The 144179-nt window shown below is 36.2% G+C and overlaps 11 protein-coding genes, 2 non-coding genes and 1 pseudogene across 15 annotated transcripts; 6 read left to right on the forward strand and 8 right to left on the reverse strand.

The window, feature by feature from the left end:
• Positions 1-10233: 10233 nt before the first annotated feature.
• Positions 10234-13180, reverse strand: LOC137721428 (transcription factor bHLH57-like). Of its 2 annotated transcripts, none has more exons than XM_068460521.1 (4): positions 12578-13180; positions 11550-12230; positions 10821-11303; positions 10234-10518 (listed from the first exon to the last, which is right to left on the reverse strand). In XM_068460521.1, exons 1-4 carry the CDS (start codon positions 12611-12613, stop codon positions 10432-10434), a joined length of 1287 nt encoding a protein of 428 aa, XP_068316622.1. In that variant the 5' UTR covers positions 12614-13180; the 3' UTR covers positions 10234-10431. The 2 variants fall into 2 exon arrangements, with proteins under 2 accessions (XP_068316622.1, XP_068316621.1); XM_068460520.1 differs by having other exon boundaries at positions 11550-12233.
• A 10989-nt stretch (positions 13181-24169) lies between these two features.
• LOC137720216 (metal tolerance protein 1-like) lies at positions 24170-27279 on the reverse strand. The gene is made up of 2 exons (XM_068459255.1): positions 27140-27279; positions 24170-25651 (listed from the first exon to the last, which is right to left on the reverse strand). The coding sequence occupies exon 2, from the start codon at positions 25649-25651 to the stop codon at positions 24419-24421; it is 1233 nt and encodes a 410-aa protein (XP_068315356.1). The 5' UTR covers positions 27140-27279; the 3' UTR covers positions 24170-24418.
• Positions 27280-30061: 2782 nt separating this feature from the next.
• Positions 30062-32080, reverse strand: LOC137719522 (metal tolerance protein 1-like). The gene is made up of 2 exons (XM_068458566.1): positions 31748-32080; positions 30062-31122 (listed from the first exon to the last, which is right to left on the reverse strand). Exons 1-2 carry the CDS (start codon positions 31904-31906, stop codon positions 30277-30279), a joined length of 1005 nt encoding a protein of 334 aa, XP_068314667.1. The 5' UTR covers positions 31907-32080; the 3' UTR covers positions 30062-30276.
• A 2943-nt stretch (positions 32081-35023) lies between these two features.
• On the reverse strand, positions 35024-39489 carry LOC137720007 (two-component response regulator-like APRR5). 2 transcript variants are annotated; one of them, XM_068458996.1, is made up of 8 exons: positions 38965-39489; positions 38610-38771; positions 38382-38512; positions 38099-38251; positions 37476-37593; positions 36972-37374; positions 35875-36595; positions 35024-35593 (listed from the first exon to the last, which is right to left on the reverse strand). In XM_068458996.1, the coding sequence occupies exons 1-8, from the start codon at positions 39191-39193 to the stop codon at positions 35483-35485; spliced, it is 2028 nt and encodes a 675-aa protein (XP_068315097.1). In that variant the 5' UTR covers positions 39194-39489; the 3' UTR covers positions 35024-35482. The 2 variants fall into 2 exon arrangements, with proteins under 2 accessions (XP_068315097.1, XP_068315096.1); XM_068458995.1 differs by having other exon boundaries at positions 37476-37650.
• Positions 39490-41100: 1611 nt separating this feature from the next.
• LOC137721219 (conserved oligomeric Golgi complex subunit 4-like) lies at positions 41101-48223 on the forward strand. Its single transcript, XM_068460319.1, has 3 exons — positions 41101-42517; positions 45072-46649; positions 47520-48223. Exons 1-3 carry the CDS (start codon positions 41168-41170, stop codon positions 48147-48149), a joined length of 3558 nt encoding a protein of 1185 aa, XP_068316420.1. The 5' UTR covers positions 41101-41167; the 3' UTR covers positions 48150-48223.
• LOC137721590 (U6 spliceosomal RNA) lies at positions 43521-43623 on the forward strand. Its single transcript, XR_011066664.1, has one exon. It is a non-coding gene; the product is annotated as a U6 spliceosomal RNA (small nuclear RNA).
• A 379-nt stretch (positions 48224-48602) lies between the features above and the next one.
• LOC137720093 (pyruvate dehydrogenase E1 component subunit alpha-3, chloroplastic-like) lies at positions 48603-50946 on the reverse strand. Its single transcript, XM_068459104.1, has 3 exons — positions 50480-50946; positions 49255-50035; positions 48603-49130 (listed from the first exon to the last, which is right to left on the reverse strand). The coding sequence occupies exons 1-3, from the start codon at positions 50717-50719 to the stop codon at positions 48853-48855; spliced, it is 1299 nt and encodes a 432-aa protein (XP_068315205.1). The 5' UTR covers positions 50720-50946; the 3' UTR covers positions 48603-48852.
• A 1480-nt stretch (positions 50947-52426) lies between these two features.
• On the forward strand, positions 52427-52498 carry TRNAC-GCA (transfer RNA cysteine (anticodon GCA)). The gene has a single exon. It is a non-coding gene; the product is annotated as a tRNA-Cys (tRNA).
• Positions 52499-52634: 136 nt separating this feature from the next.
• Positions 52635-54983, forward strand: LOC137720919 (mediator of RNA polymerase II transcription subunit 4). Its single transcript, XM_068460040.1, has 3 exons — positions 52635-52682; positions 53248-53356; positions 53461-54983. The coding sequence occupies exon 3, from the start codon at positions 53490-53492 to the stop codon at positions 54678-54680; it is 1191 nt and encodes a 396-aa protein (XP_068316141.1). The 5' UTR covers positions 52635-52682; positions 53248-53356; positions 53461-53489; the 3' UTR covers positions 54681-54983.
• Positions 54984-56314: 1331 nt separating this feature from the next.
• On the reverse strand, positions 56315-63434 carry LOC137719765 (uncharacterized; annotated as a pseudogene).
• A 1144-nt stretch (positions 63435-64578) lies between these two features.
• Positions 64579-67788, forward strand: LOC137719662 (granule-bound starch synthase 1, chloroplastic/amyloplastic-like). The gene is made up of 12 exons (XM_068458700.1): positions 64579-64921; positions 65099-65202; positions 65286-65384; positions 65489-65578; positions 65746-65809; positions 65901-66111; positions 66194-66437; positions 66535-66711; positions 66820-67011; positions 67093-67179; positions 67265-67393; positions 67475-67788. Exons 1-12 carry the CDS (start codon positions 64579-64581, stop codon positions 67589-67591), a joined length of 1857 nt encoding a protein of 618 aa, XP_068314801.1. The 3' UTR covers positions 67592-67788.
• Positions 67789-67936: 148 nt separating this feature from the next.
• LOC137719663 (large ribosomal subunit protein P1-like) lies at positions 67937-69220 on the reverse strand. Its single transcript, XM_068458701.1, has 4 exons — positions 69092-69220; positions 68896-68973; positions 68353-68565; positions 67937-68241 (listed from the first exon to the last, which is right to left on the reverse strand). Exons 2-4 carry the CDS (start codon positions 68962-68964, stop codon positions 68188-68190), a joined length of 336 nt encoding a protein of 111 aa, XP_068314802.1. The 5' UTR covers positions 68965-68973; positions 69092-69220; the 3' UTR covers positions 67937-68187.
• A 9220-nt stretch (positions 69221-78440) lies between these two features.
• Positions 78441-81433, reverse strand: LOC137721409 (uncharacterized). The gene is made up of 6 exons (XM_068460502.1): positions 80433-81433; positions 80219-80351; positions 79874-79994; positions 79652-79688; positions 79268-79550; positions 78441-79146 (listed from the first exon to the last, which is right to left on the reverse strand). Exons 1-6 carry the CDS (start codon positions 80649-80651, stop codon positions 79055-79057), a joined length of 885 nt encoding a protein of 294 aa, XP_068316603.1. The 5' UTR covers positions 80652-81433; the 3' UTR covers positions 78441-79054.
• Positions 81434-114148: 32715 nt separating this feature from the next.
• On the forward strand, positions 114149-115019 carry LOC137719563 (uncharacterized). Its single transcript, XM_068458600.1, has one exon. The coding sequence runs from the start codon at positions 114327-114329 to the stop codon at positions 114873-114875; it is 549 nt and encodes a 182-aa protein (XP_068314701.1). The 5' UTR covers positions 114149-114326; the 3' UTR covers positions 114876-115019.
• Positions 115020-144179: the final 29160 nt, after the last annotated feature.

The raw sequence follows: 144179 nt of genomic DNA on the forward strand, positions 1-144179 counted from the left end.
GTGTGCGAAGACTACTCTCTGGCTGTATTACGAGTAGAGTGTGAATCTGAATCAATTCACAACCCAATTTCTGTCTTTGGAACTTGAACTTTGTAGTAGAAGTAGGAACTAGGAAGTAGGAATAGGAAGGTTTGTCTTTGAATAAGAACAAATTAAGATCAATTCAGCGAAGCCTCCTTGGAATTTCTTAGTATTCTTGATAATAATGATAAAAGTTTATATAAATTATAAATGTTTGAGAGTCTAAATCCCACGTCAAAAAAATAAAAGCATTTGTTATTGCTAATTAATTTTGGGTAACACTCACATTCTAATGGTAATTGAATGAATTAGTAATTTTATTTGAATCATTTACAATTTGCTACATGCACAAAGAGTTCGGCTTGAGGTTTCTTAGGTCGTTACATAACGGGTTGATGCGATAAAAAAACGACTGTAAAGCACTTCCACCCATCATAATTCTCCATGGCAAGGTGTACATCAAAACCTCTCCAAAACACCCTCCATCCATTATTGAGAGCCTTGCCAATTTGCAGTCACGAAGGGAGCCATGGGAATTCGAGCCCTAAGACCATCTCTAACCCTTGTAGTAAAACCTAAAATTTTTAGCCTAGAAAATTTAGATTTTAACGCAGAAATAGTTTTTCTACTCCAACCCTTATGGTCTAAAATTTTAGCCCCAGATTATTAAAGAATGAATTTAGGCTTTTTTTTTTTTTAAATTAACTTTAAAAAAAATTATGTAGACTATCCTAAATTAATTTTATGAAGATTTTTACCTAAAAATATAGTTATGATAAATATTGAAAAACCACTTAATTTGCATGAATTTTGAGTTAAATAATTTTTTTAAAAAATTACTTTAACAGTTGGATTTAAATTTGGGCCATTAGATTTTTTTTTTTTTTTTACCATTAGATTTGATTATATTCGATCTCAGCCGTTGGATTCAATAAATATATAAATATAAAAGATAAAAATAGAAAAGAAATTTGAATGTGGACCATTGGATCAACCAACGACCCATTTAAATGTGGTCGTTGGATCACAAAAACTAGCTGTTAGGTTATTATGGTTGTCGACATGCGGGGCATATGCCCACATGGGTGAGGTCCGCTGGTTCTGCGACGGGCACGTTTGGCATCTCCGAGAGTGGTTTTTTGGCATTTGGGCTTCACATTAGCTTTTCCACTGTCACATGTGGGCTCCACACTAATTTTGGGCTAAATCTTGGCTGGTATTTGGGTTTTTCTTTTTTTAAGGTTTTAACACTTAACCCAATTTTAGAACAAGGGTTGGAATGAAATGGGGGAGCGGGGGAACAGAAGGGGAAATTTAGGACTTACTCCAAGGGTTGGAGTTGGTCTAAGCCCAGCTATGGTAGGATGACGTCACCCATGTGAACATGCTGCATGAGACCCAGTCAAAAGCCAAAAGTGCAATGATCTTTGCTATGTGACACTTTTTTGGCCTTTCGATTTGAATGGCAACTTTAATCCAATGATCTTGACTTTTTAAAAAATAAAAAATCTATTATATTTGAAAAAAAAAATCTTTTAAATAGAAAAATATTCATTTTTAACCGAAAATAGAATACGGACACATGGCGTTATTATAGTAACATATTCTAAATTATTTTCATCCGTAGAATAAGTAAATCATACATATGTTAATACTAGCCACTTTTAGGCCCTCCAAATGGTGCAGCCCAGGAAAGAGGCCGTGAAAAGCACAAAGTGAAGTCAAAGACCAAAGAAGATTAAGAAGCCCGAGGCCCAAGAGGATGGAAGATCTTCTCAAGTGTTAAGGCCAACTGCCAATTAGCTCAGCTCGACTAGGTTACGTAAAGTACTTTCCGATTGCGAAAGGTATGTGGGCAGGCTAACAACTTTATGGCGCAATGTTTTAGGAGTTGGTCTACTCATATGTCAATCATGGCATGTGGTGACCCACAATCAAAATTAGAGGCCTATGATGAGATGTAAAGGTGGTCAAGATACCACTCGAAGGGACGAGGTTGGTTAACCAAGGCCATGCAATATCGCTCGGCACATATCACTTAAAAAGGGCGTGCAATATCAGATAGGCAAGTACACTTCACCGCCAAATGTCCAGTTGATGGGTAAAAACTTGTCAGTACGCTAGTCGAGCTAACTGGGGCATTAAATGCCAGAAAAATAAGAAAAGGTGAACCCAAGGCTTCGGGGTTCATTAAGTGCCTAATAAAGAGATGGGAACCTCTTGTAACGGGGTCGGACAATTAATGTAATAGAGAATTCTTGTGTTAAGCCGAACGCTATTTGTAGTCTTGAAATCAAAATCAATACAATCTGAGAAACAAAGTGGATGTAGTCTAGTTTTGAGGGGTATACTGAGTCTATTTCATTTTAGTTTCTATCCCAAGCCCACCAAAGGTTTATTGCTTTAATTTGTTAACTTGCAAATTTTGAGCGTGAACAACATAAAATAAAAAATAAACATTGTGAATAGTAACTGCTACGTTTATTACTTTTCATAATGGGTGGAGAATGATTAATTTATGTTAAGACATTGAATGGCCACTTAGTACTACAGTCTGATGGTATTTCTCTTCGCTTAGAAGTGAGAAGTCTTAGATTCGAATCTCGTGGATGGCGAATTTGATACCAAATTAGGTTGCCCATTGTGTGGCTTAGTCGAACTCTCCCTTCTCTTAGTGTAAAAATATCGATGTTCTAAAAAAATGACATTAAATATAAACTTTAAATAAAAACTGCCCAAAACCCGAAATCCACCAAAATGAATAAAATTGCTCTTAATTACTCAAGTTAGTGTTTAGTCTCAAAGTACAATTTCACGTGATAGTAACATGATATCTTTATGCAAGATGTATAATTTTCATTTCTTATGTGTTTATCAATTTTGGTATCTTATTTATGTAATTCAGTAGATTTAAATCTTGATTTTATAACAAGAACTTTTATTTGTTTTAATATTATTTGCACTCTCCTATATTGTGTGTAACAACTCGTTCCAAATTTTACGTTTTTATTTTATTTTAAAAGCGTGAATTTACGAAATTGCCCTTCAGGTAAGGACTTTGACTTCTATTAACCATCGACTTGAGAGATGTGGGACTTATTCTTTTAGCATATCCTCGTAGTACTCATTGGTACGAACGTATAGACGAAAGCCGTTTGCGAGTCCGGATTATAACGGTATAGTTATGGACGTTTGAAATTGGTTATTTAAATATTTGAATTCCCACCTTGTGGGATTAGTGAACCAATTAAATTAAAGGAACCAATTAGAAGAAGAAGGGAAGCTTGCAGCCAATCAGAAAAAAAAAAAAGAAAAGAAAAAAAAAAAAAAAAAAAAAAAAAAAGGGGGTGGGGGGGAAGCTTCCCATGCACCCATACCCGCACCACCGCGGGTCCATTTTCCAAGGCCGATTCCGGCCAACTCCAGTGGAGTTTTTCGATGCCACCACCACCATCTTGAAACTCTCATTCCCCTCTACAAAATCCACCCAAGAACCACCTTGATTAACCATGGTATGGGGCGGTTTAAGGTCACGAAAGTTGACGAAAATCAATGGTGCTCCGGCCACCCTTTTTTATTTTCCGGCAAATCGGCAAAGCAATGGCCGATGCCACCACTTGGGCTTTGTAGCCCATCATCCCAGGAGCAAAACCCAACCAACCTTGACCCCGTTGGACCACTGTAGACGACGAATCGACGTCGGGAAGTTTTAGGCACCCGCCGGCTTTGTGGGCAAAATTGACCATCTTCCGTCCACTTTTGGACTTTGTGGCAGGGACCAATCATTCAGGATGCCTCGATGCGTGCTCTAGAGAATCATAGCGTGGACTCCAGGTGAGTGGATCTTTTCCTTTTTATCGTACATATTGTTGAGAGTTTTATCGACACTTTTAAATTGATTAGGCATATTACCTTCGTATAATTATTGTGAATGCTTGAAGTACCTATATGAACTACGAATGGTTTGATCCCTGTCTAGGGTACGTAGGCAGTCTAACGAGACGTTAGATGCAGCCATAAAATATTTGAGACAAAAACCTTATTTGGGGAATTGAGTAATGCGAAGGAAATTGATAAAGACAAGTTTTAGTTTTGTGAATTAGTTAGTTAATTAGTGTTAATTGGGTTATCATGGATAATTATCCCCGAAAATAAGTAGTTTGGGAGTAGAGCGTTATTGATTATACATTTCATACTGTATAGTTTATAATTGAAAATGCTACAACATGGTTGAGTGTTAGATTGCATCATGGTATATCCATATGTATACTACTTGCATATAATTATTGGGAATGCTTTCAAGTGCAAAGGTGGACGCATGACACCCAGTTAAGCTTCAGGTGAGTACATATTGATGTTAGTGATGGTAGTGAGTACGATTGTGTTGAGATATAATATAGCTCATAAACCTGCACCCCGGTGTTAGTGCTCCCGCCCGTGGCCAGGGCACAGTCCTTCACGTGATGTTCACCTCCCGCACCTTACGCTCACCTTGGATTCAAGGTAGGTGCACAGTCCTGTCATACAGACCACTTTAGGTGGTTTCGACTCGTAGGTGACCCGCGATTATTCACCCAGTCTTCACGTGATCGTATCACTTGAGCGTATTTATTTACACCCAGTCTTGTCGTACAGACCACTTTAGGTGGTTCCGACTCGTGTGCAGGTATACTTATTGAGCTATTGGCTAGCCAGGATTGATGAGATATGGATAAGTCGTACAGGTCACTATAGGTGACTCCGACTTATATGCTAGCCAGGATTGATGAGATATGGATAAGTCGTACAGGTCACTATAGGTGACTCCGACTTATATGCTAGCCAGGATTGATGAGATATAGATAAGTCGTACGGTTCACTATAGGTGACTCCGACTTATATGCTAGCCATGATTGATGAGATATGGATAAGTTGTACATGTCATTTTAGATGACTCTGACTGATATATCACTTTGTATTGATTTAGTTCATTTGGCCTACTTATTAATGTATGGTGGAGTTGATGGCAAACCATGGTTTTGGTCATTTCTGAGTATGGTTTGGATGTATGTATATATGTTGTACTGTTTTATTGAAAACGATATGGGTTTTACAATTAGGGGCATTACTTTTAGAGAGGTAATAACTTTGGGAAGTTTGGTTTTATTGCTTACTCACACCTTCTGTTTGGTGCCCTCCAGGTTTTAGCTGCTGAGTTTGTATCGACAAGAATTTGTGGCGAATCTTAGTATTGATGGATAATTCTGAGGGTATGATTCTTATCCGTACTACTGTACCTTACCTATGCTCTGACATCGCGTGTGATATGGGTTCGCTCCCACTCGTAGCGCACTCTGGTACTTAGACACTTTTAGATTCAAATTTATTCACTTTTTATACACTATCACATTTTATGGCTTCGTCACCTTCTAAGTGTCGGCCAGCACAGATTGATTCAGGATCCAAGTGGACTTTCTGGGTCGGGGTGTGTCATTGTGACATTATAAGTTGTATATTACGACATAATAATTTGGATTTTTGAAGAATAAGTTTTCAGACGGGGGAGACTAAAAAGGAAATTGAAGTGCATTGTCCCATCAAACAAATGTTAAACGTTAGTCGCGTAAAAGTGTGAACTGCCAGATAAAGTTGTGCTAGTGTTGGAAAGGAACCGATGAAAGAAAAACAAAAGAAAAAAAAGAGTTTTAACGAAAAACCTACCATACTATTCATTTTAATGAAAAATCATATTTTTACATTAAAAAATCAAACTCGGTACTATTCATTTTACTCTTTATTTTTTCCTTATCGTTAAAACTGAAAGTTTGCAAATTTTTTTCATTAGTTTTTCTAAAAAAAAAACCTAAACAATTTGCATGGAACTGTAGCAAAACCCTACCTAAACAGCTGACGGCGTCTACTTTGGTACTAGTACCAAGCACATTGAGACTTGAAATTTTCTCTGCAAATTTAAAAATTGGCAAAGGAGAGAAAGTGATTAAAATAAAGCTAATATGATTAGACTAATGCTAAGTATTAGTCTGGAAATGTGAGATTTGTATTGTATTGTCGGGACTTTCTTGGGTGCTAAAAAGTATTTGATATTTTAGATGTTTTAATTGTTAAATTTTAACACAACGATAAAAACATACAGAATAATCGATATTTTAGAACACCCAATGGTTTTTGTTGTATTGTCTTACAATGCTGCTCGGTGTCCTTATAAGGTTATATATAGAATACAGGCTCGGGTTTCCAAATAAAACAAACACTTACTTCCATAATCTCAGACAAATGTTCCTTTTGGGTGCATTATTATTGAATATAGAGTTGCCCGAGGCTGTTTAACCCACTTCAATTAATACATTCCGTTCATGCTTAGTTACTTTAAAATTTTCTTTAATAGTTTAAACTATTCAGTAGTATAAAAAATGAACAGTCATAATTTAATTGATGAAATAATAATTTTTCTTACTTGATAATTTAATATTTATAAAGATAGATCATCTAGTAGTTCGGACCATTAAAGATTTACTCAAGTGACTTTTCCTAATTATGTAGTACCCATCTGTCATTTTTTTGTTTGTAGAGAAATGTTAAGGGATTCTTCCAAAAGTGAGAGTCTTCTTAGACTCTCTGTCACCTCACAATTTAACATTAATTTTCGTGACAATATTATAAAATATTATACAAAAAACATGAGATAGTTAATAGAGGGCCACTTTTGACGGTCTCCTTAGCATTTCTCTTTTTTGTATCGAATCTATTTTTTTTTTTTTTAACAATGATAATATCAACAATATGATGCTGGGGGAGTAGGCTAAGTTTTACAATGGACTAGCAATAATGTGGTTCAAATTCGCCTTCGGTGAGAATCAAACCTAAGACCTCTCACTTACAAATGAAGAGAAATACCACTAAACTATAATATTAAGTGGCGTATCGACTCTATTGCAACATCGATTACCCCATTATCAAAATTATTGCAAATTATTAGAAGTACTTTACAAAAGTTCCTTTGTTCCTTCGGATTAATTTTCTTAAAAGAACGTAATATATTTTAATTGGGTTGCGAAAAAACTTGTATCTAGCTAGAACTAGAAGAACTCATATGAAGTTTAAGAGTGGGAATGAGATGAGAAAATTGCCCGAGACGAACACTGTTTAAGGCGTGTTTATTTGCATTTTTAGAATGGGAGTAACATAGGGTACTTGACAAATGATACATACCTAGCTAAGTTGTTTAGGTATAAGGATAAACATAGTTTCATTGGTAATGACACATTGTAAACACTGAGAATGGCCTACATATTTTCAACATAAAACTACATATTTATTCTTTATTTGTGTGTTAGTAAATAAGTCATTTGTCAGGAATGAGATGTAATATATATTTTGTTCTTAGTCAGGAATGAGATGTAACATACATTTTGTATTCTCATTCTTTATAAGCAAACATATCATGATTGACATTGTTGAAATGTATAATACAGGTGATCAAAGTGATTAATAATATATGGTCTACATTAATAACAATTTAATTTGATTAATGTTCTATCTCATTAAGGATATTACAATTTTCATTTATCTGCGGGAATGTTAAGGATACTCTCTCAAAAGTGGGACTCTTCATGGACTCTCGGCAACTCATATTTTGGCACAATTTCCATCCCACTTTGAGAGAGTTTCCTTAGCATTTCTCTTTGTCTATATATGGAATGCAAATATGGATTAAAAAAAGGGGATTTGTCTGTCTTCATGCTCATACTGTTGTCCCCAAAGAGAGACCATGAAAGTAAGAAATACCACAATCTCACTTCATACTTCTTCTACTTGCATGTATTGAATTAAAATTTTCCAGTTCAATTCATATTTTTGCATTCACTTGTATTATCTGGAAAACCAATTTCAACTTGATGTTTTACATAGTTTCTCCATTTATTACTTAGTATGATATTTTGGATGCCTTTCTTTCTCTCTTTTTTTCCTTTTGATTGCACGTCTTGGTTAGTTCCATTACTTGGAAATTTCAGTTGGCTAATCATGTTAGTTAACCTAAATGTCAACTAAGATTAAGGAAATGATGAATAAATAAGATATTGACTTCAAAGTTCAAAGAAAAAGGGGGGAAAAGAAGCAGGAGGATGTTCTTCCCTCCTAATCTCTTTCTCCTTCTTTTCCCTTCCCTCTTACTTGGAAGATTACAGTTAAGTCACTTCAACATTTTATATTAATTTTTTATAAAGACAATAAGACAAAAAACAAAGTGTAAGAAGATGAGAGAAAATGAAATGAGAATAGAAGAGGAGAGAATCCTACTCCATAAAAGAAAGGCAAAAATTTTAACTTGGATGGAAGACTAGATTGGGACTGGCCTTGGAGAAAGGCTGTGGAGAAGGAATAAGAAATGCAGAGACCAAAATTGACGACTAGGACTAGGGCTTGCAAATAGGGATATGTGCTGTAGCTTTTGCACGCCTGCCTTTACCCCTCTCCAGTCTTCATCCATATGATAATTTTCAGGCTACTTTAAATGGGATTTTTAATTTTCTTTATCTTGTTACCATTTGACTTTAAATTTTCCATTTACTCCATCCTTTCAAGCCCATTCCTCTCTCAACAAAATCTTCTACCGCGTCACATCCTCTGCCCGTCTCCCTTGTTGACATCATTTCATCATGTCATGAATTGCAATATTTAAATGCACCATTAGTTTTAATAAATCTTGAACCATATGCAGCACATCTTTACATACTGTAACAAGTACAACAAAAAGAGTTATAGCTAGGTAACTCGTTGATTCAGACCAATCATATTTGTAGAACTCATACGATAAAAATTATCAAAATTATTTATATGTCGACTTGTTATTCACATGAAACAAACTTAAGATCATTCACATATGATATAAGTAAAAAAATTACTAGACTGTGTAATCGTAAGTGGCCAAAACAAAGTTTAATAATGGAATTTTATGTTGTACTGTTCGACCACAAGCGCCAGGTGCAATACATGTGGGGGTGGTACCATTTTCTCTGGCCACAATACATTTATCTTTAGCTATAATAGGTCGCATGAACCTATTAGGCAACAATAACTGTAACAAGTTCTTTTCACAAGCTTCCAGAGGGCACATGGGAGTGAGCCAAATTCAGCTGCACATACTGCCAACTTAAGTTCACATTTCAAGTTTCTGTAGCCGAACCTCTCTCATCTTATGTCGTATATCTCAAGGGCTATTTTACTAACACAAATCCCTCAGGTTAGTTCCAACGGTAGTAAATAAAGTTTTACTGGGTTTTGGACTATAGAATTGGCCAATTAGAAAGGTTTCTATCTTGTTTCAACTTTCAAATTTGATTCGCATTAGATTAGATTATCAATTCTTTCTACCATACGACAATATACTCATATTGCAAATCGAGCGGTCTCTTTCTACCATATAATACCAACAGGATCCTCTCGGATCCTAGGAATCCGTGAATTGTGTCCGTTTATTGTATATCGTACATTCAGTTTTTGTCAAGTATTGTTTGTGTTTAATTTTAAATAAAAATATTTAAAATAATTTATGATCGTACGATGTACGATGAACGGACATGATTTACGGATCTCCAGGATCCTCACAAGAAGTTCCAGTGAGGATCCGGATTCCATATGATAATCTACAGACATTGCAGATCCAGCGGTAAGTGTTATTTCGTACTCTAGAAGGGATGTAGAAAGATGAACTCATCCCTTTATTGTTGTTAGATTTTTCCTACAGTATTATCTCTGGAGGCCGAAGAAAATTATAGAGACTTCAGAAACCCAAGAGGCAGGAAAAAGGTGTAGGGTTAAGGACATGCAGAAAGCATATACAATGATGAAGCACCCCAGATACTCATAGGCCTCCCAAAGTCAAATATAGAAAGAGAAGCCTCCTTTGCAAAGTTTGTAACGATAGGATCCAGATATTCAGTATGAAACCCTAAAACTCCACCGTGAAATGTGGACCCCAAAATCCTCCAAAAATAAAATAACAATTAAAAATAATGTTAAGAAGATCAAATTTTTAAACTAAATTCGCAAATTAAATTTGATTTAAAATTTTGATTTCCTTAGCATAACTTAAAAATAACTAAAGCATCACAAAAATAGGTCATATTCTTCTAATTAATTAAATAAACATGAACTTTTTATTTTTTTGACAAAACAAAAAAGAAAATTTAAGAAACAATCAGTAAACATAATCTGCCTTGTCACACACAAGTCACAAATTTACATTCTAGGAGGTGGAAGCAATGTAAAAGCATGGGTGCCATTTTTTCTGCTCCCCCATCTTCCAAATATCTCAAAAGAGTGAAAGACCTTACATTTCTCCCTACTCTGTCTAAGAACTGAAATGAAAGTTAGCTGCTTTCTGGAGCATCCTCTGACTCACTGAACAAATCAAGTGCTGCCATTGATGAAGCTGAATATTTGATGTACTGCTTTTGCAATTTCATCTGCTGATCCTAAATTACAACCTTCTTCTATCTGCATTTATACAAATTCAAATTCCTCAAACCAGTCATAGTACCGTGAAAATTTAGAATAATTGTACCCTTGACTAAGGAATCTAACCGAAAAAAAAAAAAAAATCTTTATCTTGTTATATTATATTACACACCTTCCCAAGAAAGAGGGAAAGAGCAGTGAAAAAAAAGTAGCATATATGCTTAGCCTGCTAGATAGCTAAGGTAGCTTGAGATCCAAGTCAGAATGTTTGACTATGAAAAAAACCAAACAGATAAGACAGAATGGAAAAATATATAGATAAATAAAGAATTAATATATACCTCGAGATTGAAAGAGTAAAGAACAGTGTCTTGTGATGATGTAATGTTGAGGTGCAAAACAGTTAGCCGACGATCTTCCAGTGCAACAATGGCTTTCATCAGCTGTCCAGCTCTCCTTTGGCACTTCACTTTTAAGTTGACATGGGATTGGATCACAGTGACATCTATGTCTGCAGCCTCAGACTTGTTCTGAGCAGTGCCTTCATCGTCGAAGGTGGCGGTGGTGCTTTCTTGATCATGAGACCCAATTCTGCATTGGGAGAGAGTCATGAACATTCCATTGGATGGCATTGCCATGCTGCAGGGAGAAGAGGAGGATGCTGATGAGGAGCTGAAAGAGCTGTTGTTGTCACCATTATTGCTCATCCCTTGAATTTGATCAGCTGCTTTTCTCATTCTCTTTTGGGCTTCAAGGGAATGAAGTAGCTGCTCCAATTCCTTCACGAAATCTATTGCACCCCCAACAATTGATGCTTGGTCACCCTTTCAACAAAAACAAAAAACTTATTTTAACGGACAAAAAAATTCATTACTTCAGGCTAATTAACTTGCGAACAGGCAGTAGCCATTTTGGCACTCTCCTTTTAACCAGCATAATCCAAATTGTATGGTTACAATTTTATTTGCAACCTCCGAAAGAGTGCAGAAGGCTAAAAGAGGAGTGTTAAAATCGCTAGCGTGTATTCATAAAATTATAAGAAGATATAGATCGAGTGAATATGATTTTACCCTTTGAATGTAGGAGGTGGGCATGAGGGACCTGAGGACATTGAGATGGTCATTCATCTGGCGGCGGCGGTTGCGCTCCACCGCAATGTGGGTCATCCGCTGGCTCTCCACTTCTTCCTTGTTCTTGGTTGGCCTTGTTCTCTTCCGTTTTCTCCTCTCCTTGGTGGCCGGGGTAAATTTGGGTTGCTGGGTTTTCTCAGCACCATTTTGTACCTGAATCCAGGTCGGTGGTGGTGGAGACCCAGCAACCGAGCTGGGTTTTTCTTCCCCTTGGTTGTACTCAGAAATAGAATGGTGGAGATGAGAGTCTTTCCCTTCTGATTTAACAGGTGAATGTTGCAGCTCAACCATTTCATGGGTCACACAGCTCTCAAGCTCTAGAGCTTTCTGAATTGGGGTTTCCATTTCAGGCATGTAATTTTTGTCCAACTCCCATGGTTTTTTGAAGTGTTGGAGTTTCAAAAGTGCTTGAAAGCTTGGCTCCTTCAATGGAAAATAAGGTGTGGTGGTGGTGGTGGAGGAATCAACACTTTGTAGCATCTGGAGAAATGGCATTCTGTCATCCAAGCTTGGCAATGAGAGGTGGTGGTTGTGGGATTCTTCTTCCTCCTCAAATCTCAAGCTTTCTGTGGTGAAATTCAAACTTTGCTCGAACGGAAAATCCAAATGCTCACCAAAGAACTGCTGCAACACCATAACCCAAGAAATAATTATAAAAATTATGTTAATAAAGAAAGAGAAAAAGGAGGAAAAAGGGAAGAGCTTTACTGGGTTTCACACCTACCCTTTTCTAACAAAACAAAAGAATTCAACCTTCAAGTGGGAAATTTGGAATATAAAAGTAGAAGGAGAAAAGATTGTAAAAGAGGAAATTTATAGCTTTTTCCCAGAAAATAACACACATTGCATTGAATGCAAAAGCATTTTTGAGAGGAGTACATGCAGTCCATTTCTTGATGCAAAAAAAGGGACTAATGAAAAATAAAGTGTATGTACAAATTGAGCAAAATAACAACACAAGAACATACACAGGGATTAATGGGTCCTTGAAGAAGCCTCTCCATTACAGGCTGCAGGGAGAGAGCAGCAGCAGTTTGTTGGGTGTGCCTTAAATTTTCTTTCTCTCTCTCTCTAGAAATATATTACCGACATTCCATTGATGCTAACAGAACAATTGCAATAAATGTGAGAAGCCCCAATGAGAAGTGGAAGAAATATGAGACCCCATGAATCCAACAACACCATAAATTATATTCCTTTGTTTTCTGATGGGAGTGAAAATATGCTCTTAAAATAGAACAATATTAAATGCTGAGCTGCTTTAGCCTTGAAGAACTAACTCGGTGAGGACACCAGAAAGAACAGGTAGAGAGAGTACTTTGGCACAAATGTTTGAATAAATGGGCCTCCTCCTTCCAGTCCTCCTTGTCCTAGAGAGAGAGAGAGGTTAAAGAGGTGAGGTGAAGAAAATGGAGGGCGAAAAGTAACAAAGGGAGTGAGGTAAGAAATGAGGGGTGGAAATACTCTCAAACTGATTGAGAAGATATGTTGGTGATGCTTAGATATACATGAAACTGAGAGAGTTGGTGAGACTGAGCAGAACACAGAGAGAGAGAGAGAGAGAGAGAGAGAGAGAGAGAGAGGGCTAGGGTTGTCTGGTTTACAAGGTCCCAAACATTATTGGCGGTGGCAGTTTTGTCCTGCTGCGAGGACAAGGTTGTGGCGACTAGTCTCTCTCACTCTCTTTCTCGGTGCAAACTGCACAGCAATGGGATGGACGGGGGAGAGAGAGAGAGAGAAGTTTTGGAAAGTCCTATGGATTGAGTCACTTGTCTGATGATGGGTCCTTTTTCATTCCACACATGTCCAGCCAACCCTTCAGCCCAACCCAACCAACCCAGAGTGAATTTATCCGCGATGTATCCCTTATTTACTTCTCTACCTTTATGGCTGTATACGGTATACATACCTAGACAAGATGAACAACATACATAATAAGGACTCATCGTCGTGTGGCGTCCTTTGCTAATGAAATAAAGACATATGGATAAAAGTTAACACATGTCTTTACTTCATTAGCACGTGATGCCCCCATAATAGTGAACCTGCATCATATAAGTCATTCTTCCTAGACATAACAACGTGATGTCCCTTTTCACATATTTGTTTTGTGCTGATCACAAACAACAGTTTTAACTGGTCATCCAGACTCAAACCGTTAAGCCTGAAAACTACATGTTAATAATGGTTTGTTTAATGGGTGACTTGTGAACAAAAAAACTTGATTTTGGAATTCTGAAGGTTTAAAATATTGACAACAAAACAAAATACTAATGAAAATGATATTATTTAGGGATCTAGATCCCCTCTTGAGCTAATGGAGAGGATCCTCCTCATCAATCATTGTGGGCCATTGGATTTTTATCCAACGGCTACAAACAGGGGGTCCCTTTAAAGTTATAATGATTATAGCCGTTGGATAAAAATCCAACGGTACACGATGATTGATGAGGAGGATCCTCTCCATTAGCTCAGGAGAAGTTCCAAATCCATTATTTAGTATATAGTGTAATTATTGACACTTCAAAAAGTATCACTATATTTTTGTAAATTTGTCACTAGTTGTCCTCTTTTTAGAAAGAAGAGTACGTGATGATATTATTAGATTGCAAATAACAAAATCTAATAAAATGTACAATATATTATATTACTAAGTCACACTTGTAACCTTTGTTTAAAAAATACAGTTTACAATTCAATACATTTATATAAAAAAAATTAACCAATCCAACTGTTACCAAACCGACCCGATAAGCCCAACACAAAAGAATAAATTTTCGTGTGATTTAGTGTTGTATTAACGAGTCATGTAAAATTTCACCAAATCTATAAAGCCCCAATGAATTGCTGGTTATGGTTACAAAATTTATTGAACTTCCGGTCCAACTGTTATCAAACCGACCCGATAACCCAACTCAAAATCACAAATCTCTGTGTGAATTGGTGTTGTGCGAACAGATCTTGTACAACTGTTAACAAACCAAATCAATAAGCCAGAGGGATTTTTTAGTGTGATCAGAATGCAGAGTGGTACATCATGTGTCACTATACAAATGATGAGATATGCATATTAAAAAATTAATAACTTAAACTATAAATTTTCCCACCATTTATATAATAACATGAATGATCCGGTCATAATAAAAAATTTCTTCTATAAGCCCAACCCGAAAGTGCAAATTTCCATGAGAATTGTGGTGTTTACGAGTTATGTACAATTTTCCCAGATCTATAAAATCCTTGTTGAATTGCAACTTTTGGTTGCAATTGAACTTCAAGTTGATCTAGTATTTTGCAAAGGAAAATGATTTTACTTTCTCCTTCTGTCCTCGTGCACTTAAACTTCTTTTTAGTGTTTATATCAAACAAATCAAACAAAAATTAAGAGATAAAAACAATAAGATAAGAGTAGAATGAGAAAATGAGAGTGAAAATTGCTACACTAGTAAAAACACTAGCAATTTTGATTGAATATCTCAAATAAATGATTTGTTGATATATGCTTACTAAAAGAATAGATGATTTTCTAAAATTTAATATTAAATACTAACCCCTTTTGGCATGACATGAGCAAATGGAGGTGGATCTGCATCAAGATTTCGTATTTCCATCTCAATCACCGCCCGTGAGAGAAGGGTGCTAAGTCCAAAGGGGAGAATGGTTGGTGAATGGGTGTGTTTAGAGGTTTAAATAAGATTGAAAAGAAAAAAGTTGCTAGTTTTATTATGTTTCGTTTGGCATTGTTTTTTCCGCCAAAAAATGCTTTCTTTTAAAATTAATCAATAAAATAAAACATTTTGATCCATAGAAATAAATAAATAGAACGTTTTGATTAGTTTGAAAGCAATGTCCTCCTAACAACAGTTTTCACTATGCAACCTCTAGAATACTTATCAAGCTGCTTTAGTAAGAAGTAGAAATGAGTTCGTAATGAACTTTCTCACTTTTTGCAATACCTTATTAGTTGAAAATAACATAGTGTACCCTTCTCTTGTGTTTCTCTCTCATATTATCTCCCAAATATGCATACTCTTTCTGTTGAGAAACAAAACTCACCACCAGTGGCATATCAGATTTTAATATCGGTGGTGCCAATATAAAAGCTCCGCAAAAATAACATTGAAAAATTAAAAGATAAACTACCAACTTTTGATTCATAATATTTGTACAAACAACATTACACGACGATATTTCATACTCTAAATATGTGTTATGACAGTTTCATTGTTAATACAAGAAAAAACAAATCAATGATGATTTGGAACTATCCAAAATTGGAGTTGAGCCATCCATAATAGGATTAGAACTATCCAAAATTGAAGTTAAACTATTTGGAATAGGATTGTTTGATCGATCAATGATGGCTTTTGCATGTCCATACTTCTATTTGTACACATATCAATTAATAAAAAATAAAAAAAATAAAAAATAAAAAATAAAAACCATATCAATTGATGAAGCTAAAAACAGTATATGAACTAACCAACACATGACCCAAACAATATAAAAAATCACAACCTTACAAAATAAATCACAACCTTATAAAAAATCACAACCATATCAATTGGTCCATCCGCCGTTGATCACCACCTTCCCTCAAATGTGTCATCTTACAAAATAAATCACAACTTATATTAACTACTTACACTTCTAATTTGTTTGAGGCCTTTTGTGATAAAACCTCATACCAATTAAATTCTACAAGTAATTAAGTTGAGGACGATATCAGTATGACAGTAACTATAGTTTCCAAATTAAGACGCACTCAGTGCCCATGGTAATCTCTTTCTGTCACACAAACATCTTGCAAATTGCAACTTGGTTAACAAAAATACAAAAGTATGGTTAAACCCCCGTCTTCCCTCCATTTAGTGTCACAATTCACAAATGGAACAAAACAAAAACCCCATAATTGCTAATTTTCACATCTTATATAATTTTGTTGTGTTTTTTTTGGCTGGGGCCTTTGCCCACTAGCTTTGGGTATGTTTCACAATTAATATGTCGGGACCAAAATTTTGTCTCTTCGGGAGGTACAGATGGGGACTGAATCCTAGATTTAAAGCATATATTTCCCCTTTAATCCTTCCATTTAATCAAATTTGTAATGTTGTAGCTTTGAGCATTTCCACTAAGAAGCATTGTCACAACACCACATTCTTGGGTGATTTAAATAAGATGGCAGATTTTCAGGTATGGATCTACCTACTAATTGAACCCTCTATATGTTTATATAAAAATAAAGAATTTAATTTTGAAATTTAAAGGAATGTATTCTCTTTATTTTTTTCAACTATTGTTTTGCTTTGCATATGATTTTATTTTTTTAGGTATTGTGTTTTGGTTTTGTTAATTTTACATATGTAGTTTACTTTTGTTATCAATTTTGCCAAATTTAACTCAATTTCTATAACTATTGTTGTTCAATATGAAGCTCCATCTCAGACATATCATTGCTTGTAGCTTGTGGTACATAGTGACTGCGCAACCTGTCATGGCTCTCAGGCCTAAGGTTTTCTAAATACGTTCCAAACTTTGTCTTCGTATAAACAAACATGGTCAAATTAATCACTGGCTTGCTAGCCATTAGGCCCCATACATCTTCAAGAATCAAATCATTCAGTCACATGCATGCATACTTCTTGTCCAGTTTCTGCAGCATTACCTGACTCCCAAGACACACAACAGCCCAAATGCCTCTCCCTTCCATTTGCTAAAAAAATCCCAACAAATGAAAATCGATAAGCATATGAAATATGAGGGACTCACACCTGTTCTCTAAGCATGTACTCTGTCCTATAAGGCGATTTTCTTTTATAATATCATTTTTTTCTTATCCTAGCTAGATTTTCTTTCTATTGGGTAAAGATCACGGATGTGATAGCCAACTTATTTGTACATTAATTCATACAAAGTAACTAATTAATCTAATCAGCTCACTCAGATATTTTTCACTTCGTTTTGGATGGGAGTGTCTATTAAGATCTCTTTTAAGGCTTATGATATACATTAAAATCGTGAGAGATGGTATTAGAGCTAATTCTCTGTACGGTGCTAACGTCAAGTTTGGGAAGCAATATAGCACAGGAAATTTGAATATTGATCTATATATATATATATATATATATATATATACACACACACACGCACACACGCGCGCACACACATAGACACTAGTATCTTTAGAGAATATTATGCCTGTCCTCATGTGTTATTACATCTTCAAAGACAGGATATTGATGTGTACATATGCATAGAATGACAAATTCATTCCAGCAAATCCCCGATTTAAAAAAAATAAAAATCCCAATTCGATTCATAAGATAAAGTCTATCTTATCCAACCCACACTGCCTCTATTCTCCTCACATGCTTCAGCCACACAGCCAGAAGTATGCATGGTCGAACTCCTGAAAAATAGCATAATTCAATTTTTTTTTTTTTTTTTGTCTGTTTCAAGCTTGGCATTCCTGAACAAACAAATATACATATAAAAACACATTAAGAACTAGCAGCAAATATAAAATTATTAACTGAAGGAACAAAAAATTAGCATTATCTCATCAGGATTTCAGAAACTGGTCGAAGAGTCTCCTGAACCCTAATACTTGGAAGTTGGAAATTAACCTTATCCCATCACTTACAACTTACAAGGTCAATCGTCTGATCGGCAGGTTTTGGCCCCTTTCTTTCTTGCAATTAACCATGCATCCCTCCAAAATTCCAAATCAATGCAATGTGGCAGCTGCATGCTTTTCACACACACACACACACACACACACACACACATATATATATATATATAAACTGCCATTCTACTACTTGCACATAAAAGATATTTCACTGATTTGGATCTACAGTTCAGATGCTTAGTATAGCTAGTAACATAAACATACGTCTGGCAAGAAAACATTTTTCTTTGATATTATGTATTAATAAAAGATATTACCTTAAAAATCACAACTAATTACTCTTAAACAGTATGAAGGCTTAGCTCAAGGACGAGTAAGCTCACAGGAAAAATTATTCTAGTTCAGGATGACAAAACAAAAACCTGTCACACAAAATGCAGGTACGTACTTGTTGATTAGGTTTAAGACCACCAGGCTAAATGTACACCCAGCGGCCGGCATAGTGTGTCCATCTTCAACGTGCCTGTGACTGTGAGTCTCTTCACATGCGCATATTCAGTATGCGTTAACCTGTTCAGTGTTCACCAGCTTGTTCTCTACTAGCAGAGATACAAACAATTTATTTGGCATCAAGAAGGGGATCAGATTCTAACCTGACCTTCAAGCTCAAGAGAGGGTACACACAGTTGTATGTATAGGGTGGTAAAATGTTTTTACCTTCTTCATGCCACAACCTTTTGGTGCAAAGGAAATTGCTTTCTTAAATGTAGAAAACTACAAATATAATTTTCTTATTTTCAATAATATTTCTACTTAAACAGTAATTATTTCATGTGTAAGACATTTTTTTTAGAGAATGTTTAAGAATCCCTTGATACATATTTTAATGTTAAAAACAAAAAAGCAATGTAAGCAAGGGAAGCAATCAAGAAAAAAATTGAACCCTTGTTTTCTTCAGATGAGCCCAACTTTCTTCTTACACAAAAATCTGTTCAAGCCTTTAGTTTTGACGTGGGTCTACATGTGACTATTGGGCCCATTTAGAAACTCCCAATTGCTCATCGAGGCCCATCTGTGTTTATTCTCCATTTAGCCGTTTTTCTTTTCATAAATTTGAGATGAAGGGTTCGACCTTAGATATCTTTCCAATGTCAGAGAGAGATGCTACTAAACTACGAGCTAATTGATATATTAGCCAGTATCAGAGAAAAATATTACTAAACTAAGAGCTACTTGATCTTCCATTTAGGGTTGGACACACAATATGATCATGGAATCCATATTGTAGTCTGTATATTCCAATGCTATGCGAATTGTCACTGACCAACCCAACTGTTGAACACATTCAATATTATCATGCATTATTTACTTACTCAATATATTTGCCAATTGAACGAGAATCCATTACTCCAATGTAATGCTTGTGACAGTGAAGACTCAAGGAAATGGTCATGAAACGAAACATGCATACCACTGGCGGAGCTACTAACAAGGTTGTCGTGGGCTGTAGCATAGGGAGAGTTTTAGTTATTTGAGGTTAAAAATACTAATTATTTTGGCTATTTTATTATTTTTAATTGTTATAGGCCACCAAATAAATAAAAAATAAAATAAAAAAACAAAGATTACTTTTAGAAAAAATAAGAGTCAATAAATGTTAAATAAAAGTTTACTTTGAATGAGGATCCTTTTGTGAAGATCTAGGTGATCCTTCAATCACATTAGTTCATCTCATATCGTGCGATCAGGAATCATTGTAAATTATTTTTATTTAAAATTAAATATAAACAATACTTGACGAAAACTGACCGCACAATGTACAATGAACAGATGTGATTGGAGGATATCCGGAATCCTCACAAAGAGGATCTGGAGAGAATCCTCATTCGTTACTTTAACCAATGGGAACTTTAACGAAAAGCTCTCGGTACTGTTCACTTTAACAAAAAATCACATTTTTATACTAAAAAGTTAATCCTAATACTATTCACTTGACCTTTTGTATTGTCATTATCTTTAAAATTTAAAGTTTTCAAACTTTTTTTTATTAGTTTTCCTTTAACCAATACCTAAATTTATTACTTTTAAATTACAAGTTTTATACTTACGCGTCTAATAAAGAATAATATATATTATTAACATGATTATTTTATTCAATTCTGAATTCAAATTGACCTAGGTCCTAGGTTTTCTAGGGAGAAGTTATAGTTTTAAGAAAAATTTTATTTGAACTTATTCAACTTCTTTCTACACTTATATTATTTTTAATTAAATAATTAAAATCTTTTTAAACCTAAATTTATTATCTAAGCTTTCCTCCCAAATTTAATTCAAAATGTAAAATTATCTTTACATCCATTTAAAAAATAAATTTTCAAATTAAATAGTTTTGTTTTCAAAGATACTCGAAAGTCAAAAAGCATTATGGTCCTTTGTCCCTCCTCCCACTTTGATCTCTTCAACTAACTGGTACCCATTCCAATTCATATCCAAATTCTTCAATTGTTTTCGTGGCAAGTGTCAATATATCTAACAAAGCCTTGAGTTTTAAACATCTGTATATATACTAGTAACTAGTAAGGTTGCTATTATTAACATTGGAAAAAAAAAATAGTTGTTTAAAACTAACATTCATCTTCACATGGTTACAATTTTTATAATTTATGCTCGTATTTTTCTAATCAAAACAAAACCTTGAGTTTTGAATATACTTGAATCTTCTGAGGGTTAAAAGTATTTGTGAGCATATTCAAGTACTATAGCTGTTATTTTGGGCCATAAACCAAATTGTTTTGTCTGCAATCTAATTGATGTGGAGATATCCTTTAAACAAAAATTAAAAAACTTAGGGTAAATTACATTTTCATACCTCAGATTTGGGGTCTACTTCAATTCCTTAGAACATCTTTAAAACATTTCACTTTCATACCTTAAGTACTATTTTATTTCAAAATAATACCTCCGTTACATTTTTCATCCATTGATCTATTAAATGCTGATGTGGTTGCCACATATATGGCACGTGGCTAACAAATGTTTGCCACGTGGCAAATAAAATATATTTTTAAATTTTTTTTTAAAACCGGAATTTTCTCAAACAAAGAAAAAAAAGGGTAAATTACATTTTACCCCCTCAAGTTTGGGCTCGATTTCAATTCCTTACAACATCTTTAAAGCATTTCAATTTCATACATTTACTATCATTTTATTTCAATTTCTTTCATCCATTAAGTGATGACGTGGCAAATATGAGATCCACATTTGTGTTGACGTGAATGCCAAATTTGTGCCACGTGGTAAAATAAAAAATTTATGCATTTAAAAATATTTAATTAAAGAAAAGTTTTTCTTTTTAAAAAATAAAAATAAAAAATAAACGAAAACCCCCAGAAACCCATCCCTTCCCCTTCCCTGCAACCCCTATTTCCTCCCCCAACCGATCCATTCCCTTCCTCGCAACCCAAACCCCCCTCATGCTACCCCACCCCCACCTCTCCACAACCCCCCTACCCCCCCCCCCACCCCTTATCATGCGCACCCCTCACCTGGTGCTCCAGAATCGGCGATTTCGCCTCCGTCGTGAACACCTGCACCCCATGGATAGATTCGCCCGACTCAGATCCAACAATCACCATTGCCATGGCATTCTTGTTCTCATCCAGAGCCTGCACCACGTTGGGGTGCCTCAGCCTCGCCGCATCAGCTCAAATGATCTCCAAAAACCCATCTTCCACTGCCTTGGTCACTCCAGTTCACATGCGCGCCTCCAACAGAGCGACGCATACAGTGGGGTCGGGCGTGAGTTCTTCTGTGGGATCTGGGTGTGAGTTCTTCTGGGCGTCAGGCGTGGAGAGAGAAGGGAGATCTCAAAAACCCCGAAAAGGTTCTCAGATAGCCGCTGCAGAATCGGCAGATCGAACGCTGCTGTCTTGCCACTGCCGGTCTAGCCGATGCCCAGCACATCCCGGCCTGCTAGGATTTCAGGGTGAATGTGGCAGCAGAGTCGGGGTTAAGATTTATGGATATTTCGATTTAGAGGTCAGGGGCGGAGGGTATGGCGGAAATAGGGTTTTTTGAGGGTTTTGAGGATTTGGGGGCGCAGAGCTTGAAGAAAGGGAAGTCAACGGCATGGATTGGTTGGGGGAGGTGAACAGAATGGAGGAGAGGGGTGGGGGGTTGCGGGAAAAAGGATGGGTTTCTGCGTTTTTGTTTTTGTTTTTATAAACTTTTCTTTAATTAATTATTGTTTAATGTATATAAAAAATAAAAAAATTTGCCACGTGGCACAAATGTGGCTACCACGTCAGCTCTTAATTAACCAATGGATGGAAAATTTAACGGATGTATTATATTGAAATAAAATAGTACTTGAGGTATGAAAGTGAGATGTTTTAAAGATGTTGTAAGGAATTGAAATTGACCCCAAACCTGAGGTAGTAAAGTGTAATTTACCTTCTTTTTTTTTTTTGAGAAAATTCAGGTTTTAAAAAAAAAAAAAAAATTGCCACGTGGCACACATTTGGCAGCCGCATGGCATATACGTGGCAGCCACGTCAGCACTTAACGGATCCATGGATGGAAAATGTAACGAATGTATTATTTTGAAATAAAATAGTACTTAGGGTATGAAAGTGAAATGTTTTGAAGATGTTGTAAGGAATTGAAATAGGCCTCAAACCTGATGTATGTAAATGTAATTTACCCAAAAACTTATATTCATAGAAAGGGTTTCATATACATCCCAGAAATTTGGTGTGTGCAACAATTTTTTAATACTTTCACTTCGGCGGTGCAGAAAGTTTAAACTATGAGCAGTTTGAGATTGAGAAAAAAAAATTTGAAAATCAAATACTCGTCTTCTAACTCTAAAAAAAAATTGAAACCAAACGAACAAAACATTACCATAAGTCGAGTCATAACTTAGTTGGAGGATTAATCAAATTTAGGGTCATAACTTAGTCGAGTCATAACTTACTTGTTTTTTTTCTCTATAAAAGCTTATAGGGTTTTAGCTGGAATAAACATATGATAAATAAAGAGTGATGATAGAGTTGAATAATAGTGTGTGGGCTTATTGATGAATTTAAGTTTTATTATTAATTTCATATTGTACTTAATGATAATTATGCAATAGGATAAAAAAAAATTAGTATTTAAAATTTAAATTGAGTGTAGAAAGAAGTTACATGAATTTAAATAAAATTTTCCTAATTTTAATATTTTATTATTTTACCAATTCAAGAACTCACAGGGTTTTAGGTTTTCTAGGAAGTAATTATTAGGTTTTATTATTTTATTCATTTGAGTAAGTACTTATACGTGTTTTAGGAGTTAGCTTTCAAGTTTTGGACCTAGCTTCTCTGCCTTTTCGATTCTTATACACTTCTATCTTTTCTTATTTGTGTAATCTTGATTAAATCACGTTAATATTTTATATTATTATTATTTTTTATCTTATTATTTTTATAAAAAAATTAATATAAAATATTGATGCATTTTAACTGTCATCGTACAAAATAGAAGAGAATGAAAATGTATGGAAACTGAAAGGTTAGATAAGCCGGATCCTTCATGTTTGGCTTTTAACTATTCAGTTTTCTGAAGGCACAGCTAGAACAGTACGGCTCAATTTTCCAAAAAGCTACGAATTCACGGTCCACAAAGACATTCTGCAAGTGTGAAAGTCCCACTGACTTATCTCGTCAATTAGTAAGCTTTTTACCACTTTATTTATTCTTAATTAGTTTATTTGTTTATTGTTTGAATTTAAGAGTCTGTGCTTGAAATTTTAATTTTGAATTGAATATATTTTTCTGATAGATCTGGTAGGAATATAATTTATCATATAAAATTGTGTTAATATTGTCTAATTTGAAAGTTTCAAGTGTATTATTATATAACTTTATGTAGATAACAAAAAAAAAAAATTTAAGCATTTGATTTCGTAGTATAATTTTAACTTAACCAACCCACAAAATAATTCCAGGCTTCGTTATTGGAATCTACATCTTCAATTCAAACTATCAAGAGCTTTGCACCAAACACACATCTTTATAGATAATAGGGAGGAAATGAAAGCAATTTCCTGCCTAAATACCACAATCTTGATGCCAAAAAATCTAAAACCCTTCTAAGAAGAGTATACGCAGCCATATCATCTTGCCCTTTCGAAAGACAGCTAACGCTCGATTTGGATCGTGACATGGCTGATGTTATACTCCCTTCTGATATAAGCTATTACGTCCTCCAGCACCGTGTCTGCATTTGCTTCTGGTCTAACTTTCACATGGCAAGCCAGCAGGACTTTCCCCACCGTGATAGCCCATATATGCAGCTCGTGGACTGCTACCACTTCGTCCATCTCCAACAGTCCCGTTTCAAGTCTCGTTGCATCAATCTCTCTCGGCGTGCTCTCCATCAGGACATCAAGTATGTTCCGCATCATCTTAATAGTTGTCCCCAAAACAATGACCGAAAAAATTAGGGTGCAGATCAAATCAACTATCTTCCACTCCGGCTTGGCCCATATGATTGCCCCGCCAATCATTACCCCAATACTTTGTACCGAGTCTCCAAGCACATGGAGATAAGCACCCTGTAGATTTATGTTCCGTTGCTTCTTCTCTACTTGCCCATCTTTTGGCTTATCCAACAGTGGCTCAGCAAGATCCTTGTCGGCATGGTGGTGTTCATGATCATCTTCATGAGTGTGAGGGTGCTCATGATCATGTGAGTGCTCCTCATGATCATGACCTTGCGAGTGTTTCTCGTGAGCATGATCGTGGTGATGGTGATGAGCAGAAACAGTCATTCCGTGACTGTGATCACCGTGATCATGTCCATGTCCATGTCCGTGTCCATGATCATGGCCTAACAGTATGGCCATGGCTATATTAACCACTAGACCAAATGCGGCAACGAGAAACATTAGAAATCCATTCACCTCACCTGTGTCATGTATCATTCTAACTATGGCTTCATATACCAATATCCCGGCAAGCAACCATATGAGCTGGATGGAAACCAGGGCACCAAGAATTTCAATCCTAAAAAACCCGTAAGACTGACGGGGAGTGGCTTCCCAGCCAGCCGCCCACAAAGAGAACAAGGAGATGGCAAATGCTGCAACATCCGAAAGCAAATGTGCTGCATCTGTCAATATTGCTAAACTATTGGCTTCAATGCCACCAACTACCTCAACAGCCATGAACAGAACACAAAGTACCACTGCTATTAAAAGCTTGCGCATGGAGGCTGATCGGTCTTTGGCATCTTTAGAGTTGGATCCAACATCCGCAAGTCCACATGGTGCTTCCCCACAAATCTTACTCCCACTATTACTCGTTTCACCATCGTGCACATCTCGATGGATTTCAATAACCTGGGCATGTTGAATATTTTGTCGTTCCATCTGACAATCCACAAAAAGATCACAAGTAATATGAGTGAATGCTTAGTGCAGCCAGTATGCAAAATATGTTCTGAAATTGCACAAAGAAAAAACCACAATATGATTCCATTACTTCACTTTCATGAGCCAACAAAGAAGTTAATTGATTAGCACAGACCAAATGAAGTGTATCCAAATCTGTAAATAATAACACTTGCCTGTGACCTCAAATCTCTTTCGAACACAGTAGTACGATGAAGTTTTTTACCAAGAAGAACACAATCTATTGAAAAACCAGTGAAAGACGTGAAAGGAAAGATTCGTAAGGAATTCTTCAAAGACTTCATCTATCGTTTTTCTGGCTTTGACTTACAACGTTTGCAGCCACTACAATTATAGGCTTCAACATTCAACCATTGGAATTCCTACCTAATGAGTAATGAGACATCCTAGAGAATACAAAACGCTCTTTGACGGACACATAGTATCCTTCATGTAGGCAGATTTCTAGAACCTTATAACCCCAGAATTACAAACTATATCTTTATCAATATCCCTACTTTTCGAAACATAACAAAAGCATGTTAAACTTCCTAGGTCAAAATGTTTACGAACTTCCTGAAAGCAAAAACACGGTTTCTGATCCATAGTTTTCATTTCTTCAGCAGTGGTCTGGTCACACTATCTAGTATCTACTGTCCTTAGCAAACTCAGGAGGCAGAAAAACCTGCCAAAATACTTTTCTGAGGATCAAGGTCATAAAATTTCTAACTGATAGTAGCTTCCGAAGCCATCTCTTCGTCTTAATTTCTACATTAAAAAAAATTGAAATAGCCATAGAATGTAAAAAAGATGCAATCTCTCCCCAAATCCCAATTTCTCACAGCCCTAACATAGTTCAATAGACCAGTGAAGCTCATTTGTACTCAAATTCACCAGCTATAGTTGCATTTTCATCATCTAGTATGGACCGGAAAACTCACAATCCATGAAATGTCAGGAATGCAATTTAGCCAAACCAAAAACTATAGGAACAAGTTTCAAAAATCATCTCAGATTGTCTAGGCCGGTTTCTAGGAGGACTTCGTAGCATCAACTCGGAACCAAAAGCAAACTATATGACCTGATTGATTCATCAAATTGACAAAGTTGTTGCTGCAGATGTGCTGCAAACATGAATGCTACTAGTCCATAGATTATCAAGGGCCTTAGATAAATCACTATTGTCTGAAGACTCTAAGCAGACACCAATCAGACATATGAACAACATCAAAGTAAAATCTGGAAATCACAACCCAAAAGACAGATTAACGAGTGCTATCATTTCAAATTTTCATCACAACACAAGAAATGAGGAAATAAAAGAACCCCATTAGCTATCTTTGGTGAAATACCCTATCACACCATCAAACCATTTCAAGAAAGTGAAAAATATTCACAAAAAAAGAAAATTACACACACACACACACACACACATATAAATATAATTAAGGAATTGAAAGAATGTACCTTTTTAGTTTTAGGCACTTATGGCATTCCACTAGCAAAAGGCTCTATCTGTGTTTCAAGTGCAGATGCTACGGCCTACTGGCAGCGCTGAGAGCCTTCTTATCTTTGGAAAATTTTGGGAGCTGGGGAGCCTTTGTCTCTCAACTGGTCATCAAATACAACTGCATCAATGCAAATCAATGCAATTACAATTGTAGCCCTCACCAGATGTTCCAAGCGACCAGAAGACTTGTTGGCTTTGTTTGACTACAAGTATGGACTGGGAGTAGTAGAAGAGGTGACGTGGGCGTCAGTTTCTCGGGGGCCTGGCAAGATTCGTCCACTCTGTTCATGACACATATAAACAGACGGATAGTTCTTTTAGAATATTTACTTATTAATTCATAGAAATTTTAAATTTATTAGATTAGTGTTCGAGGATGGTGGATAACTCTGAATATTAATTGTTATATAAGAAATATATTAGATTGGTGTTCTTGGATTGTAGCAGGTAGAAACCTTAATTAATGGCGTTGGTTATGATTTGATCAGCAATCTTTTTTTTCACATCCCCTCCTAATTAATTAAAATCAAGATTATTTAATCAATTAAATGAAAGATGTTTTTATAGAATTCGTCCATCTGCTTTTGTTACATTTTAATAACTAAATGATCTTATTTTAATTGATTTTTTTTATAAAGATAATTTTTATAAAATGATTTATAATATGAACGATTTCGATCACCAAACACAAAGTTATGTGTATAGGCCACAAAGCAAAAGTATCTTGAGGAGGTGTTCCTCTTAATCCTTAACTTTCTCCAAAAAAAAACGAAGGGGCTACGTCCTACGATTATGATTTGATGGGGGAGATTTTAAATTCAACTTTTATGTCAATATTTCAACTGTTCCATTGTATAACTTAATCCAAATTTTGACCATGCTTCATTTAACTTAATCCCATATATTCGTTATAATTCACGTACACATACTTTTGTTAGTAACTTGCATCGAGCAAAGTCTTCCTAGCTACATTATATGCAAAAGGGCGGTCAAATTAAACATTAGGGCAACATATCAAGCAATGTGGTAGAGGTGAGTTGTATACCAAGTTCACCATCCATTTGTTGCATTTACTCACGTACAAGGTATGCATGGGCATCCATATTTACAATAATGTAATATGTATGAGTTTGGGAGACTTACTATTTATAGTTGTCAACAGCTCAACACAAGTTATAATTCACGTTATTATTTTCTTTTGAGTTTTGCATGCAAATACATAGTAATCACTTGTGAGATCGCCTTGCATCAATAGATAATGAATAAATTATTGATGACATTGGTTGGCATTGTCTTAAGTGAGATCACTTGTATTTTGTATACAATATGTTGACATTGTCAACGTGTAACAAATGCTACATGTAAGATAAGAAGTTTAAAATTTGCTCATATTCTAATTTATTTATTTTTTTGAAGAGTGCTCATATTCTAATTAATTACATAAAGAAACACATAAATAAGAGATTTAGAAGCTTACAATAGCACCAAATAGAAAAACATTTTATATTATATTATACATGCGACAATAATGTATTCTTACCATATGCCATATATATACAATTATATTGTGTAGGTTATGTGCATAATTAAATAATTAATCAAACCTTATTAACATTCACATGACAAAATCATTGTTAGAACTAAAAACAAAATATTGGGGTTTTTTGTTCTTTTTATTCTTGTGAATTTTGGGTCTTCTATTGCATTCTTAGTTCGGTGGATAAGGGTAGCATCTCTTCACACCTCACATATTTTCTTAGGCATTAAGATTCTAATTTGACAAGAAGTTGACAAACAAGCATGGCCCCAAAAATGTCGGCACTCAATACAAGTACGAAGGTCTATTCTAATCGAGGATATAATAATCTTGTGTGATTTATCTCACTCGTCACATGATATGTCACAATATGAATATATTTTCAGTGACACCTAAGATGGCAGGAGTGCTACAACCCCAACAACCTGTCAGACGAGAATACAACCCAAAAACACTTGAAATAAATCAGGATTCCTACAGTTCCTCAAACGAAGATCATGTTAAACCAACGGTTTAAACCAAACCAATTTTAGTAAAACCTAGAACCCAGTTTAGATCTTTCTTTTTTTTCTTTTTTTTTTCCCTCCCCGCAAAGATATAAAAACTCACAAGAAGTTCTGAATACAAAGAAGACCAGATAATAAGGAGAAGGCAGGTTCGACATTGGAGCTTGGAAAAATAATCTCTTTGTGTGTTGAGAGTAGTATTATGGGTAAGCTTCAACCAATAAAACTTGGAGATCCAAGTAGTAGTAAGATTCAAATTGGTTTCATTACCATTACGTACACAAAATTTCTTACCTTTTTGAAGAAAAAGAACAATGCAAACATTGCAAAGAAAGTATTTTAGCGATTTTTCGAGTATGCCTCGGAGCATGCATAGTATACGTCAGAGTTCTTGGCCGTTGGAACTTTCGAATATCGCTATCTGCATGTATCGTAGAGAGCACGTCGTCCTTAGATGGAAAGTGGGGGGAGATCCATTGAAAAGAAATGAGCATAAAAAGGCCTGTACTTCTTGCTTAATCTTCATTGTAAACCCTGGCATCATTTTTCCAGACATCATTTACATATATAGAAAGTGAATCTTTATATTAATAATGTCAATTATTGTACCAATAACACAACGATATATTTAGTTATTGACATGTTATCTATTAATGTTACGACGATTGTTCGACACAATATCCACAATCCATCTTTTAATAAATAATGAACAGTCTGTCCACCAAAGAACTGTCCAATGTACAAGTAAAGAGAGACCAACAAACGAAAAACGGAAAGGGAAACACAGAAATCAAAGTTGGGGACGAAGAGTGAAATCTCGAAAAACATCTTGGCAATGCACACCGAGGGAGGCGAGGCTTCTATAATCAATCATCTTTGTCCTTTAAACCTACTAACAATCAATTTGCAGATTGACACTGCTGAAGCTATATCCAGCTCTCTGATATAATCCATCACATTGCAAACCAGAAGGGCTATCCCATTGTGACAGCCCAAATATGCATTTCATTAATTTCCATCCATCGGATCCTCCATCTCCAACAGTTTCTTTTCAAGTCCTCTTCACATGAATCGCTCTAGGTGTCCTTCCCATCATGACATCAAGTACATTACGCAGCATCTTGACAGTCTTCCACAGAAGAGTCACAGAAAAAATTAGGGTGCAAATCGGATCAAAAACCTTCCACTCAGGCTCGTACAAAATGAACGCTGCGCAAATCAGTACTGCAATAGCATGAGCGGAGTCCTTAAGTGCACGGAGTACTTTTATGCACCTCTGCCTTATCTTTTCATATGTGTCTTTTGCAAGCTTATCCAACAGTGGTCGACTCCGATCAGCAGCATCACGATCATGTGATCGTTTACGATCATTACGAGTACAAGAAATTGTCATTTCGTCGCTGTGACGAAAATCACCATCTTGTCCTTCAACAGTTATGTGGTCCAGAAGTAAGGCCATGATCACACTTCCCCCAAGACAAACTAGGCCACCAGGAAACATTATGACGGCATTCACCTCAGCTGTGTTGTCGATGGTTTTCACTATGCTTTCATACACCAATATCCCAGAGAACAGCCATATGAGTTGGATGGAAAGTAGGGCTCCGAGAATTTCAATCCTTAAAAACCGCCGGTAATAAGGCGATTCACTGGGTGGGGCTTCCCAGCTAGAAACTGCCCACACCGAGATGGCCAATGTGGCAACATCAGCGTACAAATGTGTTGCAACAGTTAGTATTGTTGAACTTTTGGCAAAAATGCCGATGCATACATCCATAAATATTATGACAACACCAAATACCGCTGCCAGTAACAGTAAAGTCCCGGAAAATTTTAGTTCTATGGAGCGAAACGTGGCATGTTCGTCAGGAGGAACATCGTCAGAATTGTTAGCGATCTGAGCACGTTGAGTATTTTGTGGTGCCATATGAAATATCACAAAAACAACCCAATAAGTACTATATTAAGGAGGCCTTAGTGCTGTAGCTGTAAGTATATATGCAAAATGAATAACATGAACACAATTATGTGAGAATACATATCATATCTTCCTTTCCGTCATTCTCCAATAAATCTAAGAAAAGTGCTTCTACTGCATTTTTAGCAGAAAATGTTAAAAGCGGTTATGGGCCACTTCCAAAGAAACACGTCAAATGTTTTTCCATGAAGCACTTCCAAGTATTTTTTTCAAGCAACACTTGAATTTTTGATAAATTTTTTAATGAATTCATAATAAAACAAAAACGCTTAACAAAACTACTGCTTATAAAAGCAATCTCAAATGAGCCATAAACAACAAAATTAAACATGAGCTAGCATTCACTATAAAGGTCATGAAGGCAAAACATCTACCAAATCTGCATCCTTAATCCAAAATACCAAATATGCATCTTTCCAAATAATGAAAGGGAAGGGGGGGGGAATATTTCAGGAATATGAAGAGAAAATATGAAGTGCTTGGCATCCAACAGTTACTTCAATAACCATTACAACAACACAACTACAGGCATTAAGAGTATGACCTTGGGAATTTCTTGTTCTGCAGTGCAATCTACGGTGAGAACCGTGGCACGTTCCATGGAATCCAGAGAGCTTGATCCAATCCCATCATCAGGAACATGGCCAGGGATATCAACAATCTGAACATGTTTAGTATTTTGTGGTTCCATCTGAAAATTCATGAAAACAAGCAATTATGTATGATAAACTTGTATATGATTATGTCATAGGATTCATATCTGCTTCAAGATTATTCCGAGAACCAAACTCAACTTAAATTTAAGTCAACGATCCATTGGAATTTGGACAAGATAGGTGGTGCGTGTACCCATGTGGCAGGATCCGACGTAGGGAAAACTTTGTCAACTCTGATTATGTCCCTTAATTATATATATACATATATATAACAGATGAAAACCGATCGATTCGGATGCATACAGTATTGTTATGTTTTTTTATATTTTTATTATTATTATATATATTTTTTTTTTCTAATAATGAAATGCACATGATAATGTATTAGTTAAAAGGGGCATTAATATATAGGTCCAAAAAATTGACCTACTATTGATTTTAGTCCAATTTTTTGAAATTTCTGATTTAGGTCCACTTAACTAATTTTTAAACCTATTTTACCCCTTGTTTTCAAACTTTGAATATTTAAACATCTGCAATGTACTAAACATTTAAAAAGCTGTTTCAATTCTTTACCCTTTAATAAAATAAAATATTTTTATCATAGATTAAGTTGCAAAAATATAGAACCTAATTAAAAGGTACTAATACATAAATGATAAATTGGTCATGAAATCAATTAATTTGAGTAAAAATAAAACTCAAATGAAGATCCAATTTTGACCATGAAATTAATTAATTTGAACACAACAAGCAATTTGATGAAAGAAGCCAACTGACCTCCATTCTTTGATCAAACATAATCAAATTTCATATATAGTGGAAGCCTGAGAAGAGAAGAGGAAAACAGAACAATGATAAAGAAGAAGAAGATTCGCAAGGCAAATGATAAATCCTAACTAAGAAGAAGGTTTTAGATAACAAACTAAAAAGAAATAATAGATAAATGAAGAAGAAATGAAGAGGCGTATCCTCACTTGGAGATATATAGGAAGTAATTTTATTCCAACAATTATCCTATCATTAAGGGAATTTTATTCTTTAAACCTCAAATAGGTAAAACTTTTCACAAATACTAATCCTAAAATCAAGGGATAATATTGATTACTTATAAGTAATTTTAGGAGTAAATTGGTAAGAGAATGAAAAAAAACTGACATGGAATATAATTGGACTTATCTAAAAAATGACTCACAAAATTGGATTCATATCAAGTTTTACCTAGTTAAAATAGGCGATGCTGGATTGAATGAAGCACCAGTGGACGTGGGATATTTCAACACACTCATTTACATGGGACCCAATTAGGAGGTCACACGTGAGAGATCTACACATCGGTAATCATATGAACTCAAGGGACCCACCCATTACGTGGCAATATGGGCCCGTTCCCTAATAATTGATAAGGTATAAGAGTCAGAGAGCAAGTCCGTACTATCACATGAGGGTTGCATCCCCTTGGCCTTAAGTGTTGGGTGAGTCATCGTGGTTCCACATGGTTGCCGATATGTGGATCTCACATGTGATCTAGTAATTGGGTCCCGCGTGAGAGTACATGGTAATATCTTCCACATCAGCCTTGTCTCTGAAAAAAAAAAAAAAGAGTTTAAATATCATAATTTCACCCCGACAAACACCGAGGCATTTTGTGGTAGAACCTCACAACTATCGAACTGTGCAGATAATAATTAACAAGTTGAGAACAATATTAATATTGTTAGAAGTGGGCATTTGTGCATGATGCCTAGTTTCATGAGTATGTGTGGTAGCTATATCTTTCCTTTTAAGTTATCTGATTTTGATATTTTGGTTTTTCAAGTTGATGTTTAGACCTTGTAATTTTATGTTCGCATTTTACCTGTTTTCTTCTGAAAGAAGGAAATTTGTTAATAACATACTACAAAGCAGTTCCCAAAGTACAAGAAACAGAGCTAGAGGCCTAACCAGCTAGGCCAATAATAGCAGCAACGTGAGAGTCTTCATGGCTGATATTATGACTGCAAACCTCTTGAAAAACTACATTTCCCAGGTATTTATTTGATCATATCTAGTGATACATGTCCTCAACTCTAATTGCTTTAATAGTTGATGTTGAGTTAACATTATTCTTATGAATTTTGTGGATTTGACTTTGGGTGCAGCAAATGATCAGATTCAAGTTATTGGTATGATTAAGCTCTTTGGAATAGGAGTTTTCTAACACTTTTCAAAGTTTGAGTCCCAACATTTGTTCAAAATTGTATAAAAGATCAATTATGCAAATTTGTAGTATATTCTCATATCAAAGATATTACAATTTATTTCCTCACCCAAAAAAATAAAAAATAAAAAAGGAAATATTATATTCAAATCTGGGTGTCCCCAGGGGTATCCTTTTTTTTTTATATATATAATATTATTTTGCAACTTTGCCATCAATGTGAATTAGGGTGGTATTGTTTGCAGATGACACCAATGCAATATTGGTAGCCCTTGTTACAATAGAGTCCTCTACATAGGACATGTTCTCTAGTTTAGTGGTTGTTTGGTGGCCATTGAGGTTTGTCACCAATAAGAGTGTCCACACTTGACAGTAGACACCAATGAAAAAGGTGGCTTTTAGCCAAAATTCTAGTAGTGTAATGTTGTATAATGGCTTAGGAAGTTATAGGAAAAAAAAAGAATTTAAAAAATATATGAAACAAATTTTGTAAAATAGAAGGAAAAAAAAGTGTAAAAATAAAATAAATTGTAAAAAAATAAAATAAAATAAAAAATAACAGCTGACTGACGTTAGTTAGTGGTTGCATTTGAAATTTGGCCTAGAATTCCTGTCGGATATAACCGACAAGAATTTATATTAAATATATTCATGTGGATTATATCCGACAGGAATGCTAGAATTTCTGGCCCGGGCCCGAGGCTGGTTGGATTGTGCCAACCAATTGGCCCTTTAGCCCTTTCAAATTCCATGAGACCCAAGAGCTATTTGGCCTAACCCTGGGTTAGAGACGATTTTCAGAGTATTTTCGACACTCTTACCTTTTAAGCCCTTCAGTTGGAGATGACCATTAATAATGCAAGACACGTCTTATTTGCAGCCAAACTAGTGGGCCCAAAAGGACATTTGATTCATGTATGCAGCCAAGTAATGTCGTTTTAACTCTTTAATAAAAAAAACAGCCTTAAAAACAACAATCTTTACACGTTAGACACCTCAAATTGAAGAAAATATTAACCTTTTAGATACAAAATAACATGTGACAACAATTTAACCTCCACGTAATCAAGCAAAAGAACACACTCGCCCTTCATAAATTACATACCCAACACATTAATGCAAATTATCATACCATTAAACCTCTAACCACAAATCACTCTCCGAGGTTCATACAAAAACCATATATTATGCAGAGCAGATGGTGACACTTTTAAGGTAGCATCCCTACATACTTACACCACTACCTCCTAGAATATCCAAAACCAAAACCAAAACCAAAACAAGAACCCATGTCTTCTGCAACCACTTTATCTTTCTGTGCTTCTTCACAACAGCTTCAACAGTATCGAAAGATTCCTGCATCACACAACCACACACGCTTTCTACTAACTTGCAGTCGCAGGTACGTTGCCAAAACTCGGTGTCACAAACCAACAGCATTGGCAGTTGGAGCATTAGTTCGTGCTCGGTGCACAAACTGACCTTTCACCCGGGGATGCTGCTCTGCTAGTATTTTCCGGCTTTGGTATCTGACCTGCGTATAGACATTAGCTGTTAAGGATTGGGAACACCTTTATGACATGGGTTATTTAGGTGATTTGGTATTAGCAGCTCAAAAGTGAGGGCTGTCCGGTACATTCGATCTAAGGTGGAAGTTTCCGAGTTGGTTAGGAAGTAATAAAGCTTGTTGGAGAATAATAATTGCAAATGTAGTTAAACCGAGCTTTCCTTGTACATGGCAACAACAATGTGTTATTCAAAAGCCCTCAAATGTGACATTAGGATGATTACTAAAATTAAAGACGAGGATAATACCTTCTTTTCAAAGCATCGATCTTTCCGCTTCAGTCGGAACTTGGTCAGAGCTGCTTCCCTTTGGCTGGAACGAAGAGGATCAGCTCCTCCAAAGCCCTCATGAACAGAACGACCACTGTCATTCAAACTCTCAGAAGCCTCCATCTCACCAGACACAGCCAGAGTGGCATTTCCATTAGTGCTACTACAATTGCTTCCATGTCCACTGCGACCAACAGCATTACCAACAGCATTGCCTAAACTACTACAGCCACTTTGCCCAGTAGCAGGCGAACCAGGTCTCAGTTCCTCCATTTGCTCCTGGTTGTTCTGCCCCTGCACAGTCTGGCCAATAGATTTATAGGTTGTCTTGTCAGACAGGTGACAACCTTCTTCTGAGAGGTAAACTTCAGGATTGGAATGATATGGGGAATTCACAGGATAGGAGGATTGTTCTCCATTGCAAGCCGATTTGCTACTCCATGTTGGGGTTACATCTGATTGTCTATGAAACAAGGATGGGAAAGAATGACCGTATGCAGTGCAAATATTATCAGACTTTGCCCCAGCGATAGGAACCATCCCAAGTTGAGAGCGTGGAAAGCATAAATCAGCTTCCTCAGTTTGACCGGAAACCAAGGTAGACATGTTTTCCTGGCTATCATGGGATTTATTTGCAACCTCCGATTCAGTGATGGGAAATGTTGGGAAAAAGGATTGCAACGTCTTGCTATTATTATACCTGCATGAAAGAACAATTGGTTGATCAGAAAATTCAGCAATCTAATCACTAGTTTGCATTCAATGTTTAAACAAGTTACAAGTCATTCCATTTTTGTTTCCGTTCTTACAAAGCGTAATAAGATTCTCCCTAAGCACCAAGTTATTCCATTTTTTTTTTAATAATTATTGTATTGTTGCCATCAGCTTTGCTGCTGCCAACAGAATTACCACTGTATAGCTGCCACTATTAATATACAATTCCTTATTAGTTATTATTCAGATCAAAATCACTATAAATTGTCATTCACAAATTGATAAAGAAGACCCCAGACGCATGCTTTAATTTTGTTCTCATCATCACTCAAGTTTACGAAAACAGGGACCTGAACACTCACCATGAAAAGGCAGAAGCATCAGAATGGTTCAGCACAGGCCTTTCATCGTTCACTTGCTTGTTTGAACCATCCAGAGAACTTCTCAAAGAAAGTTCCAGTTGTGGAGTGGATCCCATGTGCTTTGTACCGTCGTCTCTATTGTCAGGGGGTCCGGCAGTGCACTTTGGCCAATTACCAAAGGCTCCAATAAAGTCAATAGCTCCACTGGAGGGTTCATCCAGTCCATAACGGCTGATGTGAGTTTCAGAAGTGATATTAGCATCTCCTTTGTAACTTTCCGGTTGCATACCTTCACCTCGAACCATTTTTGTAGCAGAAACATTGTCCTCTCTGAGTCTTAATCCAGTTGAGGTATAACCTTCCTTCAAAGGTACAGCATATGATCCAAATGTACCTGACTTCTCTGCAAAACAAATGGCTTGTTGGATACCCCATTCTAAAATTACTGAAAGACGAAAAAAACTCCGAACAAATACAGAGAGAAAGCAGGAAAATATGGCATACCTTTTGCTTCACTCTCAAGCACAACAGATTCGTTGTCCGGTCTAGCACACTCCTTGAGCCTTTCCATATCTGTATTGCTTAAATTAGAAGCACTCTCATACCTTAGCTGTGGAATATCCTGCATATTTTGCATGTACCCACTCTCAGCTTCCATGTAAGGCGTCGTACAAGAACTCTGCACAAGAGATGCAGTTTGTATATGAAATTCCATGGAGCCAACCTATTCTATAAGTATAAAGTTTTCTCGAGCTATAGTGACCTCACACCCCAGCCCGGGCTCGACTCCACTGTACGCTTTAACTCTGACTACGCTTTCACGGTTTTGTTTATGAGAACTCATTGGACCACCCATACTGAGATTTCTCTCGGGCACACTCGCTTAACTTCGGAGTTCCGATGAAACCCGAAACCAGTGAGCTCTCAAAAGAGCTCATACTAGGTAGACATGGAAATATACATATAAGACCTAAAGGATCCCTTCCCTAGACGATGGAGGATGTTCCAGACATCTTTTATGTAGAAGAAAAAAGCATTGAAGTTCTCTTCGAGAATTGTGAGACTGTAGAGAACTCTAAATTTATCCTAAACCCTTTATTTTCAACTTAATTTTCAAATATACTTACTTGGGCTTCACTTCCTTTCTCACTGCATTCCTTATTTTCCTGCATGGAAGCTGCGTAACCATTTGAATGTTTACTTGCTAAATTGTTCTCGCAAGTGGCTTCGACTTTTTTCTGTGTAACATTAACGTTTTGTGGAACCGGTGCACCGCTACGCTGGTAGAAAGTAAAACACCAAGAGAAAAGACATGTATCATTAAACTGTAACACTGCCGCGCAATTAAACAAAAACAAGGAATCAACAACAAAGATGTACTGAAGGGGGAAGGTGAAAAATGGAACATACAGTTTGCCTTCTCCAAACATGCTGCCAAAGGTTCCGCAGCTCATTCCGCCTTACAGGCTTAATGAGATAGTCAGCTGCACCTTTCAGCATGCATTTCAAAACCCTGCTAGTTGAATCCTCAGAGGACATCACTGCACGGCAATACGAAAACTTTAGTTTCGAGTTCCATTTTCACACCGACAAACAATTAAAAAGAAAAGAGCACATTGTTAGGTCAAAGCAACATACTTATTACAGGTATGTTCTTGCACATGTCGTGTTCCATGACTAACGTAAGGAGCGCGAATCCGGAAATCGACGGCAGCTCTGTCTCTGTTAATATAAGATCCATCTTATGATGTTTCCTCTTTATGACCTCCCACGCCTTTAATCCATCTCCGACTGCAACAACTGCTTAATCCAAACAGACAGTCTCTTTTTAGAAAATGAAGATCCACACTTTCTACAAACTTGTCCAAATTTCTAAATTACCAGAATCACCTTAACAAAAACATTAAATTAGAAAAAGATCCAGACTTTTTACCAAAGTTAAGTCAAATAATCAAAATTTTCAAAACCCAGAAAAGGAAACAGTGCAACAGACCTTTGTAACCGCATTTTCGGAGAAGCGCAGCGATGATCTGCCGCGTCGAATCATCGGCTTCAACCAGCAGAACCCGGAGCACCAATTTTGGCAGGTTGCTCTCCCAGCTCACCACCTCCCCAGAACCACTACCACCACTGCCTCCTCCGCCGCCATCCTCATCCTCCACGTTCTTCTCCAGCTTCACAGCCTCCCTACCCTCACCACCACTCACAGCAACTTCACCCATTTTTCAAAACTCCACCAAAAATCCAAAACCCAATTTCTCAGAGCTAGTAAGAATCCAAAAGTCAACAGAAAACTAGGGTTTAACGATTCCGAGTTGCAGAGATCAAAGATTCAAACTACACCAATTTTTTGAGCTCGAAGAAGAAGAAGGGCAGTAAAAAAAATCTGAAAAACCTTCCAGTGAAATTCGGGAAATAAGGGGGTGGATTTTAGGCGTTCGCTCACAGCCGCGAAAATATCTTTCGATGCCTGGATCAAAAGGAGGGTCGTCATTGGCTTCTGGGTGCGAAGCCCACGTGGGGCATCCTCCGCCACCGGTTTTATATGTTCCTCCCTTCGCTTGTATTGATCTCATCAGCGGCCGGCGGGACCCACTTCGGACACGTGTTTGCGAGCCTGGGGTTTCCCGAACTAGATATTTTTTAGGAGGATTGCCACGTCTTCTTTTGCAATCACTTTGGATCTCGTGGTGGTGAATACGCACACGTGGAGGATTTATGAGCAATCATTTTTTTTTTTTTAACAAACAATATTATATCTATTCAGTTTAACAAACGATATTATCTACACTAAATAAGAAGGGTTTGGTTTAATTTTACAATAAACTAGCAATAATATAATTCAAATTTGTTTTTGCAATTACTTTGATCTCGTGGTGGTGAATATTGGGATTGCCACGTCTTCTTTTGCAATCACTTTGGATCTCGTGGTGGTGAATACGCACACATGGAGGATTTATGAGCAATCATTTTTTTTTTAACAAACAATATTATATCTATTCAGTTTAACAAATGATATTATCTATACTAAGTAAGAAAGATTTGGTTTAGTTTTACAATAGACTAGAAATAATGTGGTTCAAATTCGTCTTGGGTGAGAATCAAAACTAAAACCTGTTAGGTATAAATGAAAAGAAATATTACTAAGTCTTAATATTAAGTGGCTATACGTAATCTTTTTTAAGCTTGTTTTTATTTTGTTTTTCTCTTTTTATTTTCCGAACTCTAATATCATACTGCTACAATTTAGTAGGGAGTGATATGGATTAATCATATTAATTTGTTGTTGAACTCGTAGTTTATAAAATCCATACTTAAGTAAAAGAAAATACTAGTGGACTAGCTATTTTATTTTTACCTTAAAATGAAAAAAAAAAATCTACATTTTACACCTTTCATATTTTAGGAGATTTTCAAAACTAGCCGCGAAATTTTAATTTTCTCATATTACTTTCTTAGGTTTTGAAGTTGCAGTAATTTACACTTTTGTTTGATGAATTATATGACTTTTAGTTAAATTAATGATCTGGTGAACAAGAAATCAGTAACGGAGTAGAAGTGGAAGACATATTTACCCCACACTAACAAAAAAAATCATCATTCTTATAAATAATTATACATTTACAAATTAAAAAAACATGTAAATTGAGTGATTTTAAAATCGTTAGAGCATATGAGAAAATTAAAACATCGTAACTCATTCAAAAACCTCAAACCAAAAAAATGTCTCTCCCTCTCTTTTATTTTGTAAGCTTTTGCATCATATTGTTTATTTTCTTTTTATTGTATGCATGGTATTGCTTGGGATTCTTGTTTTTAATGACTCATAAGATCTTGGATTTTGTCCAAATTTTCTGTTTTGCTCTCTGTAAAGAATATAAAATTTTCTTATCGGAAGATTGACAAAATTAAATATAATTTATACTTAGTGATTCTATTATAGTTAAACTATTTTGGACATACGTGTGAAATTGAAATGATGGGATGTTAAAGTGACGGTGTCAATAACAAATTTATATTACAAATTTGATATTCTTGGCATTATATATAAATAAATAAATAAATAATACTTCGTATATAAAACAAAACAAAATACATCACAAATATTTGTGCGTGGGGCCTGTGGGCGTATACCAGTGACAATTACAAACACACGAAACAACTTTTGACCAAACGAATGAAACAAGAGGCAAAAAATGCATCTACTGTTTCGGCGCTCAGCAAAAACCACCACAACCGCCACTCGCTACCTCGCCCTCCCGCCAAAAACCCCATCCTCTTCCTCCTCCTTCTTCCACTCCTCCCAACCCCGTCACCAAACGCCAGATATCGGCTCTCCTTCCAGAGTCCAAAAGCTCATCGCCTCCCAATCCGACCCTCTCCTCGCCAAAGAAATCTTCGACTACGCCGCCCGCCACCCAAATTTCCGCCACTCCTACGCCTCCTATTTCACTCTCATTCTCAAGCTCGGTCGGTCCAAATACTTCTCCCTCGTCGACGACCTCCTCCTCCGCCTCAAGTCCCAAAACTACACCGTCTCCCCCGCCCTCTTTTCCCACCTGATCAAAATCTACGGCGAAGCCAATCTGCCCCAGAAAGCCCTCCGAGGGTTCTATACTATGATGGAGTTCGACTGCAGGCCTTCCGTCAAACACCTGAACCGCATTCTTCAGATTCTCGTTTCTCACCGGAACTTTCTCCGGCCGGCGTTCGACGTCTTCAAGGACGCTCACCGTCACGGGGTGATGCCCAATACGGAATCCTACAATATACTGATGCGTGCATTTTGTTTGAACGGGGATCTCAGCATTGCCTACCAACTGTTCAACAAAATGTTTGAGAGAGACCTTGTGCCGGATGTGCATTCGTATCGGATTCTGATGCAGGGGTTGTGTAGGAAGGGGCAGGTGAATACCGCGGTCGATTTCTTGGAGGATATGCTGAACAAAGGGTTCGTGCCCGATACGCTGAGCTACACCACTTTGTTGAATAGTTTGTGTAGGAAGAAGCAGCTTCGTGAGGCGTATAAGCTACTTTGTAGGATGAAGGTGAAGGGGTGCAATCCTGATATTGTGCATTACAACACTGTTATATTGGGATTTTGTCGAGAAGGGCGCCCGGCGGATGCTTGTAAGGTTCTCGAGGATATGGCATCTAATGGGTGCTTGCCAAATTTGTTATCTTATCGGACTTTGGTTAGCGGGTTATGCGATCATGGGATGCTTGATGAGGCTAAGAGTTATATGGAGACGATGGTGTCAAAGGGGTTCTCACCGCATTTCTCGGTCATTTATTCTTTGGTTAAAGGGTTCTGCAATGTGGGTAGGGTTGAGGAAGCTTGTGGAGTTTTGGAGGAGGTGTTAAAGCACGGAGAGGTTCCTCATACGGATACTTGGATAACGGTGGTTGCTGGGATATGCGAAGAGATTGAGCTGGTGAGAATGGAGGAAATGCTGAGAGAGGTAATGAAGGTGGAAGTTAGGCCAACCACTAGAATCGTGGAGGCAGTGTTTGGTTTGGAGGATTACTTGATCAAGAAGATACAGGCTAACCCTAGGAGAGGTTATTAAATTCTTTACGGCACATGTTCCTGGTTTTTATAACTCCCTGTAGGCTCTGGCATGAGAGATCTGTTAGATTTTGGTCAAGCTACTAGCTCCACTTTCAGTATTGAGCTAAATCCCCAGTCACAAGCGGGACGGATGCTCTTCAAAAGGCTTCATCCCGCAAGTAACTGAACTTATTCTTCAGGGATCATGGAAGAACTGGATGCGCTTATGGTTCACGGCAAGGATGATCGCAATGCTACTGAAACAGGTCTCTTTCTGGGATTGTGGAGGAGCTGTATGCTTTCGTGTTTGTTTGTAGACAAAGATGAGCCTACTCGCACTGTTTGAGCATTGACGTTGTTGCTGTCGTTTGGCTGAAATTCAGACATCCTACCTTGAAGTCAGCCGACGTTTTACAAGAAGCTTTCTTAGTTTTGATTCAGAGCAAACCATGGGAGTCAAACAAACATTCAGGAAAACGCAGAGGTCAGCTTGTGGTGTACAACATTGTTTTTCTGAAATAATTTCATAAGAATATCTTTTCTTGCTTTGTCGACTTAATTTTCGCGATATTTACTAGTTAATTGTCCTGCAGCAAATAAATTGATATTCTGATAGAAATAATGTATATTTTCTCTGCATGAATATGCAAAACTTAACAAGTATTCTTATTGTATCATCTATTAGTCTCTTAACTTTCTCTTGCTTTCTAAATAGACTGTACACAAATCTACGAAACAACTCACCGCTGTCCGCCAATGTTTGTATTGCAAAAAACCTATGCAGATTAGGCAAATTGTTGTGATGCAATTTCCAGATGTAAAAGTTTTATGATCCGGCAGTCATTCGGATGGATGACCACTCACCGCTGCGTATCTAATTTAGTCAAGAATGCTGCTTAAGCTATTACCACATCGGTATGGCAAAGCAAAGCTATCCCACATCGGTCACAGGCGTTACATTTAAAGGCTTTATATACTGCTTGCTTGCAGGAACACTCGTCCCTTCGGGGACATCCGATAAAATTGGAACGATACAGAGAAGATTAGCATGGCCCCTGCGCAAGGATGACACGCATAAATCGAGAAATGGTCCAAATTTTTTTGCATTTTTGGCTCCTGGTTTTTATTTTTGCAATCTAAGACTGAGACTTAAAAAGGACAAGGCGGAGTTGCAAATATCATCTTATAGTGCAAATATCATCTTATAGGGACGCCTTAAGGTACAGACATTGCTTAGTTCTTTACATGTAAAGAATAATTACTCTTTAAATGACGATATGTTATTATTTTATCGTACAAGTGTCATAAGTAGAATCGTCCAATTTTTTAATATTACCTAAAGATAGTCTTTATAATAATCCATCATTTGAATACCCTTTAATCATCTATATAAATTAAAAAAAATTACAGTTTATAGGATGTTAGTTGTCACCACGTAATTATAATTCAAAAAAATTTACACTATTAAAATCCAGAGAATCATGCATATGTTGATGATTTTTTTTCACTTGATATTGAAGTCCAATGATATTTCTTCACTATTGAAAGGTTGAAGGTTCTTGAAGTAGATAAAACAAAATCACTATCAATTTATTTCTCAAATAATGCTAGCTATATTAAATTTGTCCAATATTCTAGCAGATCAGTTGTTATCCGTGCGATTCAGGTTATCCTTAATAATAATAATAATATTATTATTATTAAAATAAGGGGTGTGATATCCACACACTCTATTTTATTTCTCACACATCTTTTTAATTTTCGACCATCGGATCGAATGAATTGAAGAAGATCAACGAATATAAATTATCAAGGGGTGTGTGAGAAGTAAAATCCACACACTCCTAAAATAAAGGAGTGCTATTAGACCCACCCCAGTGTCTTATTTTCCCACCACATGATAATCTCACCCACCATAGAAAATTAAAAAAGTAAAATGTTATTTCCCCACCCACCATTATTCCCAAAATAACCATAATATATATATTTTTTAAAATAACTCTAATATATCTTTGAATAATATTATAAATAAATAAATAAAAATAGAAAGAAAATGAAAGAAAATGCAAGACCTATACATTCATCATCTCCTTCACACCTAATGCAACCATGCAAAAACCCCGGACCCCCAAACCACTATTCTTCCTCCTTTTTTGTCAAAACTGCAGATCTCACACCCAATTCTTTTTTTTCTCCATTGAAGTTTCTTGCCTTCATCTAGCATACGCCCATTCTTTCCTCCAACATTTCCATGGATTCTAATCTAAAGATATCACTTCCCAACCTCTTTCGACCAAAGATATCACTTCCCAACCTCTTTCCACCCAAGATATCACACCCCACCCACCATTATTTATTTATTATTTTAAATTATTTTTTGTTTTTTCAAAATTTTATTACTGAATTAAATAGGGGCATGTATGTAATTCGGCATTTTGTTTGTCTCTCCGTATTTTTAATGCTTCCTCTTCCGTTCTTCTCCAACTGTCCAACTGACCACTCTGAGACCCGCGCACATAGATCACACCGAAAACGTCGTCGTCGCCGAGAGACACCGGATCAAGGCAATGGAGTCGGACCAACCGTCCATAAAATTCGGGACCCAAGAGGCCCTCTCGCACGTGCGGGCCCTGACGGACGTTGGCGCCATGACGCGCCTCCTCCACGAGTGCATCGCGTACCAGCGATCCCTAGATCTGGACCTCGACAGCCTCCTCTCCCAGCGCTCCGACCTCGACAAGCAGCTCCTCGGCCTCAGCAAGTCCTCCCAGGTTCTCGACATCGTCAAGTCCGACTCCGACCATGTCCTCTCCAACGTCACCTCCACCTGCGACCTCGCCGACCACGTCAGCGCCAAGGTCCGCGAGCTCGACCTCGCCCAGTCCCGCGTCAAGTCCACGCTCCTCCGCCTCGACGCCATCGTCGAGCGCGGTAACTGCATTGATGGCGTCAAGCAGGCCCTCGACGCCCAGGACTACGAGTCCGCCGCCAATTACGTCCAGCGCTTCCTCCAGATCGACTCCGAGTACCGAGACTCCGGCGCCGACCAGCGGGAGCAGCTCATTGAGTCGAAGAGGCAGCTCGAATCCATCGTCAGGAAGAAACTCTCGGCCGCCGTGGACCAGAGGGAGCATTCCAATGTGTTGAGATTCATCAGGCTTTACACTCCATTGGGGTTGGAAACGGAGGGGTTGCAGGTTTACGTTGGGTACTTGCGGAAGGTGATTGGGATGCGATCCCGGCTCGAATTCGAGCACTTGGTGGAGCTAATGGAGCAGAACAATCCGACCCAGGCCGTCAATTTTGTCGGGTGTTTGACCAATTTGTTCAAGGACATTGTTTTGGCGGTGGAAGAGAACGATGAGATTTTGAGAGGGCTTTGTGGGGAAGACGGAGTTGTTTACGCCATTTGTGAGCTTCAAGAGGAATGTGATACGAGGGGTAGTTTGATCTTGAAGAAGTACATGGAGTATAGGAGATTGCCGAAGTTGAGCTCCGAGATCAATGCCCAGAACATCAATGTGGGTGGCGTTGGTGTTGGGTCCGAGGGACCCGACCCGAGAGAGGTTGAGTTGTTCTTGGAGGAGATACTGTCTTTGATGCAATTGGGTGAGGATTACACTGAGTTCATGGTATCTAAGATCAAGGGCTTGACTAATGTCGACCCGGATTTAGGTCCACGAGCCACTAGGGCTTTTAGGAGTGGAAGTTTTAGCAAGGTGGTTCAGGACATTACTGGGTTTTATGTCATATTGGAAGGTTTCTTTATGGTGGAGAATGTGAGGAAGGCTATAAGGATTGATGAGCATGTGCCGGATAGTCTCACGACTTCAATGGTGGATGATGTTTTCTATGTTTTGCAGAGTTGCTTGCGGAGGGCGATATCCACTTTGAATATCAGCTCTGTGATTGCTGTGTTGAGTGGTGCGAGTAGCTTGTTAAGCAATGAGTATCACGAGGCCTTGCAACAGAGGATGAGAGAGCCAAATCTTGGCGCAAAGCTGTTCCTAGGTGGTGTTGGCGTGCAAAAGACCGGGACGGAGATTGCCACGGTTTTGAATAATATGGATGTCAGTAGCGAATACGTCCTCAAACTGAAGCACGAGATTGAGGAGCAATGCTTAGAGGTAATTGAAATGATTTGCTTTACTCCGTGCTTTAGTTTATCAGGATTTCTGACATGAATAATAACTACATTGTTTGGGCAAGTCTTTGGCTTGTATTTCGCTTTGTATTAGGTTAGAAGTCCCAAATCACTGTAATTATGCATATGTAGGTTTAATCAGACCGGCATTTGATGTGTCCAATTTCCTGTAGTTGGAGTTTCTAATGGCCTTGTTAATGTTTGGGAACATAATAAAACGCCACATACTCTAGCACTTCACAGAATTTCCTGTTAATACAAGAAATGGAGTTTGATGGTACTGTGTTAATCGTGAAAGAATGATGTGTGGCTGCCCACTGACTGCATTATTGATCACTGCTGCTATCGTAGGCTTTGGTTACATGAAATATTCATAGTTAAAAGATTTCTTATTTGTTGTCTGGTAAGTTGATAAGGACAAAAGAATACAGGCTTGTTGGTGTTGGTTTATTTATATGTGGCGTATGATTTGTTCATGTTGATGTTGCCTTTATCTCCTTAAGCCTTTAGATGTTTCAGTTTTATGGTTAATTTTTCCATTTTTTTTACTGAAATTTGTGTGCATTGAGATGAAGAGTCAAGAGAGCACCGTAACTCACTAAGACAATTGTGCATTTCTCAAATCCCCCATTTGCTACTTGCTTGTGCCCACCTTCTTGGCTGTAGTGGAACTCTTAAGTATTGAAATGTAGATCATTTTGATATCCGTCATGTACACTCACAAAATCGCAGTAGTAATCTTTTGGCGTCTTTTATGTTCTTCTTGCTGTCGTAAATTCATGTCTGATGTTATCATCTGTTGAGATCTTTCGTTTGGTAGAGAAAAAGTGAAGTGTGATATCATGTTTATCAGGTATTTCCTGCACCGGTTGATAGAGAAAAAGTCAAGTCTTGTCTGTCTGAGCTAGGGGATATGAGCAACACATTCAAGCAAGCTTTGAATGCTGGCTTGGAACAACTTGTGGCAACCGTGACACCCCGTATCCGTCCAGTGCTAGATAATGTGGCAACCATCAGCTACGAGCTGTCAGAGGCTGAATATGCAGATAATGAGGTCAATGACCCTTGGGTCCAAAGGCTTCTTCATGCTGTTGAGACGAATGCAGCATGGCTCCAGCCGCTAATGACCGCCAACAACTACGACTCATTCGTTCATTTTGTAATCGACTTCATTGTGAAGAGGCTTGAAGTGATTATGATGCAGAAGCGATTTAGTCAACTCGGAGGCCTTCAGCTCGACAGAGATGCTAGGGCATTGGTAAGCCACTTCTCTAGTATGACTCAAAGGACCGTCAGAGACAAATTTGCGCGTCTCACACAAATGGCGACGATCCTCAACTTGGAAAAGGTCTCGGAGATTCTTGATTTCTGGGGCGAGAACTCGGGACCTATGACGTGGAGACTGACCCCAGCCGAGGTCAGGCGAGTCCTCGACCTGAGAGTTGATTTTAAACCCGAAGCAATTTCCGCTCTTAAGTTGTAATCCCCGTCCGAATCGACACTTACCCTTCGCATTCTTTTGTTTCTTCATAAATATCATATCTTCATTCTTCTTATTGCCACTTCTTACAGTTTTTGTACCAGAATTTTATGCGTTTTCGCTTCTCTGGCCTAAATTATATTGTCGCCGGCAACCAGCCACCCTGAACCCTGGCCGCCCTTACCGTTCATTCATTTGTTTGGTTTTCAGCGGTACATCAGTCTTAAAAGAGTTTCTAATTCAAATCTCATGAACGATAATTGCTGATTTAAGAAAACAACTCCGTTTACTGAAAAAATAAACCATCCAGTACCATATGGTTTTGATTTCTACATGCAAAGCTCCGTATTTTGGTGTAAACAATGCACGAGCTCCGGCTAACTCGTTAAGATGCGGAATACGTCGAGAGTTGAGCCACGAAACGAGTCGGATCCAACCAATGCAAAATTTTGAAAATATGTGTAGATGTAATAAAATTGGAAACAGAGAACCAACATCATCACTACAGGGTTTTGCTTGCCAATACAGAAACAGAAACAATCGAATTTTTCTAAAAGAACATGAACAAAATTGAAAAGATAAACATACATATGTCCTGCTTTTACAGTAGATAAAAGCTGATAACAAGTGACAAGTAGCTGCTAGCAGTAACTAAAAATTTAACGCCACGCAGGCATACCTAGGAACAGCTCCAACCAGCCGAGATTTAGACGTGAGCTGTGCCCTGAGTGAACTTAGGATCCTCGCATCTGTAGCTGCCATCAGGCCCGATTCCAAAGCCCTTGGGATCGGCAAACACATTCTCGAGCAGCTGGCTGCGAGGTGGAAGAGGACTCTCATCTGCAAACTCAACGGCATCCTCAACCACCTCGTCGATCTTCTTATGGATGGCCTTCAAGTCTTGTTCAATCGCCAAATTGTTCTCAAGTATGTATTTCTTGAGGGCTGTGATGGGGTCTCTGGCAGCGTAGTGTGCCTTCTCAGCTGCCAAAATGGAACAGAACATAATGGTTAATGACAATAAATTCGTGGAACCAAACAATGATAGTTTGGGATGGATTTTAGCTCCTAAAATGTGCAAGAAGAAAGACATAATTCAAATACTCACCAGGGTCACGAAGCTCATCGGGATCAGCCAATGAGTGTCCTCTGAATCTGTATGTTTCACATTCCACCAAAGTTGGCCCTTCTCCTCTCCTGGCCCTTCCAATAGCCTCCTTTGCCACCTCCCTCACCTTCAACACATCCATCCCATCCACATGAACACCCGGCATACCGAATGCAGGCCCCTTCTTCCAAATTTCGGGATCAGAAGTAGCCCTCAAATGTGACATACCAATAGCCCACAAATTGTTCTCCACAACAAAAATAATTGGCAATTTCCACAATGCTGCCATGTTCAAACACTCAAAGAACTGGCCATTATTAGCAGTTCCATCTCCGAAAAATGCCAATGTTACATGATCACAGTCTGCCTGTTTCATCACTTCCCTCCGGTACTTAGAGGAGAATGCTGCACCTGTTGCCACTGGGATCCCTTCACCAATAAATGCAAACCCACCGAGTACATTATACTCTTTCGAAAACATGTGCATAGAACCACCCTGGCCTCGGCAGCAACCAGTAGCCTTTCCAAAGAGCTCACTCATCACCTCACGAGCAGGGACACCCTTACTCAAAGAGTGTACGTGATCACGGTATGTGCTCACCACAGAATCCTCCTTCTTGGTAAGCTTGATAAACCCAGTTGAGACAGCTTCTTGGCCATTGTAAAGGTGAACGAACCCAAACATTTTGCCTCTGTAATACATCTGAGCACACATGTCCTCGAAAGATCTACCCAATACCATGTCTTCATACAGCTCCAAACTTTCCTCCTTCGTAATCAGCTAAATGCACCAAGATAGAAAAACCATAAAGTCTTAGACGGTATCCATTTCATTAGAAAACTCGAAAAACAAAGCTCAGATGCGTACTTCTACATCTTTTTTAAACTTAAATTGCACTGATACGATGACGTTGCATGAACTTAAACATACGAGACAAATCAAATTGAATCAATTGATTCAAATCCACCCATAAACAAAATTGAAAGTTGGAAGCCTTGGATTTATCTGTTCTGGGTTTTCAATTTTTGGATCAAACAACTTAAATTACAATTGATTTAAGTAAATTTGATCGTAAAACTCAGCCACCCAGTACTGACAAACCCAAGATTAACACAATTGAAAACCCAAATCTCTAATCCTTCCACTGGATTACCATGCATGAGAAAAACAAAACAAACCCAAAAAACCCAATCAAGCAACGAAATTTCAGGACAAAAGCATTACCAGATTGGAAGAAGCCTGGACCTTCTTCTCCTTGACAGCTTCGGAGACGGCAACGACGGCGGATCGGCGGTGGGCATTGGAGTGGGAGAGGGAAGCGGGTCGGAGCTTGCGGGTAGATCCGAGAAAAGAGGATGCCTTGGTGGGGAGCAGCAGGGAGGGCTTGTCATTGGATCTGGGGGTGCTGGCGGTGGTATTGAGCTGGAGAGGCTGGGCCAAGTTGGTGGCGGACGAGAAGGACATCGCTGCCCCCTGCTTTCACTGCTTCCGTCTGTCTGGCAAGTGAGAAATTTTGAGGAGAGAGAAAGTAAGGAGGGGGGAGGATGGAATGATGGGGGATTGAGGGAGAGAGTATAAGAGGAGAACAAGGGGCGGAGAAAACAAAGGGAGGAGGCTTGGAAATAACCGAAATGGGAAAGCTAAGCCAACAACTCAACCAACCACTTGGGAGTTCTTCAATTTGCTTGTTTTAATACAAGCTTTCATAATGTTCGGGAGTTTTGAGGCCCTTTTACCTCGTAATCTCCGATAGGAATTCTTGTCCTCCATGTCTATTTTCTCGTGACACTTGGCTTCTCTTTCTACATACTCCGTTGATAATTTATGTCATTTAATTTTTTTTCGACTCATCAATCTAACGGATAAATATCAAGGGATGTGAAAATAGTGAATATTGAGAGATGTGTGTGAAAAGTGAAAATGAGTGATAACACCATCTTTCATTAACCATTATGCCTGTATCATTTTGATCCAACGCACATAGCTAGTTAGTTTGCGCTTGATTAGGTTGGGGGAGGTTTTATGTTCAACTTACATGGGTGGACGACATATATTTATAATAAGTTGAATACTATAGTAAGCTTTTTGAGGCTCTCTCGAGCAATGCTTGACTTCTCTAGAGGTCCCTCGAGTGATGCTCCACTTCTTTAGAAGCTCATCAAGCAATGCTCGAGCTTCTTTTAGGCTAATGACAATATGCTCAAACTCTCATCGAACGGTTAAATTATATCAGACAACAAAATAGGGTTAGAAATCTTCCCGCTTCCACAACTTTATCGCTTTCAAAATTTCTATGAATATATTTGTATAAATTTTGGGCATGTTTATTTATAATGAATAAAGTTGTTATTAATGTGTATCATTTTTATTCATGGGTTTACAAATAACAATTGCAAGATATATAGGTCTCTGATTTCGAGCATAACGTAAATGACAAATTCTTTGATATAGAGAGTAAACGCAAAACAAGCAATGTAATAAACCCCGTTGTAATCATGTTCGTACTCCTCTTTGTAATTTTTGTAATTACGTTTTTCTGTTAATGAATTGTTGCTATTGCTTTGATTCTTACCAAAAAAAAAAGAACCAAATGTGTCTTCACCGCAATATGTGGAATGACCACCATTCGCATTGATTTTTGTCAATCCGTGTGATAGTGAGATAATAAATTTGAGTTTGACTTAATTAATCTCAATAAGTACCGGCTCGTTTAGAAGTAATTTCAGTTATTTTAAAAGCACTTTCAAACAAAATCTAAGATAGAATTACTAACTTTCATCACTATTGACTTTAACAAACAATAAATCATATTTTGTTAGCAATTTTGTTTGTTGAAGAATGCTATAGGGAGACTCTCTTCATTCATAAGTTATATTGAAACCAAAAATACAAAATACAAAAGAATATAGTAGAAGACAGCTTTTGTCCGTGTATGTTGCATTATTTTGTCGTGATCCAAATCTAGTGACCATGTGGACAAAGATGAGTTCCAACGTGTTATTGGATGAGAACTGCAAAACCAAAATCCTTTTTCTAATTTCGAAATTTTGGTTAGTTATAAATTATTTACAACCGAATGGAATGACGTTTTAGAATTTTAATTATTCTTAGTAAGCAGAATAAGACTTTGTTGTTGTGGTATATTCAAAACGTGAGGACATAAGCAGAAACGGGTCCATAGCTCAGTGGTAGAGCATTTGACTGCAGATCAAGAGGTCACCGGTTCGAACCCGGTTGGGCCCTTTTTTGCACCTGTTTTTTTTTTTCTTCATTTTTTACGTCAATATAAAGCTGGGCCCTTCAAATCCGCTCCAAGCCCATATCCGATTCGGCCCACCCGCAATTCCATATGGGTCCCCTTCTTCTAGTCGTTGCAGCATTCGCTCCGCTTCCGATTTCATTCGCTCTGTCACTAAACCGGGCGAAGGTCAGCTTCTCCCTCTCTCTCTCTCTCTCTCTCTCTCATTCAGTGGTTCTTCATCGTTAGCTGATTGAGCTGTTGATCTTTCTCCGAATTATTATTGTGTTTGACTTATGATGAAAGTCGTAGGTTAGCTTTGATTTTGTCTGAATGGGGATTTCTATAATTTTGGGTTTTAGGGTTTATCAAGAAAATTTTACCAAATTTATAATTTTATATGATTGTGGCATCCTTTAATTGTTCCAGTTTTCTCTGGGGTTAATTTTAGATTAGCAGGTTAAGCAATGCATTCAATTCAACGTTGTTACGGAGGAAATTTTGGTTTTAGGTTCAGATTTTTGTTGTAATTTTCTGCTTCTTCCATGCCTCGTTGTTAATTTTTTTTTTCTTTTTTTGTCTTTTTTTTTTTTGTCCAGAATTGATATTATGTGTACAGAATGACAATGAGAACAATATTACCAACCCCAAATTTATTGGAGCAATAATTCTTAAACTGAGCGCTTGAATTGGGAAATATCCCGAAAGATTATTCGGTCGATTTTTGAAGAATTTGAACTCTTGGATTTTGCAGCTTATGAAGAGCTGAAAACAAGGGGAAGGGGAAGCTCTGTAGCAATCCAACATTGGGGCTCCTTAACGCCTTAGCCGCTAGCTCGCTATTCTTGTTTCTGAATCTGTTGGTAAGAGTCATTTTTTCTTTTAATTAGTTTCAGTTTCTGCTACGAGTTTTATTTTTTTATTTTTTATCATCAAGTATTTAATTTCTTCAATTTCTTGTTGGTAGGATGTTTGAAGAATCGAGTGAATCACAAAATGCTGCAATCCCAAATTGTTCAATCCCCCGCTAGGTTAGGCCTAACAAATCCCACATCGCCCTCTCTTCAGAACCCTACGCCTCCAAAAGTCCCTTCACAGCAGCAACCCAATCTCTCCCCAACCCTTATCTCTCTCCTTCCACCGCTCCCTAGGGCTCAATCCATTCTTGTCCAAATGGCCTCCCTTGCCTCTAAACTCTTTGAAGTCTCTCCCAATCGGTCACTTTGGCTCAATGCATTTCGGGGGACCTTCCCGACTTTTCTTTCTTCCCAAACTCAGTCACTTCCCTCAACTGCACTTGAATCTTCTCCTTCCTCCACCAAAGAGATCCTCTCCCAGTTCACTGCCCTTCAAACCCAACTCTTTGAGGCTGTTGCTGAACTCCAAGAAATTCTTGATCTTCAGGACGCCAAGCTGAAAATTGCACGCGAAGTGAAGGCCAAGGATGCTGCGCTTCTTTCCTTTTCCAAGAAACTCAGGGATGTTGAGCAGGTTCTTGATAATCTTGTTGATGATTACTCTGATTTTACCCGCCCCAAACGGACAAAACAGGAGGACGGTGCAGATGATGATTCTTCGTGTGCCACCACTACAGTTTCATCTCAGTTGAATTTGTCAGATATACTGTCGTATGCCCACCGGATAAGCTACACAACCTTTGCACCACCAGAGTTTGGGGCGGGACAAGCTCCTCTTCGTGGGGCACTCCCACCTGCTCCACAGGACGAGCAAATGCGTGCTTCTCAGCTGTATGCTTTTGCAAACCTTGATGTGGGCCTACCTAAAACAGTCGAGGGGAAGGAGGAAACGATGCAGGCAATATTGGAGCCCCCGCCTCCTGAACAAACAGAATCTAATCAACTTCCCAACCTGGGTGCACTCCAAGGTTTGCTTCCTCCCAACATCACAGTCCCGTCAGGTTGGAAACCAGGGATGCCTGTGGAATTGCCAACCGAATTTCCTGTGCCCCCACCTGGATGGAAGCCAGGGGACCCAGTGCCTCTTCCCCCATTTGAATCTCTTCCAGTTCCTAGGGCCGAGGAGCAACAAATACGACCTAATGCTCATCCAGGAGTACATAAACCACCAGCGACAATACAGGTTCAGCATGTTGAGCTGGATATTCTGGATCCAGACGATGATAGCGATTATAGTACTGAAGATGGAAGCTCAGACGATGATGAGTGACAGCGGGCTACTACTGCGACCCTAGAGTTTTACGTGAATCCTTTTCTGTCTTGTTGAATTTGCATTTACACCGCCTCTCATTTCGTGAGTCAGCAAGTTGTGAACTTTGTTTGGATTAATTTTCAACAAGTTGATTTGTAACCTTTCTTTTGCGTTTGTAAGTTACTAATTTTTTGTGTTCTAAGCTTTAAAACTCAAGTAGCAAACTTGTTGGTCACACGAGCCGCTTCGATTGCAACTTGGATAATTACTTCCGAGCACCAGTTCCGTACAGGGAATAAGAATTGAAATCATTTTGATTCTTATTGAGTATGCTCATAGTGTAGAACAACATATCTGACTCCGAGGGGCGTACCCATGGGAGGACCCTTTCTTGAGTATGCTCATAGTGTAGAATGTATCATCTTCTATCAGGGACTTGGCAGTATCCTACATACCAGAGTAAACAATTTCAAATCAATGAAAGAGAACAAAGAGGAACAAGTATATTGGACGCTTTAGCAACACGATTCCCTTAAACAAGTTATACGAGAATACGGGCTGGTTTGGTATTGCTGTGCTTTGAAAGAAAGCTGCTTCTGCTGTGCTGTGAGAATAAGTAGATGTGAAATAAAGCAGCAGAGTGTTTGGTAAAACTTTTTTGTAAAAGTGTTTTTGAAAAAAATAAGCAGTATTATAGTGTTTGGTAAACTTTTATGTAAAATAGATGTGAAAAAAAGCTGGTTTTTCTAAGCTGGGTTTTGCAGCTTCTTGTTTTTGGCTTTTTTTCACCCAAAACTGTGAAAAAAAGCTGAAGCTGAATGTTTACCAAACACAAAAACAGCTCCCAGTTTTTTTTTATACCAGCTTTTTTCAGAATCACCTCAGTACCAAACCAGACCACATCATGCAACATGACTAGCATAAAAGAGATAAAAGAGGTGGTATACCAGAATTCTTCTTTCGAAGCCATACGTGCTAAGCATCCCCAATATTGTGAATTTAAAATCACCAAACTCCTGGCTGCCATTATCAGAACGGAGTTTGGACATGATAGTTGGAAGACGAACACATCCTATCATGCCCTCAACAATCTCCTTGATGAACTGAGAGAACAGTTTTCTCAAGATATGGAAACCTTTATGGAGATTTGAGATTCTCCACTTGATTATTAAAGCCACCTCATCCTCTTCTGAGTCCAATGACTCGGCTACCATCGTTTTAACATCTCCTTTAGATACTGTTCCAAATTTCAGCGTTGATTAGTCTTCAACAATCCATGAACTTGTACTTTTTTAGAATACAAAATTTCTTCATTGATCGTCCTAAACAAATCATAAAGAGCATCGCATCTCGTTTAAGGGATAATTGAACAAGAATAACTCCATTATATATCATGCATATTTTAGCTTTTCATATAATCATGTCAATCAAGGAAAGAAAAAACGCTGAAACCTATGACTGTATAATAGCCAGATAATCGTGCTCATGGAAAACTTGATAAGAAAATTTGAAAAATTGGTTTTGGACTTACGAGTCAAGTAATCTAAACCAGAGTGCCTCTGATTCATCAGGATTTAAGCGATGGGTGTTCCTTTGGCATAGCCCAATACAGGCATGCAATATACTGTTAATGTCGTTCACCTGTAGTAAAATTACAAATAATAAATAAACTGTCCAGTGAATCTATAGTTAAGAAAAGATGATCTTGTGAAATGCTATGGTTAAAATAAAATATGATATTACGGACCTCCTCCAATTTTAAAGCATTGCTGAAATGCTCAGTACGAGCAGAATTACTTGACACCAGACTTACCACAGCAGAATCAAGCTTGATAAATTTGTCACCGATGGTAGAAAGTGTAAGTAAAAGAGCACTGCCGACATCACCAACCCTTTCCAACAGGAAAGATGCAGCATCTGTTATCCCATATTTCTGGCACAGGCGTAAACAGTGTTCCACGCGATAGCTATCGAATGTCTCTAGGAATTTGAGAACTGAATTGCGCTCGTACTGACATAACAGCTGCAAAGTAAAAGCGAAGCATTAAGAGGGCAATGACTAAGACAAGCTTTATGGTACAGAAACCAGGTGGCAATGAAACACAATCACTCAACTCATTAAAGCCCACATTCAAAATTTGGCAAAAAATATATATACTTACACAATAAGAACATTACCCTCGAAGGAAGATATTCAACTGACCACTTGATCATTCAACAAAAATCGAAATAAAGAAAAGATAAGATGTAATTCTACAAACTACTCACCTCCAGATACAGTTCAATCATATCATCAGTCACATTAACAGGATTACTATGCAAAAGCTTTGGGAAATCAGAGATCCTTTCCAGATAAGCCTCAACTGCTTTCGACTGATCCTTATCCCTCACATGATCATCTCTTCTTAAACTTGAAAAGTCGAGTGTGCCAGATAAGTGGACCTCAATCACTGTTTTTAAGTAAAGGAACAGACTTTTTGGATGGGAACGAAGTTTAGAGAGTATATGAGAACCTTCTTCAATAGTAAAATGATCGATAACCAAGAAGAATGTGCTCTCTCTGCATTGGATAAAAAAAAATTGAGGTAGATAATCAGTAAGGAAGCTTTCACTGGAGAAGACAATCTACATATGATGTAATATGTGACAGAGGAAAAATAAAAGAAAAAGTTCAAGATAACTAAGGGATAACCTGTTTGAGTAAAAAAGCTCTGGAATTCGAGAAATTACTTCTGATTGAAAAGCAGCGCATTCCTTGTCAGTCAGCTGTAATAATGTTTTGTTGATAAAGGAGAAGGCATGAATGGGTTCTTCTACACCTTTCATATAGCAATCCAGAGCAGCAAGATACTGATGTCCGCTAGCATGAATTAGGCCACAAACCTCAAAGATGCCAAGGGACCTTGTAGTAAGTAATCTTAAACTGAATGAATTATGAGCCAACATTGTATGGTATTGGTAAATATACCTGGTAAAATCGCGCCTTTTCGCATTGCTGTAACACATAAGATGAATCCCAATCAGTCTCAGGCACCACCTCAAGAAGTCCCAAAACCTGCTTCTCTCTTCTTTTTGAGGTTGTGCCATCTCTGGAAACACATGGTGGAAAGTTAACATCCGAGGTCAAGTACTCCAAAATTTGAGACGATATACTTTTCGAGACAGTGGCTCTTCCACATGCAACATGGTATGAAATAAACTCAAATAGATGATCTATGTCTTTCTTTGAAGGCCACTCTACTACTGATCCAGTGTCATCGGGAGATCCATCTGTTTGAGAACTTTCCTTACTAATAATGTGAATGAGCGTATCTCCTGTATTCTGAACCATTGAATTCTGATTTTGAGCCATTAAATTGTTCCCATCCTGCAGCTCCATATTAGCATTAGCTGAATCATGAGGAGAAAGGTCAGGTTTTGAGATTTCATCTTCTACGAAAGCACATCTCAGAACGTCTAAAGTAGCTTCAGTGTCTAGATCTAACAGAAGATACAGGTTAATATATTCTCCTCCAGGCAATACACTTGAGACTGCTCTTGAATTAGGGGTATCAGATCCCTCCAACAAATATTGCAGAAGTTCTGTTCTCAGAGATGGCAAGCACAAGGGAGGAATTGATCCCTGTCCTGAAACCACAGATAATTAGTGCAAACTTTGTTAATCAGATTAGTCCATGCGAAATCCAGGAATAAACGAAGCTACAAGTAAGTAAAAAATATATTCAAGTAGAAAAGAATGCTAGTCTTCCTTTGATCGCTTCATACGTATTTGGTAAGATTATTCTCCTTTTCTATGAATTACCTATTTCAAGATCACAAATCCATTTGTAGTAACAGATGGGATTATCACACAGATGGATAGAATCCTGCAATATTCCAATTGAACAACTAATAAGTTTAAGTCCATACCTGGTGGAAAAGCAAGGCCTGAAAAGCAGTCTTCAAATAAACTAACATCCTGTACCTGTAAACAAGAACAACATACAATAAAACCACTTAAAAGGCTAATGGAAAACTAACAACATACAACCAATAAGTAACATGAAAACAATGTGGAAAACAACTAATTATATGCTTTCAGTAAGATTATAATAATTAGGGGTAAAGATGATGCAGGATGAAAGGAGAAGCAACTAAAGTAGCAAGATAAACCACATATAAGCCTTTTTAAACTCAAGTAGAACACACAAAGGACAATATCAAGATATTCATACCCAAGGGTGGTAGCACCTTCTCCTTGACTATTTCGCAAGACCACCAACAGCTCCTCTAAGGGTGACCCGAAATCATCCAATCCTTTATTGAAGAGATACACCAGAGCACTATACAGTCCGTGCTCTCTGCTTAACCTAACAACCTACAATAAAACATAACAAATAATGTGCGAGTCCAGGTGGAAATTATGACAAACAAATTACAGCAACATGAAAAATTATAAGCAACAATCTGAGAGGCACAGACCTGAATGAAATTCAAGGATGAAATATCCATGTGAAGGACACACTGTTCAACACGCTGTAACCACCCTTTGCGGCTATAATACTCTACCAGTGCTTGCATGATCCTGAGGAAAAGGGAGAACGAAATAACATTATTATGTATAACATACCTGCCAATACAGCTAAAATACTTGAACACTATGCATTACCTCAGGTGGAAGAGAACCAAGCATGTCCTCCAATATATAAGGCTGCAACAGCTCCAAAAATGTGTCTAATAACATTTATAAAGAAAATTGATTGGTAACATGCACTGGTGGAGGAAAATGATATATGCATGTAGCTTCAAGCTATCAAATAATGCATATACTTCAAATGCTGCAAAACTGCAGCCCAGACAAGCCAAAAAAGATACACCATACGTTGAACTTAATTGCTTTGTTCTATAATATGTCAAAGTATTAATCCAGTAACCTCAAATCATGATGAAAGTTGAAAAGCTTGGTTCTGAAATACTTTCAATATATTTATTCTAAATAAGAAATATTTCAAGCCTATAATGCAGGATATAAATTATTCACTTAATCCCCTTTCAAAAGAAGAAAATATGTTATTCACTCCAGTTTGAGCATGACACTAGTTATGAGTTATGGTAAGATAATTTGAGATGGTAAGTGTATTCTCTGTTTCGTTGATGCAGCACAGTTGCACATTATAAAAAGCCATTCTGACTCAACCATGCATGGTTGGTAAAATGGACTTTCCCTCTTCCTAACTATATGAAAGCCAAAGAATGCTTCTCTTTTTGTTTCATTTCAATAGAATAATATGTAATCCAGATAGCCAAACTTCGGCTTAAAGTGGATGGAGTTTACAAAACCATAAACGAAAAAATAAACAGAATTGAGAATACCTCTTTGTTGAACAGCTACAAGCTTAGAGAAGATTTCATCAAAATGTATGTCAGTCCTTCTGATATGGACACAGAATTCAACTGCAACTCCACCAACACGGGTGTATTGCTCTTTTATTTCAGAGTGCATAGAACTGCTTTTGTTTTTTAAACCATCAGGTTGATCCATTTTTCCAATTTGGTTGCAGAATGCTACTGAAATATATGAAAATACTTCCTCTACATATGACAAAATCAACTCAACCAGGTAGGACATTATGGCCTCCTGTACAGCAACCAGAGTTCTAGGAAGGTCAATAACACCATGAGCTTGACTGTTGTAAATTGTCATTGCCATGTTCAAGGCACCCATCCAATCACCTGCTCCCTGTAAAACCTGACATCATTCTTTCCAAGGGAGAAGTTGGGAAACAATAAGATGCATTGGTCCAAGTACATATACCGAAGCTCCACTTACAGCTACATAATTGTGATAAGCATTTTCAGGATTTCCAAATATATTAATGAAGTGAGTATGATACGCAATGAGATCATCCCCTCCAAAACCGTCAACAGAAAAACTTGTTTGGTGAATCACAGTTCCATCCTTTGCAAACAAACAAAGTTGTCCAGTCACCGCGAGAACCACCAGCATCTGAAGCCACAAAAACTTCAAATTAAGCTCATTCTTACGTGATGTAAACTTGACTCTTAACCGTGTACAGAACTCTTCATAGGCAGAGAAACATAAATTTCTTCAGTTAAAATAATAAACATAAATTCAGCACGACAGAAAACAAATAAACAGGTGCATACCTGATCATCCAGCCAAGCCACACCTATGGCTGCACTTTCAAGAGACCATTTCCCATACTCTCAGCTCTGATTTGACCAACTTTGCCGCCTGAACTTTTCGATCCCAAGCAAGTGCTAGTAACGAAACTCTTTCAACTGCTTCAGCAGGCATATTTTCAACCAATAATGAAAAACCTCATCTTAGGAAGCCATCAACAGGAAACTTAACAAATAAAGTCAATCCTTACCGCTAGTAGCAGGTGAACCGTGTGATTGTATTGAACATTTCCAAGAAGTACAAGGCATGGAACCCTCCTGAACCCCATCAGGTTTGGAAAGGCGTGCAAACACTTCCAAAGTGGCAGTTAGTCTTACCTACAACAAAGACACATGGCACTAGCACACTTAAAAACAAAAAAAACAAAAAAAATAATAATAAACTTTTTGTAAATAGGTAATAATCCCAAACCAAAAGGTACATGGAATTGACGCTATCATCTGAGGACTTCATACCACCAGAACAGTGTGATGGGTGACAAACACGACCGCACCTTCTTCCACCAAAGAAGATCCCTCATTGAAGAGTTTCCAACCTGCATCTCCACCAACCACACCCCCCATCATACCACCAATACTGCTGCCTGAAACCGCCCCACTACCCTGAGAAGACAGTAAAGCCCCTCCACTGAATTCATAAAAAAGGAGTGGTGAAGCTGACAGCACTGTGCCTGTATTTTGTCATCAAGAAGGCACTGTTCCAATCAACATGCACAGGAAGTTTGATAGAGTTACATTGTAGAAGATCATAGATTCACACATCAACCGCGAAGCAAGCATTTTTAAACATAATGCCACCAATGAAATTTTTTTACCTGTGTTTTAATCGAGAACCTATTAAGCAGGAGAACCACCGAGGAAGAATGTCACAGTACCAGACCCTTACCATCACCAGTAACTGCCTTAAATTGACGTGTAACCTGAGAATCCTGCCCCAAAAACAACGTATGTACAACTGGAGCTGTATGTTTTCCAGTAATTACTTTGGCAGCCGATGCCCTCTGCATGTCCCAAACTGTAATGTGACCATCAGCATAACCAGCTAAGAGCAAGTCCCCTTGTTGATTGAAGCACATAGAAGTTACAGCAGCATAAGACCGTTCTCCTTTGCAACCCAAGAATTAGCATCTGGTACATATATACCATAGTTTGTTAACATGAATTCCTCTATATCTATATTAGTGGCAGTTAAAACTAAGTAAAGGAATGAAAGCTAACCTTCGCATCCATGCTGTCAGCATTATGAGCAGAGTACTTACTAGGAATAACAAGTGTAGACCCTCTTGCCATTCCTATTGCAATGTAATTACTGTGAACCGCAAAGACTTGCGGTGAGCCATGATCACGCCTTAACGCCAGAGATGAAAGGGTCCGAGTAATGGGATTGTTAGCATCGACATTGAAGTATCCTAATGTGGTGGAGCCTCTCCGAACACCCTCAAGCCGCCTGGGTTGAGCGGCAGCACCCTCTTCCCAATGCAAAGCAGTAGAAGCTTGCTTCTTCTTTAACTCTTCAGCGGTTTTGAGTGGCTTCCGCAACTTCTTCTCAGCTTTTTTACTTATCCACCTGCTCTCCAATTCCCCAATTCTCTCCTCCACCAGTTGAGTGATTGAACTTCCCAATTCATCGTCATCATCAATACCGCTACCGTTACCAATGTTGCCATTGTTATCCTTAGACTCCTTACCACCACCACCATCATCCTTGCCATCACCGCAGCCTTCATTATCCTCGGTATCACTCTCTTTCGAACAAGGACTATTATCATCTAAGTCTTGAATTTCTTGTTTACATTCCTCTACCACCTCAACATTCTTACTAAATTCCGTATCTTTAACATCATTTGCATCTAAATTTGTCAAATTCTCATAAGAACTACTTACATTCTTCTCTTCTTCCACAGCATTCCCAGCACTCGTTTCATCAACTTGAGAAGCCTGCTCCAACTCGTTTTTGCTCTTCAATACCCCGCCATTTCTCAACAATTCACCGCCAAAATCCACTTGTAATTCCTTCGAATTGGTCCTAATCACTTCCGAACCAATTGCATTCGTATCACCATTAGAATTAGAACTCACCTCGGAGTTGTCATCCGGTTCCGAACTTTCAAGAACCTTCTGGATAACTCCACTACCGGCGCTCCTCGGCGGTGGCGTGCGGAGTCGGCATCAACCTCGAGGCCGCCGCAGCAGCAGCCAGGGCCACCCCCGGGCTTCGCATTTGTTCTCATGCCTCCGAGAAACCATGGAGACGGCTTGGAAACCCTCCCGGCCGGATCGTCCGCTAAATCCCCGGACTTGACCGGACTGTACAAATAGGGCCTCATTCGGACCGCCCTTTCATCCTCGGGTTTAACAACGTGGACTAATACGGCGTATTTTGGCGGTTCCGGTGGTTTGGTGTCGGAATTGAGGCGGTGGATAGTGGAGGAGGGCGGGGAAGATGAGGCGGACGAATCCGTGTTGTTGAGGATTTCGTCGATCGTGCGGTGGGGGACGTCGTCGTCTTCGTCGGAGAGGGAAACGTGTGAGTTGAGGAACGAGTCGAGGTCGAGTTCCATGGCGAGTTGCAGTTCGAAGTGAGTGAGCTTCTTGGTCATGCTGGTGCTGCTACTCCGATGTCGTCTTGGTCATCTTTTTTTTTATTTTTTTGCCCAATGTCATGTCGTTTCTTTTAATGAAATTGGGAAGGAGAGAACAACGCCATGTCGTCTGTCTGTGAAAAGCCTTTGTTCATGTATAACAGGTGATGTTATAAATTGGCCAAAGTGTGAAGGGTAACCTTTACCAAAAAATCCAAGAACGGTGACGTATCACATTATTTATTTTTGTAACTCTATCAGACAATGTATTAGGCAATGTATCAGACAATGAATGTATGTAAAGAGAGGCGAAAGATATTAGTATTATTACTTTTACTTTTGATCTTCTATGTTGTAATGAGAATACAAAGATACCTTTCATATAGAGGTTTGATCCAACAACACCTTACATGCATGAAGAAAAATTTTAACCACCGTAAAACTATTTCACCTAAAATTTTCAACTCCTATCACTAAAGTCTATTTTAGTTTGCTTCCTTATACAATCATATATATGACATTCACGTTATATTTCACAACAAATAAGATATTATTTGTGAGATAATATCGTATACAAGTGTGTCGTGTTATGTTTCTCCTCTTGTTTGATTTTAGTCCAAAAGACTCCAAGGTAACTTGAGAGCAATTTTTCTTGCACACGAGGAATTCTTTGGGCATATAATTCTGCCTCCTATTACACGCCGCTAATGAATCTTGAGGTACTCGGCACTGCAAACCCCTCCACCTGTGCATGTTTTAGTCGCCTTCTGCAAACTCCAAGTTACAGTTTCACCCTCCTGCAGCTTCACTGCTTAAAACCACCACATTTTGCACTGCATCCCCCTCAGCATTTTCATCGCACAAGAAGAAACAAGCATCCAACTGCAGGTTGCTGTGAGGAGCTCAACTGCTTTTGTAGGAAGCACTTGTTCCTTCCCCGCAGGTTCTTCTACGACTCAGGAGCACTTTTAAGTCGTTTTACTGTCAAACACAGGGTAGAAGCACTTTAATTGTCAAAAAGCACAAAGTTTTACTGCCAAACATAAGTAGAAACGTACTTTTAATTGTCAAAAAGCACTTCTAGCCATCGTCGACTCTAGTTAATGTTTTATGTTTTACTGTTTTGCAGAACGTAATAGAATTACAAGTTAATGGCAACTTTCACCGCTTCAAGGTTTGCCGCCACGAGCCCCCATGTCAGCTATGGCACTGTATCTTCCGGATCAAACCTGAAAACCGGATTTAAGAAAATGGTTTCTGGTAAACAGACCCTGACTCACAATGGGTTGAGAGCTTTGAACTCAGCGGACGAGCTCCGAGTCAGAACCATGGCCAACTCAGTTGCCAGGCAAACGAGGGGCAAATCCGTCAACAGCACTAGGAAGAGTTCAGGAGTCATTGTTTGTGGACGTGGGATGAATTTAGTGTTTCTGGGAACTGAGGTTGGTCCATGGAGTAAAACTGGTGGACTTGGTGATGTTCTTGGAGGCTGGCTGTAGGCTTTGCTTACTTCTCTTGCCTTGTAATAATATGCACAATGAGAACCGAGCGACATTAAACAAACATTAAGCCGTATACAAACCATGGTTTAGTTCCCATTTATTCAGCGTAGTGTCCCTCGAGGTCTGATTTTGATTAAATGTTTGTAACCGGTTATGTATGCGTGAATTTCACCAAATTTGAACTTTCTTCAGGCAAATGGGCATCGAGTGATGACGAGTTCTCCGCGTTATGATCAGTACAAAGATGTATGGGATACAGAAGTAACAGTTGAGGTGTGCAAACATATAACCTTGATCAACACTGAAATAGGACAATGTTCAAATGATTTATTCCTATCCTGTTCCTATCTGTGTAGCTTAAAGTGGGAGATAAAACCGAAACAGTCCCATTTTTTCACTGCTACAAACGAGGAGTTGATCGTGTTTTCGTGGATCACCCGCTGTTTCTCGAAAGGGTTTGGTCTTGTCTCTACTTACTGATCATTTCCAGTGTTTTGCAAATAGTATGAAAAGGAAGAAAACTCAAATTCTTATCTGCTTTTTGTGACTGGTTGTTAAGGTATGGGGGAAAACTGCATCGAAAGTTTATGGTCCGGTTGCTGGAGTCGATTTCAAGGACAATCAACTCAGGTTCAGCCTGCTATGCCAGGTTAGTAATCTCTGCCCTTCTGATCCTCATCGCATTTTCCATTCAAATCCGCGTTTTCTTACAAATCTGTTAGCAAATGTTTAGTCTGAATTTTAATCTGTGCATCTTCTGATTGTATAATATTATCGTTCGTATTCTCATGGTTGTATAAAATTATATGTTTTAAGGCAGCTCTAGAAGCACCAAGAGTTCTGAATTTAAACAGAAGCAAACACTTTTCTGGACCATATGGTAGGCAAAACTCATCTCCAGTTCTCTAAACCAACACCACTTTTGAAAATCTTTTATGCATGAATTGGTACGATGGCGTTGCTGCGTGCAGGGGAAGAAGTTGTTTTCATTGCCAACGATTGGCACACCGCCCTGCTCCCGTGCTACCTGAAGGCCGTATACAAACCTAGAGGTATTTACAGCACTGTCAAAGTAGCCCTTTGCATTCACAACATTGCTTACCAAGGCAGATTTGCGTTTGCGGACTTTGCACTTCTCAATCTGCCAGATGAATTTAAGAGTTCGTTCGATTTCAGTGATGGGTATGGTTTTTTGCACATGATATAGCAGACTGTATAATGATTATGTGATTGAAACTTGAGTGTGATTGTTCTGATTCCACAGCTCTGAGAAGCCGGTGAAGGGGAGGAAAACTAACTGGATGAAAGCCGGAATTTTGGAATCAGACAAGCTCTTGACCGTTAGCCCATACTATGCCGAAGAACTTGTTTCTGCGGTTGAAAAAGGAGTCGAATTGGATAACATTATTCGGAAAACTGGAATTTTTGGAATTGTGAATGGTATGGACGTCCAGGAATGGAATCCCTCAACTGACAAGTATACAATTATCAAATACGACGCTTCAACTGTAAGAATACTCGTTGTACAAAAACTTCCTTAACCGTAATTCGTGTAACTTCTTTTGATTCGTATGGCAATAACTCTTGAAACTTTGGCTTGCTTAGGTGGCTGATGCAAAGCCTCTTCTGAAAGAAACCCTCCAAGCAGAAGTCGGATTGCCGGTGGATAGAGACATCCCTGTCATAGGTTTCATTGGTAGGCTTGAAGAGCAGAAAGGTTCAGACATTCTCATGGAAGCCATTCCCCATTTTATCAAAGAGGATGTTCAGATTATAGTCCTTGTACGTACCCGACACAGAAGTTGTTCCTCGCCTTGTATTGCTCATCTGTTTGTCCTGCCACCAAACCTACCTGTATATTAACGTGATCTGCCTTTGCAATTTTCTCAGGGGACTGGCAAAAAGCCAATGGAGAAGCAGCTTGAACAGCTGGAGATGGAATACCCCGACAAAGCCCGAGGGGTAGCGAAATTCAGTGTCCCTCTGGCCCATATGATCACAGCAGGAGCTGATTTCATGTTGGTTCCGAGCAGATTCGAGCCATGCGGTCTCATTCAGTTGCACGCCATGCGTTATGGAACCGTAAGATCCCTGACCCAAACAAGTTCTTCCATTCGAAGGTACATCTTGCATGAGTACCGATTCACTGCTATGCTTCTGCAGGTGCCCATTGTTGCATCAACCGGCGGGTTGGTAGACACTGTTAAAGAAGGATTCACCGGATTTCATATGGGAGCCTTCAATGTGGAAGTAATGCATCTTTTTCTACCGTTCTTTATACACAAAATACTTTTATACCTTCGTGTTAACTCAGTTTCGAAAACTGATGTTTCAGTGCGAAGCTGTTGATCCGGCGGATGCACAAGCAATCGCTACAACCATCACAAGAGCCCTCGGAGCTATTGGAACTCCAGCTTTTACTGAGATTATAAGCAACTGCATGGCTCAAGATCTATCGTGGAAGGTAAAGACATCCCCTCGCACAATCCTTTTACAATTAATCGCATTCTCACATTCTTAAATCCTTTGAATCGGCACCGTGCAGGGTCCTGCTAACAAGTGGGAGCAAGTGCTGCTGAGTTTGGGTGTCGCTGGTGGCCAACCTGGGATCGAGGGTGAGGAAATTGCACCGCTTACAAAGGAAAATGTCGCGATGCCTTGAGAAACAAGAGTTAACCACGCAGTTGATCGGTTTTGTGTACTAACACGAGATATCTGCTCCTCGCCTCCCAAACCGACCATCATGTGTGCAGTATGTTTAATAAGCAACACGATGGGGACTAAATTTAGGCAATTTGTGTATCATAGGACATATGTGAGGGGGAACTGAATGCAGAAAATATAACCGAAAAGTTCAGTTAGGATAACACGAGCACAATGCAAGCGTCGACTGCCTCCGTCGATCTCTGTAAACGAGACTAGAACATTTTTACGAGGGTCATGCCATCAACTACGAGAGCTCGTATCATGTTTCAAAACATGTAGGGCACATGAAACAAAATATAAATCCATCGCAAACAATTCAATTTCAAGATTAAACGAGTAACGTACCTTTCTATCCAGAAATTAAAACATTAAGACGTTCAAAATTTGGATTTGCTCAGCAGAAAACAAGGAGAGTTAACAACTTGATCATTACCACTACATATCATATGCCAAAAAGAACGATACCCGTAATAGATTTGATAGGGCAACTAATCTCAAAATACTAAAAACCATCAAACTGAAGATTGGATTACATCTTGCCGAAAGGAGCCCCTAATCGAACAAGCTGAATCCCATATCGTCATCGCTCTCTTCCTTGGGTTCTTCCTGTTAAATCAAGTTCGAAACCAAAATGAGCAAATCGGATAACCCAACACTTAAGACCATAACAATTTCAACAAACTCGTTCGATGAAAAATGATAGAAGCGAGCCAATACCTTCTTCTCCTCCGCTGCAGGAGCAGCAGCAGCTGGGGCAGCAGCACCGCCTCCTGGGGCAGCAACGGCAACAGCAGCACCGCCGCCACCAGCGCCAACATTCAGGATGAGGTCATCAATGTTCTTCTTCTCGGCAAGCTTGGCGAACAAGCCGGGCCAGTAAGACTCAACAGTGATATTAGCAGCTTTCACCAATGTTGCAATCTTCTCAGACTATTACACACCAATTAAGGAGAAAAACAGCTTCCAAAAACAACATTTCCAAAGTTCTACCATTTAACCCACTAATTTAAACCAAAAAATAAATCAAATAACACGAACAAAAAATCTAATTTCTTGCGTGTGCTCTCAGAAATAAACAATGAATTAAATAAAATAAAACCCATGAGAATTTAATCCATAATATAAAAAATGAACACAAAAAGTTTATCAATTGCAACATAAATAATAATAGCAAACCATAAAAAAGCTAAAAAAAACAACCAAGTAAATAAATAAATAAATGAAAACCCATATGCGAAAGAAAAATGAATAAAAGGATACAGTGATGGGGATGCCATCGTCGTGGAGGATGAGGGCGGCGTAGCTGCACGCAAGCTCTGAAAACGCCATCGTTTTTCGCTATAACGAACAAAAACCAAGCCCACAATTACTAATCTATGCGCTGCAATCCATCGGAGTTCACAGTCGATGCTAATTCGAGTGTGAGAGAGAGAGAGAGAGAGAGAGAGAGAGTTACCTGAGGGAGACGAGATCTGAGACTGATGGGTGGTAGAGAGCTGCGCGGCTGCAAAACCTCAACACTTTCTCGTCCAGGGTTTCTGATTTTCTAGCGAGCTAGGGCATTTAAAGGTGCGCAACAGTGGACTAGCCTGATATATATATTTTTTAATGGAAGCGCAAGAGTGGGCTCAAGGCCCAAAAAGCCCAATTCTTATTTCTTTCGGTGGTCAAAGACTCAAAGCCCAATTCCTATGGAGTTTTGGACACACAAGTTTTGAGGAAGAAAATGAGATTCCATTTGTAGATGAATGAAAGTCCTCTGACCTAGAAAAAACATTTCTTCTGAAAAAAGTTTTAATAGTTAAAATTAAAATTTTGAGCTCATCTATAAGGAAAAGGGGGAAATTTTTGGTTCAATGACTAGGATTCTATGTTAGCATTTTTTTATTTATTAAGTTGATTTGTTTGCATTGTGATTACTATTTTACCTTCCTATTTTTTTCATGTTCTTTATTTGTATCATTATTCAAATTCTGTATATATTCATCTTTAATTATCCATAAAAAAAAAAAATTCATTCTTCAGTTTCGATCATCTTCTGCTGTAGGATATCTTGATAATAATTTTTGAATTTGGATTACTGATATCCTTTCTGTTTTATGTTCTTCAAGCTCATGTTGTCTTCTCTGATAATCAATGAGATACAAAGGGCTAATATTGCTTTTAATCACCAATGCACTGCTAAAACAAATTGTAATTTTCTAGGTGCCTAAAATTTTCCATTTTTATTTGTTGTTTTCATTCCACCCATGTAGGTAGACAACAACAAATCGGTTATAAAAACTCAATTCCCAGATCAAAGAAAAAACACAATAACTTTCCACCCATTCAGGTACGTAAATAGATACAAAAAATTCAATTCACACAGGTAGTTTACTTTCATTCCACCCTATAGGTAGACAACAACAACAACTAAGACACAACCAACAAAAGGTGCTATTAAGCTACCTGTTCTACAAAACCCACCAACTCAATTAACGCGTATTTAAAAACTCAAGGCTCAAACTTCTATTGATCCTGGTTTAAAAATCTTTAGCTCGAATCAGTATTATAAACCCAATTTCACCTAAAAAAATGTCTCAAATCAACCTAAAAAAATGTCTCAAATCAAGTGCATATATAATCTATACCTCCACCCTAATAGGAAAATTATGGTTTCCTTCCTCTCATATAGGTAGACAACAAAAGCAACCAACAACAAAGGATGAAAAGATAAAATAGGTGCATATTACCATACCAGTTCACCAGGTATGAATATCCTTCAAAACCTAAACTCCTGCCTACATTGATTGTTTGCAGGAATCATATTTATCCATCTCATAATTCGAATTTGAATTATACAAGCAAGAATCGGGAAGATTTTTTTTTCAAAATCATTGGAATCGACGAGATAAATTCAACGCCCCCAAAATCATCAGAATCTGGCAAATTCATTTCAAAAACTACACAGTGGCAAGTGCTGTAATTCGTTTGAAAATTATGGAGATGTGGAGATATATTATACCTGTTAGGTCCCACCTTGGACGATGTAATACTAGTGGACTCCTTTCAAAACAACCTTATAAAATTGGACCCATGTTGAAAGACCCTTTTTTTTATTTAACAAGTATATAGACAATTAGGTAATCGAAGTCTTGATAATATCAATAATATCGATGATATGTTGATAGTTGATAACCTCCTCGTAGTATTGTCGCCACTTAGACAAGCTCAAGGAAACTAGACATTAAGGAGGATTACCATAATCAAGGAAGAGAAAGCAAACAGGAAGGAAACATAAGAGAATGGATGGAAATGAGTGGGGTTGGGAAAAAATAAGTGGTAGACGGGCAAGCAAGATGGGAGGAAGGAGGAGGAATTAAGGGAAGGGGTAGCGGGCTGGAGGGTAGAAGGAAAGGGGGAAAATCAAGTGGGTGGCATGCCGACCCCAACCAAAAGAAGGAGTCGGCGGTGAAGAGCAGGGTATTTGTAGGGTTTATGTACGCAAGAGAGAGGGAAAGTGGCCAAGTTTGGGACAACCACTCTAAATCTTAGTACTATCAATTAAGATAGGAATTCAAGTTCCTGGACAAAAATCTTCTTTCATTAAAGTTAAGTTGCATACATTGCTTTAGTTTCTTTTGTCATTGCAACTTGAGTAAAAATTCAGGTAGCAATTCAAAAAATTCCCCTAGTACTTATTGTTATTTTCATCTTCAATGTAGAAGCATGTTGATGTCATTTTAGGTAAGCAAGAGACATCTTTTATGTCAAATCAACTTGAATCCCTAAATATCTTTTCATATAGTTTGAAACTTTGAGTGATATAGTGATTGTTTGTCGGGTAATGCTAGATAGGCTATTTATTTAAATTATATTTTGTAAATTATATGATATGGTTGTTGATAATTTAACCATTATATAAGTATTGATTAACATGTTTATTACTTATTAATGATGCATCATATAGTTTGCAAATATGGTTTAAAAAATGGTCTACTTAGCATTACTTGTTGTAAAATCGACGGTGTGTGCAGTGGAATAAATAAACAAGACACAAAATTTACAAGGTTTCTCTACATTCAATGTGACTCGAGTACATTCTCGGAGCAGTAGTGATGCTGTCATTTATAATCTGAAGTAATAAGATTACAAATATAACTCTCTCTGTTCTCTCATCTCTTTTTCTTTTCTCTGCCGTGAGCCTTGTGGCTTCTCTCTTCTTCCTCTCTTCTTCCTTTTTTCTTTTCTCTCCTTTCATCTGTAAAGCTTTGTGTTTTTGTGTGTGATTTTATATGGAAGGATGAGGCAACAAGTGGATTAGTGGGCAAACATGTAAAGTTGTAATGGACTGGCCATCGACACCTTGCATGGCTTATAAGATTACAACATTTCCCCTTGGATGGCCACAAGTCTTCCATTGACTTGTTAAAATCTTGACCTGTTTTGGATGATCCCCCTGATGAGTTTCTCCCCTTGATTTCAAATTCTTTAGGTTAATCATTGATTCTTTTGTTTTAGTCTCTTAGCGGGGAGAGTTGCTAAAAGAGGTGCTTTACTTGTTGTTAACTTTCCACAGGCTTGGTCTTGAACTGGGCTGGAGGGCCTTCTGCTAGACTTCCTCCAAAGGTCTTAATTTACTCCTTTTATTTGGAACTTAATTTGATTCAAGGGTAGTGGACACTTGATCTTGAATCAGACTTGTGATTTCTTCAAAGACCGTCGATGCTTGATCTTGAATGAAATTGGACAACGAGGAGCTACACGTGACAAGTGATATTCGGTTTTGTCGGGGATGAATCGGCACGTGTATATTGTGCTTGTTGATTCTCCACTAGCTTCAATGTATCATTTTCACTTGCCTTATATGTTCCCTTTACAGAAATGGTTTTTTCCTTATGTAGGTGTGACATTTTCTCTTGCATTATTTGTCCCCTTATGCAGGAGCAGAATGCAAACCTTGCATTTGAATGGTCCTTCAAAACATCTCTTCTCAGTGATTCATCATGCTTGGCAGCTTCAGTGTAAATAGCCAACATCATATTAACAGTTGAAGATGAGTACTTAGAAAGCAATGCAAGGTAAGCACTTAGGGAAGGGTTCCATACAATCAGTTTCATATCGGAAGCTTGATTTCAAGTTCCGACTGATTGCTTTCTTTTTATCTTTGTCTTGCAGATAAGAGCAACAACAAAGAAAAAGGACAAAGAAAATCATGATATGAGATACTTTTGCTTTCGACCCTGATGATATGAGATACTTTTGCTATGGTATGACTTGTTTGAAGAGGTATTCTCGGAGAGAAAGAAAGCTAAGTATTTCGTGATGCTTTGTTAAAGATGCATTCTCAGAGAGGAGGAAGAATTTAGGCATTTTTCCAGGTTTGTCTTGCCATGGATGACGAATGTCGACATATATAGAGTTCTCTCAATAGCAAGTAGTGATGCTGTGCATTTACTCTTGTCAGCAATTATGGTGTAATTAGAATAGTACGATTCACGCGTTTTTAGCTTTATCAGAGATTTTTGATAAAGTTGCACGTGATATCCAAAAAGCTGAGATTGCATGTGAAAGGTAATGACAAACTTCTTCCAGAAAATCCGGCTTTTGAAATTCGGAGAGCAGTGACTCTTCGATTTTTGAACAAGTGGCCATGTTGCTTTGTCTTTTATAGAGGCATTAATTGTGTTCAAAACGTACGCTCGGAAAAACTGTTGCCTATAGAATTTTCTCTTTCTTGCACTTTTGAGATTTTATCTGACCACATTTTTCTTTCATCATTTCTGAAAATGGCTTTGCCTATTTAACCTTTGTTTAGATTTGAGTATCGGGAGGGATACAGATGATTCGCGTCATGATAATATATGACGTCCGTCCTTCTTATCTTTTAATGACCCTTTTACAGTTAGAGACTCTGTGATAAAGAATAAAATAACCTCTACAGTAGTAGCTAGGAATCTTCTCACTCCAAAGGATAATAGAATCCTTTCAGAACGGTCTGATGAGTTGGCTATTCAAGACTCCTTGGCTCTTATTGTTCAGTGTGCTGGCTCCGTTTCCAATATGGGCTAATGCTTATTTGCTCGAACTCGCCAAGTTGAATCATTGATGGTTGAGGTGGCAAGTCTTAAGCAAGAAATTAGAGAGCTCAAGCACAAGAATAGAATGTTACACGTGCTTGCAAATAATTACTTGACGAGCATGAAAAGCAAGCTCGACCAACTACTGGAACCGAAAGTCGGACTCAAAATGACAATCAGAGGTTTGTGGCTTTATTCCAAAGGCACCTATTGACTTCGCCATCTAGAGTTTTACCAAGTATTGAGGCTCCAAATAATCAACCTTTGGTGCCTTCCCTTTCTAAGGTACTTCTGAGTACTCAGGCTTCACATGAGCAACCTTTGTGAAGGTTCCCTCCTATTTGTTCATTTTAACTCATGTGTATATACATGTCTGTAATTTCTCGGAGATATTAATAGATAAGCTTCATTTCATTTAATTTATTGTGTAAATACAATAAAGCATAAACTTCATTAAGATGTGGTACTTATGTACCAAACATCCATTCATTTTTTCCTCACGAGGATGAATGCTTTTTCTTAGTGTCTAAATATTAATTAACCACTTGAGTGTTCAACTCATGATCTTCAATCTATATATGGCTCTTTAATACCATAAACATCAAGGATAAGATTCGTGTTGGCATATTGTTCAATCTACAGCTTGAGACCATATTTCTCTCAACACTTTATAATCTCTCCTGACTCTTCAGGAGTTCCAATTTGATAATATCAAGAGATTTTAGTATGTTGCAACAATATCATAATGATAGTACTCACTAAGGCAATTCATATCATCCATTGGTATCGAGTACATAATTTATGCTTTACCCTTCCAGGGCTTACTTCAAGCAATTTGAATCCTTCAGGGATTTTCTACACTTCATGACACATTCTCTTTTGAAATTTATACAGAGCAACTTGCTTCCATATATACTTAAGGGATTTATTTGTGGAGATATGCTTCAAGCATCTCATAAAGTTTCGTGTAATATATAATTTTTCATTTAAATGGACAAGCTTCATAATGAGAAACCATGTTTCCAAGAATGTATTGCAATTTCAGGTTTCAAATAAGAACCTTGTGTCATATCATTTGAGTGTAGTTCACTGTATTACAAATGCCCTATGTAACCTTCTAGGTTTAACCTCATTTGGCGATTTATACAATAGATCCATTTTCCCCGTTCTTGGTAAATTGATATGGAGTTGCCTTTCTCCATATTTTTGGCCAATAATTTTTCCTTTTGTCGATGAACAAAAGAACGTAGTTTAATATCAACACAACTCATTAATGAATTTAGTAGCTACTTGTAAAAACCAAAATTACCATTGGTTATCATCAAGCCGAGATCCCATATTCTCATGTGCATGCACATGCATAAAAGTTTTTCATTTATTTGGATATCCATTGCCTCTTCAAGGGCATTACACTATCTCTTTTAAGATAGTCATAATTTAGAGAATGTGGATCTTAACCTTCTTTGGAGCGTTATAGAGCTTGAATTTTAATCTCTACTTCCAGAAGTTGAGTCCTTGGAACCTATACGTCCATCATGTTTCATGCATGAGACATCAAAATTCCCATATCCGAGAATTGTCCTTTCTGGGACGTGCATCCATACGGCGATTGTCATGCTTCCGGCATGCAACAGTTATGCTTCATAAATGCAATAGTTCAGTAGTACCATATTCTTCTTATTTCGAATGACTGAACCTTTTGAATCTAAGGGTTTGCCACGATTCAGGCGTGTAACAGATAAATCATTTGTTACCACATTATTTTGTCCAACAGGGACATCAATTCTTGTAGGCACATTTGTAGCAAGTATATTGATTTTATCACTTTCGTTGCATCATTCAATTATTCTTACTTCATTTTCTCATTGATTGCTTCGTGAATCAAAATAAGACAAATTCTCTTTGTTTTTTTGGAATGGTCTTTTCTCACCATTCTTCTGGAATGATATTTTCTCATCGTTCTTCTGGAACGATGTTATTTTCTCCCCTTAACGGTGGGAAAACTATCTTATCAAAATCATAGTCCGTAAATTATGCGGTAAATATATCCCTAGTCAAGGGTTCTAAATATTGAACGATAAATGGTGAATCAAATCCAACATAAATTCCTAGTTTAGATTGATGCCTTATTTTAGTACGTTATGGCAGTACAATAGGCACATAGATAACACAACCAAAAACTCGTAAATATGTAATGTTTGGTTGGTTGGTGCCCAAACACGAGTTGTACTGAGAAATATTGATGGTTAGCAACTGGTCTCAACTGAACTTAATAACGAATTATGCAAAATGGTATGTACCAATTTTGCAATTTCTTTTCATGAGCAGAGCACGGGTAATCAATTTCATCCGCTTAATAAATGCTTCTGTTAAACCATTTTTGGGTATAGACATGAGGAACATGACATTCAACATCAATGCCCAGTGATATGCAATAATCATGAAGACTTTGAGATGTAAACTCTTCAACAAATATGCATTATATCATCATTTACATACATCAAGGAACTTCTAGTCCTTATTTAATAGTTTGTGGACTAAGACTGTTATGTCCTTTATTACAATTAAGTTATGGCACTTCGGCTCTTCAAACTTAAGGTACTCATCAAGGAATTTCATGTCCGATCTTGAGAATCTAGGGACTTCATACCTAATCTTTTTGCATGATGGAACTTCGGGTCTAGTATGTACTTATCGTAACAAAAAGAAGTACAATAAATAAATTAAAGCAATAAGCGTTAATTCCAGCCATGGTAAATAAATTGCTTTTAAGTAAATAAAGCTTGTGACAAGAGCTTTGATTCAGCACCATGTATATAAAAATCAAAGCTTGAAAGCAAAGAGTAATAATTCTATCTACTGTAAATAAATAGAACTTGTGATAGGGCTTTAAACCAACACCATGCACATAAATATGCCAAAGCAGAAAATGCAATGATTAAGTCATTATCTTTTGCTTTTTCTTTTTCTTGGTCTGCCACTTCTTTTGTTTCATTCTTTTTATTTTATTTTATTTTTTCATTTCACAACTCTAAGTCCTTTTAGTTACTCAGGAAGTAATAGTAACAATAAGTTCCAATTGGTGTTCCTCCTCCGGTGAATTTTGAAAAAATCGAAACGGTTCCCATAAGTTTTGGAGTCAAGAGTGTCTGCAACTTATGAGAAGATCAAACCGTTATATTTAGCTCAAAATTTAGTATGATAGCGATAAGAGGATACCGAACAACTTTTGTGAAGAAACAATTTCTATCTGAGCTAATGAAATGGAGTTTTGGTACTCATAAGGTGCCTGTCCAATTTTCTGCAGAAATTGGAAACTGGTTTGGTATTTCAAGCATCTGCAATGATCGCACCGTTGGAATTTTCTGAAAATTTGATATGTTGTAGGTATGAGGCGTACAAACAACTTTGATGAAGAAAGTATTTCAATCCGAGGTCTGTAAATTGAAGTTCCGAGGCTGTTTACATGGCTGTCACATTCTCTACGAATTTTGAGTATGTACTTTTTTGCTTCTACAAAGAATAATATACAGTCATACAACAACATATATATATATATATATATATATATATATATATATTTGCTTCAGGAAAATCAGTAATATAAAGATTTTAAGATGAAATGAAAAGATTTTCTTATCTATGAGATTCCAAGAGACAGAGGTGAACATGATTTGTAGCGTTTGCTTTCCACTGACACGATAACTTTTTGTGCTGATAACGTGTTGTAAAATCAATGGTGTGTGCAGTGGAATAAATAAATAAGACAAAAAATTTACGAGGTTCCTCTACAGTCAGTGTGACTGGAGTACGTCCTTGGAGCAGCAGTGATGCTTTCATTTATAATCTGAAGTAAAAGGATTACAAAGATAACTCTCTCTATTCTCTCCTCTCTTTTTCTTCTCTTTGCTGTGAACCATGTGTCTTCTCTTTTCTTCCTTATTTCTTTTCTCTCTTTTCAGCCGTAAGGCTTTGTATTTTTGTGTGTGATTTTATATGGAAGGATAAAGCAGCAAATGGATTAGTGGACAAACATGTAGAGTTGTAGTGGGTTGGCCAGCCACACATTGAATGACTTATAAGATTACAACATTACTCTTGTTTCTCTCTTCTTTTCACATTCCTCCCAAGTAGTTCAATTTTGCATCTCAAAACCAAACCAAATCAAATTAAATGAGTATGCAAAACCATAGTGATGTTACAGAGACTATCTACTTGAACTATATTTTGTGAATCACATGATGTGGCGGCTGATAGTTGGACTCCTTCTTTAAATCATTAAAGAAATAGTCTAATCATGAACAGTCACATCATGTGATCTACGATCTAAAAATATGGAACTAGATCCCCTCCGAATCCAACCATGCTGAGCCTACTAATCAATACATCCGGACTATTGAAATTTGATTCAACGGTTAGAAACAGGGGGCCCTTCTAAAAGTTATGATAATTGTAGCAGTTTGATCAAATTTCAACAATCTGAATGCATTGATTAGTGGGCTCAGCATGGTTGGATCCGGTTCCCAAAAATATGATATTCCCAGCATTTTTTAGCAAAACCATGCATTCCCCCTTTTCTGAGAGAGCTCCTAGGATTCCAAGCACATTCTTGAAAGCCCCGAAAGTGATTGATTGTGCAAAAGAAGAATCATACCAAAGACAAAGTACAAAATAATCAGAGAGACAATCTTTTATTTCTTCCAACTAATCCATCAATTCCAAAAAAGTATCCGAAGCTTTGAACAATGACCAAATTCAAAAAATTAAAAATTAAAGATTACGAGTTAAATGGCCAATCAAGCTATCCGAAGCTTTGACCAAACTGGTGTTTCAAAGATATAAAACAAATCTTTTGAAACCCGATTGCTTTAATCTTCTCCCATATAAACAAAAAAGGGTTTATATGTCATTGGATGCTCTATGCAATCCAAGGCACATAATCCAACTGCTAATTAGTGTTGTGAGGTGGAATCCAAAGCCCAATCTTTAGCTTCCACCTTATGCAATTACATGAATTAATGATTAATTAATCATCTGATATGAGTCTTAATTAATTAATTAATTCCTCCCCTAATCCTAACAACTAACTTGAAAAATAAGCTAGACTCCCCTACTTGTCCTAACCAAGAACATGTTTGCTGATGATGATGATGATGAAGTTAGTGAAACAAATGAAGAACCAATCGGATGCTGACACTTGTATGAAACCCTTTTGCTCTCTTCTGATGGCAGCTAATGTGATTAATCTGCAGCAGCAGGCAATACTTTGGAGGTTGATGGCTGAAAATCTGGTCTTGTTACCCTTCTGTCAATATGGTTAGTCTTGAAAAGTTGACATTGTTTTGATCCCCCTGTGGACATTAAGTTGAAGGATTCTGCTCAGAGTGTGCCCCAGAAGGTTGTGGGGCAGCTGCCCCCCCTGATGTGACCCTAGTTGCTGCTGCTGTTGCACCTGTAACATTTTGCATGTAAACTGTAAATTCTCTAGATAATTCCTCTCGGGTACCACAGTGACGGTATCTCAAACCATTCATGTTGGAATATCAGCGGGAAAATGATTAAAATGTTTTTACCTGGGGTAGTTGTGGGGGTGGTGATTGGCATTGAAGAAGGAGGAAGAGAGAGGATCCCAGTTGTGGAGGTGGAGCCAAACGGCTGAGGAGGCAAATAAGGGTACTGTACCATTTGGGGATATTGGACACCAAGGGCATGAGCCTGGCTACTATTCTGAGCATATTGAGCATAAAATGGGTAGACATTATGGTAAATTCCAGCCGGCCCTGATGCCCCGCCAGTTGTGGTGGTGTAGTAAGGTGAGAATTGTTGGCCACCACCACCATAGACACTGTAATAGTTCTGCACAATAACATGCATTTTGCACAAAAGTCAGCTTAAGAAAAAATAAAGAAAAATAAATAGTTTATGTGCCCACTTAAAATGGTAAATAAAAAATATACCATGGGATACATGGAATCTTGTGAATATCCAGTGTACCTGTAAATTTACACCCAAAAACAAGGGAAAAAACAAATCAGATATGGAATGGATGAAAACATTTTGACAAAACCAAAAAAATGAAAATATGGAGTGAATTCGTTTTATGTAAATTGAACTCGGAATTATGGAGAAAAAAGGAAAGATTTGGGGTGTGTTTTTGTTTTGGGGAATTTGAGGCTTACCCATAAGCTGAATAAGGAAATGTGTATTGGCCAGTGGGTTGAGGGAAATAGGTTGATGAGGATCCATGATAAGCAGCTGGTGGAGCCACCAACCCATGTGCTGCTCTAAACCTTCCTGCACCTGCAGCAATACCATCACAAAATCAACAAACACATTGTGTCTCTTCTTTCTTTCCAAACCCTAGCACATTTCTGCGGAATTCGAGTGCTCAGTCCACCGGCATAATACAGTACGTCGACCGGGCACTCACATCGGGCGGAAGATTTATTCCGAGTCGGAGAACAAAATTATTCAAGAAATGGTAAAGAAAAAGAGTTAATATATGGTATGGGAAAGGCAAAAACCATGGGGAGCAGTCGGTGGGCGGGTCTTTTGTGCACCAAGAGATGCAAGATTGCAGTTTGCCCTCCTTCCATCAATCACAGGGGATGGATTTTGGCATGCCCTCATGGCTGCCTCTGGATCCTTAAATGTAACCTAATCAAAATATTAAACATAAATTAAAACCAAACTCAAATTAATCAGAAAATTCATAACAAAATAATGGGGGTTGCTTACAAATCCATAACCCTTGGATCTTCCAGTGTTTTTATCTGTGATCACAACAGCCTCCAAGATCTCACCAAACTGTTCAAAGTACCTTCTCATGGTTTCCCTCTGAGTCTCCCAGGCCAACCCTCCCACAAAGATTTTGGTAAAAGTTGTGTCATTGTATTGCCCTTGATTATTCATGTAATTAATCCCCCCCACCATCTGAAATTGCCTTCCTTGATTCATCAAATCCAAAAACAAATACCCCAAAAAACAAAAAGATTAATTTTTTTTTTTTAAAAAAAAAAAGAAAAACAAACCCAGAACCGAATTTTTTTGGGTGTTTTTCTGGAAAGATCACATGAAAAAAAAACAGAGAGACACTCGTGCAGTTGGTGAGATTCTATTTGGTCTTCTCCTTCTTGTTTGTGAAATGACTGGTTTTTTGTAATGAGGATGCTTCTTCTTCTTCTACAACCGCCTCTTTTTCACAAATCTTCAGATTCCTCAACAACGATTCCCCTAACGAGAAAATCATTACTGTTTGGGGTGGGAAAAAACAGGGGGGAGAGAGAGAGAAAAAAATATTACCACCCCATCAAAATATTTATATGCAAAAACACTAAACGCAGAGTCAGAAGAAATATCAGAGGAAAAACGCAGAGAAATAATGAATATTTTTAAAATTATTGGAAGAAAAAAAGAATGGAGAAGACAAAAAAGCTGCTAGTGGGAACCCACGACAATAGTGGGCAAAGGTGGTGGCCAATGGAAATATGGAAGACCAGCAGAGACCAAAGGACCAGCTTTCTTGCTGTATCACCACTCTCTCTCTCTTTTTCTCACCAATATGCAATTATATATGTGTGTGTATATATTTCGACCAATATAATATATATATATATATATAATATAATGTATATTATATAAATATATAATAATAATGTAGGATTGTGGGGGGTGGGTCTGCATGAACAATTGCTTCGCTGTATTCAACCTTCCATATTTTCTGTTCTTCTTCTTCTCTCTCTCTCTCTCTCTCTCTCTCTCTCTCTCTCTCTTTTCTCTCAGTTTCCACCCCCTCTTAATATTGCTTGCTCTGTTTATGGCAATTTGGTGGGTCTCTGAGGAGATACCACACCTTGAGAGACTCTCTCTCTCTCTCTCCCTCTCTCTCTCTCTAAAGCTGCAGCTATTCTCCTAACCGAAAAAAGTACAGGAAGGGAGGAAATGGGATTGTTTTTGGTGGGCCAAAACTTTCTGGCACAACCTTCTAAATTTACCTTGAAAATAATGGGTGTTTTTAATCAATAATAAAAGTTTTGGTACTAATTAGATTATTTGAGCACCTTTGGTTTTGTTAAGTACACCATCTCTCTTCTTCCTAATTGGATGCTCCTGAAAACCCTAAATTGCCCACCAATGCATGCATGGAGAAGAGACTCTACTAAGGGCATGTTTCTTTAAGAGGAATGGATTTGTAGGGTTCTCATTTTTTTACTAATAACAACTGAAGAATGGAAAAGATAAATGTTTTGGGTATCTCATACATTTTCATACCTGAAAAATCAAGGTATGAGATTACAATGTGGGGTTGTTTACCTCACACTTAATTTTTCATAAGACGGTGTTATCCACATATTTCTCTTAATTTTTAGTCATTGAATTGAATAAATCGAAGAGGATCGAAGGATGAAAATTAGCAGAGAGTGTGGAAGGTAAAAAAAAGTGTGCAGATAAAACCATCTTTTTTCATATTCCCTTTCCTTTATATTCCCCTTCCTTCTCAAGTAAACATGCCGTTACTAACCACTCCTCATTATCGTAACAGTAAACGCTCTTAAACACTTGAATTACAAATATCTTACTCATTCATTAATTTTATCACAATACATATTAACCTAAACCTCCTCACTCTGTCATGCTTTTCTGATTACCAATTTTGACAATATGGGTCCATTTTATTGAAGTCTTTGATGTCCAAGATTTCCACATTTTCACCATGTAAATTGCCATATAACACAATGTAGTTGTGCCATAATATCACCAATTAATCACTATAAAATGGAAAAGTATTTAAGAGACTTCATGCTAGTGGTTGAAAGTTCAAGCTGGCCATGGTGTAGAAATTGGACTTCTTTCACCACAATAAAGAGTTCTGCAATTGTTAATCTCATCTTCTTAATTGTCATATGATGCTTGCAGAAGTCAAACCTCTACCATGTTTTTAACAAATTTAAAAAAAAGAAATTCAAAATTGCTATAGAGAGTAGAGCACATTTCTCCGGCCAATTTGTATAAATCCAAATATACATGCACTGCACCCATCCACCATGTTCGAAGTTGACAAACACTGAAAGGGCAATATGGTCTTTCGGGATAGGAACATCAAGAAATAAGGGACACTCTTCTGATTATATTCAACTTTAATTTGGTATTAAATATCATTAAAATGGGTTTTTATATACATGTAAAATGATTTGAAAAAAAAAAGAAAGAAGAACCACCAGATACGAAGAGATGGTGCGACAGTGATGGTAAGCGTGGTAAGCGTGGTAAGCGTGGTAAGCGGCGTCAGTGATGGTGCGACATGGGATACGAAGAGAGAGAGAGAGAGAGAGAGAGAGAAAGAGAGAGGGTAATTAGATCCACCAGATATAATTAAAACTCAGAGACCGAATCATGACTGTCTCTACCACACAACGGCTTGGGACTGTCGAAGAGATCGGTCAAACCCCTGATTTTTGTTGGGTTTTTTTTTATGTTTGAGGAATCCATGAATTGTTTTCTTCTCATATGTCTCGTTCCACTGTCGGCTCTGTTGGCGTGGCATTGGCAGCTGCTTGGACTTGGGAGAATCTGGTGCGTAATATTGATATTGTGTTCTGTCGAAAACAAGATGATCTATAGACTATAGTATTATCGAAACCAACAAAATTATAATGCTGGAGTAATACAACTTTAGAGAATCAAAGATCTTTCAGTACAATTGCAAATTATATCATAATGAAGATTAAATCTGGCGTCAAATATACGTAAATCTTCTTCGATGATCCACTTTGATATAACCTTCAAAATGAATCCAAATGCAAAGCTGAGATGATTCGGAGAAAATCGCGCAAAACTAATAAAAGATAAAATCACTATTCTCTAATTTAACCACCAAATGAGACATTATACAAATAACCATATGGAATTATGGATCACGTACTGTACATATATTCACATTGACTATACGTAACGGCCTTGTTTTTCTTTTAATATTTATTAAATATTAGTCGGATATACATATGTCGGAAACAATCTAGTCGAATAAAATGAAGACTGAGTATCACTTTTACAATAAATAGTCATGCATACAGATCTAGACATATCTACTTGATATACTACAAAAGGCAGAGATGATAAGATATTCGGTATCAAATAAAAGGAAAGGATCTTCGTCGAATCTTTTTTTTAGGGAATCCTAAGAATTCCCTGATTGTGACCATTTATCGTACATTGTACGGTTAGAAATTATTTTAAAATTTAATAAAATTAAATATAAATAGTACCTAACGAAAATTGACCGTACGATGTACGATAAACAGTCATAATCATGAAATCCTTAGGATCCTTGGAAAAATAATCCGACGATGATCCTTTTTCCAAATAAAAGGAGTCGAGAATGACAGACGTTTTCTCCCATTTGATTCATTGGGAAAGTTTGGATAACACCTGCTGATAAATTTTTTATCTTTCTACTTATCATCCAATTATAGGCGCACAAAAAGGCAGAAGTACCTTATTACGTTGATGTCTAAGGAACAGACTCATATATATACATATAATTATATATTCAAACATAACAGAATATTGGTGGTTAATTTGAACATACCTTATTATATTAATTGTATAGATATTATGTTGAACATTGTGCCCTAGCTATATTCAAATATATTAGAGATTGGTGGTTAATTTGATTATTTTATTAAGCAATGGATGACATGATTGTTAATTATATTACAAACAAAGCTTTGACAGTCCTCTTGAGAGATCGCCGGATCCTCTTTGTACAGTCCTCTTTGAACAGTTAATTTGAACATACCTTATTATATTAATTGTATAGATATTATGTTGAACATTGTGCCCTAGCTATATTCAAATATATTAGAGATTGGTGGTTAATTTGATTATTTTATTAAGCAATGGATGACATTGATTGTTAATTATATTACAAACAAAGCTTTGACAGTCCTCTTGAGAGATAGCTGGATTCTCTTTGTGAGGATATTGAGAATTTTTAAATCACACTTGTTTATTGTATATCATACGATCAGTTTTTGTCAGATACTGTTTATATTCAATTTAAATAAAAAAATTTACAATGAATTTTCACCTTACGATATACGATGAACAAATATAATTGAAGGATCCCAAGTTCTGGTTCGCAGGATTTTGGTAGCTGTAAGTCAAACACTTGGAATATTCACAGCAAAAAATTTGCAGGAAAAGAAATGTACCGTTGAGAAAAGTTGTAAAACATCTATAGATCTAAACTTAAAAGGGTTTCAGTTACTTGCATGCATTGAGAGAAAGTGTACACCTGTTAGTTGCAGACTATCTTTTAATTTGAATTATATACATTTTCGTACTCTCAAATAAAAAAGGTTTAACACATCGCACCAAATTTTGTATTCGTAAAGTGTTACATAGTCCCAAAATTGTTAGTTTTTTTTTTTTTTTTTTTTTTTTGAAAGGAAATTTTTTTAGTGTTTTAATTTGTTCATATTTTCTGCCCTAATTTCACGATCTCTATGCGCCTTTTAGAGAATATATATTTTAAATTTGTGTAGTGTTTTTGCTTAATGTCCATTGAAAGTTTTGGGCTAATATGGATCACATCTAGCTAACAGCAGTATGTTTTGTGTTTTCGTTCTACAATGTCAAACATATTACATGTACTTGTTATAAAGTGCTACTAAGACGAATGTTACTAACAAAAATACTATTGAATCAAAGTGTTCTATGGATAATCACTTTCGGTACTTAAAAGTTTGCTATATGTAAGCTCAATATTCTATTTTTCTTTTTCATAATTAGTGAAGGTCAAGGGGAGAGAAAATTTTCAAATTGAGGTTTGAGTGAGTGGTTAACTCGTGTTTGGTTACGTTATTTAATCATTACTAGAGATAAAAGGCATACAAACTTCCACACAGTCAACTTAATAATATAAGGAAGAAATGCATAGGCTTTTGGCCTTTTAAATTGATACGCATGCATGCTCTCAGCCAAAAGGAACAAAAAGGAAAAATCACATGTTAGCAACTTATTACCATACAGGACTCAAACTCAGAGAGAAAGAAGATTCGAATGAGAAAAATTTAGGAAGAGGTTTTATTCTAATTTACAATTGATTTTTGAATTTTTTTTTATTTTTTTTATTTTTTTAATTGAGGTCTTTGAATTTAACAAAATGTATAATCATTGATCTAAGTCGCTAACTTCCGTGAAAAATTATCCACGATGATTTGGTACACATATATTTCCAATTCCAAATATGACATATATTTAGAGATTAAATTTAAACTATTAATTTCAAATACGATGATATAGTACGTACCACTGAATAGTTCAAAAAATCAGCTGTTAAATCTTGCAATAAGAATCTAATGGATCTTAACGGTTAAAACTTTGGACAATGAGTTGCTACAGTTTCATTGTCTAAATTTTTCATGCAACCCCCACATGGGTTCCCACAGTTCTTTATTTTTTGGTCGAATCTCACAGCTCTAAACCCTAGTTTCCAAAAAAGTAAAACCACAAAGTAAAAACCAAAACTTAACAGATGGCCTTGTTCATTAAAATTCGAGTCTGAGAGCAGGCTGGGTTGAGACAAAGCATGCAAGCCGAGCTCGAGCTGTGGAGATGGAGATTTGATAAAATCCATGAAATGAAAAGAAAAGAAAAAGATAGGTATGTGAAAATGTGGAGTGTGTCGTATACTATCCACATGAAGGCTGCAAAACCAGGCAGGCAAGCAGAACCAAAGCACATGCCTCTTGCCAGTGCTTGTACCTTTCCATTATGAGAAAAGTCTCTCTCAAAGCCAAATACCATCTTACCCACTTTAGGGAACTTGGATATGTACTTGTATTAAGGATTGAATGCCTCACCAAGTCATCATCTCACTAGCCGCTGGATTTTCCATACAAACTCATATTGGGTAGCATCCAACGACCGAGAGAGTTGAATGACTTAGTCCCTATGTGGGTATATATTTGACCATTGACTTAGTCGGAATTGGTGTTATTTTAGATACATGAAAGTTAAAAGAAGGAAGGGTCATTTAATTAAGAAATTAGTAATTCACACGTTAAAAGATTGTTTGTTGCTACCATATCCCGAAACTGAATATTTTGGACTTTTCAGTCTATTCAGATTAACGTTACTTTCCCTTGATGTTTCAGTTTTGGGCCAGTCGGAATTTGGGTGAATTATGTTGTTTAATGTGTTTAAATCGGCTCTTAATATTTTAAGATTTTTTTTTTTTTTTATTATTTGTTTAATTCATTTCCTATTTGGATTTCTAGGGTTTCAAGGGTTAAGTTACATTATAAATGGGTCATCTTGACCTTAGGTTTGTTATCTTTCATATTATTAATCAAAATTTGAAATTTTTTCTCATGGTATTCCCAAATCCTACCATTATCTATAACTTCATGAGCTGTGTCAATTTTTATTATTCTGTTACAAGAAAATCTGACAATCACGATTAAGTCACTTTGTTGCACATAATGAGGTGTGTAGATGCATGGCCTGTCGGTAGCTAATAACCCCATTAGTCACTGATTTGACATGTATCTTCCCTAATCCTATTAGTCACTAATAATCGTTTACCGACCTTATTCTATATAACTAAATATCAGGATTTGTCAATTTTCTTGTACTAATTTATTACATTACATATATTTTTTACTTGCAAACAAATTACAGTTGACACATTTGTGTAAATTTTTCTTTTTGTGTTCTTACTAAGTTACTGCATTATATGTGTGGTTGGTGATTTAAAAGAACAACTTATTAGAACATGTTCATCACTGACGTCTCGAACGAATAATATATTGTCAAGTAGAGATTAATATACACATGCACAATAATACATTATTGAAACGAGACAACACGTGACAGTACTTACTATATGCAAATGCAAGTCTTCTCGTGATTTAGAAGGAAGAAGAAATGTCTACTTCACGAGCGCCGTGGTCAGAGCAACTTTTGTGACATCTGTGAGACTGCTTTGTGTCTGTGCTGACTGTTTCCTTAATTACATATTGGGCATGCATCATCGAATATCGACCTCAGTCAGCTTCTCCAAACGTGGCAACTCATGATTTCTGATACTGTTCCCGACAAACAACTAATAACCTACTTCCTCCTCCTCCTTAAGTTCTCACCTCACCTCACATGCATGAATGTAATATATAGGTCCCCTACTGGCTACTACATTTGGCAGAACAGAAAATTTGGTTTGCATTTCTGTAGAATTTTTCTCTTCAAAATTTGCCAATAGTAAATGAAGCGTATAGGACTAATTTGAAAAAAAAAATCGAGTACTTTTAGTCTCATAATGAAAATATGAAATAGAGTTAACTAGATTTTCTTATACTAAAATAGAAATCTTTTACCTTTCAGTGTCGGTCTAGCAGCTTACTACTAATTAACATGTATATATTTTTTTAGCTTAATCAACTGTGCAATTCAATAGGTGTTATATTTATCATAAAAGATCTCAATATAATTAATAGTGAAATTATTCAATTTAAGTTGTATTTAATTATATCATGTTTATGAGTTTATCATGTGTAATATTTACATTCTTCAACATAATCTACACCATGATAAAGAATGGTTAACAAGTCAATCTAACAGTTACTAGGTAAAAATTCATATTGTAAAAATCTAATTACCTAATAATGGAGAGAAATTTATTTGCAACTGAGTCATTAAAGTGGGGAGGTATTCTTTCTTCAAGGCCGAAGATAACAGATGAGAACTATACGGACCCATCTGTCAATAGAGCCCAAGTAAACTATGATGGCTTTTCACTTTTCAGTCACCCAATATGAGGCCCAAAGAAGTATTAATTGTTCTACAATTATTTTTTCTTTGCTTAATTTTATTTTTCTATAAACAATAACTTTAGTGGAATAAATTATTAGTTGTTAGAGGGGAGAAGGATTAGTGGGGACATAATATGCAGCGAAGTGTATGGACATGATGTTTACCGCCATTGCGGTAAAGTGTCATATGCTTTTCTTTGCCTAATTGGTTTTTTTGTAATATTTTAGTTCAAGTAAGGTTGGTACATGGACCACAGTCACGGCCAACATCTGCTGCTTGCCAGATTGGTGTCTGGTTTCTCATGCCAATTACCCGAGTCTTGTCCAGCTAGTAGCAGTACACTCTAGCACTAATTAACTGCAGTCCTGCAACTCTTACCAGTAATTCTACGTAGGGAAGGCCTCTGATTTCCTTTTTAATTATAAATAGCATACATATATGGACTGTATGGTCGTATACTTGTATAGACTATTTGTAGTACTGCATGCATGCATGCATATGTTTGTGCAATATTGTATCAAAGTTCTGTGCTTACTACTATATATGTGTACACTATTGTATCAGAGCTATTCTGGATCTGTTTCCCTTACATAAGAAGATGCATCTGAAGTGGTCCAATTTGAAGCTTCAGCGGTTTATTGATCTACTTATGCTCCGACCACAAAATGCAAGGGAAACAGTGTGATTAATTACGTTATACAGTTGTTTAAATCACATCATGCAAGGTATAAGAGATAACCATTGTTTAATCATACTTGGCATATCTATTTCAATTACGTTATAACAGTAGTCACTAATCACGAAACAGCAAAAACATCAAATTAATTAAGGAGAAAGGTTGTGGACAAATTGACAAACTTAGAGATTGAGGTTTGCATAAATGCAATGTTCTAAAAAGTGTGCTTGCAATTCGGTAGGTGTCCATTGCTCAGGATTCAACAATTTATAATCCAAATTTGAAGCATCGCAGTCTTTAGACTTTGACGAACCTTATGTATTTCGTACTCTCAAGACACAATTTAGAATTTGACAAAGGATAATAATGAGAAATGAAGAGTGGGAAAAAACCTCCTCCTTTACATGGGTGGGGATGCTTGGGTTTATTAAAACTCAATGCATCCCTTCTTCAAACGATGCACCCGTTTGGCTTGAAATCAAAATATGAAATGCGTGCATCTTATCCAGACATAACTTCAAGGGATGCAACATTTGAATGATAACAACTGCCTGTTAGCAGTTCAACTGCAGAGACACAAGACATTCAAGTGAGATTACATTTTTCATTCAATTATTGAAACTATATAATTTTCAATAATATTATAATATATATAATTTCCAACCCTCCAGACCGCGAGGACAAAATGATGTCCAATATAATTCGCTTGCTTACAATGGAAGTGCTTTGGTAACCCGAAAGCCCTTTTGATTTCTTTTTACCAAATACTAGCAGAAGTGTAAAATTCAAGCTAATAAAAATATTAGTTTGATCTAAAATTCAATGTGAAATAAAGCACTGATTATTCTCTGTACATATCCGTGTATTTGATTTTTGATGTTCAAACTTTACGTACTTGAAATGAAAAGAGTAATACAACCGTTTTTACAAACTATGATCATGTTCTTGTTCTCCTTCATAAACGGTGCTTAGCATCCAATTACCCCTTCCATATTTCAATACCTCATCATCATCATGATTAATATCAACAGCAGCAACAAGCCTACCCTCCAAGCATTCTTGCAGGATCACAAGGCCTAGGCCCTCGAAATTTCGACCGTTGTTATTCATGCCCACCTTCACCATCAGCTCCTTGAGTTGCCTGTTAGTCATACGCACCCTAACTCTCAAACAGTTTGAGGATGTCCTATGACTGGTTAATCCTTGATCTTCAGCTGAGTGCAACCCGTTGCCTCTTCCAATCCAATTTCCCATTAGAGATCTATTTTTTAAACTGAAATAAATGATTAAGCGCGAGATCAGCTCCTCAGAGTAGGATGATGTAGGGCGTGAAACGCAGCCTCTGAAGCTCTAATTTTCTCTATTTCTTTGTAATTTGTGAGTGCTAACGTTAAATGTGGGGAGCTGGTTTGAACAGAAGCAACATGATCTGCTTTAAGTACACATCTCATCTCACCGCATGATATGCGTGGTTTCTAAGATGGAAAAGTTGATTTAATGATCTTTATATTTTAATGGCTTCTAGTGAATTAATTATCATCTTCCAATTATTTACTTTGTGTTTTTCCATATTTAATCATTTTAACATGTCTCACGTGTTTGATTAAATATGTCCCGCCATCTGAAGCTGAAAAGTACCTCTGATTCAATAATTTGACTTTCTCTTTATTTAACATTCTGTTTACGAGGTCCCAACATAAAACTATCAATATTGTAGTCACAATACCACGCAGTTAGATTGAACGTATCCCCACATGATTCACAATTAGCTGTTGCATATACTCGTTGACTTTAGTAGCTGTCGCATTTAGATTACCATAAGCTGTCATCGTTTTCTTTAGTAGCTAGTTCTTCTATTGGTGTGTTGCAAATGAACCCTCGTCCGCCTACGTGCGCCAGGAAGTGCTTTCGGCGCCCCTCTAGGTGGTGGTGCAAGTGAACCATGTGCATATCATCAAAGTCACTACCTGATGATCCAAACAATCATCAGTTCGTTTGAGTTAAAATTCTAGGATTTTGGTAAATATTGTTCTGATATTATTCTTCTCTCATAGAGGAATATATAAACTTACACAGTCTCTTATAAATTAGGAAACAAGTATCCCAAATACACAAGGATACCAATTACATAATTATATACCCAAAATATCTCTACATTCCTTATTCTCCAAGGTTGACTCACGCAACACTCCCCCTCAAGTAGGTGCGTAGATATCACCTAGGCCCAACTTGTCAAGTGGGTCCTGAAATACTCTCGCTAACACTGCATGAGTTAACACGTCAGCCAACCGGTCTTCAGATCTTGCATACGGAATTTCCACCAACTTGTCAACCAACTTTTCTTTGATAAAATGTCTATCCACCTCAACATGTTTTGTACGATCATGCTGAATTGGATTATTAGCTATTTCTCACGCAACCTGATTATCACAATACAATAGCATGGCTTCACGTGGCTTGAACCCGATCTCTGTAAGAAGAATCCTCAACCATAATAATTCACAAACCCCATGTGCCATACCACGGTATTCGGCCTCTGCTGTTGACCTAGCAACCACATTCTGTTTCTTGCTTTTCCAAGTCACAAGATTTCCTCCAACAAATGTAAAGTACCCTGATGTAGAACGTCTATCAGTAATATTCCCAACCCAGTCAGCATTAGTGTACCCTTTGACCTCTAAATGCCCATGTTTCTTGAAAATCAATCATTTTCCGGTGCACCTTTCAAATAACTCAATATTCACATTACTGCAGCCATATGATCTTCACTAGGAGAGTGCATAAATTGACTTACTACACTAACAGCATATGCAATATCTGGTCTCGTGAGAGACAAGTAAATCAACCTTCATACTAACCTTTGGTATCTTTCCCTGTTTGCTAGGACCTGGTTTGGGTAAATCGCCAACTGATGATTTTGAACTATAGGTGTTTCTGCTGGTTTACACGCCAGCATCCCTGTCTCAGCCAAAAGGTCAAGAACATACTTCCGTTGAGATAAGTAAATACCATCACGGGAACGAGCAACTTCAATTCCCAAGAAATACTTCAAGCCTCCTAAATCTTTCATCTAAAACTCCGTAGAGAGATACTCCTGTAGTATCTCCATTTCTTCTGTATCATCACCTGTGACTACCATATCATCCATATATATTATTAACAAGGTAACCCTTTCACCCCTGTGTTTGATAAACAGAGTGTGATCTGCATTTCCTTGTCGGTAACCATATCTCTACATCACATTAGTGAATCTTCCAAACCAAGCCCTCGACGATTGTTTGAGTCCATAAAGAGCCTTTCGCAATTTGCACACCTTACCTGTTCTATTATGCACTTCATACCCATAAAGAGCCTAGCATTTTTTACATCAAATTGTTTCAACGGCCAATCAAAATTAATAGCTAAAGACAAAAGAACCCGTATAGTGTTCACCTTTGCCACCGAGGCAAATGTTTCTTGATAATCTACTCCAAAGATCTGTGCGTACCCCTTAGCAACCAACCTTGCCTTATATATGTCGATGATTCTATCCGTCTTGTGTTTGATGGTGAACACCCATTTGCACCCTACTGGTTTTTTTCCTTGAGGTAGTGTCTGCATGCTATAAGTTCTGTTTTTTTGTAAGGCCTTCATTTTAATCTCCATTGCTTCTGTCCACCGAGGATCCTGAAAAGCTTCTTCCACTTTAGTTGGAATGTTAATTCCATCCATTGTATTCACAAATGCTTGGTACTTAGGAGATAACTGATGAGTAGAGACATACTTTGCAATTGCATATCTCACTTTTCCAGCCGGAGAATACTTGTCAGGAGGTTTCCCACGATTTTGTCTAGGAGGCAATACATAAGTACTTTCAATGTTAGTCAAATTATAAGCTACATCAGATTGGGACAACTTACCTCACAGATATCCTCGGGCACATGAACGGGTACAACTGGAGAAGGGTTATTTGAAGTGCTTGATCTGTCCAAATTTTGAGTAGAAGAGTGCGACTCATTGCAGCATGGTTCATTACTCGCGCTGGCCTCATATTGCATGCTGGGCTCAGAGAAGCCCTCGGCTTCTAGACCTTCAAGCCCACCGACCTTATATTTTGAACTTAGCAAGCCCAGATTAGGCTCACCAATGCTGCTGGGCTGCTCACAGCAATCACTTAAACCCATTGTTGGGTTTTGGCTGATCACAAGTGGTTAGCAGATTCCACCACTGCATATTTCACGCCCATAGTCAGTTGGAAGATCAATCCAACTATAATCTTCTGTGTTCATCTCCCCCCGAAGATTATATTAGGTGTGGTTAGTAAGAAAAAACATCTCATGCTCTGAAAATGTAACATCCATGGTGATGTACATATGCTTGGTAGGTGGATAATAACACCGATACCCCTTCTACTGACCATTAAATCCCAGAAAAATACATTGAATGACACATAGATCCAACTTACTGCACTGATTTTTGTGGAGGTGCACATAGGCTACACAACCAAAGATACGGGGCTGCAACCAAAGTGAAGATGGTAACGTCACATGGTCGGCAAAAACTTCCATAGGAGTGTGAAAATTATGCACCTGGGAAGGCATTCGGTTCATGAGATAAACTGAGTATCTAACGGCATCCGCCCAATAGGAATGAGGAGCATGAGCACCAATAAGGAGTGCTCGAGTGGTTTCCAAAATATGCCTATTTTTGTGTTCTGCAACCCTATTTTGTTGCGGGGTTTGTGGGCAAGTAGTCCTATGAAGAATGTCGTGCTCCTGAAAATATTGAGAAAGTTCGGTATTGAGATATTCCCCACCATTATCAGACCGAAGAACCTTGAGGGGCAGGGAGTACTGATTTTTGACCATGCAATAAAATTGGTGAAAAATTTGACCAACATCACTTTTATGTTTCATAGTATAAAGCCATGTCATTCTGGTGCAGTCATCTATAAATATAACAAACCAACGAATTCCATGGTTAGTAGCTACTAGAGAAGCCCCCCCCCCCCCCCCCCCACACATCAGAATGAACTAACTCAAAATGAATTGTTTTTTTATTGGAACTCAAATTATAAGAAGTACGATGACCTTTTGCACGAATGCAAGCACTACATTGGAAATCAGAGTTTGAAACACCATTAAATAATACGGAAGCAATTTTTTTAAATAACCAAAAGATGCATGCCTTAATTGACGATGCCATAACCAAACTGTCTTATTCTTGCTTGAGTGACTGCTGTGTACTTGATTTACTCGACTTGCAGATACATCATCCACATAATATAACCCTCTCCTCTTAGTACCACGTCCAATTATCGCCCGAGTCTGGATATCCTGAAGTAGGCAAAAAGTGGGAAACATTAGCACAACACAATCTAATTGCTCAGTAACTTGACCAACAGAAAATAGGTGATTGGATAAAGACAGAACAAGTAGTGCGTTGTGAATAGACAAAGATGGAGTAAGGGAAATAGAACCCGCTCCCGTTACAGGAGCAACATCACCGTTGGCAGTAATGACCTCTTCTTTAGACGGTGAAGTCATGTAATAGAATAATGATGCATCATAAGTCATATGATCTGAAGCTCCAGAGTCAATTATCCAACCAGTATCTCTTTTGGTGGATGTTATTAAAACAATACCGTTTTTACCTGGATCATTCGAGTTGTCACTCATTGAGATTTGATTGATTAAAGATATGAGTGGGCTGGTGTCATCTCCTGTGGACCTTGCTTCTGAAGTGGTCCTTGCAACTTGGGCTGCTGCAATGGTGTTGGACGAAGTGGACCATGACTGGCTTGCTGCAATAGTAGCCAATCCTCGGACCCCCTCAGTTTTTTCAGGTTGGGCTTTAAGCTTAATTTGGCCCCCTTGTACACCAGTCGCTTCTCCTGGTCCAGTAACTGCTACACGGGCTTGACCTGTTCTTTTATTTCCCTTGCCTTTAATTCCTTCTTTCTCTCCCAGTACCAATCTGGGTAGCCATGAATTTCAAAACATGTCTCCTCAGTATGTCGCATTCCATTATAGTGATTGCAATGGAGTTTATCTTTATCAATATCTTTCTGGGTACGAGATGGTCGCGTGCTTCCATTAGATTGTGGACATGAACTAGACGCCTTGGTTGCCATAGCCATAGGGGTTACTGCCATTGTAGTCTTTGTTCCCATCATAGTGGTCTTTCTCTAGGATTCTCGTCGTACCAAATTGAAGCATTTTTCGATTCCAGGAATAGGTTTCATCCTTAGAATTTCACTCCGAACTTGGTTAAAACCACTATTTAATCCAGCAAGAAAGTAGTACACCCTATCTTTTGCAACTTCTTCTTTCCGAGTTTTCAGGTCTGCTCCACACACCATATGGAGAGGACATCTCTTGTCCAGGTCCTGCCAAACGCCCTTTAGTTCAGTGAAATATAGATTGATTGGACGACCGTCTTGTCTCGTTCTTGTAACCTTGCACCGGAGTTCATAGTATTGTGACTCATCAAAACCATCATAGAACATCTGGGTAACACTCTCCCAGATATCTTTGGCCGTGGGTAAATCTATAAAGAGGCCAAGTAGGTGTGGTTCCATGGTTTTGAGCAACCATCTGCGCATGATGGCATCTTTAGTTAACCACTTTACATATCCTGGATCATCTTCATCAACAGCCGGGATTTTACCCATTAGGTAGCCTTGCTTCCCGAGGCCTGAAGCGTGAATCTCCATCATCTTGGACTAAACCTTGAAGTTCGAGTTGCTCAACCAAAACCCGAACGGAATGGCATTGACATTGGTATACTCACTTTGAGTTGCCACGAGTTGCATGGGGATTATGGCGCCAACTTTTTCTTCTACCATTGCACTACCAATTGTAGCCTTGTTGCTTCGAAGGGCTACGGGACTTGATTTTTGGATTCAAGATTTGAAGAACCAGAGTTTTGATGACTAGGGCATGTACGGTGTTTTGGGTTTTTTGAGAAGAGTCAGGTCGAAACCTGCTCTGGTACCAAGTTAAAATTCTAGGGTCTTGGTAAATATTGTTATGATATTATTCTTCTCTCATAGAGAAATATATAAACTTACATAGTCTCCTATAAATTAGGAAACAAGTTTCCCAAATACACAAGGATACCAATTACATAATTATACCCAAAATATCTCTACATTCCTTATTCTCCAAGGTTAACCCACGCAACAGTTTGTATAACTAATTTAATTTCTAGAATTAGCTTGGCTTAGACAACTCACTAGATTCACAACTCATTAGCTAGATTCAATGATAGTTGGATGACATGTCGAATGCCAACCTGCATATTTTGTCTAAATATTCATGTTAACATCCATATTTTTAGGCTAGAGGTTCGCTGTTCCCAATTTGATGTCTCATATTTAATTTGTTGCTATGTGTCATTCAATTTAGCCCTAAATCTAACACTATTAAATTTTTTATTAAACTAATTAAAAAACCTAAAACTGAAGAAAAAAAGTCAAATAAACTCTGGACAACCACTCACTCTAATAACAGCACCCAATTTCTGCTGACACTTTTCCTCGTCGCCGGCGAAGCTTCCTTTTTGTGAGGATGTGGGTAAAGATTCCCACATTGATGAAAGGAGAAACCTTGTAAGGGTTTATGAGAGGTTGGGTTGCTCCTCATATTGCAAATTGGTTTTATGGTGGAACCCCAACTTCTTCATGGTATCAGAGTAGGTTGACCTACGTGTGAAGCCCAACAGTCACCCTATTGTATTGTCCACGTGTTAGGCTTGAAAATTCGCCAAACGTAAATGGGCATGTTGAGAATGAGTCTCACATTGATGAAAAAAAAAAGACCTTGCATGAGCTTATAAGAAGTTGAGCTATTCCTCGTACTGCCAATTGATTTTATGGTAAAACCTCTAACTTCCTCACTTTTCTTGATCCCTTCCCCTCTCTCTTCAAATTCCAGCACATGGTCTTGATCAGTCCAACTCATCAATCAACACAAGTTTAATGAAGTTTGGATTTCGGGAATACAAGAAAGATATCTAATCTATCGATAGAGGGAAAATCTCAAACGAAGCGATGATGACGAACACAAGAATTTCAATCAATGCAAATGATCGACGACGACAAATGCCAATACATGTTCATTGGAAAGAGAGAGGAAGTGAGGGAAACAGAAAGTGAGGAAAGGAAGCTTCGGAGATAGTGCAGAAGAGTGTTGCTGCTGGCATACATAGTGGGAAGGTTGGGGTGGGCTGCAAGGTTAGGTTGCTGTTGAGCTTTCGTTTTTCTTAAATTTCTTAGTTTTTATGTTTTTAATTATTTTTATGAGAAAGCTAACATTGTTAAATTCAGAGTTTTTCTTTTGAACAACTGTTAAATTTAGAGTTAAGTGGAGGGAAAAGTGTCGAAAAACTAGAAATGAGATATGTAGGAGACACAAATTTGGGGACGGTAGACTTGTGACGATATTTTTATTCGACATTCCTTGAATATAGTGTATTATCCAGGCCACATTGATGAGAGAAGGGATGACCTTACATGGGCTTATAAGAAGTTAGGCTATACTCCTCATATTGTTAATTAGTTTTATGGTGGAACCTCAACTTTCTTCATGGCATCAAAATAAGTTGTCCCACATGTGAAGCCCAACGGCAACACACGCTTCACGTCATCATATTTGTGTTGTCCATATATTTGACTTGAACATTCACCATACGTAAGGGGGCATGCTGAGAATGAATCTCATAGTGATAGACAATGGACAACCTTGCATGAACTTACAAGAAGTTAGACTACTTTCCATATTGTCAATTTATTTTATAGTAGTGTCATAGTTATTTTGAACTTAGACTGAAGAAGCCTAGCAATATGTATTCTTACTTTTCAAGATTCATATTCACTAGGCTCAAGCAGTTTATAAAGGGTTTTAGATTAAGGGTTACTAGTGGCCAAATCAAGATTTCTGTTGTAATTATTGGGCTAGTTTGAGGAGAGATTTCTCTTGCAATCAAAGGGTTGTAGTTAATTTGAATTTCTGAGGATTTTAAAAGACTTTTTTATGTCATAAATTTCAAAGGATTGTGGAAGCCTTACAAATATCAAATGGATTTTTAAGGATTCTTATGAATTTTGATTAAAGATTTGAAAGGATTCTTATGGACATTGATTAAAGATTTGAATGGATTTTGAGAGACTTTGTTTTCATTTTAAAAATTAATTTTTAATAGAAAATAAGATTAAACTTGAAAAAATAATGAAGAGCTATGCCTAGTTCTCCCGAGTAACCCCAATCCTCCATGGTCCTCCATCACCAGAAAAGTTCAAATACAAATTAAGCTCCCCAAAGTCTACCTTCCACCATAATCATTCATGGAAGTAGGATTTAGAAGGATTCCAATGGTAGATAAAATGGTTAGGTCGAGGGCTTCCTGTGTATATTCAAGTCAACCTACTCATTATATTTGAAGTTAAGACCATAACACATCATATAATAATACCAAGGAGAAAGAAGAGAATAGGACAATTCAGGAGTTAGGAAATTGTATAATGGTCAAATTGAATCAAATTCTAAACCAACAAAATAATTTGATTACCAAAAAATAGAAAGCAAACCAGGTGAGAGATCTCATTCATGTCACCTTGGTGGGGTGAGGTGGGTGGCTCAGACACCAAAAGAAAGGAAGGAAGGAAGGATGGAATGATGGGTTTCACAGAGAAAATGGAGAGTGAGAAAGAAAGCTTGAGTTGCAGGGTTGAGAGAAAAAGAAAGCAACGGGGTTGAAAAGAAATCCTAGGGGTGGAAGTAGAATTTTGTTATGCTTACCATCCCTTCTCAAATTCTACAAAATCTCTTATTGAATGAAATCCTTCAAAATCTCTGAATATATGAATACCTATAAATTTGCATGGACTCTATAAAAATCCTAATTGACTACACCAGAATTCTAAAGTTTTTTAAAACCTTTTAATTGACTACCCCTGTATTTGAATGGACTCTTTTAAAAATTTTTAAAATCTTAATTGATTACACCATGATTCTAAAGTCTTTTAAAATCCTTTGAAATCCGTCTAAATCCTTATGTGACTATACCCTCAAGATAAAGATTTAGTGTCATCATTCCATATGATTAAAATATTGAACTATTTGTCTAATAGTGGCTTCCTACGTCATAAATTGATGACAAAGAAAGTATATCTTAACCTAATTATTAGTGGCCCACTTAATTATTATAATTTGGAAAAAAGAAATGGAGTATTATTCTTTGGTTGAAATAGATATAAGCTAGGAAAAGAGTTGCTAATGAAGCTTTTATTTATGGGAGATTGGAATATACAAATCATACAATATTCAGCCAGCTAAAATAATTAAGTATTGAAATTATCAACCATCTGATGCAAGCTTTGCTTAGGAGTAATAGAAGTAAGAAATATGAGAAAAGAATATAGAGTTTGAAACATTGAGTGAGACCATAATAAACAAAACTTAGAGAGGGGTAAAAATTATATTTTTATATTTTTAATTTAAGTCATATTCTAATCTAGGGGGGGTGTATTCAATTGGGAATTTGAGAGATTTTAATGGATTTATAAATCTATAAATTTTTATAGAGTTTAATTGATTTGTAGAGATTCTATGTAAAATTTGGATTCAATTCCCTCAAAATCTCATGGGAAGATGTGAGATTTGATTCAATTCACTACAAAATCTATCTAATTCCCTCTAATTCCTCAACTTTTCCAAATTCTTTAAATTCAAATTCAAATTGAATACATCTGAAATGTTATAAATTTCTTTAAAATTCTAATTGAATATACCCGGATTTCTAAGGATTTTAATAAATTATCTTAAAATCCTGATTGAATACACATTGAATTTCAGAGAATCATTTAAAATCCTGATTGAATACCCCTAGATTCATTAAAAGAAATAAAATCCCTCAAAATCCCAATTGAATACACCCTGGGAGAGAAGTATTTAGAGTTTGAAACCCAAATTACTGGTGGTCACAGTCTTTCCATGAAAAAAGTTGAAGTTTCACAATAAAATTAATTAACAATAAAAAGTTTATAATCAGTAAAAACAATGAATACACTGCTCTAACTAACTTTGTACACACGATTATAATTTTATTCTTACCTCCCTTTAAAAAATTGATATACTAAATTATTCCTATAGACATATTTTAGCTAACATATATCACTATCAGTAACTGATAATAAGAAAAATAATTGCAACACTTATTTTACATTACAAGAATCGTGATCAAAGCGAATGCAACTATTTTATACATTTTTTTATTAGTAGCTTACAAAAGATGCTCATGTTCTTCTTCTCCTCCTTCACAAATGGTGCTTAACTTCCAAACCCTAGCATCATGATTCTCAACAGCAGCAACAGTACGAGCGCTAAGCCTACCTTCCAAGCATTCTCGGAGGATCACACGGCCTAGCTCGGAATTTGACTGGGGGCCTCTAGTCATGTCCACCTCCATCACAGCTCCTCCAGTTGCGTGGTTGTCATACGCACCTTAATTCTCAAACTGTTTGATGAAGTTGTATGACTTTCTAGTCTTTCTTCATCTTCAATTGAGTGCACAGCTTTGTAACTTCCAACCCTATTTCCCAATTTTTTTGCCTAATCTTATGTAGCTTTAAACCTTCTATATATCGATCCCTCTTTGTGCGTTTGGGGGTACAAAAATGAACTGAATATGTAATGAATTAGCTTCATATTATATACACATCCGTTTGCATCCAAGAAGTAGAAGTGCTTGATTTTCGCCGGCTGGTTGACGTACTTAACTATAGTTAGAAGAAAATATGACTACACCAAAAGCTGACAAATTCCTCGTTAATGATCAATGGCCAGCAGCCCGCGACTTGAAAATTTTAAATGCTACGGTGCTGGTCTTTTGATATCCGACATAGTCTAGTAACTATATAAAGATTATAAATCGTCCCCTTATGATTCATTTGACTATAAACTAATCATTGCAACATATCTCGTGTGTTTTAACAGTAACTAAGCAACTTCTCGAGCGTTATATGATCTCACACCTCCAAAGACTGAAAATAATACTTCATTTATGATCGATTTTTTTCTTTCAACTTTAGCCACCTTGTCTAATTTGTTGAATAATTGATTTGGAAATAGTTCATGAAATTTGAACTCAAAACCTACTCTATCAAAACGAGAGTTTTCTTACCGATTCTCACAATGTTCCTTGTTGAGGTTTTCTAAAATGAAAAAGAGAAATTCTTTTGGTGTGGAAGTAACGTTCAAGGCATGTTTACTTACAAGGAATAGGAATTGGGATTACTAAAATATAGGTAAGAGAATCATTTCACTCCTTAACTTTTCCCTGCGTTTACTTACATGTAAAGAATTGGAAAAGTCCAAGTTTTCCCTTGAATACCCAAAATAAGGAATCGGATCGACTTTTTTTTTGGGGGGGGGGGCGGCGGGCGGGGCGGACGAGTTGTTGTGATTCCCTTTCTTTACTTCTCTTATTTTGTAGCTTTATGATTCATTTCTTTTCTTTTTTCTTTTCTTTTTTTTTTCTCTTTTTTCCTGTTAAGTAAACATTCCCTCAAATGAATTTTAAAATAGAGTACTCATATGAAAATATAATGTGTTGGCCTACTCGTGAATACATGAAACTCTAACGCACAAATTGAGATGAGACAGGATCCATACCAACATAAAATGGATCAAAGTCAAAATTCAACTGATAAGTTGCTTAAAAATGTGAAGGGCGGCTTATCTCTCCGGTCAATTAGATTGATGAAGTGATGGAACCTAGATCCTCTCCGGATCTAAAAAATTTGAGCTTAAGGATCAAATGATCTGAGTTATTGAAATTTGATCCAACGGCTACAATTATTATAACTTTTAAAGGGACCTGCTGTTTGGAGCCATTTGATCAAATTTTAACGGTCTGGATCATTTGATCCTTAAGCTCAAATTTTTTAAATTCGGAGACGATCTGGGTTTGAAGTGATGGACAAACTTGTGAATTTAAAGTTGACATTCCATATAATATAATATGTTAGTTTAGTTCAAAACATAAAGAGCCCCAATTTTATATGAAAAAAATAATGAAACCAGTGATATAATAAATTAGAAAGTTATTTGTTTTTCTATGGGAATTAAAAAAATATGTATATGAACGTAAAACGTAATATATTTACTTTATATGAAAGTATAGAGTATTGTTTTAATATACTTATATAAGAGTATATGTTAACAATACTCAGTCGAATTGGTCATACTTCATCGATTCGGCACCACTCCTTTGATGAGTTGAAGTTGGTTAGTTAACCTACAGCCACTGTGGGCAACAAGATAAACAGATGCTGGAGGTTTTTTATTTGTTTTATTATTATTATTATTTTTAATTATATATATGGTTAAAATTCAAAGATACACGCTTTTGATACATATTTTGTGGGGCTCACTTCCTAATGTATTTCTAAGGTTTGAACCATTTATCTTTTAGGTTTTCCCTCAAAGATCATGTTTACCAAAAATCACCAAAATTTGAAATCATGACCGTTGAATTAAACTTAGTGTTTATTTGTAGAACTGTATTCATCTATTTTATTCACTATAAATGTGTCTTAATGATTTGGATTTGTCTAATTTTTTGCAAGAAGATCTATTGAGAATGGGCTAAAATATAGACGGTTCGGATTATTGAAATATATTATAAAGTAAGCCTTATAAATAGGAAATTTGGAAAACTACCAAACTTTGAACCCTATATAGAATAATAGCCATACTTTTAAGTTTATGATAATTATAACCAAATGTTAATATAAAATTACTAATATAGCCATAAAATAGAAATTGAGAGATAAGAAAGAGAGTTTGAAAACAAATCCAAAAACCAAAATCTAATCTAAGATTAGCCCAATGTCCTATGGGGTTCGTTTAATTTTTCCAAAGAAAAAAATTGACCCATGAACACAAGGGTTTTCTCAATTTGATTTGTGTGATAAGCAAAAATTGTTTATTTAGTTAGGCGTATGTATAAGTGTCATGCCCCGACCCGCTAATAAAGACTATTCATGAGTTAGGGTGTGAGCCATATCTTAGCTATAAAAATAAATTCTACAACCAAGATATGGTGGAAAATAAAATTAAATTACAACGATTACACTGTATAACAAATCTTTTAGAATAAAAGCTTGAGTTCACTACATATAATTTATTGAGTACGTAGCGGAAATAAAATATTAGTATAAAAAATTAATTCATAACAAAAGTACCAACTAAATTGAAATGAGTAGCTCTTGCAAATACATAAAATGTATGCAATGAGATGCATAGATGTACTCACTCCCTTCTAATCTTGCTAACACATACCTAAGGCACCCAAGCATGCACGTCCCATACCATACTTATACCACTTGGCTCTGAATACCTTAGAATATGAGTTAACTCTCGTTCATCCCTTAACCCAATTTTTGTAATTAAACTTTCAGTTTCCACTTTATTAAACATGCACTTCCCCCGACGCCCAATTGTGTATTCAAGCTCTTCCCTCGACGCCTGACATATACAAAATTTCATTATTTTATAATCAACCAATTTGTATATTCAAGCCTTGCACCCTACACCTGACATGTACAAGGTTCATTATTTTATATTCAAGGCAAACTTCAGCCCTTGAATATCATCACAACTCAAACACTTTACAAAACTCAACACAGCTGAACTCTCTTTCTTGCTTTGCAATGCATATGTATATGCCATGTTCACATAGATATCAATACTCACATTTTCTTTAACAAGCCTGTGAGCTTCAACATAAATCAAATTGATTAGTAATAAGAGTAATATAATCATAATATTAACAAAATAATAATCTTTAATGTAAATGATAAGCAATATGTTACCATGTCTTCATTTTGTCGATCCTCCTTTTTCATTATGTTTCTATTTAATAACTCAGTGCTTAAATGGTTTGCTCAACTCAAACTTAGTGCAATTAGACAAAGGAACATGGAGATTTAAGTGGTTGACCAACTTGGGTACGTCCACTAGCTAGGGTTGCATATGCATTTATGTTTTCACTATGTAAGAGAGATTTACAAAAAATTACAATGAAGATGGCCTGGAGCCTTTACATAAGGTAAAAGAAAAAGATGGTGTGAAGAGTGGTCTATGAAGAAGAGGAGGTTTTGTTTCTTTTTCCTTGTGTGTTGTTGTTGGTGGTGTGGTTGTTCTTTTCTTTTTTCTTCTTCTTCCCCTCTCTTTTCTCCATGTCCATCCATTGGCTCTATGCTCTTTCCTTTATAAAGATTGCATGACATCTTCATCTCCAAAATATCTCCCAAGTGTGCCAATAGAAAGAAACCAAGTGTGGTGCCAATCATTAGACATAAAATGTGTTCCAATACCAAGGCAACAAGTGTTGTCCTAATGATTAAGAATGATAAGTGTTCACCTGGCAAAGCAACAAGTGTCTAGTTAATTATGAACAAATGAATATCATGCAAGATGTTCCTTGCATCAAAGACCACGTCCAAACTCTAAGGAATATGAATCCCACCCGTTCTCACCTCATTGGAAGATTTGAAACAAAATTGAATAGAGAATATTGTAGCCAAATGATTAAGATTCCTCTTAGCCTTGTGAATCATCACTCTAAAACCACAAAATATTGACAACTCATGCACTTAGACACACGTATAAGCCAAAGGCTTCCCACCTCCACATTTAGAGTGGTGAATAATCACCAAATCATTAATTCCTAATGATTACAAACTTTCCAACTCATCCTTATGTAGACTTCCACCTCAACCTATCTAGAGTAGTGACTAACTCCTCCTCTTTATTCTCTAATGGTTGCCAAAATGCCACTTAGCCTTTGTGAGAAAAATCAAGCCAAACTTATCATAATCTCTTTCTCCAATTCAAACTAAAATATCTCTAATTACATATGAAATAATATATATTAGCCAGTGTTGAAATAATTTTGTAGCAAAATAGTCTTACATGGAGACTAGTTTATATATAAAAAATACAAGTGTTTGTACAAAAATACGAGTCCTTGTATAAACATAGTGTAATAAAGGATTAAAAAAATATTACAATTTGAGGTAAAAAGAGTTACACACACACACACACACATAACCATTTTTTTTATTTTTAAATACGGGGTATTACAATAAGTCAAATCCCTCACATTAAAGGGCGTGAAAGCCAAGATCATAAGCACGGCTAGAATGCCAATGGGAAGTAGCAACAACATGAAACGTGGGAAGGCAATGGCAGAAGTATCAAAGGAAATATCAGCAGAGTTGTTAAGGCATACAAGCAAAGGAAAATAAGCAATGACTTCAAGCTAAAGTAGCCGGCTTGCAATAGACTTCTTCTACTCCCTCTACCGTGAGATAGAGTTTGTCGATATTCTGTTGCCTTTCTTTGTCTCTGAATCTGATGATGATACTCTACTTCATCTGTCGGGAGTGCTCTATGTTTGGGCACCATAAACTTTTCTTGTTTTGATATCCATAACGCAACTTGTTAATAAAAGTTGTGACAATACTAAGCCGATCTGCTTTAGGAACATCAAAATTCATTTACTGATGCGTCGGTCCGGCATATCAAATCACATCACAGCACCCAAATAATGAAGGAAATTATCCCTCAAACAAACCTACTTTTCACCCTAAAACTTAAAATCTCCAATGCTTGAGTAATGCAGGTTTTAGCAAAAAAAATTGTTTATTGTTCATCAAATTTTTTTTTTTTTTTGTGAAATTGTTGTCGGGTTTCTATTGTTGTTAAAAAATTGGAGGTGGAAAATAGGTTGGCACCCAAAAAACCCACTCCACCCCACAAAATAGGCCAGCCCAAAGTCCACTCTAGTCTCTAGTGTGAAATGGAAGGAGCCTTACTTTCAAACTCCGCTTGATTCCACATCTTCCAAATAGCTATTAATAAGAAAAACCTAATGCTACTCAGACATTGCGAAGTTGTGAAGAAAACCACTTTGACACAAAAACAAGTCATAAATCCGAGAAGGAGCTTGTAAATGGAAGAATAGTACCAAATTGAGTAGCAAGTGAAAATCAAGCACATTATGCAAATTCACAACTAAAAAATAAGTGCTCAATAGAATTATTGCAACATAGTTGGCAGATCAAAACCAGAGAAATGCCCATTTGGTGAAGTTGATCCCCCGTTAAGAGCTTATTGAAAAGAATCATTCAAATTGAAATAGACTAGCGACGATAAATTGAAATAGACTAGTGACAATTTTGAAACAAAGAAAACTAAAAATGACCGTGTAACTAAATTTCTCTTGAAAATAGACACTCCATGAAAAATCAGAAGTGTAATTTTTTGCCATTTTACTGTATCATACCACTATCATATCATACTATATTGATTTTGTGTCAAACGGTAATAGTACATCAATTGTACGGAACCAAAGATATTTAGTATAGCATTAATATCCAAAACCAATATCGACGATCTTACTATACCGTACCAAACATATATTTTATATTTAATTATCTACATAAATAATTATATACATACAAACTATATACTACTTAAAAAAAAAAAACTGAAAAAAACCAAAAAACAAAAACCTAATTTGATACGTACACCTGAAGGTCCCTAAAATTGCCGTCTCTCACTCCAAAACCCAACGAAATTCCAAATGTTTATTCGATTCTACTAATTATTGATTAAGGCTTATTATATTAACACCTCACAAATTGTTGACTAAACCCAACACATTTAATACATCTTACATTTGCTTTTTCAATTAAAAATTATTTAACACCTCACATACTTTCTTATAATACCCTCACACCCCACATTCTCGACATACACCTTACATTTTCTACATACACCCCACATTCTCTATACACCCCACATTTTCATACAAACACTGGTTTTTATATCTCATTTCGTTTTCTTTTTCGGACAGAAATTTTGCAGAGTTGCTGCTTTCCATGGGGCAGAAAATGAGATTGAATCATATCTCCAAATTTGTAGGTAAATTATAAGGTGTCTGGACCTGTAAATATCTTAAAGGCTCTCTGTCCAGGAGGGAGGATTACCTTATATAAAGTGCATCCATTTTCATCTGTCTAAGCTTGTGTGTTATTTTTATATTAACAAAGATTTCATACTTCTGATTGGAAATCTTTCTTCTTCTACTTTTGTCATATTTTTTAGGTGTGTTATTGTGCCATTGTGTCCCCAATTTAACTAGTATATATGGCTGGAAAAGACCAGATTCTTTGGTTCTATTTCAATATATAATATCCGTTAATACTTGTCATTTTCTAGGGATGCATTCTCTAAATGATTCTCACACGCTTTTGGTTTACCTCATATGAAGCTTCTGAAACATCGATTTCATGCTCCAATCATCAAAAATAATTTTTCTCAAGCAATGTGTTGTAGTTTCGTTAGTTAGGGTTTTGTTCAACAATGGAAGGTGGAGAAGAGTTTTGATAATTGAAGAAGATAAATAATATATTAAGCGATATGGGGCGTATTTAGAACCTATTAAGGTCGAAATTGTTATTTCATAATAGGAAACACAAGTCATTTAATATTAAATTTTAATATGGGATGTATTCAACATTATGTAAGGTGCTAATAAAAAAAACCTTCATTAAACATCAAGTGAATGATAACCATAGTATTGTGAGATAGTTGCTTAAAAGAAAACGAACTCAAAAAACCGTTTTGGGCTAAAAAACAGGTTGGGCCAAAAAGAGTGAGCCCATTTTCAAATTGGTACGTACCATTGTCGTACTATACCAACTGAATTTTATGGTATATCGAGAATTTGGTATGATCATGGTACTATGCAGAGGTTTTAGTACAGTAATTATAACTAACCCACCCTAGAAGTAATAACAATTCATCCAAGCTTCAAAAGCGTTGTAGTATTTAGAAAGCAAAATTCACTTAATCTCAAATCATCCTCATTTTTAGTGCATAAATCTAAAATCAAGAAATTATGACAATCTTGTTTGAGGTCACGTCTAGGCAGTGTTGATAAAAATGCGAAGGCAGTTTCGAAGAGTACATGTATCGTGATTATATCTTGGGGCAAATGATTAAAGCCACTCCCATGCTTTCAAACTTCAAAATATTTCAAGTATGTCGCCACCCCAAACCCTAGAACTTAAATCATTACAATTCCACTATCTGAAAAAAAAGAAAAAGAAAAAAAAGGTTATGGTAGATTGCCGTTTTATGAATCATTGCTTCCAAATTTCAAATGCTTCTTCAAAGTCCAAATCAAGTACTTCCCGATATGTATCAGAATGGAATGTAAGACAATGTATACGTGCATCTCTTTGTCGTCATAGAGCATATATGGTATGGAAAATATAGGAAAAATGTATTATTAATGAATTTTCAATCGCAGATACATATGTATCCTTACCATATTGAAACAACTACCATTATTGGTATTAAACCAATAACGATTCGTACAAGCTAAATCTACTAATCGATAATTGGGCCAAAGAAATAGCTTTAATCTACAACTTGATTGTTTACCTTGTTCCCATTACAAAAAGATGCCTTCAACAAAAAAAAAATATTGCAGGATTAGGGGTAGACATAAAAACTGTGCTACTGCAAAATTGAAATGAACTGCGACAAAATGAACCGAAAAAAACCATGTTGACAAAAGAAAAGTCAACTTGGGAGCAAGAATCGGACCGACACATTCTGACCGGTTTTGGTTTTCATGTTGGCAGAACTGCTCAAAACTAAACCAAACCGTGAATATAAATAACTAATTAAATTTAATAATTGCATACATGTATGAGCAGATGAGTGGTCAGTTATTCAAAGAACATAAGCAATTTCATCTTTTCGTTGTAAGTTCTAAGTGGTTATTTGATGTATATGACATAAATATGATGCAGCGCGAGGACTATTGCGAATTATGCTTAATTGCTTCTTTGTTATGAGTTTCACTTTGTTTTCATCCGGTAGTTATGGAGGCTCAGTTGATCATAAGACATATCAGAAAAGGAAAACTATAAGTTGATAAATACTGCTTTCTGGTCCCCAAAAGCTAAAAGCTGATTAATATTGTTTTCTCTTGTTTGTTGGCATTTCAGTCGGTGCAATTTATTATGTCCATATTATATCTTTTGAAACTACAAGCATTATCATATTAATCAAGAGAAGAAAAAAAAGAAAGTAAAATTTGAATACTATTGGGTATTAAAATGATTTAGTATTCGGAATCGTAAATCGGCATGTACTGAATCAAATTAAATCAGCATGAACCGAATTGTACATTTTTAGTAATAAATTTAAGCAAAACTGTACTGAACCAAACCATTGTTATTTCACCGTTTTGGTTCCAATTTGACGTTGGAACCGGGCCGAATTGCACCGAGCCACCGCAGGATGGCAATTTCATTGCTATTATGGAAGCCGCTTGAACTTAACTCAACTGTGACAAATCATGCCTATTTATCAGGAAAGTTGTTATTGGCTCTTCAAATAGTTGATAGGCATTTTTCCTATATATTTTTTTTTTTCAAAGGAAAACATGCAAATTATTTCTTAATATATAGTGTTATATGAGAAATGAGTATAGATGTCTGTTTTTTAGAGTGTCATCGATCCCATTGTGAAATTGTTTGAACCCGATTTTGCACACACTTAGCTCATATATTCTAAGTTGTTGGATAAGAGAAATATTAAGGACCAAGATTGGTTTTCGAATAAACATTGGATCAATCTCAAAGTCAATCTAGGTTTAGAGTCGTAGTCAAAGATGGTGAGGCTTGGCGGCGATAGAGTTTTGGCTAAGAATAATTCCAAGTATATTGAGAAAATATGCCGAAGAATTGCAATATTATCTGAATTATACCATTTGGTAAACTTGGACATCACATAATTCATCCCTATAAATAAAAGAGGATTTGTAACGTAGAAAGCCCCCTTCAACCCTTCAACTCAATAAACAACTCAAATGCTCTACGCGAAACCCTCGTTCTACACGAAACCTTACTCACAAACCTATAAAAAATTATAACTATCCTAAACCCCCTCCCCCCGTCAACACATCTTCAGTTTAGATATATAAAGAGCATTGATGCCATAGAATCAAACAGCATAGGAGTACCTTCAGTTTGGCCAAGTAAACATCCCTGCTTTTAGGTTGGTTAATTATCTATCCAAGTCTCGACATCCGAATAATTCTTAATTCTTTCACCCAAAGAGGTCATTTCATTAACTTCCTAGCGAAGTGAAGTGTTTTATAATTGGTTACTTTCAGGTACATTTCGCAGTTCAACATTCAGACGGCCGAACCATGTTCATCATTGAAACGCTCATCTTCTTTGAATGCCTTTGCCCTTACAGCCTCATACCAATTCCATACACCTATATTCTCACTAATATAGTCCATGTAGTTGAACTCGGTACAAAAATCCTAAACTTCGCAGTGAATTAGGCAATCTTGTCTTCATGTTCTAGAACCCAAGGCCGAGATATGTTCCTTCCTCGACTGTAGTCACTCAAGTGTAGAAGTTAGTCGCGCATTCGACACTACCACCACACCTATTCTATTCGCCCGACCGAGCTCGGTCACAAGTTGGCACAACTGCATTCACAAGAAGGACATAGTTCATAGTTACTCGGCATGCACATTATGTAGACTTTATAATTTTTAGAGTAAACTGAAATACACACATATAATTACCTATAACTTTCTAGAGTGATCAAAGAGTCAAAATAGTTAAAACTCATGAAAGAAGGTTGATCTGATATCCTTCCAATTGGGAACCCATGCTGAGCACAGTAAAGTTAATCACCTTAATTTGTTGTTATTGTGTGTAATTACTTTTCCTTGGATCTTTCTTAGGGTTTTAACAGAATCATAAAGTTTCAGGCAATTGCCATTTCACTTTCTGAAAAATTCTTTTGGCTTGCTTAGAATAGCAAACCACCAAAGAAATAATTCCATCATCACCAAAAAAAAGTAATCAATTTCAAAATGTAATCGAGTGAGAGAACACCGAAAGTTGTATGTGCATGGTGTGGTGGTGGAGAAGGGATTGTTGGTCAACGCTTATGTATCAGCTATTCGACTCACATGCATAATATTGTTCAAATTATAAAACGAGGAGAATCATTAAGTTTAGTGTCATCAATTACATTGCTGACCAAATACATTCAACGGGCCAGCCAGTGGCATGACCAGTAAAAAGAGCTTCCTTTATGGGGAAATCGAGTGTCTGCCTTTATATAGAAGTTTTTTTTTTTTTTTTAATGGAAAATAAGTCCGATTTTTCTTTTTCTTTTGGGAATAATTGGTTTTGTATCAGGAAATTGGGTAGTCATTTTTGCCCACTCTCAGGTTTATTTATTTGAATCTAATAACTAAAAAAATAAAAGAGTGGTGTGCATAAATTATAGGGAACTTTAACAAAAATATTTCAGTATTGTTTACTTTAACGAAAAATCACATTTTTACACTAAAAAGTCAATTATGTTTCACTTTACCTTTTATTTTGTCTTTATTGTTAAAACTCAAAGTTTTTAAGTCATTTTCATTAATTTTCATTAAATTATATCCTAATATTATGATTACCTTGATTTGATTTGTATTATAGATTGAGTGATGAGAAGAGGCAGTAACCAAGAAGAGTGATTTCTACACTTTTTTTTAATCAATGGTATATTAACACTAAGAAGGAGTGGGAATAAACTGATATCTAACTCGCATTTCACGAATTCAATCCTAAAACTTTTATTTATAAATAAAGAAAAACATCATTACATTGTAAATATCATTTACTATGTGGTTGTTAATTTCTAGGCTACTGTGTAATACGTCAATAGTTTAGATCCTCATTAATGTAAATAGTGGAAACCCGTGCCTATATATAGGGATTCTAACGAATTTGAATAATACACTTGGATTTCTCCTCAATTTTCTCTCATTGTTGTCTCTTTCTCTATATTTTATTTTCAACGTGTTAGCAGCATGAATTAGGTGACGTGGAGCACGTGTGTCTATTGGACTCTATATATGGGGCAACCTACTATATGATACCATGAAGAAATTTAAAGTTTCACCATAAAGGGTAGTGCTATTCACACACCCATTTTTATTTCTCACACACCTTGTTAATTTTTGGCAATTGATCTTCTTCAATTCGTTCGATCTAAATGCTGAAAATTGAAAGGGGTGTGTGAGAAGTAAAAATGGATGTGTGGATAATACTATCCCACCATAAAATTAATTGGCAATAAAGAAGGTAGTCCAACTTCTTATAAACCCTTGCAATGTTTCTCCTTTCACTGATGTGATACTTATATCCACATCCTTACACTCTCTTTCACGTGTGGTGGATTTTCATATTAATTAGTGATTTTATTTCATTTCATTATACACACCCAAAAATAACCTTTGGGAAGTCACTTATGTAGCAAAATTATTGATCTAGGGGGAGTTTTCGACAACATACTATAATAGACATATAAGCGTGTTGTGCTCTTTTTTCTTTGAGCAAGTATTCATTTGAAATATCTGAATTCATTGATGTTAACAAACTTTTTTGGATCAAAATCAGTTTTAGCACTATCGCGCCATCTACCTATATTCAAAATTTCTAACCAATAAACAGATCAGCAAAAGAGAATTAAACTTGACTCCAATAAGAAACGTTTTCTCATTCTTTACCTTCATATCAGCAGCACCAAAGCAATGAACCACATGATGCAATACCAAAATCCCACCCACTTCTTTACACTATAACCAGACCTTATTATCCTTACTGGTGGAGACAAACATTTTAATTTGAATAATCAGAAATGAAACTAAATTAGGATTCTTTTCGTGACTAATTACAAAAAGATAGGTGGTGCAGTTGGGGCCTGGGATGGGTAGGTGCTGTCGGGGTGGGGGAGGAGAGGTGGCGAAGATGGGGGCTTGGTTTTGTAACATGAATTTTTTGTTATCTATGTGGTGCTACACCATTGGTTTTGTAAGCTCCACATGCATGAAGGGCAAAATTAATGAGTTTAAAACATAAAAAACCAAACTGATGAGTTGATAAAATATAATAGACAATTTGTGATAAAAACTCAAAAAAATATGCGATAAGTGATACACGTATACTTAACAAAGGAGAAATTGTTTTTTGTCCAGAGATTGGATCATATGGCTATATGGCGCGCACACACAAAAACATCCCTACCCCACTACCCTCTTGATTTTTACACTACCCGGACCCCATTGTTTCGCACCCCCTCTCACACAAAACATTGGGGATCACCGTCAACGGTGGCCGCACCCATGACCTTCTCCTAACAGAGAGTAGACGTCGAAAAGTGGGATCCACTTAGTAAAAGCAAAGCAAGAAAGTCGAGAGACATGCCGCTCGAGATTCACTGATAATCAACCATGATCATCATGATCCACCAATATTACGGTCAATTAGTCAACATATACTTTCCTTAAACGGTTGACATGCAATTACAATAAAATTTGCCAACATCTCAATATTACCCAAACGAAAATATACTTTTTTTTTTCTTCTTTTGTTGAGCCCTCCACAGAATACATTTTTCTAGCACTAAGAACTCCCTCTGTTGGTTGCCTTGTCGTCTTACATAGAAAAAGAAGTCCACGACTTATACTTTACCTACACAAAGAATATAAAAAATAAATCTGATTTGATATATCTTACTTTCCGCTAATTAATCTGCAACTATGAAATGATCCTCCACTCATTCCATTTATCACAATTGATTAATTAACCATATATATGATTATAAAGGGCTAAGATTGCTTAATCATGTTCAGTTATGACAAGATTCTTTTCTTTGTGTGATGGAATAGTGTTACCTAGCAAATAATATTGTGTAAATTAAGGGCCAATGTTGTCTTTAAGAAAAGGTGGGGGGTCATCCCACTATAAAACCCCCTCACATCAGTTACATAATACATTCCTTTTTGGATTGTAAAGAAGTTAAAGAATATCTTATGCCGGCTGTGTTTGCTTACCTTAGGTCTAGGCCATGGAAAACAAACAAAAACCCTCAACGATTAAACACCCCCCTTATATACTAAAATCCCCATAATCTCTTTTATCTCACCCCAATTGATCCCTCTTCCATATTTTCTGGTATATCCGATACACCGAATAATCTCTTGTATAAGAAATGGGAAATTGTGTGTTTAAAGGGTTTGAAGAGGCAGAAGAGATGGTGAAAGTGGTGACATCCAGTGGGGGAATCATGGAGCTCTTTGCTCCCATCACAGCTAACTCCATAACCAATGAGTTCCCAGGCCATGCCATCTTCCGCAGCCCTGACCTCTTCGCCCAACCTCTTCTCCACAACGAAGAGCTTCATCCCAGAGAGCCTTACTATCTCCTACCTCTCAACCCCTACAAAACCCCAAAGAATCATGATATTAATGCAAACCCTAACGGCGCCGTTTGTACACCGTATCGCATGACGTGTGACAGCCAAGGCAAGAGAGCGGCAGACCCTGAAGTTTTTCCGAGGTACAATAGTAGTGGGGTTTGGAAGGTGAAGCTGGTGATAAGTCCAGAGCAGCTTTCTGAGATTTTGTCGCAGGAGGCTCGCACTGAGGCTTTGATTGAAAGCGTGAGGACGGTGGCCAAGTGCGGCACCGGAGGGAACTCGTCGGTGGCAAGTTCCGATCAGTGGAGTGTGTCTAGTAGTTGGAAGGAGTTGTCATCGTGAAAGTTAAAGTCTGGAATGGTCATGTAGAGACGTAGATGTATGTGTAATATGTAACTTAAATTCGTTTCTGTGATGAGATAAATTACTCTTTTCTGTGTTCCAATATTTGGGTTGTATTTCTTTTTAGATTTATTATAAGGACCATGCCCCATATTTCCTTTGCATCGATATATTAAAATCTATCACCTAATTTTAAACCATTAACCTTCCTTCACCATTTTTGGACTAACGCAGGAGCTTTTTAGTATTCATTTTGCGTTTTAATTCCTATGAAGTGAAGGGCCACCCTATGTAGACTTATAACCTCTAAAATGTGGTGGTTAGAATGTAAGTATTGCATTTATTCTTTGTAATTAATCTTAATTAAATTATGGCAATAATACTGCACGTCATATTTCTCTTAAACATTTTTGAAACATCATATCAATTAATGATTTTTTCTTATTGGATGCATGATATCGCATGTCTAATTTTCTACTTTTCATTATATGCGTTCTTTTGATTTCTTGTCTCATTTTCTTGATGTATATATGATCAAATCTTGTGTGTATTCTTATTACACCAAAAATATCAAGATTTCTCTAATCTGTTATAAACTTCTTAATTAAGTGTAATCGTGTAAATCCTATATTAGATTTGATTCTAGTTATTCTTTCTTATTAGGACTTGTATTCCTTGGAGGATAATGATTGCTTCCCTCCCTTATTACTATAAATAAAAGCAATGCGTAGGGAAAATAACACATTCTCTACACAACTCTACAAAGACATCCGATCCCTCTCTATATTTTCTCTGTGCCGCCGGCCTAAATATAGGCCACAACGTAATCATCATATTTCCCCTCATACGTAATAGCCGCTATTAATGGTGGCTCATGGTTGCTATTCAATGTTGAGGTAACAGTTGTGTTGATAATAGAAAATTGGAGACAAATTAACACTCTTTGTTGTAGCTATATATTACACTTAAAAATGACATTTTCCTCACTGTTTGTAGTTAATAGTGGCAACACAATGATGATTTATACACTTCCATCTTCAAAGCCAAGCTTGATTGTCACAACAAATTGAAGCCGTGCGCACCGTTGTAGACCCATCGCATCTCGTCCCAAAGAACATGTTGAATAATTGATGGATCTGTAGACTTGAATTTGATTATCTAACTGTGCGTAAAAGTGAGCACAAATCTTGTTTTGACTTAGTAGGCCAAAATCATATGATCACCGAAGGGTTTGTTCTGGGGTTTGAGAACCATATGCAGCGAGGCAAACTATGGGGTTTTTTCAGAGGGTATGTAAGGAGGTGGGCTGAGTGAAATTGAAGGAGATGGAGTCAATTGGTGGTGATTGCAACACTCTTGCTTCTGTACAAGGAGAACTATGTACAAGGGTATTTTAGTAAACAAACTGTTTTACCGATTTAGATGAATTAGTAAACAGTTAATTTGGAATCTGCAATATTCTCACTCCAATTACAAATAGTTTAATAAACATCTTCAATAGGAATTTGATTCTGATTCCAACCTATGACAACTCCTCCTTAATTCAATTCTTCCTAATCTGATTACGGACTAGTAAACGAGTTATAAATGAGATTGTGATGGCCTCGATGAACTTGCCTACGAGAGCTAGCCACCTTTGCCTAGGCTTTCATATCGGACACACCAAATGTGACCACGAGCTACTAACTTGACAAAGCTATTGGGCCAAAAAGACCTAGCAGAGTCCAAAGTTTTACTTAAGCCCAACAAGGCTTAAAAGGAAAGTTAACCCAATATGTGGGGAAAAGATAACGGGTCTCAAACCTCAAATCATAGTACAACGTGTATATCTCAACGAACCATCATGCTCAATCCCTACGGGATATGACGTAAATGTTCCTTAGCTCACGCAACACTGATATGACAAGATCTAACATGTCTATTTCTTTCTTTGTTAGAAGAATATCGACGTAATTCTACTATATAGTGGCATTCATTTTCCACAATTGTTGCTTTGGCCCTTGTTACAACTTCGCAAAAATTCCTTTCAGACATTATTTGTTTAGATATAAGAAAAAAAGTTGATCAAGGTTGATTTAACTAAAAATATGGTGAGCCAAACTATACGAAAAAGGAGCTTGAAGAAATCGAACTTGCTTTGCATATGGAGAAATCTGTTTAGGTTGAAGAGGAGATACCCGAGGGTGAAAGACTCTAAGTGGACGTTTAAAGTATAGATTACTATGAAGCTTATATAAATATGGTTGTAAGTGACAAAGCCGATTTGGATTGGAGATCCGTACTAGAATTTATCTTCGCTTAAGTGACATTAATTTTGAGACCACCGCATACTTGGAGAACAATATAAAATTAATAACAAAAGCATATTGTATTTTAAATTAAATGTAGAATACAACAACATAAAAATTGAAAGCAATTACAATTCATTGACTTGGATCTTGATCGAGGCTTGCATATTGCAATTTCCTTCGACATAATATCGCTCCTACAAATGTGTGGTATTAATTTCCTCATGCCTTTATTCACCAATATACAAACTTTATATTCTACCGAACTTTAGAGGAAAATTATACAAAATTCAAAGTGAATTTTTTTTTTTTGGTAATAATCCAATGCCTTCTTTCCTTCACGTGATGTACTTATATAGGAAAATTGGTTCGTTTCATATGTTAAAATTCGAATTGTAACAAAAAAAAAGTTAAAATATTAATTCCGAAAAAAATAAATTGTGGGTGCTTAAAGCCCAACAAAAGGTCCATTCACAAGGCCAATCCAATTTACTCAGTGATGTACACACCTACGTATAACGCGGTGTAAAGTTTGTGAATTAGTTGTAACAATTTTTTACTTTAAGCTTGTAGGTTGCTTATTTTTACAATTTAAGCCCTAATCGCCAAGAGATTTTTCAGTCTATTCATAACATGGTTTGATACACTAAATGTAATAATACAATTGGCTAAAAAAAAAAAAAAAATAGAAAACTAGATTTTAATCTTTAAATAAGATGAAATTTAGAAAAATGTCTTATACAAGATTAAAAATTGATTTTAGTCCTAGACTCTATTTAATGCCAGCATATTAAATGTCTCTTTTTTTTATTTATAATTTTATGGTGTTCATAAATTAAATTTTATGAAAATATTATAATTTTTAATTCTCATTATGCTAAGTATCTTATATAAGAAAATATTTTTGTAAAGATTTTTTGGTACACATGTTTTGGCATATTTTGTTATGTGCCACTAATTCAATACAATATATTTGGGTACGAACATTTTGGTACACTAGGCTAGTATAATATGTTTAGGTACAAACATTTCGGTACACTAGTTTATTATAATATATTTAGATATTGACATTTCGGTACACTAGTTTAGTATCATATATTTAGGGACGGAATTTTTCAGTACACTTATGTTTTTGCATATTTTCTTATGTGCCACTAATTCACTACAATATATTTAGGTACGGACATTTCAGTACAATAATTTAGTAAAATATATTATGATACGGACGTTTAGGTACACTAATTAGAGAAAGTAAAATAAATATAATAAATTAAAATGTATAATAATAAATAATTTTAATTTTAATGTAATGACATTAAATAAGATATCTATTAAATATTAAAACAAAAATATAATATAAATTTGAATTAAGTAAACATTAGAGGACTAAAATAAATATCCAATCTAACACTAGATTTTTATTGAATTTTAATATTCTTCAAGGATTAAAGTTCAAAAACTCCAAAAAAAAAAATTACAACCAAGTGTAATAAGACATCTGTTGCGCAAGTTTATGTCTTAAATTTATAGCGACTTAGCGACTGAATCAAGAGCACTGAACTTGAGGACCAAATGTTAAATTTGAAACTACGAGACTTGGTAGAAAATTGCTCAAATTAAAAGGTCTTTTGTGCAATTTGACCTTACTTTGTTTAAATTATTTTATATAATTGAAAAGTTGTTTTTTGTTTTATATAAATTCAAATGATACCCGACATAAAAATAAAATAAATGAATCAATGGTGATGACTATTCATTAAGGAACCTTACAATGTATAAGAATTGAAAAACAATAACGAAATGTGACACGAATAAAAAAGTCATAAAATTATGTGTGTATATACATGACAAAGAATAGAGAGTCAATATACTGCTCTTATTTGCCATTTCATTTATTATAATAAGTAAGATTATCGCAGCTTGATTAATGGCACGACGAGGGAAATTCACTTGGTAAAATTAACACTAAATTAAAAAAAAAAAAAAAACTTATGGTTGTTAAGTTAAATAAATTAAAAAAATTAATAAAAAAAATAGAAAATGTCACATCCCGGCCCGGGGCGGATCACTTCCCGGGCCCGCTCCACCACCGTAGCACGATATTGTCCGCTTTGGGCTTACCATTCCCTCACGGTTTTGTTTTTTGGGAACTCACGAACAACTTCCCAGTGGGTCACCCATCATGGGATTGCTCTAGCCCCCTTCTCGCTTAACTTCGGAGTTCCTACGGAACCCGAAGCCAGTGAGCTCCCAAAAGGCCTCGTGCTAGGTAAGGATGGGAATAAACATTTAAGGATCACTCCCCTGGGCGATGTGGGATGTCACAGAAAAAGTGTGCAGAATAATAATAAAAAAAAAATTGTGTGAAACTCATTCCCGAAATAATATTGTTGCTCAGTCAGTTATATTGTAGTCTAGCTTAAGAATGACACTTCCTCTATTTCTAAGCGAACAATAATAACTAAATTATTTGTATTAAACCAAAAGACAACTTAACTTCAACGTTAAGTATCTTTAGGTGTTCTAGCACTGTCAACTACTAACCTCTTGTTGGCTATTGTACCACCGTGCCAGTAATTTTCTATCAATTAAATGAATCACATGTTTCTCCTAAAATTGTTAATCAGTTGAAGTGTTCATAGGGACATATTAAAACTGGGTAGTGCTAAACAAACATTTTTTTTTCTCTCACACCCCTCTCAGTTTCTGGTTATTGGATCGAATGAATTGAAGAAGATCAATAGTAAAAAAGATAAAAATTGGCGGATGAGAGATAAAAGTGATGTGTGAATAACACTATCTTTAAAATTAGGGTTCTTTGGCTTTTGTGTAACAACATTTACTTAATTTATCAATCCCAACATCTCTATTAGTCATGGTAGATTTTAAAAGAGAAATGCTAAGGAGACTTTCTCAAAAGTGGACTTTCCATAGACTCTCCACCACCTTATTTTTTGGGCACATTTCTAGTTCCAACATTATTAAACATTGTATAAAAAAGATAAGCTGGCGAAAAGTCCATGAATAGTCTCATTTTGAGAGACTTTCCTTCATTTTAAAATATAGGATGTGGAGGATATGAGAAATTTCCACAAACAATGCAGAAGTTAAATAAGCTGATGTCACTTTATATTACGATCTATTAGTATTTTTCTTCACTTGTAGTGAGATGTTTTAGGTTCAATTTTTACCAAAGGAAAATTTGAACCATATCATTGATAATCCGTTGTGAGGCTTAGTCTTCTCTCACCTCATTAGTGTAGATAATATCATGTGTTAAAAAAAAAAAGCTGATTTATCCTAAGAGGAATACGAAAAAGAGACTACATGAAGTGATTAAATCTGAGTAATCCAATATTTATTAACAGGGAGGTCCAACATTTTTTTGACACGTGGATTCTTTACTAGTTGATAATGGCTCCAAGTTTGCTGTCTCCTTTATATCTCATTGCTAATATTTTGATACATGTCTTTTAGTTTAACTTAGTTTCTAACTTTTTTAACTTTTTATTTAACATTTAAAGTAAAAATAAAAAAAATAAAAAAAATAAAATCCAAAATAATCTGACTATTGGGTTATCTAGGTCTACAAATCCAAAAATAGATTCTTTCTGTGGCTGTCGAGTTACCGACGTGAGCAAACTTCTTCCCAATTGTTCTCCATCGTTGTAATGCTTCTTCACTTCTTTCCAGGCCAGCTCTGGTTGAACTTGAATTATGTCCAGTTGAAACTTGAAAACAAGCTTACGATGAGACCCCATATCATGCCAATATTTCTCTACCAAATTTGCCAAAAGCTATTGGCTGAAGTCAAGGAGAAGATCACGGAATATGGATTTGCTAAGAGGTGGTAGAGTGAGAGATTTTTCAGGTGTGAAATCCCATTGTATTCTAGGAGTCAAGGATTCTCTGGGAATTCTGGATCGAAGAAGAGGTAGAAATTGTTTAGTGAAGACGGAAACGATTCGAAACAGTGGGACAAGGATACTGGGTGAAGAGTTGAGTAAGCGAACGGAGGGCTTTTTTCATTATCAATTGTGTGTATGTTGTTGTTGTTATTGTCGTGCAGAAAATCTCAGTTTGAGGTGACTAAGATTACAACAAATATGAAATCATCCCTCACGGTTGTAGTGCTCTGTATGTCCTTAAAATGCAAGAACTGATTTGTGACTCGAAGAAAGCTCTCGCAGGGTTCGTTTGCTTGGTGTCAAACGAATTTCACTCTAAAACAAAATAAAAATCTTTCTTCTCAATCAAACTATTTTATGATTCATCAGAAAATCACAAGAATTGATAGTCGCTACTACTTTCCAAACATCAAACCAAATAAAATTAATCTTTAATAAAAAGTATTAATTGAAACTTTAGTCCCAAAACAGAGTAAATTCGTTGAGAATTTTTCTCATAGCATCTTGCACTTTCATATCATTATCATGAGTCTTTGTGGTGCTTGTCATTTGAGAGCTGATCAAAGCCTAAATCCTTCTTTGGTGCTTTTCATATGCTTCGGTTCCATTGGCTTCACAGGGATTATTTTCTCCGTCTATGTCTTTGAGGAAAAATGAAAAATACAATATAAGAGTCAAATTTATATATGAATAAGAAGCAAGAAAACTATAAATGATTCAAATATATATATATATATATATATATATATATATATATATATATATATATCCTATACCTGATTCGTTGCTTAACTTCTCAAGGATAAACTATACAGAAAACGCAGTACAACCGGGGAGAAAACGAACTCCTATAAGAGCTTGTTTTCAAGTTTCAACTGGACAGAATCCAAGTTCAACCAGAGCTGGCTTGGAAAGAAGTGAAGAACCAGTACAACGATGGAGAAAATTTTGGAAGAAGTTTGCTTATGTTGGTAACCCAACAACCAAAGAAAGAATTCTAATTTGGATTTGCATACCTCGTTAACCCAACAATCAGATTATTTTGGATTTTTTAAAAACTTTTAAATGTTAAATAAAAAGTTAACAGAGTTTGAGATTAAGTTAAGTTAGAGGACATGTGTCAAAATATTAACAATGAGACACACAAAAAGGGACAACAAACTTGGAACCGTTGATAATAGGCGAAAACTTTTGTGTGTTGCTATAACATTTGTGATTCGATGTACATTTTTCCAAGATGTTATAATACGAGTGGACTTAATAAAATGCAAAAACATATATTACAATTTGTGTGAAACTATAACATCACGTAGAAATATTCTGGTTACAACAAAAACTCTCTTGTAAACATATGGAGAGACCAATGGCTCGTTTAGAAATGTTTTTGAACTGACTGAAAACGTTTATGAAAGTTTCTTTTGAGTTCCAAAAGCATTTGCACCACTTTTAGTTCTTTTTCGGAATACTTTCATTTTTATCAAGAATTGATTTTAAATGAACTTTCATCAAGAGCTTATTTAGTCATTTTTAAAACACTTTCAAACTCACTACAGTTATATTCTATTGTTTAGAAAAAGCACCATATTGCTGATGTTGGATATCTCTCCACATATCTTAGTACGTACAATAACAGCTACTCGCTGAGAAAGCTCATTGAGCTGTGATTGCAATGGGGGTTACGCTTCTTACTGCTTTATCCTAACCTCGGAACCTCCTGGAAAGTGCACAAAGCATGATTACTCTTGGTATCCATTAAGATGAAGATGGTCGATAATGATCCCTCAAATAAACTAGAATTGCAAGAATTTTTAGATTCGATTAGGTGTTTTCATTTTTTTTAATGCATTTTTGTTCATGGCACTTAAGTGATGGTGATGTTCACTACCTTATTTATTATCATTTGATGAGTTTAAATTTTGAAATTTGTGTCTACCTACTATACAGATATCAAAATTTAAAGTCATCAAACAGTAATAACTCGTGGAAAGAGGGAAAAAATATTCCATTTTCCCCTTTTTATTCCATTCTTTTTGTACACCTAGGGTGAGTCTCCACCACGTGGCATTCAAAGCAATTGATGTCGTTGAATGAGGATCCTCTTTGTGAGGATTCTAGAAATCTTCAAATTACGTCCATTTATCGTACATCGTACGGTTAGAAATTATTGTAAATTTTTTTATTTGAAATTAAATATAAACAGTATCTGACGAAAACTGACCACACGATGTATGATCAACAGACGTAATTGGAGGATCCTCGGGATCTTCACAAAGAGAATCCGGAATGAATCCTCATTCGATGTGGTTGTTACATCAACAAATCAGTGGGTTCCATCACAGTCACATAAGTATTTAACACAATTTAGCGGAATTGAAAGAATCTAATCAAAGTGGAACGAATATCAAGTTTTAAAGTGAAAAGTGTTGAAATTTTAGTTTTAAAGAAATGAGATTAAGTTCAAGTTTCAGAGTGTTGAAAAAATAAGCCTTAACAAAATCATGATTTGGTTAAGTAAAACAGTTGATTAACAAACAATTTTTATAGGAGAGAGGATCCTTGCCGGATCCTCTAATCACATCTGTTCATCGTACTTCGTGCGGTCAGTTTTCGTCAGGTACTGTTTATATTCAATTTTAAATAAAAAAAATTTACAATTATTTATGACTGCACAAAAGGGAAAAATTAGATTCTACCACTTCTTTTTCCCATTTTTTAAACTAAACATTTTTAGTATTTTAAGTTTCGATTAAACTTTTAAAATTTTAATTAGGGTGCTTTAATTATGTCCACATCAGCATTTTCTTATTTAATTCATTATCTTTTATTAATGTAAAATGATATATACTCATTTCCAGTTTATCCCTTAATATCTATTATTAATTTTTAATTATCTCCCTAAAAATTAGAGAATAGTTTTATGCTTTTTTGTTTCTCTCACCCAGTTCATCAAAAGAGAGATACAGTCGTGAGAAAGAGAAAGAGGGAGAGATAGAATAGCTATTGAAAATAAACTGAAATTTGTTAGGGGAGATAGAGAAATTAGGTGTTCATAAACAATGATCTTTTATTGGCTTACGAATGTTCCATGATCATCTCTTGACATTCATTACAATTTATTTTTCAAATAGCAACGTACCAATGTCAAATTGAAATGTACCAAAGTCAAATTAAAACGTACGAATATCAAATTAAAATGTATTAATGTCGAATTAAAACGTACAATGCAACTTGAAACGTACCTCATGTCAAAGTGAAACGTATCCATATAATATGTAGAAGGCAAAGCACCAATCGAAGTTAACTTTCCAAATGTACCATGCAACTTAAAACATACTTCATGTTAAAGTGAAATGTACCTACTATAATATATAGAAGGCAATGCGCCAATCGAAATTAGCTTTCCAAATGTACCATGGCACGTGAAAAATTATGAAAACATGGATACAAAGTGCAGTAAAAAAAAAATGCTTACCCTATGGTATTAATATTCAAAATTGAAGGTGTGATATATCATACCACCATCGAAGTTGGTGGAGAACATTTATTAAATTAACTTAAACGGTGGTACGATATACACATTGATTGGAAGAGTTGGTGTGTGCTCCAATACAGTGTGGAGTTGGAAGAAAAAGGTACGTAAGAAATATAAGCAAATATCAAGTTGTTTTTAAAAATTGTAAAATAATTTATGTTGAAATTGAATACTGAATCATACCACTAGAGATTTTACAGTTAATTTTATACACTACATATAATGACAAATCATATGATTTTGTATTATGTGGCACCTAAATTGTAGGAAGATGATTAATCAAAATTCTAAAAGGCATGGATGTTTAATCTCAAAATTTCAAAAGTTAGGCATCTATATCAAAACGCCCATTAACAAAATATTAATATATTTTGTAATAATATTATAATAACAACTATTAATTAATATACTTTGAAGTAGTTTTATAAGACCATCTCCAACCCTTGGGCTAAAAGCTAAATTTTTTAGTCCGGAAAATTTAGCTTTTGGCCTAGAAACAACTTTTTTGCTTCAACCCTTCTGGCCTAAAATTTTAGCCCGTGATTATTAAAAAATGAACTTAGGCTAATTTTTTTCTTCTTAAATTAACTTTTAAAAAAAAAATTATGTAGACTATTGTAAATTAATTTTATGAACATTTTAATCTAAAAATATTTAAATTCTGATAAATATTGAAAAATCACCAATCTTTCAACTTTCACTAAACTTTCAACTTTCAACTTTCACCAACTATTCAACTTTCACCAAACTTTCAACTTTCACCAATCTTTCAAGTTTCATCAATCATCCTCTAATATGCTCTCTTGCCATGTTGAACAATTTGGAAATGGAAAGAAATGGTAGAAAGAAAAATTGGAAGAATTGTAGGAGAAAATTGAGTTTTGTGTGGATGTTTGAACAAATACATAGGTATTTATAGAGTTTTTGGGTGAATTTTGAGTTAAATATATATTTTTTAATTATTTTAGCAGTTAGATTTAAATTTGGGTCGTTAAATTTTTTTTTTTTACCGTTAAATTTGATTATACTCAATCTTAACTGTTGGATTCAATGTATTTTAAAATAACATTTAAAAAAAAAATTGAATCTGGACCATTGGATCAACTAATGGTCCAATATGCCAGCTGTTGGATGCAGAAAAGAGTCATTGGGATCTGGGTTGCCGTCGATAGTGGCCTTGACAGTGGCCCCCCCCCCCCCCCCCCCGTCGGGCGCTGAAGGCTCACGGGCCGTGTGGGGCGAGTGGGCGAGTGAAAGGGCCGAGAATGGGGTAATTTTGGGTGAGTCCATGCATTTCTGGGCTAAATCTTGGGTGCATTTGGCCTTAGTTTGGCATTTGACTTTTAGTCCAAAGATTTGGCTTGGGTTGGGTTGTGTTTGGGGCCAGGGGTGGGGGGGGGGGGTGTGGAATAAGTGGGTTATTTTGGCTTTTAGCCCAGGTTGGGTGTAGTATAAGATCACATGACAGAGACACAACCATCCATGCACAATGTAGCGTATCAAGGGATCTTGTAGACCAAATTTGCCGAATGAACAAAAGTGTATTTATATAGGAAACTGTACACTCCTCTCACAAGTGTATTTTTCTTTCTAATTATAGAAAGTTTGAAGTGTCAAATAAGATTTTTGGAGTGCTAATAACAACCTTTATATATATATATATATATGCATGCAAGAAAAGCTTTTTTATTTTCTGTATGCCCACCCCACCACCCCAAGGAAAGAGATATAATTAACATTAATCATATCTTCTGTTTGTGAGTTTCTATCACAGTTTAATATATACCATGCTTCTTAAGGAAAATAAATCTAATTAGGGTCAGGGGTCACTCAAATTATGGGGGGATGCTCATCCAAAGAAAGGTTACAGGGGGATCTAGCTGTATATCACTTACCCTAAAGCCATTTCACTCCTCCACATTCGTTAGTTTTAAATTTAAACTACCCATTAACAAAATTTCTTTGTCTATCAATAGAAAGTGAAAAAGCAATTTAGTCTTTTATCACAAAATAAAATCATCAACAATATTATAATTTCGTACAAACTAAATTTTAATATTTTTTGTTCTTTCTTTGCCCACATGTCATTATAATATATCTCTAATTTTAACTTTTAAAAATAAAAAATAAAAATTTAAACCTCTTTCACCTTCTCCCCTCTCCCTCTCTCTTTCACATTTCTCTCAAACTTCTCTCCCTTGCTTAAGGCGAGGATCCCCATTTTTTCAAAAAAATGAGAACACGCTCCCCACCGTTAGATTGATTTTAATGAAATTGTGTGGTTGAGATTAAAAACCACACAATTTCATTAAAGTTAAATCCAATGGTAGGGAGCGTGTCCCCATTTTTTTAGAAAAATGGAGATCCCTCCCCTTAATATATATATATATATATATAAATTTTTATTTTATATTTAAACACATAATATGTGGGCCTCATCTAGTATATTTTTTAAACTTCTTTCTCTAGGATAAAGATATTTCCTACTCATCTTGGACCTCTTCACTTTTTTAGCTAACTATTTTTAAGTTAAATGCTCTAAATCTAATCATTACATATCGGAAAAGGATTCTCGTCGGATTCTTTTCTTGAAAATCTGGAAGATTCCGTGATCGTGTTCGGTTATCGTACATTTTGTGGTCAGTTTTTGTTAGGTATTATTTGTATTTAATTTTAAATTTTAAATTTCAAATGATTTTCGACCGCACGATGTACGATGAACAGACACGATCACATGATCTCTCGGATCCCCAAGAAAAGGATCTTATGATGATCCTTTTCCTTATACACCAGACAAAGTTAAATTAGACTACGTACTAAGAAATTTTCACATGTCCTACAACAAATAAACACATTTCTTCTGTAGCAGTGGCGAAACCAGAAATCATCAGGGGGAGGGGCGAAACTTAAAAGGGTCAAATATCTCAAAAATGTAGACAACCAAATCGGAGTAGACAATGTTAATGCCGTTCATAATTTATCAATACCAACCAAAATTTTAAAAGACGCTAGACACTAGCCGGGCGGCGGGTTGGAACCTAGTCTAGGCTTAAGCGGATTTACGTAAATTTATTATATATCATATAAATAAGTACATATTGCACTTAATAAATGTATTATATTCTATAAATAAACATTGAACCATACTTATGTTATTTTTTTTTAAAAGGATAACAAAATGTTCACATGTTATTTGAGAGGTTTTTTCATTAACAAACAATATTATTTATCTTAAGGGGGAATTAGCTAAACATCAGGGCTAGCTATAGTAAAATGGTTTAGATTCGCTTTTGACCATAATTGAACTTAACACCTGCTATTTGGGAGTTTTAGGTAAATATTTTTATATGGAATACAATTGAGAAAGAGGAAGATGGTGGAATAGAGAAAATGATGAGGAAATTAAAACGTTAAAAAAAAAAAAAAAGATAATACAAACAAAAAGTCAGCAAAATAGAAGATGGTGGAGTTAAAACCGAAATGTAGCGGGCCCAAATTAAAAAGGAAAATAGGGGATGTGAGTGATGACCGGTCCTCGTTTAAATAATTTATTTTTTCTTTAACTCAATAACAGAACGACGTCATCCACTAAAGGAAGGATTTTTTTAATTTTCAAGCAGGACCAAAACGCCTTCGTTTTCTGCCCTAGTTTTTCTATAAAGAATTACAACCCTGCATGCAGCAGCAGGGAAAACCCAGAAACATACAGCATTTCATCATTTCCAGTGGGACCAGAGGGGCGAAACCATCTCTCCAAGGCTAGATTTCCGGCGAGGAGAGGGGCGCACACCTCTCCTTGTGCCTCTATAGCTTCGCCCTTGTTCTGTAGCAAGCCTTTCTCTAATTAGATGCTGTCAACCCTTGTTTGCTTGTTAGCTAGTGTTTCTAGTAAAACTATTCGGCTAATCCTATTCTGCCCACAAACAAAGTAGCATGCTACCAAAGGATTAGGTGAAGATCATGATCCTTAGTTTTTAGTGATTAAATTAACATTCACAGAGAATCCTAATCTGCATGAAGTTTCATGACGGAATTTCAGAAAGGGTTTTGATCACATATGATTCATGAAATTGATCTATCTCATTAAGATGATATCTGAAATTGAAAATCAATCAATGTAGTCCTTAAAAGTGAATGTTTCAAATCAATATGGTTGTTTCTGTCTTAATTCCATCAAAAATTCTGTTATGGGGTGATGTAACACTTAAACGGGTCCCACAATTTAATTAAATATTATTATGTGAATTAAAATATTAAATAATAAAAAAAAAATTTATTTTTTTATAATTAAAAACTTCAAAAAAAAAAAAAAAAAAAAAAAAAAAAAGAATTATTGATCACCGTTTGTTTATCGTCTTCATCCCTACCCACGCTCCCAGTACAGCTCCCAACGCACCCTCTCCCATCCCACGAAGTTGTGGGTATCTTGAGTTACCAGTGGGCGATCCTCCCACCCCATCCCTCCGCCTTCGTGTGGCGATCGTTCCACGACCTTCTAGCAGGTTTCGGTGCCGTAGATTAGAATACCGAAAGAATCCCATGGACAGAGTTCAAGAATCTCAGGAAATTTTCAAGAACCCAAAATCTAACCCATCTTCTTCACCTAAAATTTAACACGGAAATCTAACCCGCATTCGATTCGACTCCATCTTCTTCACCAAAAATCTGCCGGAGTCAAGGATCTAAGGAAATTTTCAAGAACCCAAGAAAACCCCAGATGGAAAAACACTGAATCAAGCTAAATACGAGGAAATTTCAAGAATTTAAGAACAAGAAATTTCAAGAACTTAAAAATTAAACCTTAAAAAATTAAACTTTTTCACGGGAAGAAGAAGGTGAACAGTGTTCAATCATCTTCTTCTTCATTTGTTTTTTTATTATTATTTGATTTTTATTATTTAATATTTTAATTCACATAATAATATTTAATTAAATTTAGGGAAAATTTGAAATAGGTCCAGACTACCTTTTGAAATAGGTCCAATTTTTAGTGACTTTTGACTTTTGAAATAGGTTCAATTTTTAGTTAGTTTGGAGCCATTTCAAAAAATCCATTAAATTTATAGAACCTATTTAGGTGCCACATCAAGAATTTTTTACTTAATTGTGACGGAATGACTATATTTATTTGCGACATCTATTTTCAGGGAATACATTGATTGATTTTTAATTTCAAGGGCGCATGGTTGTTTTCACGTAATATATGTTTGTTAATAATAATCAACTTTCTAATTAGTTATTTCTTCTTTTATTTTTGTCAGAATCGTTAATATATATGCCCATTCTACACAAAAAGTTGTGGATGCAAATTTCTTCCTCCTTGATCTTGGATAAAATTGCACATACAAGACAAATAATACCTTAGGTCAAGGCCAAGAGCCTCACGCGTTCACGATGAATGGGGGGTCTTTGGCCGAAGAACCTCCAATGCCAAAGTTAGAATTTAGAGAGAAAAGTGTTTGAGAGTTTTGGAGAATTTTAGCAAGAAGTGTGGAAGTGTGTTTTGGAGAAAATATGAGCATTTTTATAGGAGAATGGTCGGCCTCTTTGGGTGAGAGAGGACTGGCTACCTAGCTCCTTTTGTGGACTAGGTTCTTGATTTAGGTTGAATTTAGGAGTTATGGGAATAATTGACTTATTAATTTAGCAAATAGAATTATTACCAAATTAACTAGCTAATTAATATGACAAAATAGGTAAATATGGTGAAATCGACAAGGGTGGTGGGCCCTTTGGTATTTTAGGGTATATTTTGTGGTTAATTGGTGATTCAATTGGTGATGTAATGGATTAATTAGCCAATTAACATATTTTTGGATTTAATATTTTGAAGGTTGTGTAATGATGGCTAATTGTTTAGCTAAAAGAGGGAAAAAGAGGTAAGAAATATATGGAATGAAATAGGTCTTGAATTGTTACCTATTTTGAGCATTTCTGACTTGGTTGAGGATGATTGCCTGCTACTCGCGCGTAGGAATCCTGATACACCCCAAGGGTATTTTTGTCTTCTTAATCCATAAATCCACGTGTCGCCTTGTGGTTATTTTTGGACTCCATAAATGCCCCCACACCTGTTGGGCTGCTCGCAGAAAAGGGCAATAGGTGTAGAGATTTTCTTGTCTTGGGAAACTTTGAATTGTCCCTATCCCATTCTAGAATGCATAGTCATGTCACGTATTTATGGCTACATCAGATTAGATTTCAACGTGGATGAATTTTGGCAGCATCTCGATACAGTTCTTCAGGTGCATGACCCGAAGAATGTACATAGATGACATCGAAATCTCCACAACCAAAACCTAATCCTTCAACCATAAACTTGCGTCATAATTGTGCATTCGCAAACTGTCCAAATAATGGGACAATTCAAGAATTAATTGGATCGCAGTCATGCTTTCGCATACATGCGCGAAATCCAACTAATCCTCGAATGGGAAACTAAGTTTTTTTATTAAAAATAAAAAACAAGTAGTATGAAGTTAATTCCAATTAACTCCGTACATCACAACACATATTTGTACGTCACGTACAAATTTAACAACATAATAATAAATATAATTTCATAAAACAATATAAACATAACAAACTAAGTTCAACATAATTTAATTAATTTTATATGTTTAAAAAAATAAAACGAAGAAAATACCTTCTCAATTGTTCTCCACCAATCGCTAATCACACACAATATCCCTATAGACAATGAAATTAATGGCGTTAGTATGAATTTACATTAATACTTTTATCGTAACGACAAAAAACGCTTACCAGACACACCGCGATAGCTCGATCAACCTAGAGAAGAAGATGCAGGGAGTATTAGAGGATGAAATTGAGAGAAAATGGAAATGACGGATGCCAGATTGAGCAAAATCGAAGGGATGAGTGCAGAGGCACAAACTGCAATTTTTTTGCAGTTTGCCTCTGCACATGGTTGAATCTAGATTATAAAGGAAGAACGATTTTGCGCGACGAAACATGTAATTCGTCGCATAAGATATCTTTGCGCGACGAAAAAGGTTTTCGTTACTCAAATGACATTTGCGTGGCAAAAAAGAAACATTCGTCGCGCAATGCATATTTTTTTTTTTATGTTTTTCTTTTTTATTTGTATGTATTGTAAATTTTTATTTTATTATAAATAAAAAACTCAAACCTAATTAAACATTAAATTAATTAACAAAACTAATTTACTATCCCAAATAGAAATTATAATTGATGCAAATATTTATACTCATCCACATAACATATATTTATTCATTAAATTAAATATAAAGTCCACAAAATCTTATTTAAGAAAAAATAAAAAACAACTCTCATCAACTTCAATCCTCCCTCACCCGCAACTGTCACATCCCGACCTAGGCGGGACCACTTCCCAGGTCCGACTCTACCGTAACACGATATTGTCCGCTTTGGGCCCCCAGCACACCATCACGGTTTTGTTTCTAGGAACTCACACGAGAACTTTCCGATGGGTCACCCATCCTGGGAATGCTCTCGCGCGCTACTCGCTTAACTTCGGAGTTCCCATGGAATCCCGAAGCCAGTGAGCTCCCAAAAAGCCTCGTGCTAGGTAGGGATGAGAATATACATATAAGGATCACTCTCCTGGGTGATGTGGGATGTCACAGCAACACATCAAACTTCCAATGCCGGAAACTCTGCTTGAAAAGCTCATCCAAATAAATCCATTGCTTCTCATCGGTTTCATCAACATCCCAATGAACCTACATTAATGCCAATAACAATAAATTAGTAATTTAAAAAATATTACGTTTTAACAAAAATAATTGTTCATTATTTACCACAAACTTACCGATAACTCTCCCAGCATGGACTTTTTCAACTCCTCATGAACCTTTTTCCAAGACTTAAACTCGGCAGAACAATCCCTCCACACCAAATTCCCAATGTCATACTTAAATTCAGCGTACGCCTCAGCCAAATTTTTGCCTTCAAAGTACAACACTTGCTTCCGTCTATACCTCTCTAATCGCACAATAACTTTCTTCGCGATATATTGAGCGACGAAGGTGATGTTGTGCAATATATTGCACGACGAATAAAATAACTGTAATTACAAAGTTTACGTAAACATAGATATCTATGTTTACGTAAAATTTATAATTACAAACAACTATTCACAAACAATTTAATACCTTAAATATTTATTCTAAAATTAATTAATACTTTAAATATTTATTCTATAAATAATTAATACCTAAAATATTATCATATACATAGTTAATACCTTAAATATTTATTCTACAAATAATTAATGGCTTAATCCATACAATTATTTTCAGCATAGGTACGATATTCATTAAAGATTAAAAACACATATAAACTGAGGATAGCTAGGGTGCTTACATTAGGTCTCAATAAAAAAACCAAGAATTGAAACCTAATTAAGTCCAAATACATAAATTATAAATAAATAAATAAATAAAACCTGAAATTTAAATATTGTCATACAAAACATAAATGTTAAATTACTATTTGGATGATCCTGCTCATTCCGCAAGACTTCATAATGCCACCGATTGTAACCTCCCTCCAACGCATCTTCCAGCAACTTCATCAATTGTTCTTTCGATTCATCATCAAAAACATACTTACACTAGTACACATATATGTAAATAATTAATTCTAACATATAACTAAAAATTTCACAAACTTTATTATTGATCCATCAACAATATACTTACTAATAGTTCATCCATCACAGCCTTCTTCACATTCCCGGGCACATCTTTCCAAGAACGCCACTCAATAGTGGGCCAATTATTCCCCATAGCTACAACAATCGCCTGAGCAAACTCAAAATGCTCTCTCAAATCATGCGGGTTGGCGTCACGCACACTCTTGTCGTTGTTTTTATCTGCCATCCTAGTACGAACAGAATTGTGAAGAATAAGGACAGTAGAAGCTCCTATTTATAGCAAAGTTAGGATCTTTGCGAAACAAAGGTTTTGTCGCGAAAACATCTGTATTAAATGTCCTCTGATTCACCTGCATTAAATGGTAAAAACTGACTGGAACTTGCGCGATGAACAATTGGTCACGCAAAAGCCCTTTCGTCGCACAAGTTTTTCATGCCAAATAAAATTACCCCGCGCTGACTTTACGCGACGACAACAATTATTCGTCGCGACCAAGTTTTTTATTTTTCTCAATATGTTTTCTATTTTGTGCGACGAATACGTTTTTCCGTCGTGCAAGTGCGTCTTGTGCGATGAATTGTTGTTCGTTGCGCAAGCTGTTTTTTCTACTAGCATGAAACCCCTTTTTTTGGTGTTCTTTCATATTGTCACGTTCTTCCCTAAAGCTAGAAGCCATTGAACTCCATTCCCTTTGCCTCTGTCCCTCCACCACTGTCACATTGGTATGTATCCAATCAAATCCTTCCAAATTAGAACAAATCCATCTGATGGTTATAAGAATTGCTTCAATATTTATTGCCATGAAAACTGTAAAACTGGGCAAGCTCCATGAATATTTGTTGAGACATTTCAAGTTTCCAATTATTATTCTTATTACTTACTTCTGGAAGAATTACAATTAAATGAGTGAAACGAGGACAAACATGCAACAGCATTCAGCCAAGAACATGAATGTTAAAAAATTCTTCAAGTCCTGTCAACAACAAGCTAGTTAATTTATAGAAAAATTCTAAGATAAACGAATACATAAAGAAATTTAGTCGGAGAAAAATAGCAGGCTGTTCCATTTGTTATCGTGGGTTTCTACAAGAAGAATGAAAAACCCAGAAGCATAAACGTGCATGTTTGAGTTTGTTTATTAAAAAACAAGAGTTCTAATAAAATTTAAAAGGAAGAAAGGATAAATTTGAAAGTAATTGAGTGAAAGGAGGATTCTCTTTCCTATTAAAAAAAAAAAAAAAAAACAAACAAACAAACAAAACTAGGCTTAACTAGGATTAATGTGGATTACACATGGCAAGCATTGGAGTTGGTGGTGAGCATACTCTATAGTTAGTATGGGTGAGCAAAAATGCACCCTGCTAGCAATGACATGGTGTAAAAATTGTTGACACAAGATTGCTGACCTGGCTGGAATAGCTTAGTCACTAGATCAAAGTTGAGAAGGATGGGAAATTGGACCTATATCCATTATGCCCTAGTAGAATTGAAACTATATCTAAAAACCCCTAATGTAAAAAATTTCGCGTGGACTAAAGTCAAAGCGTTTCACTAAACAATTGAAACCCTACAAATGCTTAATTAAAAAAAGGGGCTTTTAGATCCAGGTCCAAAAACGTAGAGTGTTTTTAGGAGTGAGTCCAGTTATCTAATTATATGTTTTTATTTCTTTTATACTCATTTTATATTTTCTAAAAATATTAAAAATCAATTAAAATCTTCTAATATTATGCATTTTCCAACTCCAAAAAAAATTATTTAATATCTTATAACAAAAAAACTAATATACTAACATAAATTTATCTGCAAAGCATTCTACCCTAACTCAAGTAACAAATATATGAATGTATATAATACCTATACGTGAGATATGAAACCTAATTAAAAGGTAGAAAAAACATAACATACCTACAAGCAAGACACATTAATCTGTGACATGTTGATTATAAAAAAAGAATATGTCATATAGGTAGATAAATATAATTAACCTGTGATATAGGTTGATTATAAAAATTAAAAATAAAATCTATAAATGGGGTCTAAAGCAGGAGGAAGAACGAGAAATAACAAAAAGATAAATAAAAAGAAATAAGCAAAGAGATAATTGGGAAGGAATTTGATTTTTATAATAAATCTTATTATTGAACAAATAACTATTGATAATTAAATAATTAAATATAACAAATTGGACTTATTTTAATAAACTGGACTATTCCTACTATTGGCTCAAAAAATTGGACTTATATCAAGTTTCCCCTTAAAAAAATGTGATGTAATACTCACTAACACTATGAATGAGAGATCTTATCCATTTGAAAATAGAAGGCCTCATGTTCTACTCCTATAAAGGAAGAATTCGATACCTAATAATTATGGTTGCTCTGTTATGTGGCTCAAACCTTCCCTCCTTCAGTATTGTTGTATTTATTGAAAAAAAATGTAAGGTGGGATGGCTGCCCCTAATTGTCTCTACAAATAAGCCCCACACAATCATAAATATTAGATCCATGCGTGCTATTTTTCTGTACTTATAAATGAGATATTTTAATTAGATTTGATTCTCTTAAATAATGCATTCAATATCAAATTATTGATGGCTCATTTTATAGTTTAACCCAATTTCTATCCTACATATCATTGTATAAAAATGAATATTATTAGTGGAAGGGGAAATTACATTCCACTAACAGCTATATATCATCCACTTCTTACTTGGAATCTTGCACTTTGAATGAGTATTTCATGAATTTTGGTGTTGTATGGAGAAACTTATATCTTTATTATTGGGCGGTTTTGAATTCTAGCGAGGTCAGATGATATAAAACTCCGCATGACGATCTACGTAAGATTCTCTTCGTGCTGCTGGTATCTGATTCTGATCTAATCTTCTGTGACTCAATGTTGACACTTCACCTCTACCAAAGACCAAGCGGTCAAAGCCCAACCACATGCATGGCCACCCATGGCCACCCACGGTTGCTTCTCAAGCAAACTTACTAGATATTTTTTTTTTTGGAAAAATTAGTAGTCACTCCTTAGTTATTAATGTTCATTGATCGAGCTTTATCATTTTTCAAGTTTTGATTGAAATCTCTAGTGTTAATCTATTAATAAATTTACATCTCAGTTACATATTTTTTTTAAATCCAAACTAGTAATTGATTTAAGGTTTAATACTCACACCTTTATTAAACTCTTATTTAATTTTAAAAAAAAATCAAAATAAAAAAAAATAGAATGAGTTAGTACCAATTAATTTTTTTATAAAAAGATTTTCAATTTTGAATCTTAAATGTACCCATTCATATTATTTTTATTTTTTAAAATTTTAAATGTACCATTTTTAAATATATCAATTTGTTATATGTAAAATTTACCATTTTTCTAATATAAAATGTACCCATTTTTTTTTATATAAGTCCATTCAAAATTTTCCAATCTATTTTTAAACTTATATTGCTATATTCTATTTCATTGATTTGATAATATATCCATATCAAATTTAATTGAAGAAATTTAATTAATACCTTTTTTTTTTTTTTGTGGTTTTGAAAAATATTCCCATGTTTTGGCACAATAAATTTTTGGTTAATTTTGATGAATATATCCATGTTTATATTATATATACAATATATCAAAGTATAATTTATGCTTTAATATTTTTAATCCCACAAATTATGGGTTTTATTTTAAATCTCAATAATATAAATAACTAAAAATTTCAACTTTTAATATAAAAATATAGATATGCTAAAAAAATATATAAAAATATAAAACCTACATAGAAAACATTATTACAATAATGTCAGGGACTTCGATAAAAAAAAAAACAAAAAACTAACAAAGTTTTAATTAAAGAACATTGATAGGTAGGGATTGCATCCAAAATCTCTCTCTATTTTTTTTAACTAGTAGACGATGTCATTTATATGTATGTATCTTGGAAATATAAGGGATTGCATCTAAAATCTTTCTATTTTTTTTTTTAACTTGTAGATGAGCAATTAATTACCATTTAGATATTTTGTTTAAAATCTAATATATGAATGGCTTCTTTTTTTTTAATACGTACTATGGGTTTATGATTTTTCAGGGCCAAAATAAGACGGAATGGAATACGGTTAGTTCAGAAGTTTGGTCATGGACTCAACAACACCGATTAGATTGAGCTGCTTAAACGAAGTAGGGGTGCCACACATCCTGTTGTACTCTAGAAAGGTAGGCAAAGTGCATCGACTTCGCTGAGATTAATCATTTTTGTTCCGCAAGACATGGAAACCTGATTCGATTTGGGATCGGACCACTTTCCTATATTCTTGGAGATTTGTACAATCTAGCTTTAAGCTCTAACGTAGGTTTTTTATTTTTTTATTTTTATTTAACACATATTATGGGTTCATGATTTTCCAGGGTCGAAATAAGGCAGAATGAAATACGCTTACTTCAGAAGTTTGGTCATAGACTCAACAACTCCAATCAAATTGAGCTGCTTAAACAGAGCATCGATGCCACCGCACCATGTTGTACTCTAGAAAGGTAGACGAAGTCTGCCAACTTCGCTGAGATCGATCATTCTTGTTTCGCAAGACACGAAAACCTAATTCAGTTGGGGAACAAACCACTTTCCTATATTCTTGGAGATTTCTACAATCTAGGTATTAGAGCGAGCTGCAAGTAATCGCACTCCTAAAAGGAAACAATATATCATCCTAGATATCCTATTGGATTCTCCCGGTTTAATACGGATTCCATATCCTAAAAAATCTATCTCTTGACTAATATACATATGCTAATCTAGAGCATAATTTTGATAATGCAACTATCGCACATAATGTGTTTTTTGCTAATTCTCTTGCCCACTACTTGAGTCTTATATTGCTTATTAACTTGACAGTTGGATGGAGAGCTTTTGGCTGGTATCCCATCGTCACCTTATGTTAATTGTGGCTCTTTGTTCTTTTATATGTAGTCAGATTTACCCAACTCCTCAGTCTGCAGCAATGAACAAATTTTATTCCACCAATTGCATTGAGATTGAACTCATATTCCCTCGACTAAATTACTCTACCACATTATGTCTGTAGAAGGTAACTCCGTAAATTCTGGCACCATCACCCAGGGTGGAAACAATTAACTTCAAGACGTTTCCGCTATTCTGAAGAAAAATGATGCCCTTATTAGCGGAGTTTCTCCTGCCATGGACTAGATTTAGGAGACATACTGAAGATCAGTAAACCCTTTTTGATTGATTCCAACATCATGATATTCTTCGATTGAGATTTGCAAGATTTGCACTCCTTCCATGATGATGCCTTGGTAATACAAAGTCAAATTTCAAATGTTATAGCCAGCCGAGTGCCAATAGATAATGCATCCGGACATCCTCATTAAAGAAGCAGTGAAGAAGATGAGAATTCTGGATGACATATTCTGGAGTAAGACTACTCTACGTACCTTTGATGACACTCTGGTTTCGTCGCTTAGAATGGTGAAATTGGATATTGAGGCATAACTTTACAATTTCATGGTAACTTTTGATATCATGGATTGCCCAACCCCGCACAATGCCAACTTAGGCCGAAACTGTCTTCACAAAATAAGGGCGATCCCGTCATCGTATGACTAACTACTATAATATTCCGCGTCTGGCAGGATAAAGGAATCAAGGGTGATCCACAGCCTGCTACTGCGTTATGGAAAGTTTGAATGTGATCCTCATGTCTAAAGGAAAAACCCCCAAAGCAATCACAGTTCGGGGCCAAGAATCGAGCTACAGGAAATTCGACGTTGACCTTGACCTTCAGGACAATGGTATTTTGGAATCCAAAGCGAACGAGGATGTTGTCTACAGAAGTCTCGATCCTGACAAACCAGAATGCAAGGCCAGAATCGGATCGAGAAAAAGATTTGTTCACTACCTTATTGCAGGACGATGTCACTTTTGGTTATGGAGCAATGTGTGGAGGCTAAAGAACCCGTTAAGGGAAGGAAGGCATACTATTGAAAGGTTATGGCTTATCCCTACTTCACTTAATATTTCTTGACAATGGTAAATGGAGATGAGGCCAATTTCTTTGCCGCATATCCTAATCGTCGAAGACTCAAAGTACGGAATGGATGAAAACTGAAGAACAGAAAGGACGAAGGGGATCCATGCTTCCATGCTTTAGTTTGAAATTCTGAAGAAAAGGCTTGGGAAAAATAAGACCAAGTCTAAGGTACTTGAATATGAGATGCTGAGTGATCTCGTCATTGAATTTGGAACACCTCGCCTCAGGATTCGTGTGTCCGAAAGCCAAAGTTATTTGATAATGCAGAGAGCCACCTCTTGTTGATTATGCACAAAAAACATGACATCTCTCTTCATTTCTGTCTTCACGTAATAACTTTTGAGGCCGCACGTTTGAATCAGAAACGTCATGGTTCGCGGGTTACAAAGTCAAGTTGCTATGCATCAAAAAGATTTTAAACGGTATGACTGATTTATTTTGAAATGCAGATGTTTGGATAACTATCCATCATCAAGAGGAAAAGTACTTTTAGATGCATAGTTATGAGCAATTGTGGGACCATGATTTTTAAGGCTCGAAGTAAGACAAATTGGAATACGAGTACCTTAGAAGTCTGGTCATGAACTTAACAATTTCCATTGCAGAGCTAAATGGACGAAGCAGCAATATCATCATCATCCTATTCTGAAGCAGTGAGCGATGTACTTCGCTGAGATTGACTATGCTTGTTCCACAAGATACAGAAACCTGATCTAGTAAGGAATCAGTCAGGTTTCCTATATTCTTAGAATTCTTACAATTTAAAGATTGACGTGCACCGCAAGTAAGCACACTCCTAAGAGAATGAAATATCTACTCCTATATACATCCTTTAGGATTATCCCAGTTTAGTAAAGATTGCATATCCTAAAAGGTCCTTACCACGACTGGTATAAATAAACTCTTTTAGGGTTCCATCTCTGGTAACGCAATTATCACACACTTGTTCTCTTATCTACTGCTTCACTCTTTTATATTTACTTACTAACTTGAATTTTAGAGAGCCTTTAGCCTACACCCTCCCTCCGGTCCTTAGTTGCTAACGCTTTTTTGCTATTTTACAGGTTATTCGAGTTTGTGCATCTCCACCCTTTACGGTAGTGTGCGATTTAGTTCCAATGCACCCCCTTAGTGTAAATATCTCGTGTTTTAATTTGTATTAAAAATAAGCTTATCGCATCCCTTCTAAATAGTAGCATTAATAAAAATGCCCTCAAAAATCAAATATTGTGTAAATAAAGAAAAAAGGCTTATGCACGAATGCGTCCTAAAACAAAGTCAAAAAATCTGAAAAGGGTAGAAAAGTACCAATTTGACAAGCCAACCGTGTTTAAAATTTCATTGATGACGAACAATGGAAGAAAAGATGGGCAACAAATTCTTTAGAATCATGACATAAACAACAAAAAATAATACTCGTTACTGAAATATGTACAGCGTCAGTAAGAAGTTTATCATTAAAAATGCCACCAAATCGAAATAGAAAGTTTGAGGAGGGGGATGAAATGTTGTCATATAGCCGCCGAAGCATAATCAATATGTTTACTTTGAAGAATATCATAACTAGAAGGAAATGAAAATTGGACGACAGAAGATGGCTCCCATATCATCTTGTCATCTTTCATAGTTTAAGTGAGAGGAAGGTGTAAAACCTGTTGCACTATTGACGAAAATAATTTCACAAAATAATCTATTAGAGAACAACTTCGAGCGTGAATAACATTTGAAACTCAAGGAAGAGTTATAGAAAAAATGACCGAAGCTAAAGAAGGACTAATAATAAGTTCACCCAACCACTAATCAAAATCACACGGAAATTGTCCTTCCATTACCGATAATCAATGACCATGTCAATTCAAGAGCAAGCTAGGGAAACATGCTTCAAACCATTCCACGCTTAAAATTATCAGGATGGTGAATAATTCAAAATTTTCAATTAATTAGTCTAACCAAGTAACTAAAATTGAAAGAGGCGCAGAATTAGTTAATTGCATCACTATTTCTCAAAACCTGCACGCGTTCCATCTTATGATTATATACATGCACTAACGACAAAGAACGTTGTTTAATATATACACTTTATCTGTGTTCACAAATTACTTTCTCCCAACAGCAACCGCAATAGCAAATTTTGAAAAGGAAGTAAAAGATATGGGTATCAAAACCTCATAAAAATAAAAGCCGGTTAGTAACTAAAGTATAAATTGGTTGCTCGGTCATTTTTCATGAACAAAATATAATGATTTGAGTCTAGGAATTCAGAGAAGCTTCAATGATTAGTAGAGAGACCTCAAAAAGTTTCCCTAACCAATTTATATGTCAACCATTGCTGACGACAGGGAGAAAGTGAAAAATATTTTTAAGCACGACATACACAAAGACTTTATGGGAAAATGGCACAATTCAACCATTCATCAGCTTTTATGGTTCTTTCTACGTCCACTGGAATGGTTTTCTTTTGATCTTCGGTCTCCCAACCACCTCCCATATCTTCTTTTGAATTTCTGTACACCATGGATTCCTTCCATTACAATAAAAGCCTCTATATTATTATAAGATTTTGATTTCAGAGAAGTACTATGTCATTTTTTGTATTGTTTTACTGTATTTATATGAGTTTTGTCCTAGAATTCGAGATGAACTACAATTTTTGTTTCAATCTTTTGTCAATTGGGTAGGTGACTATTATGGCCCATATGTTCTTCTTCCACAGTACAACAATGAATTTCCACAAAACTTTACTTCTGTATTTCAAGAGTTGAATTTCTTTGTTCAAACACGGGGAGAGTCAGGTGACATAAGAGATGAAGACCCACTTTATGGTAGTTCCTTTTACTATATTTTATATTTTGAATTATTTGTCAATTTGCCACTCGAACTTGTATATAGGTCAATTTCTCCTATTAACTTTAATTTTAACCGATTACCTTATGAAGTTTTATAAATAGTCAATTTCCCCCGGCTTTAGCTTTTCAAAAATTTTCATCAATTTTTCCATCCATCTTTGCCATGCGGATAACACATGGCTATTGTAAGATAATTTTGTTTTGGTAAATTGCGTGCAAAGCCATACTTTCCAGCTGCTAATTGGACTCTCATGTCTAATTCAAACAAAAAGTATATTGAGTCAACTAGGATAAAATTACTTTCTTACCCTCAAACATTTTTCGTGTGACCAAAATGAATATAAAATTGGATGAAAAATCAAAATCTATTGGCTAATTATAAAAGTTCAGGGGATACTCGGCAAAAATTAAAATTCAGGGGGAGAAATTAACAACTCTTTACAAGTTCAGGTGGGAGGGGGGGCCTCCTATGTTTCTAATAACCTATTGTATCAGAACCTGCAGTTTGCCAGGGTAATGCTATCCATCATTTATTTTTATTTCTCACACACCATCTGAATTTTGGACATCAAATCAAATAAATTGAAGAACATTAATGAAAAAAATAAATAAAAAAAGTGTGAGAGATAAAATAGACGTTAGAATAACACTATCCTTTACAAAATTTGCATTGATAAAATAGTTATAAGCGTGCAATTTTTTTCCTTGTTTTGTCTTTAGCCTGTGTCCCCCATCACTTGAATTGTAGAAAACGTTTGTTAAAGTGGCTTTGTGGAGGCGAGTCAACAATTCCAACCAAAAGCCAAAAAATCTCAACTAGTGGGAAGATGATTCGGTCTAGATCTCTCTTATCAAAGGTCTAGGATTAAGTGATTCGGATCGTTGAAGTTTGATCTAACGATTACAATTATTATAACTTTTAGAGGGGTTCCTTGTCTGTAGCCGTTGGATCAAATTTCAACGGCCTGGATCACTTGATCCTAGACCTTTGATGGGAGAGATCCGGACCGGATCCTCTTCCCAACTAGTGGGTTAACGGGTAAATGGCATTCTGCTGTCTATTTTGTTTTTGTTTTTTAAGGATCATTTTGGTTCTGGTACCTAATCAACCTAATTGTTAGACTTAAACTTTATTTTGATCAAAGTCCTTAACATAATTTAAGAGATTTAATTCATGCCTTTATGCGTCCCACAAATTATGAAATTTAAACAAATTCAAATAATATTTTTAAAATATAATAAATACTGAAAAATAAATATTAGAGTAATATTGTTCTTCACATAATTATAGCAAGAAATAATGTACCCACATAATAATAATAATTATTATTATTATTATTATTTTTTTGTTGAGAAAGTTCGATATTCATTGATTTATAAAATTGAAACACTTACACATCAGAGGATAGGGTGCACAACAATGGACCTCGATAAAAATCTAGCTGTGTATATCAACCTGGTTTGAGAGAAAAAGTGCGTCCTGCACCAACATTAAATGAAATCACTATCCTCGACTAATAAATCACTGATTACATCAAGGAGTTTCTCAAACCATGAAATTTGATGAACCAAAGATAACCCACATCTTGCTAGTCGGTGAGCCACCATGTTGCCTTCTCTACGAACTTGAGAGAGTTTAATCTGTGGAAATGCTCGAAGAAAGTGTCGTTCATCATTTGTCACATGCCCCAAAGGAGAAAAATCTGAAACCTCATCCAAATTCAAAGCCGCAATAACCAAACTTGCATCACCTTCAAACTCAACCATATTGGCTTACCATTTTTGAGCAAACAGCACCACCGCCCTTGCTGCTTCCATCTCTGCATGCAGGGGTGAGGTCACTCTAAGGATTTGCATAGCCATTGCCGCCACAAACAAGAGGAATTCAAGTGAATGTGTCACCATATATATATTTCGTTACCAAACTACTGTAAAAAAAAGTTACTTAATAAGATGTAGTATATCATTGATTTCTCTCAGAACTTGTAAGGAGTTGTTAAATTTTCATTTTAACTTT

The sequence above is a fragment of the Pyrus communis genome, chromosome 16 (genome assembly GCF_963583255.1).
Source record: "Pyrus communis chromosome 16, drPyrComm1.1, whole genome shotgun sequence".
Classification (NCBI taxonomy): Eukaryota; Viridiplantae; Streptophyta; class Magnoliopsida; order Rosales; family Rosaceae; genus Pyrus; species Pyrus communis.

Bases quoted from the DNA above. Each gene is read 5' to 3' on its own strand.
- LOC137720093 (XM_068459104.1), bottom strand. From the start codon at position 50,719: ATGTCCTTCTCGTCCGCCACCAACTTGGCCCAGCCTCTCCAGCTCAAT. The intron at 50,036-50,479 runs GTAATGCTTTTG...TGGTGCATTTAG, and splicing joins TCCAGGCTTCTTCCAATCTG to CTGATTACGAAGGAGGAAAG. The intron at 49,131-49,254 runs GTGAGTATTTGA...CCATTTTGGCAG, and splicing joins CGATGAGCTTCGTGACCCTG to CTGAGAAGGCACACTACGCT.
- LOC137720216 (XM_068459255.1), bottom strand. From the start codon at position 25,651: ATGGAACGACAAAATATTCAACATGCCCAGGTTATTGAAATCCATCGA.
- LOC137721219 (XM_068460319.1), top strand. From the start codon at position 41,168: ATGCATCTACTGTTTCGGCGCTCAGCAAAAACCACCACAACCGCCACT. The intron at 42,518-45,071 runs GCTAACCCTAGG...GTCGTCGCCGAG, and splicing joins ACTTGATCAAGAAGATACAG to AGACACCGGATCAAGGCAAT. The intron at 46,650-47,519 runs GTAATTGAAATG...CATGTTTATCAG, and splicing joins TTGAGGAGCAATGCTTAGAG to GTATTTCCTGCACCGGTTGA.
- LOC137721409 (XM_068460502.1), bottom strand. From the start codon at position 80,651: ATGAATCAAGGAAGGCAATTTCAGATGGTGGGGGGGATTAATTACATG. The intron at 80,352-80,432 runs GTAAGCAACCCC...TATTTTGATTAG, and splicing joins GATCCAAGGGTTATGGATTT to GTTACATTTAAGGATCCAGA. The intron at 79,147-79,267 runs GTAAAAACATTT...AAAATGTTACAG, and splicing joins CACCCCCACAACTACCCCAG to GTGCAACAGCAGCAGCAACT.
- LOC137719662 (XM_068458700.1), top strand. From the start codon at position 64,579: ATGGCAACTTTCACCGCTTCAAGGTTTGCCGCCACGAGCCCCCATGTC. The intron at 65,385-65,488 runs GTTTGGTCTTGT...CTGGTTGTTAAG, and splicing joins ACCCGCTGTTTCTCGAAAGG to GTATGGGGGAAAACTGCATC. The intron at 67,180-67,264 runs GTAATGCATCTT...CTGATGTTTCAG, and splicing joins TGGGAGCCTTCAATGTGGAA to TGCGAAGCTGTTGATCCGGC.
- LOC137719663 (XM_068458701.1), bottom strand. From the start codon at position 68,964: ATGGCGTTTTCAGAGCTTGCGTGCAGCTACGCCGCCCTCATCCTCCAC. The intron at 68,566-68,895 runs GTATCCTTTTAT...GGTGTGTAATAG, and splicing joins ACGATGGCATCCCCATCACT to TCTGAGAAGATTGCAACATT. The intron at 68,242-68,352 runs GTATTGGCTCGC...TTGATTTAACAG, and splicing joins CTGCAGCGGAGGAGAAGAAG to GAAGAACCCAAGGAAGAGAG.
- LOC137719563 (XM_068458600.1), top strand. From the start codon at position 114,327: ATGGGAAATTGTGTGTTTAAAGGGTTTGAAGAGGCAGAAGAGATGGTG.
- LOC137720007 (XM_068458995.1), bottom strand. From the start codon at position 39,193: ATGGGTGAAGTTGCTGTGAGTGGTGGTGAGGGTAGGGAGGCTGTGAAG. The intron at 37,375-37,475 runs GTATGCCATATT...TTTGTTTTGCAG, and splicing joins GCTTGAGAGTGAAGCAAAAG to AGAAGTCAGGTACATTTGGA. The intron at 36,596-36,971 runs GTGAGTGTTCAG...TCTTTCATGCAG, and splicing joins GATGCTTCTGCCTTTTCATG to GTATAATAATAGCAAGACGT.
- LOC137720919 (XM_068460040.1), top strand. From the start codon at position 53,490: ATGCTGCAATCCCAAATTGTTCAATCCCCCGCTAGGTTAGGCCTAACA.
- LOC137721428 (XM_068460520.1), bottom strand. From the start codon at position 12,613: ATGGAGAGGCTTCTTCAAGGACCCATTAATCCCTGT. The intron at 11,304-11,549 runs GTAAAATCATAT...TTTTGTTGAAAG, and splicing joins CCACCTCCTACATTCAAAGG to GGTGACCAAGCATCAATTGT. The intron at 10,519-10,820 runs GTATATATTAAT...GTATAAATGCAG, and splicing joins TTTACTCTTTCAATCTCGAG to ATAGAAGAAGGTTGTAATTT.
- LOC137719522 (XM_068458566.1), bottom strand. From the start codon at position 31,906: ATGAATTTTCAGATGGAACCACAAAATACTAAACATGTTCAGATTGTT. The intron at 31,123-31,747 runs GTCATACTCTTA...CAACGTGCTCAG, and splicing joins CAGAACAAGAAATTCCCAAG to ATCGCTAACAATTCTGACGA.